The sequence below is a fragment of the Camelus ferus genome, chromosome 19 (assembly GCF_009834535.1).
Source record: "Camelus ferus isolate YT-003-E chromosome 19, BCGSAC_Cfer_1.0, whole genome shotgun sequence".
Lineage (NCBI taxonomy): Eukaryota > Metazoa > Chordata > Mammalia > Artiodactyla > Camelidae > Camelus > Camelus ferus.
The window spans coordinates 3,178,094-3,299,989 of NC_045714.1; the positions used below are offsets into that span (position 1 = coordinate 3,178,094).

Genomic DNA, 121,896 nt, shown 5'->3' on the forward strand with positions numbered 1-121,896 from the left:
AGCGTCTCATATACACACACACATACACAAGCACACGGGGCTGAAATAAGTTTTACAAAATTATGCCTATGTTTACCATAAGCAATGTATGCTAATATTTTCTATTCTATTTCATGTTTTAGAAATACTGGTTGCGATCTGCTAATTTGGTTCCTGATCCAGAGTTGTGACCCATCCTTTGAAAAACATCTCAGCTGGTCTTGATAAACCCAATTCCCCTAACAGTGATCGGGCTGGGAATAAGCAAGAGACTAATTCTAGTAAATGAATCACAAAGGGCCAATCCTAGGGGGTTCTGGGAAGGTTATATTCTTACATAACCAGCTGCTGTGAGAGGGAAGGGGTGGGAGAGAGAGAGACAGTCAGGGAGAGAAGGGGAGGGGCAGAGCCCCTGCACACACACAACCTTGAGAGCGAGCGCCTCCTTTGATTTTGTGCTCCAAGTGTCTTACTGGCCTCATCTTACTCCCAACCTTGGCTGGAGGAGATGTTGCCACTCTCAGAGAAGGGCTCCCAGATGGAGTCTGTTCCAAACACTTCCAATGAAGCTACGCAGGAAGCCAGAAGCAGGCTGAGTAACTGCCCCTGGGTGCGCCTGGCCCCAGGTGCCTAGAAGCTGGTGCTGGATGCCCACCCCTGCTGCCAATTAAGATCAGGGATTCTGGGTTTAACTCCCGGCTCTGACTGCAGCTTATTAGCTGTGTGACTTTTGGGAAAATAGTTAACTTCTCTGAATCTCAATTTGTTTCACCTCTAAAAGAAGGCTAACAATAATACAATTTCATCTACTTCTGTGAGGTTTAAATAAGGTGAGGTACATAAAGGTTTTCACAGATTGGGGCACAACCGATGACAGCCAGCCCACACCAGCTCGTGGGAGCCAGTTGTGGGCATCTTTTTCGAATCCTGCTTCCAGTGATACCATGTGGGTCGCTTGAAATCACCTGGTGGGAGTGTTTATACCATGGATATCAGCAAACACTACAAATGAGCACTTTCTTTTTTCTTTTTAGTTTTTAGAACCAGTCATTAAGCATTTACTAGCCTACTCCCAGCACATCATAAGCACCCCACAAACACTAGCTATTATTATCTGTAATGCTCTGGTTTTTATAAGGACAGGGATTCATATATTACTTGGACAATTTTTAAAGTGCAGATGAGTCGCTGCCTAAGTGAACAACAAGGCAGCTTTGTGGGAAAGGGAGCTGTGATGGGGGGTGGGTGTCATGGGAGGCTGATGGTGCCTCTTAGCAATGAGGACAAACACCTTTGGGGAGTGGGTGGAAAAGTGGCTGGACTGTGGCCAGGCTCACTGCAGTTGGTGACTCACAGCCTAAAAATACCCCAGAGCTGGGAGTGCTGGGGGGAAGGGGCAGGCGGTAGTATTTCTGTTTTCCATCCTTTTGCAAACCCAACCACTGATATGTGCCTTTGGATGTCAGTTCCATCAAAGGACAGATCCGATGCCCTGGCTGAAGCTCCACTTACGTGTCTTCCCCTGTGATGACATGTGACCTGCAGGGGGCTCGAGCCACTGAGTCCTGGTATTCAAATAAACACTTAGGCAGCAACATAGACCAAAAGGGAAGGTAATTTTATCTTTACTGGAGTTTCTGAAGGAAACCCTAAGGGAAGTAAAACACCACTCCCCTGTAAAATCCTCTTTCCCCAACCCGGTGTCTCAGTATTTCATACTCCCAGCAGTGGTCCTTCCAACAATCTCTCTTTCTCTTCTTAACTCTAAACTGCTTGATTCACATCTCAAAAGTATCCGCCTCTAAGGCAAGTGTGATACCCATTCACAGAGGTCAGATTCCTGGGAAAAGAGCAGGTGAGAGAGGGACAGAGGAAGACTTGGAGGGAAAAACAGGCAATACCAAGCCCACAGGGGAAGGAGCTGCGATTTTAATAATTTCGATGGGGTTGGAGTTGCCAGACAAAATACGGATTACTCATCAATTTGAATTTCAGATAAACAGATACAGGTTTCATATAAGTATCCTCAGTTCGTACTTACGCTTAACCTGTATTTGTTTTTTATCTGAAATTCAAATGGAACCAGGTGTCCTATATTTTTATTTGCTAAACCTGGCAACCCTAGATGGGAAACTCCTGAAGGAATCTGAAGCCAAGGAGGGATAATCTAATTTAGGATTTAATACATACATTTACTATATACATTTGCTTGATTTGGTTGATTTTATTTAATATATAAAATTACTCTAAGTAAGTTCAGAAGACTCACGGACATATAAATAAGTTCCAGAGGCATTTAGACACAGGATGCAAAGTCTCCATCCACCTGGTAAAGCAGTGGATACAGATTGGAGCCTGGGCAGACCCCCCACTGGCCCCGAGGAACTGTGGGTGTCTCCGCTCTTCCTGGTCTTCACTTTGCACCATCCTTTTCTGGTTATCAAGGCCTTTCACGTCCAATATTTCACTCCGTCATTACCCACATTCCCTTGTGGAAAGTTGGTCACATCAATTGTTATTATGCCATCGCTATGCAGATGTAGAAACTGAGGCTCAGAGAGGTGAAGTGACCTACTCAAGGTCACACAGGGAGGCAGCCGAAGGGCCAAGGTTATAACTCAGGTCTGGGCAACTCCAAAGCTCTTTCTCCTTGGCCCCACTGCTCTCTGTTCATCCAGATATCCATCCGGCAGGCCTGTCTAGCTGTGCTGGATGCTTGCTGCCTGGCCCAGCTGTCAGGAGCAGGATGGAGCGCCTGGGACCAGCTGCTGGCCTTGGAGCCTGTCGTGTCTTCGCTGGAGCCGGGCATGAAGGTGGCGGACCCTCCTTGCCTCCTGGCTTGTGAAGAAGGAGGCAGCGATGCTGTGCCGCAGGCGGCGGGCATAGGTCTCCAGGAGGACGGTGGAGCCAGCCACAAGCTGCAGGGCGCCCGCGGCCAGGGGCGCGGCTGTGTGCGGGCGCCGGGCGGGCAGCAGCGGGCAGCCAGCGGCGGTGAAGCGGAGCTCCCAGTGGAAGGAGTGGTGGGCGGAGAGGAAGGGGCTCTCCGGAGGTGGCTGGTTAAAGAGGAAGGGGATGAAGCCCAGGACTGTGTATGCAGCCTTCAAAAAGAAGGAAAAAGCAAAGTCAGTGGACACACACCCCAGCTGTTCCCTGCCCCCCAGCACAGACGGCCACTTGTAGGGCTGGCCGGGTCCAACTTTCCCTGCCCTCATCTGCAAAATGGGCCTGGACATAACCCTGGCCTCCAGGGGTTTGAGGATGGCCAAATGACATCAGGTGTTTGAAATGGGCTTTCTGTTGAATAAAAAGCACTGTACAATTGCTACCTGTTTATTATTATTCTTTTGGCAGAGAATATTTCAGAGAAAACAAATTCATACTTTTTGCTGAGCCCTTAGTGAATCCCTCAGATGCTCTAGTCCATCAAATAAGCACAGTTTTATGAGGTCAAGCCCAGTGGGAGCCTCATTTAAAAGATGCCAACCTAAGGTCACACCATGGATTACACGTGGCCCACCCAAGGGTTAGTCCCAGCCGGTGGTGGTCTCCCAATATCCTGCTAGTAAGTATTAGGCTCTCCAATTTCCTTGGGGCATGTTGGAGCAAGAAGAGTGGTGTCTAGGGAGGCAGGGAGGTCAGAGCTTAACCGTTTGAGCTTTAGGGCCAGACTTCGTGGGTTGGAACCTGGTTCTGCTACAGACAACTCCATTAGGTACAGTTGCTGGGGACCCACAGTACTTTGAGGGGCCTACGAAAATGTCTTATTTTCTTTTAAAATCAGAATTAAAATACAGACTGCTAAGGTGAAGAACTATATAATATTAATATATTTGTCCTTTTAGTATTAATATATTAGTCATTATACCAATGCAGTTATTCATATTTTTAATGGAGAACAGAGTCCATGAAAGTCAACCTGCCTAGGGCCCACCAGAGTCACAGACACAGGTTGGTTCTGCCACGTACAGGTAGGATGAATTTGGACAGATTCACTAACTTCCCTGAGTCTCGGTGTCTTCATCAATAAAATAGTGATGATTGTAATTTCTGTCTTCCTGGATCACAGTGGCGATTAAATGAGCTATCTTGTTTCATCAGTTCTGGGATTCATTTTTTTTTCCCCACATCTTAACATCTTTGAGATCAAGCGCATCTTCAAATCAATATGACTCCGAACTGGGTTCGGCCATTGTGCTAATTCTTGCTTTCTGAGAGGATCAGAGGGTGCCAGCAGCAAAACCTGCAGAGTAGGTGTCCGCAGTTAGGAGGAAAATGCTGGAAACCACAGTGGAGGATCCCCAGTGCTCTCTCTCACTCGAAGGCACAGAGAACAGTGAAAAAGCCACAGACTCTTAAGAACTCAGCCTGAGTCATTCCAGAGTCAGGCTTGCATGGGAGGACGTTTTAGGAAAACCTTCACAAAATTACTATTTTTCTTGTTATCTTTCCATGAGAAAGATGATAAAGTAAATCTGTATTACATAATCAGTGAACTATTTTATACGAATACAATCAAAAATCTAAATGATAAAGCATTGTCATGGTTTAATTGGCAGCCTTTTCTCATCTAATGATGCATAAAATGATGGCGTGGTTTGCAATCAATGGCATCTTAGATTTGATGAAATACAGAAGATCAGGTAACAGTACATCGCCTAACATGTTTCTTTACTGTGACCGACAGCAAGAAATGCATTTTATGAAGAAAATTTTCGTAGAATAATACATCCCCATCACCTACAATATACTCTAATAAATTTCTAGTCTATTGTAATTCATTCAAAAAAAACAGCGAGAATAAGCCCCTACATTGATTAAATTGACTTCATGCAATTTGAAGAACACTTTCCTAGTATATAATAAATGCTCAATAAATATTAGCTATTAATATTATTAGCTCAGGGTCTGAGTTTTGGTATGTTTTATGGACTTTTATGTGAGATCTCACCATTTAAAATTAAAAAAAATAAAAAGATATGTGGCCAAGGGAAAAAAACCCACAAATCTTTATGAGATAGTAAATATAACCAATAGTAAATAGATAGTAAATATTTTATGTTATTATTAATATAGCAAATATTTTAGGTTTTGCAGAACCTACAATCTCTGTTGCATTGACTCAGCTTTGCCTTCGTGGAGCAGCCACAGCCAATCCATAAACAAATGGCACAGCTGTGTCCAATAAAACTCAATTTACAAAAACAGGAGGCTGGCAGGATTGGCCCCAGGGCTGCAGTTGGTAGACTCCTGATCTAGACCATTCCTCAGCCCTCCTCCAGTCCGTCGTATGCAGATGTGAGCGGGTCATAGTAGCCACTATCTATTAAACACGTACTGTGTGGCCTGCAACCTACTAGGTACTTCTGGAGACTACCACATTTTAAGACTTACGGTAACGTTGTAGGGTAAGGAGGATCGACCGGTTTGTACAAGTCAGAAAAATGAGACTGGGACATGCTGCCCTGTGTGAAGACTGACCTTGGTGGGGGACAGGGGGAGCAAATTATTTCGATGTTCCCGGGTACCAGTATCCTCACTGGCAGTGAGAGCCCACTGCATCAGGCTGTCATGGGAATTAAATAGAGCATTTGCCAGTGCCCCTGGATCTCATAGCTCTTCCGAGGACTGTGACTTGAAGGCTAATAAAATTCCACTTTGAGTCAAGGGTTTAATGAGCCCTACCCTTTCCCTCCAGGAGATGACTATGCCCGCCTTCCCGCTGTTGCACTTACATCGTACTTGACCGTGAGCGTGATGGGCACAGCAGGCAGCTTCTGAGCCCAGTCCACGGCTGCCTGAGCCAGGAGAAAGGCCACATGGTCTGTGGCCACCGTCACAGCCGTGGACACCAGGAGCAGGGTGAGCAGACCCAGCCTTAGGAGACAGCTCAGCAGCTCCCCCTGGGACAGCCTCGGCCGGGCCGCCCAGAGCAGCCAGGCTGGCGGGGAGGACACCAGGTGTGTGGCCCCGACCTCTGCCAGCTGCTGAGCCAGCTGCCGTGTGGCGTAGATGTTATCAAACCGCAGGTCAGTCAGGTAGCGATGGAGGTACCAGGCTGAGTCCACCAGGAGGCCCAGCATAAGGAGCCCTGTGACCAGCCGCTGACTCCACAGGGCTGCCCCCTGGGCCAAGGACTCCAGGCCGGAGAAGTCCTCCAGGACCTGCTGAGTGACCCTGAGCATGTGGAGCTGGAAGGCAGAGCCATTATCCTGGGCCTGGAGCATCAGGCCCTGGCCGCCCACTTGGCTGTCAGGGCCCAGAGCCCGGGATGCCATGTGCAGCTGGTGAGTGGTGTTGAGCAGACTCTCCAGGGAGCCCTCAGTGACACACCTCAGCACCTGCCCAGCTGCGTGCATGTTGGCCAAGACGTTAGGCACCACGGCGACGGCCAGGGTGGCGGTACTCCAGGACAGGAGCAGGCGGCGGCCCTGCTCCGTGCCCAGGGTGGGCACGCTGAGCGCAAACAGGCAGCGGGCTGGAGGCACCAGACCCAGGCTCAGGAACACTAGGAGGCCACAGATGGTGGCCACCACAGCCGAGGGCTCCAGAGGATAGAGCAGCGAGGACACCAGCCAATGGTAGGTCAGACCTGCAGCAGCAACAGTCAGGGACCCGCACAGGAGGAGCTGGGTCAGCAGCTGGCCACAGCTGGCTGGAACAGGCCGGGAGAAGGCAATCCAGGCGGCCTGCAGCAGGGCAAGGGCCTTGCAAAGCCCCAGGTACCAGACTCTCCACCTGCACTCAAGGAAATTGGGAGAACTTCTATCAAGAGAGTTGGAGGGTTGTGTGTCTGCCCAATGCCCCTGCCCTACAAACTCTTCAACTGCTAATAGGCTCCACCCCTTTACCCACGGGGGTGGGCACTCTTCCCGGGTGGGCCAATCAGAGTAAGCCATCCTAAACCCACATAACCCAAGCTGAGCCAATCAGAACCTTCCACACGATTATTCTCACTGCGTTGTCAGGGAGGAACCCAGTTTCCAAGCAGTCCTTGAGGATGTGAGGATAACATCTGGGCTGCTTGTCTTGTGAGGACAGCTGGCCCAAGGGAATGATGGAGTCGCAAAGAGAGAAGCACGGATGAAAGAGAGGGAATGAAAGAGAGAAACGGGGAGAGACGCTATTTCATTTGCATTCTCAGCCCCATCAGGCCTGACCACTGACTGTTTTCTTGCCTATGGCCCCAGGGTCCAAGGTCCCCAGACCTACCCAGTCTGGATGAGGTGCTCTGCTGCTCCCTGGAGGGCCCTCATGCTCCCTGAACAGCTGCGGATCCCGGCAGGCGGGCTCAGGCAGCGACCACGGCAGATGAAGGGAGGGAAAATGTGTCCTCCAGGACTTGGGAAACTGTCACTTCTGCTTTTCTGCCCTTAAGTGCTCCTGGTGGCTTTGTCCCGCCCTGCCTGGGCCCACCTCCCAGGGGGTTGGGCAAGCTGCCTCATCCTCTCCCAGGCAAGATCCAGTGGAAGGGGTGGGAGGAGAGAACATGCCTTTTCCAAGCAACCTCTCTAACCCTGATAGTCAGGAGGTACAATTAGTCCCATTTCACAGAAGAGGAAACTGAGGCACAGAGAAGCCATACAGCTCATCAGTGGTAGTTCTGGGATTAGAACTCATCTGGGCTTCCCCTTTCCCTCCCCCTGCGCAGTTGCAGGCAGAGGCTGATCCGTAACTCTTAGAAGGTGGAAACCCACAGGAGACAACTATCTCTGCTGAGACTCTTTCCAGTCATCAGTGGCTCTGGTCTCCCTCTCAGCTCCCTTCCTGTCTCTAGCCCAATGCGGATCTAGCTCCAAATCACAGCTCTGTCCCTCTCTAGCTGGGTGATCTTGGGCGGGTGACCTCATCTCTCCGTCTTACTTTCCCCCTCTGAAGGAGGCATGATAATAACGGTTAACATTTACTGAGCACTTGCCAAGTATCAGGCACGCTTCTGAACAGTTTCTATCCGAATTCACTCAATCCATTCCTCACACAGCCCCTCGTGGTAGGGACTGATATTTTCACTCTTCAGTTCAGAAAACTAAGATCCAGAGAGTTAAGTCCCTTAACCCAGCCACTCAGCTAGTAACAAGTAGAGCCATGATTTATATCCAGCAACCCTGCTCCAGAGTCTTCCAGTCGGCTACTGTGCCCTACTGGAGGGGAGGGAAGAATTCACAAGATTCATGGTGACCTTGGGATGCAGCTGGCTCTGCAGGCACTCAGTAAACGTGAAGCCCCTGTTTGTGGGCTCTGCTGTCAGCACCGCCCTGCAGGTACACTTTTGGGCAGTTCTGAAAGCCAATCTCCACCTGGAAAGCAGACACTCCCCTCCCCCTCCACTGTGTTTCTGTGCCTCATCACTACCAGCAGGACCGCCTCCTCCAGGAGGCCTCTCCTGAGCCCCTGCCCCTCATCCTTCAGGATGGATCAGTGAGGGGGCACACTTACACAATATTCCAGAATCCTTGTCATTTTTCCCTTCTAAGGACATTGGGTCACTCGCTCAGGCCTAAAGGAGGCTGTCCCATGGCCCAGATAAGGGAAGTGGCATTCTCATAGTCACACAATTGGATGAGACACCTGTGGCCCTCAGAGGGCCTAAACTTCTTCCCAGGTCACAAGCCCCTCCAGGACGGCAGGCCAGCTGCCAAGTCTGCAAAGAGCTGAGCACACAGAGGAGACCAAGGGCAGGAAGCACACATACCTGCAGGGGCAAAGCTGGCCGGGTGGAAACAGCGGGGAACTGCCGCATGCAGACCCTTTGCAAAGGGCGGCTTCTATTCCACTCCAGCTGAGGGTTGAAGCCCCTTGAAAATGAGGCCCAACTTTACCAGGGTGTCCAGTTTTTCCAAAGATGTCAGTCATCCCCATTTTTTCCCAGTTATTCCCATTTTTATGTAAAAGTCTCCAAGTTTTAAAAGCTGGCATTTTTTTTTAAAAATGAGAGACCATGGTGCAGGCTAACCTTGGTAGGTCTGTGGGCCGGAGCCGGTGAGGCTGCCAGTTAGTAACCTCTGCAGGGGGCCTCAGTGGGACCCATGCAGGGAGCTGCTGGCCGCTCCTCTGACCTGCGGGGGCCCTGAGCTGCAGGCAGCAGACCTGCACTCAAATGCCAGCTCTGCCACTTACTGTACCGTGTGACCTTCGGAACAACACTGTCCCTCTCCTCTGCTTTAATGAGGAGACTACCATTTCCTACTTCTTAGGGTCCAGTAAACAATATACAAATGCTCCAGCCCTGCTCCCTCCGACCTGGGCTGACAGCTTGGCCTGAGTGAGCCCCAGGTTTCTCAGACCTAATTGCACGGGCCTCTGTGATGCCCACTGGACCGTATCCCTGGCCTGGGTCCCATCACACGAGAAACTTCAGGGCGCTGTGCTGGTCAGAGGGGAGAGTCCTGAAAGACACCAGCATTTGCCTAGTTTCTGCACCGGCACCAGGGCACTGATGGGACCATGCTGATCATTTCTCGAAGGCCTCTAGTGGATACGTAAGATTTGGGAGGATGGGAGCATAGGGAGGGAAGGGGCAGAAGATATTTTTGGTTTTTCTCAGCACATGTGGGTAGTCCTTTCTGCTCATTTCTGCCTGAGTCTAAGGCCCACAACATCCGGAAGGGGTTTTGAATCATCAAAGATAGAATAAGCTTTGTTGACGGGAATTTCTGGGTGGAGGATTCAGAGCCATAAGACAGAACAGGAAGAGGAAGTGGTAAATTTTCAGATCTAGAATCATGATCAGAGGCCCAAAGAATATTAGAGTCACAGACACAGCTCACAAGTGTAGAATGTTGCCATCCTCCAGCTGGTTTGAGGATGTGGAGGAGAGTGGGGGCTAGAATCTTATCAAACAGGCAGTGCTCTCTAATATATAGGAACAGAATGGGGGCCACAAATGTAAATTAAAAATTTCTAGTAGCCACATGAAAAAGTGAAATTAATAAAATATTTCAGTCAACCTAAGATATTCAAAATATTATCCTTTCAACATGTAATCAGTGTAAACAATGATTAAGAAGGACCTGGATGGGCTACATCAAAAGACTCCCTTGCATTCTGGCTTCTGTTGGTGTGATGGTTAATTTTATGTGTCAACTTGGTAGTACTATGGTGTCCGGCTATTTTGTCAAACATTATTCTGGATCTTTCTGTGAGGGTGTTTTCAAATGAGACTTACATTTAAATGGATGGAGTTTGAATAAGGCAGATCGCCCTCCATAATGTGGTGGTGGGCCTCATTTAATCAGGTGAAGGTCTGACTAGAACAAAAGGCTGACTTCTCCTGAGCAAGAGTGAATTCTGCCAGCAGGCTGCCTTTGGACTTGAACTGAAACTCTTTCCATATATGCACATCCTGTTGGTTCTGTTTCTCTGGAGAACCCTGACCAATACAGTTGGGTTTGACCACTGGGGAGCCCTAGCAGGAGAGCTGAGGGAGGGAAGACCCAGGGCAGTTGCATCCCTACGGAGTCATCAAGGACTGGATGCATCCTTGGACTAAAGTTGCCAGCTCCAGGTCGGCAGCTGTCCTCTGACCCTGGGGTGGGAGGTGTTTCTCCATGACTAGCCCTCTCACCCGACCCATCACCAGGGTCTACACTTCCCTTGTGCTTTCTGTATGTAACCATCTGCCCACACCTTGTCGCTAGACCCACTACTCAACTCACCTCACATGAGCTAGTGTATGTGCTTACTAACACCTTTTGAGATCCTGACTATGACTCTCATCTCTCAGATGGGGAAACCAAAGTCCAAACTGTAAAGGAGCTGCTTAAGATCATACAGATGTTATGGGTGGAGCCAGGAGTCCAACAGGCTTATTGAACTCGCTCAGTGACTTTTGTTCACCTTTTTTTTCCCATTTACCATCACCACTTCCACTCCTCTGCCCGTGTGACTCTATGCACTTCTATTTGACGTACGTGCTGGAGTAGATACATGTCCACCCTATCACTTAATGTTTCATCGCTTCTACGTGCTGCCGTGTTGCCAAGTGTGCCTCCTCCATATTTTATGTAAATGCATCCCCTTCCTTGGTGATGGTCACCTAGGTGGCCTCCAGCTCCTTGGTATCTCAAACAACAGTAGCACAAATATCCTCCTCCACTGTATCCCCACGGACCCATGGGATAATTTTCCTTGGATTTCAGCCCAAGAATAAGATAACTGGACCATAGGGAATGCAGATAATGAATCCCCCCAATTACCACCAAACTGCTTGCCAGGATGATGGTAATAGTTTGTTATCTCTTCAGCAGAAAACGAGGGTTCCTGTTTCCTCCCATTTCACCATCACTTATTGTCTGCTTTTCTACTTTTTGGCCAGTCTGATTGGCATATTATTGAATCTTGGTTTCACTTGCATTTGTTTGATTACAACTGGATTCAGCATCTCCTTGTAAACCTCCTGGCCACTTTAGAACAGCATATTCGTAAGTTTCACTCAATTTTCTCTTGAGTGGTATGGTGGAAGACTTCCAAAGCTGGTGGCCAGTTGTCTACTCCCCTGTATGTGGATGCCAGTCCCCCCATCAAGGAGTAGAGTTATTTCCCTACCCTTGAACCAGGCTAACCCTGTGATCTGCTTTGACCAATCGAATGTGGCAGAATTGCTGTTCTTGGACTCCCAAGCTCAGGCCTTAAGGGCCATGGTAGCTTCTACTTTTGCCTTCTGAGAAGCCCACTGTCACATACAGAAGTCAAGGCTCGACTCCTGGACAAGCCACATGACCCTGGATGGTCCACAACCATCACGGACATCCCAGTTTCAGCTAAACCCCCAGCTGGGTGGCCCCAGACACACCATGCAGAACAGAGACAAAACCATGCCTGCAGAACTCTGACCCAAGGCAGACATGGGAGCCAATAAATTATTGTGTTTTAAGGCCCTGAGTTTTGGGGTGATTTGTCATGCAATCAAAGTAACTAAAACAGGTGTTCTGTTTTGTTTGTTTTTGTCTCTTTTGACTTCCAAGTGTTCTTGTATGTTTCAGATGAGTTCTTGGTAAATTTCCAATGACTGTGTACCACCCCTGTCATCCCCCTTCCTCCCACACCACCAAGAGCACATGGCTGACACCTTCTGGTCTCACTCTAGCACCACCTCCTCAGAGAAGTCCGCCCTGACCACCCGGGCTAAAGTAGCCTTGTCACATTGACCAGTCTCATTTTATTCTTAGTCCACATTATGACCCAGAGTCATTTTATTTATTTGTTTACTGGCCTACTGCCTGTCTCCTTGGCTAAGTTTCAAGTGGGTAGGGACAGGGAACTAGCACATAACAGGTTCTGAATTGTTGAATGAATAAATGGAAGAACGAGTGAATAAAGAAATGAGCCAAAAACGCCCCAGATGGAAGAGTGAGACTGCTTCCTCAGAAATTCTGATATAGATTCATTTATCAAATGTTTACTGAGCACCTACTGTGTGCCAGAAACTGTTCTAGGTACTGAAGTCACAGCACTGAACAAAATAAAGTTTGTATTCTCATAAGTTCATATTCTAGAGAAAGAGAAAGTTAAGAAACAAGAAAACAATACAGTGTCCTGACTAAATACTAAGAAGAAAAATATAACAAGAAAAGGGGATAAAGAGTAATGAGGGTGACATTTTAGACTCGATGGTCTGGGAAGCTTCTCAGGGGAGGTGACATCTGAGCAGATACCTGGATCAAATGAGGAAACAAGCATATATTTGGCAGCAAAGTGTTCTAGGCCAAGGGAACAGGCATGTGCAAAGGCCCTGAGGCAGATGAGTTTGAGTATGTTGCAGGAGTGGAGTAGAGAGGGGAGAGCAGTCAGGAAGTGAGGTCAGGGAAGTAAATTCTGTGAAACCCCAAGTTCCAGAATTTGAGGCTTTGAAGCTCTTTTGTGTCCACAAAGGCAAACAATCTCCAGGCCCAGTGTTCAATTAACATTATTTTATAGCATTTTTAATCAAAAGTATTTGAAATCATGATTCACCTGGTTACAAGCCCTTTGGGTTTCTCTGTGAATGAACTTCTCCCCTCCCCTGTCCTACAGGAGTGCACCCCTAGCCCCAGCAGGCTGTAACTGTGACTAAATCTTGTAGTGCCCCCACAAGAAGGACGGGGAGCTCATTTTCCAACCGCAGGGCCCCCTCCTCCCTCTCCCTGCCCCAAGGGAAACATCCACGACTCACTGTGCCATTCTAAAAACACGCCCAGCCCCTGGGTGCTTCCTCCCCAGCCCCAGCTGCTCGGGGAATCTCATCCCTCAGAGGCGTAGGAAGCAGGCGGTGAGTTTTCTGGGCCCCTCAGCCAGCGCCTTTTCTGATGCTGGGCTAATGCCTGGCCACTGATTCCAGACACTTCCCAAGCACCTGTTGGGTCCAAGCTGCGCTATTCACTGGGGGTGCCGAGTGAATTCCTGCCTGAAACAAGGAGGGATCAAATCCTCTAGGACAGGCTCCGCCAGCCACCAGCTCAGGGGCAGTCTTAAGCTGTCCTTGTCTGTAGAAGAGAATTATATTTCCCTGCCTGAGGCATTTGACCCTGGCCTTTTACAAGGCCCTGATTTACCTTGGCTTTTCTCTCACCCCTGAAAAATGTGGCCTTGACTAATCAAACATGCTTACTGCTCGGGGGGGCAGGGGTGGGCAGGCAAAGCCCGGCTCCTAGAACAAGACGCCGGCAGCCACAAAGCCCCTGCGGGACCCACGCAGGAGGGGCCTGGCTGGGTGGGGCCGTGGGCCGGCCACCCACGAGAGGGCAGGGCCCAGACTTGGCCTGACTCCAGAACTGTGGCCACACTGAATCAGATTAAACAGGAAAATCCTAAAAAGCTTGGGTAGAAAGGTCTAGAACTTTCCTTGTGTGCTCGGGAGCCCAGAGAAGCAGCAAAGAGGCTCTGCACTGTCTCCATGTCCTCGGAAAGTCATCCGTCCCTCCCCTTATCTCCAGGAATTGAAAGCAACCCTGGCTGCTGGGTACCGGTAGGGGTGATACTCAAACAACTGGCACAGAATGGGCCTCCGCCCAGCAGGACACACACCGGCTCCAAACAGCGGGGACGACTGGGCGGGAACATGGCAGCCCCCAAAGCCTCTTGACTCAAGGTGGCCCCTCCAGGCAAGATGGTCTCTCCAGAGTGTAACCTAGTCAGCGAGGGATAGTAGCTGTGCCCCTCATCCCAGGTGTTGAAGCCATTCTAGATTCACTTATTGTCGCTGCGGTTGGGCTTTCTGGCTTCCTAACCACAGAACGGCTCAGAGTTAAAGGGGTTTGTTTTTCAAGTGGCAGATCTAGGAGGTATCTGGGCCCTGAACTGCATGATAGAGAAGGAAAAGATACCCTAGATAATGAACCTGTAGACCCAAGTGGACCGCTGGAGGTCACCCTTGCTTGCTGCATACTGGATCTCAGAGAAGAATTGCTTGATCATCCTGTAGGGTCCTAGCAGCAGGTGATGGCGAAAACTGGGAGGGCCCAGCCCAAAGAGAGTCCCCAAGGGGGACTCAGAGGGTCCGAAATGTGTCATTGGCCAAGGTGGATGGCAGGGCGGTGACATTGGCTAAGTGGATGTTGGCCCACTCAGGGAAGGTGTCCAGCTGGAAGATGGTCTGTGCCCAGGTGTTCATGGCCAGGCTGAGCAGCAGGACACCCATCAGGTTCATCAGGAATCCTGTCCGCACCTGCAGAGTGAGGGAGGGCCCAGAGTGAGGGAGAGAGATGGGGAAACCCAGGCTCAGAGTCAGAAAGTCATTTGCCCAAGATCGCACAGCTGGCAAGTGAGGGAGCCAGGACAGGTGCCCAGGTTGGTCGGTGCCCAAGACACTTCCATCTTCACACACCACTAGGCTGGGCCTCAAAGAGCTGAGTGGTTTCTAGGCACCAGGTACCGTGCCAGGCAGATGTCACAGAGCTGTCCTTCACCCTGAAAGCAGCCCTCTGAGGGCTGTTGTTGTTAGTACTGTTATTCCCATTTTACAGAAGAGGAACATGAGGCTCAGAGAAGTTGGCTTACTCAAGCTCAAACAACTTGAAAATAATCTGGTTCCATAGTTAAACACCCTCCCCTGCTTTTTGTTTATGGTCCGTCTCCCTCATAGAAGGCAACCTCCTTGGAGGCAGCCCTGTGTCTCCCCTACACTGCACAACCCCCTTTCCTAGAACATGGGATGCGCTCGGCAAATACCTGTGCTGTGAATGAGCAAACAAGGAACATCTGTCTCCCAAGGCCCCCGCTCTCTCTCTGCTCTGTGATCTTTCTGTCTCTCTTGTTCTCTCTCTCCATTCATCCCGTTGAGGTCTCTGTGCCCGGAGGGCCTGTGTTGGTCCACAGCTAGTTACGCAGATCTCCCTTCTCTTGGGATTTGCATCCCCGAGCCCCAACGTGTGAACACCCCGGGCCACCCGCAGAGGGGAACTGGCAGCTGGAGGCCAGCAGAGGGGGAGGCAGGTGCCGGTTCAGCGGGGGAACTTGGGGGAAGAGCCCTGCTGAAAGCTGGGGGCTCCCCTGGCCCCACTGCCACAACCCTTGGCTTCTGTCTCCCTCTCCAGCCTGCTGGGCACCGAGGTCCACCCCTGTGGGTCCTCTCCTGAAGATGCCAGGCTGGGCAGGGAGCCACTGGTCAAACAAGTCAGAAGAAAGGGCGGTGCCCAGAGCAAGGGAAGTCCCTCTTCTCTGAAGCAAACTCTGGGACATAACTGCTAAGGCACCGTTTCCTGAAATTGCCTAAGTGGAAGAATCACCCCAGAGTGTTTGCTAAAACGTGTATTTCTTGCCCCACTCAGGACTGATTCAGAAATAGGGGAAGTGGGGGCGGTGGGGAGCAGGAGTCCCGCGTAGATGCCTTGCCTACCCCTGGTGCCCACCCACCTCTCCAGGCCTCCGCTGGAAAATGCCCAGACTCACCATGTCTTTGACCAGCAAGTGCCCAGAGGCGAAGGCGATTGAGTTGGGGGGCGTCGAGACAGGGAGCATGAAGGCGTAGGAGCAGCCGACTGTGCCAGGGATCATCAAGTACAGGGGGTGCACCCTCAGGCGGATGGCCTGGGCCCAGGAGGGGCGAGGGACCGAGACAGAGAGACACAGAGAAACCGCTCAGGAGACGGAGACAGATGGAGAGGGATTGGAAGTGAGAGGGAGAAACAAAGGGAAGAGGGATTTGGAGACACACAGAGAGAAATGCATCCAGAAATACAGACACAGGCAGAAGTAGAGACAGGGGGACAAGAAGAGAACCGGACCAAGGGAGACACGGAGAGAATGTTCCTAGGTTAGTGACGTTCCGAGGCCACGTGCAGGTTCATCAGGGAGGACGGGCTGGGGAGATGATTCTAGAACACGCCTCCAACTGGAGAGTGCATCAGAATCACCTGCAGGGCTTGTTAAAACAGATCGCTGGCCGCGCCTCTCCCTGAGTTGCTGATTCAGCAGGTCTGGGGCAGCCCCAAGAATCTGCATTTGTAACAAGTCCCCAGCTGGTGCTTATGCTGCTGGTCCAGGGACCCCATCTTGAGAACCAGGCTGTAAAACATTAAGTCTCCCGCCTGGTCCTTCTCTCAGTCAAACAGTCCGAACAGCTGGCCTCTGAGGACCTTTTGTCGGAGCCTCACTGGGTTTCAGAGACAAAGAGAACTCAAGATAGCACCTGTAGGCTTTTCCAAATTTCTAAGATTGTGTGGGTCAGAGGTGTCTGTGGGTTGGCCTCAGGCAGCAGGCCTCTGGTTCGTCACCTCTCCCAAATGACACTTATTCCCCTTACAATTCATGTTGATCACTTCACCAGTATTTTATGTAAGATAACCCTTTTTTGGCCCCTCTAGGGAATTTTTGTAACCCAAAGCATATACATCTTCTCAAAAAGCACTAAGATCACCTCCTGGCTTATAAAATGTTTTGATTTTGATGATAAGCACCGTTCAAGAGAATGCATCGTTTGCTAGTATCTTCTCCAGCAAAAGCTGCCCCTGCAGACCTGGTTGGGTCTGCTCTCCCCCCGCCCCCAGACCACCCCATAGACCCCCGATCTCTCTCAATTGCCAGGTCCATCAGATCCTGGGGAAGGGTGTGATTAAATCCAGTCACACTTAGCAAGGCTATGGGGACCCCACCCCACACTGTTGGTGGGCGTGTAAATGGAGCGCCCACACCTGGGACGGCCATTTGCCCATATCTAACAAAACTGTAAATGCACATGTCTTTCATCCAGGGATCTCAGTTCTAGAAGTGAATCTAACAACAAAGCTGCACAGACAAAAAGGGGCACGGCAGCATCGTTGGGAGAATAGAGGCTGGAAACAACCCCTGTGTCCAGCAGTAAAAGATTGTGACAACCACTGAATCATAATGGAATATTCTCCAGTCATGGAGAAAGAATAAAGTGTATCTGTGTGTGCTAACACACTGTGATCTCCATTATAAGCTGCTGCATAAATAAACAAGCAAGAAACAAAAACAGAGTGGCTCTGGTAAGTGTGCCTGGTACCTCACTGTTTGCATAGAAAGCATATATTTGCAACACTGATCTAATTCTTATCGATTTTGGATTATAATGAAACAACCACAGGGTATGGTCTTCTTTAGTCTATTTAAATATAAAACCACATTGATAGTTTCTGTTAATCAGTTTTGGAATTTCTAGCAGAAATTCTCATGGATCTTGACATCCTGTTCCTTTTGCATGATCCTGGATCTGTTCTGTTATTTGCATCTTTGGTTCTATGTGAGTTTGAGTTATGACCTTCCTTTCCTTTGCTCTCCTTCTTTGGTGTTGGGGTCAGGGTTTTGTTAACCTTATACCTGGATTGAATGGCTTTCTCTATCTCTCTGTGTTCAGGAACATTCTGGGTAAGTGGAGACTATCTGTCCCTTGAAGGTTTGCCAGCTCTCACCTTAGCCAACCCTCTGGGGCTGGTGAATTTTACAGCAGTGATTCTTAACTGGGGATCTGTTTGTCTTCCCAGAGGACATATGGCAATGTCTGCAGACATTCTGAATTGTTACAATTTAGGGGGTGCTTTTGGCATCTAGGAGGTAGGGACCAGGGATGCTGCTAAACATCCTACTATGCACAGGACAGCCCCACATGGCAGAATTCTCTGGCCCAAAATGTCGATACTGCTGAGAAATCTGCTTTAGAGTGAGGATAGAGCTTTGCCAGCCATTGGAACTTCTCCTATGGTTATCTGTCTACTCGGATTTTCTGCTTTTTCCTAATCCGAATTTGGCAATTTATATTTTCCTAGAAGACTCTCCATGTCACCATGGGTTACTATTCCTAAAGGAAGGAATTTGGTGCACTTTGAAAATATTTACTCTGTTTAAACATTTCTTAAAGAAAAAAACATTTTTTAAAAATCATGGTTCTGACACTTCCATGCATTTTGGATGAGAGCAATGACAACTGTGGCCCCGATGGCGATCCCAGTAGCAGGGAAGAGAGCTCTGAAACCGTGTGTGGGAGGGGTGTTTCCCTCCTGCCCCAAGACCCTCTGAGGACCCTCACCAGCTCCGCCAGAACGGGCAGAAAGATGATGATAGTGGCCGTGTTGCTGGCAAACTCGGTGAAGAAGGCGATGACCACGGTGATGAGCATCACGGCCAGCACCGGCGGCACCTTCTCCAGGGGGTGCAGCTGCCCGCCGATCCACGCGGACAGCCCCGACTCCTGCGGAAGGCGGAAGCAAGGAGCATCTCTTCATAGCTGCCACCCCCGAGGGCTGGGCTCAGGGTGGAGGGTTAGGGTTGGTCACGATGACAACTACGCCCTTTCACATACAGGCTGACTGAGGTTCATAGAGGGGAAGTGACCTGCCCACGGTCAGGCATTCGAGCTTGGACTTCAATCCTGAGCTGCTCTCTACTCCATACTCTACAGGCCCAGCGCCCAAACCCCTGGATCTTCAAATAATCCATTTGGTTCTGGTGCCCCTAACTTGAGTGGGAGAGGGGAATTGGACCCTCCATGCTAAATCTTCTCACTCTGCCAATGATGGTTGTCAATTATAAAAATATTAACATATTCATACAAAATATCCATTATTGATTTTGTAATATTGTATATAAATATATATCAAATATATAATATATATATAAGATACTATATGTCATGTATAACATAAACCATGTATCAGATATATATAAAATATAACACAATGAATAGGATTATCAATAATAAAGATATTTATGATGAGTATTACCATGGTGATAACATAAATACTAACATTATTAACACTGAATTATTATTCATGATCATAGGAATCACCATTATTGAGGCTTTACCGAGTGTCGGGCACCTGCCTGCATTACCTCCCTGACTCTTCCCAACCATCCAGTAAGGTAAACATTCCTGCCTGTGTTACAGAGAAGGAACTCAACTTGGCAAAGTTTTGTGACTTGCCCAAGGTCCCCCAAAAGTAGTGACTAAGATGTATTATGCATTCAGGGCCAAGTACGTCAGCAAACTAACATTCTCCTGCAAAGTTCCCTATCACTGGGCACCCTCCACTGTATACACCAGCCTGTCACTGTACCTCTTAATGAGAAGCAGTGCCCAGAGCTAACCACAGCCCCCCAGGACAGAGAAAAGACAAGGCAGATTGTCCCCTCCTTGGCTCCAGGCTCCCCCGGCCATCAATACTGGAAAATTGTTTCCGAGCCTCTCTCTGCTGACTTTTCCAGGAATTACCTCTGCCCTCCTGCCCTCCTGCCCTGGAGTCCAACACACCTTCATGATGACCCCAAAGCGGAAAAGCTAAAGTAAAATCGTGCTCGATGCTACCCTCTGGTGGTGCCATGCAGCAATAGTGCATTAAAGCTACAAGGGCTCCTCCTTAAGTCATTTTCTTTTCTTTTCTTTCTTTCTTTTTTTAAATTGAAGTATAGTCAGTTTACAATGTTGTGCCAATTTCTGGTGTACAGCATAATTTTCAGTCATACATATACATACATATACTCCTTTTCATATTCTTTTTCATTATAGGTTACTACAAGATATTGAATGAAGTTCCCTGTGCTAGACAATAGAAAATTGTTGTTTTCTTAGCTAAGATAACAGAGCCCTAAGCTTACGAGTTGATCAAGGGCAGAGCTGGGTTAGACCCACAATGTTTAGAATCAAGTGTATGTCTACCACAGTCCTTTTATTAATCCAGTATCCTTTGGTACCAATATACTTCAGTTTGTCAAAGAAAATGTATGTGTTTCTTTTATGTTTAATAGAAAATGTACTGCTTATCTAGAACTTTAAAGTTCCATAGTGGATTCTAGAACACAGAACTCTGTTTTTACATAAAGAAAATAATACACTTGTCCCTACAGTTTGACTTAAAAGTTACCTTTGAGCAATAATAAATGGTAACAGTTTTCCCAAGGAGAGAGCTTGTAAAATTTAGGTGCCTCTTTCACATCTGCACTGTGTGTCTGACAGCCTAGAAGGTGTGGCACACGGCAGAGTCGAGGTCCCAGCCCCTCCTCTGACCCAGGGAACCCCGCAGGGAAAAATGGGGCCATTAATTTTTTCCAGAGGCCACAGCTCTGGCAAAGAGACCGCTGGCAGTGTGTGCAATTAAATGGAGAGGGGCTGGAGAGGAGGAATATTAATGACTTGCATGAATGAGGACCAAGAGCTTCCCCGTGGCCTGGCCTCTGGGTGCCAGGCTTCCAGCCACCATCCCAGCGGCTGCTCAGGGCCTTGGCAGGAGGCAGGTGGAAGGGAGGTCCTGCAGCTTCATGAAAGAGGAGACCCCCCCCGCCCCCAGCTGCCTGGGGCTCTCAAGTGGACACTAATGGGTGTCACCTGCCCTTTCCCATTCTCCTAGGAATCAGAAACTCTGTTTCCTTGGAAACACACAGCCACATGGTGTTCACAGGGACTTCAGGACCAGTAATAGGCAAAGTCAGAGGCTGCGCGCCCAGAGGATGAGGAGAAAGGGCTCTGTAGTCAGACTAAGTTTGTCCCTCACTTAACCCAGTCTAGCTGTGTCATCCTGGGTGAGTAACTTAACCTCTCTGCGCCTCATTTCCTGATCTGTAAACTGGGGTGTAATAGTGCCTGTCCCAGAGGGTTACTGTGGGGAGGAAAGGAGCTAATCTGTGAAGCACTCAGAAAAGTGCTTGGGCATCGGGCAAGCGCCCAGCACATGCCACCTGCCATTAGTAGCATCAAGTCACGAGATGCCAGGGGTGGCGAACACTCAGAAATCGCCCAGTGCTGTGGTTGTCAAACTTTACAGCCCGCAAAGATGCCAAGAGGTACCTGAGGACACAGTGTAGGTTGGGAGGGGGAGGCGGAGCTGGCAGGACAATGCCCCCTCTTGCTCCTCCTTTCCCACTTCAACCAGGGCCTCTCTTCTTGATCTCTTTGATATATAGTTGGGTCACATCTTAAAGGAGGGTGTTATGGTTTTAAGTGAGATGTTTAAAGTTGGAAATCTCAATAGAAAACTCTTGAAAATCTCTTAAAAAGCCTCATGAAACACAAGCAGCTCAGCTGTGTGTATACAACTCTGTATAAGAATTCTTAGGTAGCGAGAGCCAGTGAACTTGATTAAAGGAAGGAAGAGAAGACTTTATGCACACATGTGAACATTCAAACTACTGTACTGCTTACAAGCTGTGTGGCACTGGGCAAATGAATGAACATCTCTGTTCCCTGATTTCTTCAAGGGGCTGTGGTGAGGCTTAAATGAGTACAGGTAAAAGCAGTTCCTACATGGCTTATTGTTACTTATTTAATTTAACCAACACTTAATATTGCTCTTACTCTGTGCAGGGCACTCTTCTAAGTACTTTGCTAATGTTAAGTTATTTAATCTTTAAAACAACTCTATGAGGTAAGCAGCATAATTATTTACATTTTATGGCTGAAGAAATAGCCACATAGGTTGTGATTTGCCCAATTAAGTGAAATGAGTTTGGAATTTTGAGCTCAGAATCTGGCTCTTCATTAGGCTACCTCTAAAATAAATAAAATAAAATAAAATAAAATAAAATAAAATAAAATAAAATAAAATAAAATAAAATAAAATAAAATAAAATAAAATAAAATAATTAATAAATAAAATAAAATAAATAAAATAAAATCTCTCCAGAAGGAAAGTAAATGAAGGATTCAGGAGAACACACACACACTTCTACTTGCCTATTAAGGTCTGCTCCACTCTGATTTAATATCAAGCTTGTATCACCTAAATACATTTGTCGATAAGTTTATTGTGGTGAAGATTAAATGAGATATACAGGAAGGTGCCAAATAAGACCAATAAGACCAATGATTAAAAATCCATGAGACAGTAAAATTATAATACCAGTAGAAGCAGTGAGGTTGACAGTGGCGGCCGGTTTTAGCCCCAGGTACGCATCAGCCCTCTGTTGGGTGCTTTCCTTACACCATGTCATCCGTCCTCAAAACAGCCCATTTTGTAGGTCTTGTCCAACAAATATTTAGTGAGGGAGCATTTAGGTACCAGGACTTTTCTAGATGCTTAGAACAGTGATGGATAAGACAGATATGGTCCCTGACATCATGGAGCCTACATCCTAGTAAGAGTGACAGCAGTAAACAAATGACCAGGACAGCCTGGGGGTAGACATGGCATGAAGGAAATGAGCAGGGTGATAAGAGCGAGAGTGACTGTGTAGGGGGTACTCTTTAGATATGGTGGCCAGGGAGGGCCTCTCTGAGGACATGACCTTGGAGCTGAGACCTGAGGGTGAGGAGTCAGAGATCTCAGGAAAGAGCATTCCACAGAGAGAAAGCAGATGCAAAGGTCCTGGGGTGCAAATGGATCTAGTGTAGTTGAGGAACATTAAGGGGTAGTGGGACTGAAGAGGAACCCATGAGGGGCCAGAGGTAGGAGCCGGCATCAGGGAGGTAGGCAGGGGCTATTTTGGGCCTTGCATGTAGGCCAAGACAAGCCTTCAGACTAGTGTCTAAAAATATGGGGAGTCATGGGCAGCAGCAGCGGGAGAAAACTTTAGTGTGGACATCAAGCGGGTTTAAGCAAGTTACTCGAGCTCAGAGCAAGCACTGGGATCTCCTTCCAGCCCTTCAGAACCATCAGGTGGGAGTCCACACACCCAGGCTTACCCTGGGCCCAGTCCAAGGACCTCTAAGCCCCAGCAGGCCTGGCTGTGGCCTGGCGAGGGCACTGGGCAGGGGCTATGAGGCCGGACATGCCATTAGCACTCTGGTCCCTCCTGGGGCAGGCTGCCTGGGGAGGAGATGGTACGAGCAGGGGCGGGGGAGGGGGCAGCTATCATACAAAGTCCTTGCTGAACAGAAAGCCAGGCCAGCTGCCCAAGGCTGGGCCAGGAGCCAGACTGGCCTCCGGCATGCTCAGCGGTCCTGCAGCCCAGCCCCCACCGAGGGATGAGCTTTGCCCACCACTCTCTGAGCTCACAGAAGCCTCCAGGGTACAGCTTCGGCTCAGGGTCAGGTGAGGTTCATAGCATCTTGATAAATGGCATTATTTTCATCTGAGTTGCTCAGGGCCAGAACCTGTGTCATCCTTGATCCTAATCTCCCCTTTTCCCTGACATCTAATCATAATAACCAGCTGTGTCCAGTTATGTTCTAAGTTCTCCGTGTGTATCAACTCACTTAACAATTGTAACAACTCTGTGAGATGGGCGCCATTATTATTCCCATTTTACAGATTAGGAAACAGAGGCACACAGCTCAGAGGTGAAATATCGACTCCAACCCAGATGGTCTGCTTCCACTGGTTCTACCACCCATGCCATTTCTACATTGTATTGCATGGCCTCCTCAAGACCTGGATAACATGTCACTTCCTCCAGGAAGCCTTCCCTGATACATCCCCAGTAGGAGGCAGTAGTGAGAAAAGCCAGACAGACACGAGTTCAATCCCAGCTCTGCTACCTGTGAGCTGTGTTCCCTAGCATCAGTCACTTAACCTCTCTGGTCCTTGGGATTCCCAAAATGGAGACAAAAACAGTATTTTTGCTCATCCATCCTTTTGTTCCTTTTACCTTTGTACATGTTATTTATTGGGAAAAAATGAATAAACTAAAAACACATTTCACAAAAAAAGAGTAGCTGTGTAGAGAAGCTGAAGTCCCCCTTCCATGCGGCCTTGGTGTGGGGTCCATAGTGTGATGGTTCAGCCCTCTGGACTCTGAAGGCCTTTTGCCCCAGCAAAAATACAAGTATTACCTAGCCCCGGGGGTCAGCGTGAAGAGTCAGTGAGACAAACCGTTATGATGTATGTTGGACCTGAGGCTGCACTTCCTCTGGGCAGGGCAGGCTGACTGCCCGCGTTCACAACCCTGAGAGCGAGGGTTTCCCGAAATTCTGCTTTCTCAGTGCCTCACTTGCCTGACTCTAGTCCCGCCTCTGCCTCTGAGCTCACAGAGCCTTCAATTAATAGTAACATCACATAATTAATGTTAATAATATCTAACACGTACAGCGGTCAAGAGCATAGACTCTAGAGCCAAACCACCTGGATTCGAATCCTGAGTACATAGCTGTGTGACCTTAGGCAAGTTACTTTACCTCCCTGAGCCTCAGTTTCCTAATCTATAGAATGGGGATAACAGTGGCATCTACCTCAGAGGCTTGCTGGGAAGTTTAAATGAGTTAATCCGTGTAAAGCACCTTGAACACTGCCTGGCACAGGGCGAGCCCAGTGTGGTGTCACTCCTCTGTGTTCACGGAGCCCTCTAGTCACGACTGTAGCAGTAGTGGTGTGCTTGCTGCTAGCAACTCCAGGGTCCACATCAGACCTTATTCCTCTCTTTCTCGGTGGCATCAGGCACTGTACGGAGCTGTGAGGGAGGAACTCTCATTCCCCCAATCTGGCCAATGGGGAATCTGGTGGCGCCTGCGGGGCCTGGGTAATCCGCTCGCTCTGACCCTGAGCCTGTGACCAGGCCTGGACTTGCATACGGCTCCTGGGGCCACAGCCCACCCGCCGCTCTTACCTCACAGCCTTTGGCCATGGCGAAGCCTCCTCCCAGGAGAAGGATGATGTTCCAGGGCACCGTGTCCTGAGCCTTCTTCCACGTCAGCAAGGGCACTGTCTCTGTGTTGGGAGCTGGGCAGAGAGAAGACACTTAGACTGGGAGGGGACACCCATCCCCGCCGGGCAGGGAGGGGGCCTGACATACATTCAGGACACCCAGCCAGACAAGGGGACACCGGCCCCTGCAGCCCCACATTGGTGGGGGCACTCAGGGTCTCCAAAAAGCCACAGTTGGGCTCCAGCGTCAGTTTTGGAGATTGAGGGGAGAAGCCCACACGCATCGTGATGGTGCATCTGCTCTATTCAGAATGAAAGTCGTTTTCATGGCTCCCGAGGCTTGAGAAGCTTCTGGAGCTGGTTACTCCATACGCGGAACAGCCTTTAAATCTCGTAACAGCCCTTCTGGGCAAGTGCTACTTTCATACTCACGTACCAGAGAAAAGGCCCTCTTTGTAACTGAACGTGTACAGAGAGGAAAAAGAGAAGAAGGAAATTCAGCAGAATGGAAACCAAGGGAATGTTTGGTTCACAGAATTACGGGATGATTTGTATTTCCTCAAAAGCAGTGGTGTCTGCAGCGGTCAGAATGGGGGTCAGCGAACGTTTTCTCTAGGGGGTTGGAGAGTGAACAGTTTAGGCTTTGCGGCCCTCTTGTGCAGTGAGGTTGCCATGGTAGCGTGAAAGCGACCACAGAGAAAACAGACACACGTGGGTGTGGCAGTGTTTCCAAGAAATTCTATTTACAAACTGGGTGGCAGCCTGATTTAGCCCACGGGCTGCAGTGTGTCATCCCTATGTGGAGAGCACGGTCCTAGTGACGGACCCTCCTGGACCTTGGCTCCCTGTGTTCCCTTGCAACATGACCTTGCCTCTCTGACCCCCGTCTCCTCCGCTGACACATGACACAATAATAGTACCATGGGTGCTTGGTGAGGCTGTAGGTGAAGAGCAGCATTTTTGTTTAGTGGCCATACTCCTGTGTCCCTGCCTGGCACCTTGCAGTCACTCTATAAATACTTGTCAAATAATCTATACAACACACATAGACCAAAGCCTGGTGCAGGGTAAGCAGTCCTGAACTGGAACTTTTCACTGCGTGCTGCCAGCAGCCTCCCTGCAGGAGGATGGGTCTGGCCCGATCACAGAGGCTCCCCCGCTGCCAGGACAGTTCCTAGTTAGGCACCCATTGATATTCTGTTTCCCCTTTTCAGTTTTTTTTTTCAAACTTTACATCATAGTTATATAAAACAAAAGTTTATAACTGGGAAATAAAGACAAAGAGACTTAATAAAGTCCCTCCACTGGACACTTGCAGCCCGTGGGGTGTGCCCACGCCATTCTGACATCACACACCATCAGAGGATGCTTGGGCCAAACACAATGTAGGATTAAGCCCAGAACCGGAAAAGGCAGCTGGAGATGTCAGGTGGTCCAGCCCTCTGCCTTCAGGTGATAAAATGGTACTTCATTAAAGCGGCAGCAAAGGTCTGAAAAAGTAAAGTGACTTGCCCCACAAGAAGGTAAGGGTTGGACAGGGAGAGGGAGAAGGCCCTGAAGATGAGTTTAGTGTAATGCAGATTAAGTGGGTCAAATGGCGAGACTGCTTACCATATAGTAATGTCAATTAACATTAGCTGTTACTGTCTTTATTATTTTCCCATCCAACCACGCCCTTGCCACTATTTCTTATAAGTGTAGCCTCTAACTGTCTGAATTTCTCACCTCCAGCTCCATTTTAAACCAGCTGCTGTCTAGAGCAGTGGCTGAAAGCACACGCTTTGATGTTGAACTAGAATCCAATCCTGGCTCTGCTATTCAGCTGTGTGACTTGGGCTAAGTGACTCTACCTCTCTGAGCCTCAATGCCAAAAGAAGCAACAGTACCTCCTCAGAGACCAACTGGGAAGATGACATGGGCTCATGTCAAAGGGTTCAGCACAGGGCATGGCCCAGAGCAAGTCCTCGGTCATTTATTTAACAAGTATATTTTGGGGACCTACCATGTGTCAAGTACTTTTCTAGACACTGGGGCCATGGAAGTGGCCAAAACAGAGAAAATCTCCCCCATTGGAAGACTTAAATTCCAATGAGTGAGGCAGGTGATAAATCAATAAATGTATAATGGATGGGAAATCTATTTTTAAGAAAAAAATACAGTCAAGGGACAGAGAGTGAGAAAGGAAGGGTGCTTTTCTAGATGGTGTAGTCAGGGAAGACTTCTTTGGGGAGGTGACATTCGGACAGAGTCTGAATAGAGTGATGGAGTGAGCCATGCAAATATCTGGAGGAAGAGCTTGTTGGGCAGAGAGAAAATGGAGGCTTTCATCACCCACATCATCAGCATCCTCATCCACATCACCATCCACATCAGCCACAAGCACAGTGCCCGGTACAGCATCAACACTTATTGAGCAACCATAGAGGGAGCTGCAGGTGCAACTCAGATCCACAGAAGAATGGAAGACAATGGGTGTAATAAGAAAATCAAGGTTGGCTTGGATGCCTGTGTTCTTCATCCTGTCTCCTTTTAACTAGCTGTGTGACCTTGATCAAGTCACTGTCTCTCCATGGAAACTGGCTGACCACTCCCAAATGCTGCCTGGAAGACGTGAGTGTTGAGTACTAACCAGAAAGTATCATTTCAGCCAAGTCTGCATGGGTCCACTGGTGGCCAAAGGACAGGCAGTGCTCATGGAATCCCCTCTCCCCGCCCACCAGGCAACACTGAAAATTCCAATTCACAGGACCCCCAGCTGAGGCAGGATGCTACACTCCGTGAGCCAGGTCCAGCACAGAGATGTATTTTAACACTACTGTGTGGGTCCACACGGTATTTGTTTTCCAATGTGAATTAGCTGCCAATGTTTAAAATCAGAGAGATTTCATAAAATTCCAGATTCTTTGCTTCTCTTAAAAAAATCAGTAAATCTGGCAAAACTAGTCCTGCTTTCCTGTATGGTGACAGTTGGGGGAAACTGAGTAACAGCTGCACCCTTTATCAGGGCATCAGCTTGGCTGTTTTCCACAGATCCCACCAGGCCCTGACACTGAAGGTCTTGCCAATTACAATCACCCTCTGCTGCTGTTTTCCTGGTAACACAGAAACTGTTCTTTGCTTCAGAAATGTGAAAGGAGAGATGGCCAGGACAGCCATGTTTCACCACACACACTCTCCTGCATCCAATCCACTGCACACAAAAATGTTACCTATAAGGATTTGAGTTTTCAACCCCTATGTGTCCTATAGAACTACTAAAGCCAGGGGTGAAAAGTGACTAAGGGCCCTGCTCATTTCCAAAGTGGGAAAGCCAGGCCCAGAGAGTATAGGAACTTACTCAAGGTCACCCAGCGAATGAGTAACAGAGTTGGGATTCCAGACATCTGTGTCCTGAAGTCCTCCCCACAGTCCCAGACAAGAGGAAGCTCTGGGCCTTACAAGATCGCCCACAGGTGACAGAACCATGGGTGGACACTTGGACAAGAGCAGCCAGTCCGCAGGCTGGCCAGGAATCTATGAGGCTACGAGGTGACAGCTCGTGTAAGAATTCTGAGTCTCAGAAGTATCAGTGGGTGAAGAGAAGTGACAACTGAAGGTGGACGAGTGGACAGAGAGACAGGGGAGGGGCGTGGGTGGGCCAGCGTTCTGTGAGGAAGCAGGGAGCATGAGCAAACAGACCCTGCTCACGAGGAGACGGAGGCTCTGAGGGAGAGATGGAGGAACAAACTCTGTAAGAGAGTAGTGGCTGTGAGGAAGCGATGAGGGACTCGATGCTCGAGGGACAGAAACAGGAGGCAGAAGTAGCAGGGGCGGCAGGGGTAGATTCGGGGAGGGAGTGGGCGTTACGCGGGCGGAGACGCTACCAGGGAACAGAAGTTATAATAAAGCAGGAACTGTAACCAAGCAGAAGCTACAAAGATGCAAAAGCTCAGAAGCAGCAGACACTCTGGAGAGACCAAGAATGGCACAGGGAGTGGATGGTGAGGAAGGCCAGTTGGAAGCAAGACAGAGGAGCGGAGAGGAAGGGAACAACTGAAGCCCTTTCGCTGGCACGGCCTCCAAGCCCACAGCCTCCGCCTGTTTGCACCCGTGCCAGCCTCCTCCAGGTCCAGCTCTGCCACAGGAATTGTCTGCGGGCCCCCGGGAAACCGTCTGCATACTGGTCCTTGCACCATGCTCCCCACACTCAGACCCCCACCCCTCCGGGAGCTGGAGCCCTCCTGCGTCTACTCGATTGTAGACTTGGTTTCTTTCCAACAAAAGAAGATAGTTGGATTATGACCCCCGTTTCCCGACTCCTGGTCCAGAGCTCATCCCACTGCCCCAGGTGGAGAAGGACCAGTCACAGCCTCCCTCACAGGTGGCAGATGTTGGCACTTTCCTCTGCAGACACTGGCTGGAAACCCAGTGGGGTCACGAATTGGCCACCTGAAGGCCAGCCGACAGACATTTTTGGTCGGGGGGCCTCAGTGACTCCTTAAAGCTGAATTTGAACGCCTTCAGCCTGGTTTACCTCAGTCCCCACAACTTCCTATTCATTTAAATCCACCTCTGGCCTCTTAGGCAACTGACTTGCAATGCCTGTTTTGGGCCCAGAGTTTTCCTATGAAGGGTTAGAAAGTAAATATTTTGGGCTTTGTCAGCCAAGAGGCAAAACCGAGGCCGTTTTGCAGGTACTTCTATGACCAAAGAAAATTAATGTCCACCAAAAAAATTTTTTTATTTGTGGATACTGAAATTTGAATTTCATGTCATGTTCACATGTCATGATATATTTTTCTTTTGATTCTTTTCAATCATGTTAAAAAATGTGAAAGCCATTATTCTTAGCTCACAGGCTGTACAAAAACAGCCAGCCAGCTGGATTTGGCCCACAGACTGGAATTGCTAACCCCTGCCCTAGACTGTCACCTCTGGCAGCGCTAAGCACCCAAACATGGTGAGTGCTCAGGCAGGGAAAGGGAAGAAGCAGGACCACGTGGTAAGAACAATAAGGCTGTCAGTTCCAGGAGGGCCCCGCCTGCAGGCCCCTGATTACCAAGCTCCAGGCCACAGTCCTCAATGAGCCCACCGAGACCCCAGCCTTGCCCACCTTACCTTTAAAGTCAAACCACCACTTGAGAGATGGTTTTTGGGATGGAAAGAAGAACAAGATGGTGACAATGGACACGCCGGTGACAGCATCAGAAATAAACCTACAATGACAAGGCCCCAAAGCATGTGACCCCAGGCATCTCAGCAGGCCAAAGTTTGGCAGATTTGCAAATGAGGATTTGTGGAAGGGAATTAGGCCCACTGTGAAGGGGACATTGTTGGAGGTCGCCGGATTCTGTCCTGCACTGCACTCAGCAGGGACGCAACCACCCATGGATGCAAAAGCTGTTTATCCACAGCTCCCTGGGGCATTTAGACCCTGCTTGAGCCAAACAAATCTTTATCCTCCCAATTCAAGCACCCTAGGAAGAGGGGCCATCAAAGAGGGAAGAATCTGAGAGCTACAGAGGACTGGGGTCCATGGAACCACCGTGCATCTGTATATCCGGGGCTCCTGGAACGGCTTGTATGTATCTGTTCAGCTTTGCATTCCTCCTGGGATGGGCAGCCTATTCACGCCGACAGAGCCCAGATGGAGGCCCCCTCGTAGCCCCGCGAAAACCTCACTACCACCTTTCAAGGATCCCCAACGTGTCCTGTGGGGACATTAAGCCCACAGAAGTCCCAGAAACAGCCCTGGAGGGCAGGCATCTTCCACTTCAGATGAGGAATCTGAGGCTCAAAGAGCAGCTGCAGCTTGCCCAGGGCGAGGCCGTGGTCTGTGGAGGAGACGGCCTTAAACTCAGATATTTTTGGCTCCAAGTTCAATGAAGCACAGAGCCAGCTGCCAGCAAAAGTGCTTTGAGCCCACACATTTGGGAAGAAGAGTATTCAAGTGACCGAGAAACTAGAAAAGAGGGTTAGTATCACTAGAATCGAGAAATACAAACCAAAACACAAATGGAGTACCATTCGTCTGCTAACAGACAGGCACAACTTGAAAAGGGTGATACAATCTAAAGAGGATGCTGAGAAACATATACCAGTGGTTGGAAAATAAACTTTCTGAAGGGTAGCCGGCAATGTTCGGAAACTTTACATGTGAACACCCCTTGATCCAACTGTACTTCTAGGAATTTATCCTCAGAAAATAACTGGGCTCTTGTACACAGATTCTGTACAGGGATATTCATCACTGATAAGAGTAGAGAAAATGGAGGGTTTTTAGTAGGGATATGTTTAAATAAATTGTGTATTATAATATACTTAATGAAATACCCTTAATTTGTTTAAAAAAAAATTATCAATTGTTATGTTTGACATGGAAATACAACCAAGATACCTTGTAAATTAAGAAAAAAAAAAAAACAAGTTTTTATTTGCAGTATTGGACACAGTCCAAAAAGGAATTGGTAAAATAAACTGAGATCCTCCCAGTCTACAGAATACAATGCAGTGTTTAAAAAAAATGAAGTAGGTCAGAAATAGCAAGCTGTCTATGATATTGTTATTTTCCAATTTTTTGTTCTATGTGCACATCTACGTATGTGTGTGTGTTTTGATGTGGGTTGTGTGTGTATCTGAAATATTACACACCAAACTGTTAATTGTGATAATCTCTGGGGAATGGGACAGAGGGTAGATGAAGGGCAACCAACTTTTACTTTCTCAATTTAGCATTGTCTGAGTTTTCTATAATGAGTATGCACAACTTCTGTAACTAGACAACAAAGAGAAAAGCAGATGACAAATGCTGTGTTTACTGGATTCACATTTCTGTTTAAAAACTCCTTGTGTATATTAGGTATGTTTCTTTTTAGCTAGTTTGTGTGTGCTTTAAAATTAGTTGAGGTACAATTAACATGCAACAAAATGCACCCATTTTAAGGATATAGTTCAATGAGTTTTGACTAAAGCATATGGTCCTATAACCACCAATGCAATTGAGATGCAGAGCAGTTCCCAGAGAGGCATTTTTTTTAATCAGAAAAGATGTATATTAGACCTGGAGACTGAGGTTCTAGGTGATTTTCACTTTCTTTGTATTGTTGGAATGTTTGTAACATCACTTTTCATTTAAAAAAATAACAAAGTACTCACATTTTAGAAAAACAAGAGAATGCTAATAAGAGTCACTTCTCTTGGCTCCATGATATTATATTGTTTCTTCCTCATACTGACCCTCATGAGATCAGAACTTATACCCTCCATTTTATGGGGGATGGTGCAGGAGGATGGGGGGAGGGAGTCTGAGGGTCAGAGGGTAAAGAGTACAGAGCTGCTCTATTCAATATGGTAGCCACGAGCCACGTGTGCCTGGTAGACACCTTAAATGTGGCAAGACCAAATATGACAAGTGTAAAATACACACCAGATTTCAGTGTGGAAAAAAAGAATGTAAAATATCTCAACAATAATTTATTATATGGATTACATGTTGAAACAATATAGTGTTAAATAAAATACATTATTAAAATTAATTTTACCTTTTTTTTTAAACTTCTTTATGTACTACTAAAATTTTTAAAATTACGTATGTAGTTCCCATTACATCTCTACTGGATGGTGCAGATCAAAATCATCAGATCTCACCAAATCCAGGGGGTAGATCTCCCGTCTAATCATGTTCTAACTCACACCAGAATTTGACACAGTTGCCCACTCCCTCTCTTGGCCTGCGCTAGTCCGTTGCTCCAGTGTTTCCACCTACTTCGCTAACTGCTGCTCCTCTGTTTCTCTATGTGATCATTCTCTATCCAGTTCCTAAATGTTGGGATTCCTCAGGGTCTTCTCTGCTATCCTATATTCTTTCCCCAGCTCAGCCCATCAGTTCCTATGGATTTAAATTTGAAATTTATATGGTGACCCCCAGGTTTATATCTGCAATCTGACACCTCCTCTGAGCTCCAGGCTTGCATATACAACTACCCTTTGTGGTATTTGAAAGGCGTGTTAGACTTGACACATCTAAACCAAGTTCAAAATGCAATTGTCTATAAGCTATCCCGGACCCCTAAAGAAATGTTCTTCTCCCAGCCAACCACCTATGTGGTACTCCTTTCCCTCATGCCCCCAAATCCAACCCAAGTTCTATCATTTCTAACTTTGAACTATATCTTGACTACTCCATCTCCACTGTTACCACTTTTAGTCAAGCCATCAAAGCCTCCCTCCTCGACCAGGGGTCAGTAAACAACTCCTATAAAGGGCACACGATAAATATTTTTGGTTTTGTGGGCCATATGGTCTCTGTCACAATGTGACTTTGACACTGTAGCGTGAAAACAGCCAGAGACAATATGTAAACAAAAAGGTATGGCTATTATGTTCCAATAAAACTTTGTTTGTAGATATTGAAATTTGAATTTCATATAATGTTCATGTGCCACAAAATATTATCTTTTGATTTTCCCCTAGCCACTTGAAAACATTTAAAAAGATTCAAAAACAAGTGGTGGACCATATTTGGTCCACGAGCCTTGGTTTCCCGACCCCTGTTCTAGATGACAAGGGTCATCCAGGTGGTGTTACAGCTCCTAACTGTTCTCCTCACCTATATTTTGCCCCACTATCCATCTTCTAATAAATGTAGCTAAGATTTTACTGAGTTCTTTCAATCACTTGACATGTATTATTTATCTTCAGAACAATGAGAAGTGTACTACTATTATGCCATTTTACAGATGAGGAAGCTGAGACACAGAGAAGTTAAGCCACTTAAAACCCTCCAATAGCTTGCCACTGCTCTCATGAAGAAGAAGAAGAAGAAGAAGAAGAAGAAGAAGAAGAAGAAGAAGAAGAAGAAGAAGAAGAAGAAGAAGAAGAAGAAGAAGAAGAAGAAGAGAAGAAGAAAGAAGAAGAAGAAGAAGAAGAAAGAAGAAGAAGAAGAAGAAGAAGAAGAGAGAAAAGAAGCAAGAAAGAAGGAAGAAGAAGAGAAAGAAGAAGAAGAAAGAAGGAAGAAGAAGAAAGAAGGAAGAAGGAAGAAGGAAGAAGAAGGAAGAAGGAAGAAGGAAGAAGAAGGAGAAGGAGAAGGAGAAGGAGAAGGAGAAGGAGAAGGAGAAGGAGAAGGAGAAGAAGAAGAAGAAGAAGAAGAAGAAGAAGAAGAAGAAGAAGAAGAAGAAGAAGAAGAAGACTAAAATGCTTAGCATGTCCGTAAGACCCTCCATGATCCGGTCCCCACCTGCCCTTCCAGCCATGTGTCAGCCAATTTTCCACCCACCCACCAGACCTTGGTTACACTGGGCTTCTTTTAGTTCTTCGAACGTATGAAGTTGGTTTCCACCTCAGGCTTTTAGTAGATATCCCCAGTGTATCTCTTAATTTTCACTCTTCCTAAACTTAGGTTCTTCCCAGAACTATCCAAATGCCCCCCACTCCATTCTTTTATAGTATAACCCTCTCGCTCTTTGTTTCATAGCACTAACGAGCAGCTGTGCAAATTGTATTTGTTTTTATCTGTGTTCCCAGGATCTGGCATAACGTTTAGCACAAAGCAGGTGCTCAATAAAAGTTGACTGATTGAATGAATGAATGAATGAATGATGTGCTTAGGTTTGCATGGTTTGTAAGTGGCAGAGCTGGCATTCGAGCCCAGTTTTGTCTGATTCCAAAGGCAAAGATTTTAACACATGAGAACCCAAATGTTTTATCATCCAAGAGAGCAAAAGAGGGAACTGTTAACAATTATACAGGACACAAGGTGTAAATCTAAGCCAGTCCTCCTGGGCTGTATTGCCTCCTCAGGTCCAGGTGGCCCATCCCATAGGTCCCCAGAGTCTCACCCGGGGGTGAAGAGGCTGGCCCAGCCAGGGATGAACTTCGGGTCCCGGGAGAAGAGGAGGATGGCGAACATGCAGAAAAGGATGAACACGGCCTGTTCAGCAAACCTGTGGCACAGAGATGCAGGCACCATGGTGACTGTGGGCTTTGGGGGGACCTCAGCACAGGAAGGCCTCAGGCAGGGGACACTGGGTGTGACTGGGCTCAGGGCCTGCCTCTGAGAGCTGAAAGAAGTAATTCACTCCCCAGGAGGTACCGAGAATGATGAGAGTGGTGTCCCTGGTATAAGTGATTCCTTTCCTGGGGTTTCCACACTCCCCCAGGATCCTTCCTAAGCATCGAGCACTCCTCCTGCAAATTACTCACATAATCCCCACTGGGAATTTCCTAGAGTCCTATGGACAATCCAGAGAGAGAAAGAAAGCAAAACAGAGTCAGAATCAGAAAAGAAGAGTGAAAGGAAACTGACAGAAACATAGACAGGTAGGCAAACAGAGAGGAACAGCATACATACAGAGGGGGACAGACACAGAGATGGACAGACATGGAGAGAAGGGTAGACAAAGGCAGAAAGAATTCCAACTATTGGAGCAAATATCTACCCCATGTGCCCATTTCACAGATTGGGGAGCAGGACCCAGAGAGGGTGAGTGCTTTGCCCAAGGTCACACAGGAAGTTAGTGGCAGAGTCAGACATTTGTGGGCAGGCCTGCTAATTCTTAGTTAATTTTACCACATGAGAAGCATGCACTAAACAAGGTTCTGGGTATGCCGTGAACCAGGAGGGAAATTAAGCTCTATGCAGGAAGGTGGCAGGTCCCCACCCCAAGTACAACCTGAAGGGCTTTCTGGTCCTCAGGGTATCTGCCTGAGTGCCAGGGCAAGAGGCTGACTCTGTAAGGCATCTCCTAACCTGCCATCTCTAGGCTCCCAGGCCATTGGTCCTGAAATTTCCTTGGGAATCAGTCTCCAAGGGGGTCAGGGGTTAAGACAAGAGGTAGCTCTCCTGAAAGTCTAGTGCCCAGCTTTCTCCCCACCCCGAGGACCCCTGTGCCACGCACTTGGTGGGCCCCAGGTTCTGGAATTCCTCCCGAATCACAGCTCGAGCCCTGTTTTCTGCATCAGTTCTGATCTCAGATTTCTTCTTCCTCCAGCTCCTGAAACAGAAAGTGGGGAGGAAAGGAGTGGCCACTGCAGATGTAACTAACATCTCACATACCCCGGCACCTTCTGGTAAGGCCTCATTCTCTCTGTTCTGGAGACACTGCAACAGCCTGCTGAGTGGACTCCCTCCCTCCACGTTCCCCTTCTAAAATCTGTTCTCCCCACCAGTAGCCTGGATGGTCTTTTAAACATGTGAATCTGATCATATGATTCCCAGGCTTAAAATCCTTTAGGGGGTTAAACAGACTCATGAATAAACAGACAAACCAAGGAAACAAAATAGGAAGTCCAGAAATAAAACCAACCATAAAAATGGGGGTTTAGTCTTTGATAAAGTTAGTATCTCAGATTGGTGTGAAAAAGATGACCTATTCAGTCAATGGTGTTGGACACATAGACCAATGGAATAGAATTGAGAGTTCAGAAAAAGACCCATAAGTCTATGGTCAGTTGATTTTTGGTAAGAGTGCCAACACCATTCAATGGGGAAAGAATAGTCTTTCAACAAATGGTGCTAGGACCACTGGATAGCCAAGAGCAAAAGGATGAATGTGGGCCCCTACCTCATACCACGTACAAAATTCAATTCAAAATGGATCAAAGACATAAATATAAGAGCGAAATCTATAAAAACTTTAGAAGAAAACATAAGGGTAAAATTTCATAACCTTGGATTAGGTAAATATTTCTTAGATACAACACCAAAAGCACAAGCAACAGAAAATATATAAATTGGACTTCGTTAAAATTAAAAACTTTTGTGTGTCAGTAAATGGTGTTGTGACAACTGGGTGGCCATCTGGAACAAAACAAAGTTGGATCCAAATCTGCACCCTAAAGTTGGATCCTCACGTTAAACCTCAAGAATAAACTCCAAATAGGTAAAAAAAAAATTAATGTAAAAAACATAAAAATGCTAGAAGGAAACATGGGATTATTCTAACTTCTATAATGGGAAGACTTTTCTAACTGTAGTTGAAAATTCAGAAGCCACATGAGAAAAGATTGATAAATTCATCTACATAAAAAGATTTTTAAAAATTCTGCATGGAAGAAAGTACTATATGCAAAGTAAAAAATCAGGAAAAAATATTTGCAACTCATACTGCAAAATAAGCACTAATCTTTCAATATACAAAAAGCACTAGAAATCAATAAGAGCTATACCAGTAACCCATTTTAAAAATGCACAAAGGATATAAACGCACAGTTTTACAATTCACAGGAAAGGAAATACCAGAGACCTTTGTGAATAAACAAAAAAGTTTTCACACTGTCCCCCAATATGAAAGGTTCCTCAAAATTACTCCTAAAACAAATGCAAATTATTTTTCTCTTATCAGACTGGCAAAAATCCACCTTGCTGCATGGAAACAGACACTCTTATACATCGTAAATGGGGGAACAAATTAGTGCAATTCCTTTTGGAGAACAACTCGACAAAATCTATTAAAATAAGTGTTTACTCTCTGACCCAGATATCCCACCTATGGAAATTTTTCTCAAAAAATACTTGTTACTATACAAAATGGTATCTGTTAGGTACACCAGTCACCAGGAAATATACTGTATCTGCTTGTATTTGCTTACAGAAACTGCAGATTACCCAAGAAACCAGTAAAAGTGGATACCTGTTTGGGGGGATGTATCAGGTGAATTAAGGTAATCAAAGGCACGGTTGGGAAGAAGAATCGTCATTGCGTACCTCTGGGCATTGTTTTTGATCTTTGAACCATGTGTATGGGCTGTTTATCCAAATGAAATGAACAAATGAATATTTTTTTTAAATTCACAATGGTTCTTCTGTATGAAGGTCAATCTCCCACAAGGCCCTCAATGATCTAACCCAGAGTTTCTCAGTCTTGGAGCTATTGACATATTAGGGCAGAATCATTTGCTGTGGGGTGGGATAATTCTTTGGTGTAGGGGATTGACTTGTATATTGTGGAATGTTCAGCAGCATCTCTGGCCTCTACCCCCTAGGCCCCAGTAGTACTTCCTCAGTTGTGACAACCAAAATGTCTCCAGACATTACCAAAAATCCCCTGGTCAGGGGTGGGTGTGTGGGGGAAAAATCATGCACAGTTGATAACTTCTGCCTCATTCCCTAGCCTCACCTCCCACAAATCTCCCTCACAGCCTGAACTCAGTCAACTCGCCCCTCTCTCAGTTCCAGAATGTCCCTTGCTATTTCTGGCCTTGGGGCCTTTGCACTCACTGTTCTGTCTGCCTGGAATACTCTTCATCATCCCCATCTCCTCTCCCTTTACTGAGTTAATCATATCACTGATAATGGAAAAGAATCTGAAAAAGAATATATACGTATATATCTAAATCACTTTGCTGTACACCTGAAACTAACTCAACATTGTAAATCAACTATACTTCAATTTAAAAAATCATATCTCTGCTCAAAACTCACTTTCCCAAGGAAGCTCTCCGGACCTCCCAGTTAGGTGAGGGCCCTCCAGTGCACACCCTCATATCTCACTATTCTTTTCTCTCACAGCAATTATCACGACTGGTATTTCTGTTTGTTTAGCTGAGCATCGTCTGTCTCCCCCACCTGGGGTGCAAGCTCTCCAAGGGCAGGAACGCTCTCAGCCTTGCCCAGCTGCTGCACCCTTAGCACCTGCAACAGGGTCAGGCATGCAGCAGATGCTCAGAGGACACTTGCTGAGTGAGGATGGTGTCATAGGATTGGCTTGAAACTTTTCTGTTACCTACCCAGAAACACCTCTCTCACTGGGCTTCCCTCCACTAGTATTTCCCCCATCACAGCCTCCTTTGAGATCAAGTACTACAAGTGTCTGCTAAACAGGCAGACGAGAGAAAAGGGCTCTGTTTCAGGCCCAGTACCAGGCAGTTTTCACACTCTCCCTCATTCAGATCTTACTTTAGCTATAGCTCATTTTTATCCCCAATCTACAAGTGAAGAAATTAAAGAAGGCAAGACTCAGGGAGGTTACAGAATTGCTCAAGATCATGCAGAACCATGATGCGAACTCTGGTTTATCTGAGCCCAGTGTCTGCGCTTGCCTCTCTGTGCTAAGCCAGGCTTGGAACCCTGAGTTTCTGCTTTGAGAGGTCACCACAGTCAGAGCCTTTCTGTTCTCAAGGTGTTTCACATCTCTTTGATCCAGAGTAGCTTCTACTTGTTTCCAGCACTTGTTTTCCCACTCTATAGATGAGAAAAATCAAAGCCCAGAGAGGTGAGGGAACTGGGTCAGAGAGCACGACTTTATAGCATGGCTGCCACCCCTAGCCCGGAGCTGCAGATCTAATTTTAATATTCCCCAAACTCCAGGCATTCACAAGCTACCTCCACAAATGTTCCTATATGCACATACCGTATGGCTCGTATTTCCTTAATATTTCCCTGCAACTAGATTCAGCGTTTTAATTTAAGAAATGTATTTCAATAGAAAACTTATCTATCACTCCCATGCGTGGCAAAAAGAATCCCTCGTTATACACAGAAAGTACCCATAACATTAAATTCATGAAGGCAAAGCAACATTACTGCATCTGGCGAGACACTACTGCTGGCTTCCGTCTCTTGGCCTGAGGCTTGTGCTTTATATTTTAAAAGGTTGATCTGGAAATGTTGGCGAGGTGTCCAAGTTTTTCCTCCCCCTCTTAAGACTTTCTCCCCAACATAAGCAGATTGATTCTACAAGAGTTGATAAAGGAATATTCTTCCCACTGTATGAGTCAGTGTTATTTCATACCTTGTCCTCATGCCACCTCAAATTATCTCCTGCACTGCGGCCCCGCAAGACAGGAAACACTGCCCTTCTCCTCTGGTTTGAGTGTGTAGCTGACTTAAAGAGCAATACTGTCGGTAATTACTGATGATGAGTGGCATCCACAGAGGGCCTGGGTGTAGCACCACCTGTAATCCTCACATCCCTGGGAGGTGAGCACTACTAGTCACCACATCCGACGTGAAATTATAACGACTTAGGGAGGCCAGCCACTTGTGAGTGAGAAGGGAGCTGGGACTCCAGCACAGCTCACCCTGCCTCAAAGCTCAAGTTAAATGCCAGGGTACCTCAAGGTTATCCCTCCGTACAGGAAGGAGATCCAGAGCCAGCCCACCAGCAGGAACAGCAGCATGAGAGGGAAGGCGAAGATGAACCAGGAGCCGAAATTTACTACGTCGCACTGTGGGAAGAAACTGGAGAAAAGAGACGGGTGAGAGCCTGTCGAGGGCAGCCATGCGGATGGATGCATCTAAGACGTACACAGGAAAACTAAAAGAAGCATGCTAAACACGAACAGTGGGGTTGAAGGTCTTTCAAGTTTTTCTTTTTTTCCCCCCTATATTTTCTGAGTGTCCTATAATGTGCCTATATCATGCATAATAAGAATAAACTAATAAAATGTATTTGGGGGGGCAAAGGCCAAGGAGAACACTTGGGGCAGCTATTTCCCTGTCTCCCCAGGTTCCCGGCTGGAGAATCAGAATCCCACATTAACCCCCATATTCCTTTCAAATACCCTCCTCCCTGACCAGAAGGTCCAAGTTTGTGCAATTAAATGTTGTATATGATTTGCATGTGATTTGCATGTAATTTACCCCAAATCTTTCATGTTTGGTATTTTTACTTACAGCTCCAGCATTTCCCACCTCATTTCTTTTCAAGTTGGAACAAAGGCTCACATCAGAGTGGGCAGGCAGCCTGAAAACTCTCTGATAGCAACTGCCGCCCCGCCCCCCCCAATTCTCCCCACCTTCCAACTCAGGAGCAGCCCCTGAGGCCCCCTGGAACCCGTGTCCATCCTGCCAGCCCTGGGCATGTGCTCCAGCGAGTCCTAATACCAAACACCCTGCTGTGTCCCCCCAGTCGACTGCACCTGTGCTGGCACTTTCTGCCAATTGAGGAGACTAAAGGGTCAGCCCACATCGTCCCCACATCTAAAGCAGGACCATCTTGGCTTCTGGCTTTTCAGTCGCTAACCAAAACAAAAAAACCCACAAGGCATAGCCAGGTCTTGCTCAAAAAATGGAGATGAAAAGACATCAAATGTTTGCAGTGGGCTTAAATCAACTGGGAAAATACCAACGCCCAGCTCCCATCCCACACCTCCCAAATCAGGATCTCTGCACCCGAGACCCAGGCATACTGTTTTCACCTTCCCCAGGGTCTCAAAATGCACTCACGGCTAAGAATCACTGTTTTTTTTTTTTAAATCATAATCTTAAAAATCAAAGCATTTGAGAACCTGAGAATATTGTGGAGGGTTAAGGTTTTAAAACTGGCTCATGAGATTAAAACATAAGTGTACTTAAAATTTCTTGTGAAAAGAACTTTGGCTACCCACAAATATAGCACTGATTTATGTACACCAAACCCAGTCTCAAGAAGACCAACCTGGCCAGCTCTCCCTCCATCATCTTAGTAAGTCCTTGACTCTTTGGTTGAATACCGGATAAAGAGGTTGGCCAGCAGCTGGGGCCATGCTGAATGCCAGATAATTCTGTCACTGTTTGTTTGTCAAAATGCTTGCATTTGGATTCACATAGATTAAATGAGTACAGGATGCATCTCCACTGCAACGGAGTCTTAGAAACCCTACTTCTCAGAATCCTGGAATCTAAAAATCTTAAAATCTTGAAATACAAGAATTTTAAAAAGTCTTCAAATGAAGAGGTTTGGAATTATGGAATCGGTGTCATGTCGTCTGAAAATCCTTGTCTTTGACTTTCTTGCCCTGACAGTTGGCCACCCCACCTCTGTTTGAACAGTTTCAGTGCTGGGGAGATTTTACCTCTTGGCAGACTCAGCTCCATTCTGGCCCATGTACCTGGTTGCAAAGTGTCTCCTGGGACATCACAGCCACAGACCAACACCTCCCATTGGGGTCAGTTTTCGAAGCAGACGTCATATCATGCCACCCCCTGCTCTCAGCTCTCCACTGACTCCCCATCTCACTTAAGGAAAAGTTACATCCTTACAACAGTTGCCTTAGTCTGGCTTCTTCTGACCTTACCCTCTTCTGCACCCCAGCCTCCCCGATTTTTGTGCTGTTCCCTGAGACCGTTCCCACCTTTGTACAGGCTGTCCCCTCTTTCTGGGATGCTCTTTCCTCCTTCATTGGCCTAGCTCACTCCCTCACTTCTAGGGCTCTGCTCAAGTGTCACCGTATTAGAGAAATCGCACACGCCTCACCAACCTACATAAAACAGCACCCACTCCTGTCACCTCTACCCCTTTACTGCCTTATTTTATTTCATAACTTATCACACCAACATATTATATGTTCATTTGTCTTTTCCTGTATTGCCTGTCTCTCCTATCAGAATGGAAGAATCAGCGCAGGGACTTTGCTGGGGTTTGTGCATCACTGGGTCCCCCGAGTCTGGCCACAAGACACTTGGTACACATTCCTGAATGTTGGATGACAGAGGGGAAGGGGCATAGGAGCAGAAACTTCAGTGCCCGGGCAGGGGTTGGGGAGGAACACTTGCTTTTACCTCTTGAGCTGCCCAAGCAGGATGAGGTTGGGGGCTGTGCCCGTGAGGGTGGCAGTGCCCCCGATGCTGGCAGAGTAAGGGATGGAGATGAGGAAGCCCTTCCAGATGTTTCTGCGATATTCCTCCTCCTTCTTGGAGTTAGCCTGGAGATCCATTGGAGTCTCTGCCTCCTCAGGGCAGTCTTTGCTTTAAACAAACCCACAGAGAAGCCATTCAGAATACATTCAGAATTCCTGGCCTTGTGGGGGAAACACACTACTTAGGGCAGGAAGGCTGAGTGAGCTTTCTAGAAGGTAACAGACACAAGCATCAAAAACCTCTAAAAATATGCAAACCTTCTGCTTAAGCGCTCTACTCTAAGAATTTGTCCTAAAGAAATAATTGGACAAGGGCCTCAGCTGTGGGTACAAGAGCGTTCACCATGGTATTAAACACAATTTAAACTGAAAACAACTACATATCCATCAAAAAGGGATTGGCTGAAGAAAAATGATTCTCTTTCTGCATGGAACACCAATGTAGCTATTAATTTAGGTGGGTGTTTATTAAGACATAAAGATGTCCAGTATATAAAGTGAAAAGGTAGGTAACAGTACTACTTAGCTTTTTTCAATTTAAAAAATAGTCACATGTTTCATGAATATATGAGTATTAAGAAAAGTCTAGAATGGCATACACAAAGTCATTTTGGTGCCCCCTTGGTAGGGGGATTATGGCTTTTTTTTTCTCTTCGACTTTTATTTATATTTTCTGGGTTATTTTTCCTGGTACAGTTCAAGAGTTTTAGGAAACAATAAAAACTAAGAATTGTTAATCATACAGTAAAAGATAATGATGTTGACGCAAATTTATTGAGGTGCAAAGATGTCCACTGCACTCCATTAAATGAGAGGACAGGGTACCAAATGCCATATATAGCATGATCAATTTTTTACACTAAAAATACATTTATATATACAAAGAGATATCAAGGAACAGTCTAGAATGGTATTCACTTAACTGTTTTAAACTCTTTTAGGGAGTAAGATGCTGAGTACATTTTTCCTTTTGTTTAAGAGTTTTTTTTTTAACCTGTGCATTTATAAAATGTTTATAAGTGAATGAAATTAAGAACTGTCCCTGTGTAGCAAATTAAAATTTTTTTTAAGGAATGAAAGATACTTCAAATATCTTCAGGCCTTAATTACTACATGAGGGGCCCCTTCTCCAGAGGACGGCAGGGATGTGATCTGGGGTCTAAAAGGAAGACAAGGACTGGAGGCAGCTGGAGACGGATGTCATGGCCTGACTTTTCAGGGTGAGAGGCCTGGTCAGGAACCTAGGGCCTCCGTCAGAGCCAAGGCCCCAACCAGACTCAGCCTCCCAGGAGAAAAAGAGCAGAAAGGGCCCTAGGGCTCATCTCCTGCCGCCCTTTTCTTGTTTGGATGGGAAACTGAGGCCCAGAGTGGAGATGGGATTTGCATCCAATGGACATGTTGTTCTAAAGAGTAGGGTCAGTCTTTTCCAGTAGACTCAGCACCAGCTCCTCACGGGCAGATGGTTAAAACAGATTCCCAGTGTACATGGCAGTGAGTGGCTGGGCCACTCACAGAACCTATATCTCAAGGCTGGACTCAAAGCCCCCATATATGGTGCCAAGAAGGAGTACGGTCCATGGAATAAGACAAACTAATGTAAGACCGCTTTCCTCCTCTGCTAGAACCCTCCATCAGCTTCCATCTCACTCAAAGTCAGAGCTACATCAATGGCCTACGAGGGCCTACATGCTGAGTCCCTCTACCACTGCCCCCTTGCCACACAAGCAATCTCTCTGACCCCACCTCCTGCACCTTCTACTCACCCAACTCCAGCCACACCGGCTTCCTGGCTGCTATGTACTCCCTCTGCTGAGAACACCTTCCCACAGATCCCCCATGGCCTTTCACCTCTTCTAGGTGTTTACCCAAGAATGACGTTCTTAGTAAGGACTACCCTGACCACCCACTTTAAACCTGCCCTCTCGCCTACCCCAACCCCTCCCTAGCCTTCTTTCCCACTTTGTTCTCCTGCCTAGCACTCACCAACCTTCTGACCCACCATGGATTTTACTTGCATATTTGTTTCTTATCACTGGGATGTACGCTGACGAGGGCAAAGTTTTTGTCTGTTGGTTGCTGTAACTCTGAGAGTACCTGGCTCATCGTAAGCTCTCTAAAAATATTTGTTGAATGAATGAAACAGACCTGATTGATGTCCAGCAACACCTTGAGCAAGTCACTTTACTTCCTGCTGTTTGTTTCATCACCATTAAGCTGAGATAACAGTGCTATTAATAACAAGCGTTACCATCCATGCATGGAAGGCCCAGCAACCTGCTCTATCTACATGATCTCATTTACTCTCAAAATTACCCTGTAAGATGGGTTCTGATATCATGCCCAGTTGGTAGGTGAAACTAACTTGAGGCTCAGAGAGGTTAAGTGACTTGTCCAAATCACAGAGCCAGTAAGCTGCAAAACCAGGGTTCAAAGCCAGGTCTGTGTGGTCCCAAACCCCAAGATCTTATCCACTCTGCCATATACAAAAGACACCAAAGACTGAACGTGCTGTCAGTGTTGAGACACTTCCTAAGTCACAGAAATGTGAAGGGTTGTTATTGTCTAGGGATATTTTTGTGTTGACAGCCAACTAACATGATACACCCTTCCCTCTTTGACTGTCATGTGGTTTATGCCTCCTGCTCTTCTGGCCCCTTCTTCCAGACCCTCCACCTTACCAGACCTCTAGGGATTTAATGTGCTCCTCTGCCCTTCCCACATTTGCTTTTGTCAAGGAGGCTGGAGCCAAAGGGACAAGTGGTGGAAACTTGAGCATTAGGTCATTTGGAGAAAAATTGGGGGATGCGTGGGGGGTTGCTTGCAGCACTGAATTCTTGTTCATCATCTCCTTGGGTTAAGCACCGGCTCCTCTATGAATTTCTCCAGGAACTCACTCTTCTGTGCCGGCAATAAATTGCATCTCCGTGGGCACAGTGTGCAGGCCGTTTTTCCGCACAGCAGCTAGGAGGAAAGAGCATGATGTCTTTAGTGTGATGTAGTAAGTGGGACAGGAGTGTCCCATTCTTGGGCAGCCAATCAAGAGTGCTTCTTCAGGTCCCAGCCTACGCTATTCATTGGATCAAAAAAAAAAAAATTGGCACTCAAAATTCCAACCTCCTGTCTCAGCCATCCTTGTTTGGAGATGGCTTCAGGCCTGTGGGCAGGGAGTTAGCTGCAAGGCTGCTTGACAACCCATAATTGAAGCCTAGGCTAATCTGAACTGCCATTGTCAAAGGGATGTTTGGGAAAGACTGGCTGTGAATGATAATGGATCAGCAATGGGATTGGTGACTCCAATATCCCATTCATTCATTCATTCAAAAAGCATTTATTGAGTACCTACTATGTGCTATGAACTATGAGCTTGGGGTACACAATGAATAATATAGGACAATATCCTTGCTCCCATGAAATTATATTCTAGAAAAGGTGACAGTCAGTTATCAAATAAAGGAAATTTCAGGTTGTGATGAAAGTGATGGAGGAAATAAAACTGGGCAATGGGATGGAAAGTGATTGTAGGTGGACTACTATGATCGGGTCAACAGAGAGGACATAGGAGCTGATGGTGTTTGAGCTGAGACCTCAAGGATAAAAAGGAGCCAATCATAAGAAGAGCTGGGGGAAGAGGAGTTGGGGCAACAGGAACAGAAGTGCAAAGGCCCTGAGGTGAGAGCGTGTCTGGTGTGTTGGGAAGCAGAAGGGAGACCAGTGGAGCTGGAGGGCAATGAGAGAAAGGGACACCAGGAGAAGGGGAGGTGGGAGAAGAGGCAGAGGGTGGGGTGGCAGGAAGTGGCCTGGATCATGCAGAGGTCTTGGAGCTCACAGTAAAGACTTCAGCTTCTCCTCTGAGTCAGATGGGAGTGGAGCCAGGAGAGTGTTTGAGAAGAGTCAGGGCAGGCTCTGACTTTGTTTGAAAAGTATCCCTTCAGAAGACCTAAATAGACATTTCTTCAAAGAAGACATACAGATGGCCAACAGGCATATGAAAAGATGCTCAACATCACTAATTGTTAGCGAAATGCAAATCAAAACTACAGGGAGGTATCACCTCACACCGGTCAGAATGGCCATCATCAAAAAGTCTACAAATAATAAATGCTACAGATGGTGAGGAGAAAAGGGAACTTTACTGTACAGTTGGTGGGAATGTAAATTGGTGCAGTCACTATGGAGAACAGTATGGAGGTTCCTTAAAATGAGAAAAATAGTTACCATACGATCCAGCAATCCCATCTTGGGCATATATCCAGAGAAAACTCTAATTGACAAGATACATGCACCCCAAAGATCATAACAGCACTATTTACAATAGCCAAGACATGAAAGCAACCTAAGTGTCCATCAATAGGTGAATGGATACAGAAGATGTAATACACACACACACAGACACACACATATACACACAATGGACTATTACCCAGCCATGAAAAAGAATAAAATAATGCCATTTGCAGCAACATAGATGGACCTAGAGATTATCATACTAAGTGAAGTCAGATAGAGAAAGACAAATATATGATATCACTTTTATGTGGAATTGAAAAGTGATACAAATGAAATTATTTACAAATCAGAAACAGACTCACAGACATGGAAAACAAACTTGTAGGTTACCAAAGGGGAAAGGGAGGGAGGGATAAATTAGGAGGTTGGGATTAACAGATACACATTACTATATATAAAATAGATACACAACAAGGACCTACTGTATAGCACAGGGAACTATATCTAATATCTTGTAGTAATCTAAAGTGGCAAAGAATATGAAAAAGAACATATATATATTCATATCTAAATCACTTTGCTATATACCTGAAACTAACACAATGTTGTAAATCAACTATATTTCAATAAAAACAAAATTAAATGAAAATAAAAAAAATCCCTTGTTTGATAGCATCCTGGAGACAAGAAACACTGAAGGGATTAAAAGCTCCTGCAGCTGAAACCATCACCAAAGGTAAAAGAATCCATCCCTTGGCATTGGGAGTGTGACCAGTGCTGAACACACAGGTTCTGGGTTCAAATCCTAGCTCCATCACTTGCTTTTTGACCTTAGATCAATGTGGTTCCCAAATGGGGACTGATTCTGCCTCCAAGGGACATTGGACAATGTCTGGAGACAGTATTGGTTGTCACAACTGGGATAGAGGTGGTTGGGTGCTACTGGTATCTACTGGTCAGAGGTCAGAGATGCTACTTAACATCTTACAATACGTAAGTCAGCCCCCACAACAAAGAATTACCCCACCCAAAATGTCAATAGTGCTGAAGTTGGGAAGCTTTGGCTTAGATGAATGTCTTGATCTCCTTGTACCACTTAAATTCATAAAGTGGAAGTAATAATTCTCCTAGAGTTATCAACAGGATTAAAGAATTGATTCATTTGTTATAGACAATGTTTTCATCCCCCCAAAACTCATATGTTGAAACCTAATCCCCAGTGTGATGGTATTAAGAGGTGGAGTTTTAGGGAGGTGATTGAGTCATAAGAGAGGAGCCCTCATGAATGGGATTAGTGCCCTTAGAAAAGACACCCCACGGAGCTTCCTTGCCCCTTCCACCTTGTGAAGACACAGCAAGAAGGCGACTGTCTATGAACCAGGAAACAGGCCCTCAACAGACACCAAATCTGCTGGCACCTTGATCCTGGACTTCACAGCCTCCAGAACTGGGAGAAATAAATACCCAGTCTATGGTATTTTTGTCACAGCAGCCTGCATGATAAAACATTGTTTAAAGCAGGGACCAGCAAACTTCTTCGGTAAAAGGCCAGACAGTAAATATTTTAGTCTTTGGAGGCCATATGATCTCTGTTGTAATCACTCAAATCAGCCACGATATCATGAAAGCAGCCGTAGACAATACAGAAATGAGTAAGTGTGGCTAAATCTTTATTTTTGGACACTGAAACAGAATTTCACATAATCTTCACATGTCACAAAATAGTCCTCTTCTTTTGATTTATCCAAGAGTTTAGAAATATAAAAATTATGCTCAGCTCACAGGCTGCACAAAAAAGCAGGCGGCAGGCTAGATTTAGTGGGCCCAAGTTTGCCAGCTCCTGATTTTAAAAATGTAACAGGAATTTGAGCACTAGTGAGGATTTAGTAAATGTGGGTCACTATTAAGAAAGAACAAAAAAGTGGCCCGACGCCTAGAACTAGTCTGACCCAGATATGACACATCGTTCTCTTGTTGGGCCTAAATAATCTTACACATCACCGACTTGAGACAAAGTCACTCTGAGACTGATAAAATGATAAAATGAGCTAGAGCAAGGACTTCCGAATCTTGTTTAAACTCAAAGCCACTTGCCACCCACAAAATACTGAGCATCCCCTTCTCTTGCTAAATAAATGGCTACTTCTTTATCCAACCATAGAATTGTCCCTGATTTCTGACAGCACCCAATATAGAGCAAATCCTGCTTCCTTAGACCCCACCCCCCACCCCAAGTGCCCCAACCAAAGCCCGAATTCTATGAGAGGTGCTTTCTAACACCCTCTTACTGAGTTGATCGTGGTTGCCCATGGTATGCACGCTCCCTTACTGTGGCAACGATAACAAACTCAACCTGTTTAACTATAGATGTGTTCCTGGGGACTTTTGGCCATGTGGACCGGGAGGAAGGGTCTAGACTCCAGCCTCATCTCTTCCCCTGTCTCACCCAGGGGTTTGGGGAAGTCCCTTCCTTTCTCCACTTTTGGCTGTTCTTTCCCTGCTGGGACCATGAGGAAGCAGGATTCCATGGTGACTAATTGGGTCATTTTTACTGTGCCCAAGGCTGGCCCTGCTGACAACCAGCAGGGGATCTGAAAGTTAAATTCAGATCAACTCACCCTGGGCCATGTGGATGTGGGCCTCATGGCTCCCGTGATGGGAACACAACCACATGCAAAGCACGAGGCCGGAGGCCAGGGCACTGAAGCAGGAAGTGAAGAGTTGTTAATAGGACATTGATGCTGGAGGGCAAAGTCACTCCCCAGGGGATGGCCAGACAGGAAGAACTCTGACCCAGTGACTCCCTAGCCCCCACCCGTCTTCAGCTCACTCTGTATGCATCCCACCCAGGTCAGGACCACAGCTGTCATGCAGCATCAGATGTCCGCAGAGCTCACCAGCATCTCAGGTATAACAATAGGCTGCCCTCCTCCACCCTGGATGTACATTAGCGTTTCCTAGGAATACCCAGAACCCATCCTGGAGGTTCTGCTTTAGTGGCTCTGGAGTAGGGCTGAGGCCTCAGTATTTTTTAAAAGCTCTTCAGGTGATTATTTTGTGTAGCCAGGGTCAAGAAGACTCCCCTGAAGTTACAGATGGGGAACTGAAGCCTCCAGTGGTTGCCCATGACCTTAGAGGGGGTGTGTGCCCACCAGTTTGCCACAGAGCCCACCTGGACCCTTTTCTTATCCATGGAACTCAGCTGCTGCCAGCATCTGAGCTGGAGAGCCTCGACATATAACTGTATGTGCTACAGACAAGACAGAGGAGGTGATTCACACACACACAACTGTAAACAGTACGTATCTGTAGCATAGGTCCTGGATTCAATCCCCATTAAAAAAAAAAAGATTAATAAAGAGGGAGTTTCACTTTTCCTTATGCAAATTAGTAATATAAAAAATTTTATATCATGCATTATTTTTTCTAATGGTGATGATAATAAAACCAATGAAGATGAAGTTGAATACAAACAGGAAAACCAAGGTGCACTCAGCTTGTAGCAACTCACCTACTCTTAATCATGCATCCAGGGTTCATCTCTATGCTTCCTGTGGCCACTGTGACCCATGTGACCACACAAAAACAGGCCAAAGTCTCCAAAGGTTCTGACTTTCTTGGGTCCAGAAATCGCTGGCTGGTTAGGAGACTGGTGCTTATGTAAGGTCTTATTCAAATAATAACAATCCCAGAGTTTGTATTGGGCGGGGGAACTGAGGACTTTCACATTTGGAATCTTACAGCAGCCTCAGAACAGCTTGGGGGAGCTAGGCGGGGCTATTACCTTCCTCTTTCCACCTAGGGAACCTGAGGCCCAGGGAGGTAAGTTAAGGTTGGGATCCAGAGGGCCCAGCGGGTTAGTGGCAGAGTCAGGACTATTGATTCCCTACCCCTTGAATCTCCCTCCATCTCCGAAGGCACCACCTGGCTCTCAGAAGGTGTGACCTGGAACTGCTAACTCTAGTCTAACCTCCCTGGTGTGAGTGAAATGTTCTTGAAGTCTGGCACATGGAAGGCCCTCAGGAAAAGAGTTCTGGTATCAAATTAGGTAAAGAGCACCCCAGGGAAAGTCAAAGATCCCAGGCAGGCTTACATCCATTAATTCATTTAGCATTCACAACAACCTAGGTAGTAAGTATTAATACCCCACTTTATGTATGAGGAAACTGAGGCTTGGAACAGTTCAGTAACTGGGTTCATTCATTTATTCATTTATTAATTCCACACATTTATTGAACACCTACGGCCTGCCAGTGTTCTTGGTGAACAATACTATAGTTCACAGCAATGAAAAAGATGACACAAGTTCCCATGGAACCTGGAGTCCATGGCGGAGACAGACAATAAACAAATTAAGTCCCTCTCAGCTAGGAGTCATATAAAACTTCAACCTGAATCAAGGTGTAGGGTCTTATTACCCATTCCTCCCAATTCCTGGATCTCTCTCTCTCTTTTTTTTAAGAGGCTGCACCATTTGACTTTCTACATTTCACTTTCTACTTTTACTTTTTACAGTCAGCAATTGGAACTCTTTTAATGGCTTTTATATATGGGTTTTTATATAACAGCAGTTGCACAACTGACACACATTAACCCCTTTCATGCGCCAGGCTGTCATTCCTCATGGAAGCTTCACCATGCTATATACGAAATGGGAGGTTTTGTCCTCATTTTATAGAGGAGGAGGCCCCTCCCCCGGCCTCATGAATGAAGAAGGAAGGAGGGCAGTGCTCGACTCAGCCTAAAATACTGCTTTTGTAAAGACAGCATCTTGGGCACTCCTAAAGGAAAGACATGGGTGGCAAGCCAGCCTTCTCTGGGCAGAGAAAAGGAGGGGAAAGGTGACAGAGTTTAGATTCAAAAGCCATGGGGATCCCTTACTGGCTGAGGGACTTTGGGCAAATATTTCACCACTCTGCCCATCAGTTTCCTCCTCTGTAAAATGGGCCACCCCTGCAGGGCTGAAGTGGAGGATCTAATGAGAACATACATGTAGAAGGACACAGGAGAAGCCACCACCCACGTGGCCCTGGTCCCCCAGGCAGTGCAAGCAGCAGAACTGGGTAAAAGAACTGGAGAGAAGCAGCAAGGCTGCCCTCCAAGGCTGAGGACCTTGAGGAGTCTGATCCAGTGAGCCCCGCCCTGCCCCAGGCTCTATCTCCCTCTGGCATGGTGCTTCTAAGTACTGATTCCAGATTCAGACAAAGCTCAGCAACTAATTCACCATGTTACTTTGGGAAAATCATTTTGCCCCTCTGACCCTTAGTCTCTTCATCTGTAAAATGGGGATAATCTACTTTGTAGTACTGTCATGAAGATTAAATGAGCTAATGGATATGAAAAATTTAGCAGTGTCTGGCATAGGGTGGGTCTACAGAATATGATAGCTCACATCACCCTTACTGTTTTTTCTCTCGGTGTCCCTCATGACGCCTCCTCACCCCAGTCCTGGCCCAGGAAGAGAGTCTCTACTCCTTCCACCCTTGTCCTCACCTTCTGCCACAAGAACAGAGCACAGAAACTGGATGAAAGGGAACATCTCTCTTTGCACTGGAACTACCCCAGCTTTAGGTCTTAGGGCTGATCATTAACCAATCCCTTCCCTCTGATCTCACCACCTACAAAAGTAGGTGTCTGCCCCAGCCTCCCAGGGTCTGCTGCCTTCTGACATCCTGCAGCGTAAGGGAAAAGACTCTGAATTTCACCTATGCACCCAGTATGTGTGACCTTGGGCAAGTCCCTTCACTTTCCTAAGTCTCAGATTTTTCATCTTCTTTCATTTCTTTCATATAATAAGGGAATTGGCTTCCAAACTTTTTTTTTTGCCACTAAACTCTTAGGAAAAAAATCTTCTGTGAGAGGCAGAACAAAAGAGGTTAAGAGTACAGGCTCTAAAGTTAACCAGCCTGGATTCAAAATACCAGCACCACTGTTTTGAAACAATGTGACCTTGGGGGCTAATTTATCCTCTACTTCTTCCTTCATTTCCGTTCCTCTAAGTGTGGTCATCGCTAACTCAACATCACTCAGACGTAAGGCCCTAAGACGAGATCTTGCATAAAGTAAGTGCTCAATAAACATTGGTGACTGTTACTCAGAAGCTCAGTGTATAAAGTAGATAAAGTGGGGGCAGCTGGGGTTGAAACGGGAGGAGCAGAGTCTTAACTGCTTGCTGCCACCCCAACGTGACTATGAGGCTGAACCATTCTCCTGGAGCCCCAAGACTCAGGGGAAACAGAAAACCAACGAAACCAACACTGCAGAGTAGGAATCTACGGACTATGGCCTGTGGGCTGAATCCAGCCCATTGCCTGCCAGCTATGGTTTTAACATTTTTAAGTGGGTGAGAAAAATCAGTAGAAGAATATTTCATGATGTAAAAATCATACAAAATTTTAACTTTAGCACCCGTAAGTAAAATTTCATTGGAATACAGCCACGCCTACTCATTTACATACTGTCTACGGATGCTTTCTCCCTGCAAGGGCAGAGCGTCAGCAGATGTGACAGAGCGGCAAGCAAAGCCTAAAATATTTACTGTCTTGTTATTTACAGAAAAAGTTTGCCGATCCCTGCTATAGAGCAACTCTTCCCTTCCATGCAGAAGACTTTGACCTTGCATAGATCCTGGCTCTGCTACTTTACCAACAATGTGATTGATTCTGAACATATCACTTCACCTCTCTGAACCTCCCTTGTAAAGTACGTATAATCATTTCTAGCTTTCAAGGCTGTCATGAAATAACATAAGCAAGACCCCTTACTGCATGATGGAGAAATACCCATATCACGGTAAATGAGATTAACTGAGATGGCACATGGATCAATATTATGATTTTTAACAGATATAATATTTATTTTTAATAAACATTTGAAAAAATATAACTAGCACACAAGCCCATGGTCTCCATAGATAATGTCTGCTGTGATAGTTGGGGTAAATGATCCAAAGCTTCTTGGGCAGATCTACCATCCGTCTCTCAACATGCACCTTCTAGCTTTGGGTCCTCGGTACCATCTCTTGCCCCCACCATCATATTCACATTCCAGACAGCAGGAGTTGGAAGCAGGAAGGGCAGGACCGGGAAATTGCACACACCGTTCCCATTCATACCCCATTGGCTATCCTTGGTCACATGACCACATCTGATTGCAAGGGAAGCTGGGGCATGCAGCCTTTTCTCCACACAGCCATGTACCCATGTAGGGGTTATATTACTAAAAGGACAAAGGAAGAAACAATACTGCAATCTCTGCCCACACATGTACCATTTTAAAGCTACCTTTTAAAATACTTTAATGTAAATAAAAAGAAAGACATTTAAAGCAGGCAGGATGTGGCAGCCGTTCTGCCTTCCCTAACACCCTTTGGATCTCCCCACTCCCACTCCTCCACCTTGGTGGAGTTGCTCCCAGTCCCCTTCCACAGCCTTACCTGCGTTTGCTTCACTCTCCCAGCTGAGGTCTTTACGAACTTCCTTCTGGCCAAAAAGACTCTTCAGGATGGCGCTGGCAATGGGCAGCATCATGGCGGTGGAGGCTGTGTTGCTCAGCCACATGGACAGAAAGGAGGTGGTCACCATCATCCCCAGGATGAGCCTGGGCACAGAGGGAGTTAGAGGCAGATCCAGAATTCAGGTTTCCAGTCCCAGTCTGCCACCCCACGTGTTTACAGATGGAAAGTTAAGGTCCAAAAAGGATGAGCTAGTGATCAAGTGGAAGCTGAATCCACTCACCATGTTTACGGTAGATCTAAGGAAACTGACTCAATGTATGTAAGTGAACTGATCTCAGGTACCCAAGATAAAATAGCAAAGACACATCATCCCTGAAATTTTCCCTCCTTTGGCTCCAAATCCTTGATGGCTCCCATTGCAGAATAAAGTTGCCTTGATTTGGCACCAAGACTCTCCACTATTTCACCCTATACGGCCTTCCCAGCCTCCTTTCCCACTTCCCCTCCCAGTCCTATCAAGCACCCCTGCTCAGGCTCTGCTGAATTTCTCACCAGCTCTCATACACACCTTGATGTCCTGCCTGCCTGCCTGCCATTGCTTGGTCCTTCCCACCCACAGGAATCTAAGTTTAGTGATTTTTTTTCTTTACATTGAACTTTTAATCCACCTGGAATTTATTTAGATGTACAGAATAAAGTCAGATCTTGGTAGATTTTGTTTCAAAGAATAAACCAATTATTCCAAAACCCACCATTTATTGAATCCTTCCCCTGCCCATGGATTTAGATTTCTTCTGGATTATTTATTTTGTGTTTTAAAAATCTATTTCTGAACGAGTACCATACTGTTTTCATCATTGTAACTTTAAAATACATTTGATAGCAGACCCACCTATTCTTCAAGGTCAAATATAATCCCCCCCAGGAAGAAGTCACACCCTACCTCTCAAGTGGGCTCATAAAGCACAGCGTGTCCCTTGGGTATCAAATTCTGCTTTGTCTTGGGATCAGTTCTACAGATGGTATCTCTCCCACAGGACTGAGAGTTCCTCCATGAGAAAACACCTAGGAGCCTAACTGCTTGGCCCAGAGCAGATGCTAGAAAACTACAAGTTATCCAGAACCTTCTTCTCCTTAACCATCACCCCAATTCCCATCACCAAAAGGGCCCTCAAATCTATCCATTCTGTCCATCTCCAGTGCCACCACCCTAGGCCATGCTGTCACCCTCTCTCATCTGGACACCCAGAACAGTGTCCTGCCTGGGCTACATCCAGCTTCTCCCCCCTCATCTGCTTCCCCCATTGCAGCCAAGAAAAAATTTTTTAATGCAAATCTTGTCATGTCATTCCCCAGCTTAGAATTTTTTAAAGTAGAGATAAAAAAAAAAAGGCAGAGATTCGTAACAGGGGTGGAGGTGGGGAATGGATATAATTTAGGGTGGAAATGAGGGGTGAAAGCTGCACCCTTTATTTTACTAACACCTAGTAGAAATTAAATATTTCCTTCAGTGATAAACATAGGCAACCATGTTCAGCAGTATTAGGAGGGGACTTAGTCATCAATTAAGGTGACAGATATTTTCATAGCGTATTATAATAGTTACAGGGACACTCAAAACTGCCTCAGAACTAGTTATTAGCCTCCTTGCGAGAGCTCATAATTTATTGTATTAATAGAGGAGTACGTATAGTATTATATCACAAGTTTGTGTGTTTAAAAAATTTATTTGGATAAGTGCGTTTTGCTGTGATTGTTGTGGTTGTTTTAAATTCTATGTGTTGTGCTTTATGCATTTAAAGACATTATTCTGGGAAGGAATCCTTAAGATTCAACACATTGTAAAAAATAAATTAAAAGAATAACAATAACCCTATTTTAAAGGCCATTCAATCCTCTTAAAATAGAAGTTCAAATCCTAGCTGGGGGACCAGAGGCCCTGCAGGAATGGATCCTACCTTCTCTGTCTCTCCAAGGCCATCTTTCCATCCACTCCCCCACCTACTCTGTCATCTTGGCTGGTAAACAGCAAACGAGGATGACAATGGCCAGCACTTACTGTGCAGGTCCAAGCTATTGTATTGTCATTTTATAGGCAGAAAGAGGTAAGTCACTTCCCAGAGCAGGAAAAGTGGGATTCAGCCCTGAGCAGTCTGAGTCACATTGCTAATATGGCCCCCTCTAAAACCACTGGACATGAATCCTTGAGGGTGAGGTCTGGGAACCAGCATTTCAGCTGGCTTCCCATATGATTCTTATGCACTTTTGAGAACTGCTCAAGAGCCTAGCATTGTGTCTGGCACACAGAGGGGACTCACTAAATATTTGAGAAACGAATACATAACTCATGACGGGATATTATGAGTTTGGTGCCCTGGATGATCAGACCAGGAAGAGTGGGTTTGGGCTCCAGGAGATGTGGTCCCTCCAACTTCCCACCTCTAGGCTGAGCCTATTACCTGGTCTTACCTGGCCGGCTGGACCCCAACTAGCATCAGGATCTTGAGGGCAATTCTCCGGTGCAGGTTCCACTCCTCGATGGCGCTGGCCATGATCAGACCACTGAGGAAGAGGAAGTTGGTGTCCAGGAAGTACTGGGAGCAGACCTTGTTGGAGGGCAGGATGCCCAAGAAGGGGAAGAGGATGATGGGCAGCAGGGCTGTCACAGAGAGAGGCAGGGCCTCCGTGCACCAGTACACCGCCATGAGCAGGATAATAAACAGGCAGCGACCTTCCTGCAGAGGGGAGATGCAAGCTCAGGAGAGTCAGCACAACTTGGGGTGGCAGAGGGGAAAAAGGTCAAGGAACAGGGCCCATCAAGGCACGTTCCTTGGGGAGGCAAAGGGCCCAAGGCTCGGACCCTGAGCAGCTGCTGTCACCTATCTGAGCCTCGTTTTACTCAACTATAAAAGGAGGAAGCTATATGCGTCCATCTTATAGGACTGTTTGAGGGTCAAATGAAATACCCTGTTGTCTTAGAAGTAGACCCTGAAATGAGCATGAGTGTGAAAGTAGTTCACCTGATAGGGAATCCCAGAAAGTTCTGGAAGAGCAGTGAGGAAGTGAAACAGAAAAGGAAGCCAAGACAGAGTGTGTTAATGAGAAGGTCACCACTGTGGGCAGCTGGGGCTCAATCCCAGTGGGGACCCTGGAAGACAGGGTAGGTCACGCCTCAGAAGGCAAGGAAGGGTAGTCCCCCTGGAAGGCAAGGAAGCTGGCTACTTATCTGTCAACTCTCAGTCATCACTGGCTGAGGGCTGCTCCTGGGAGCATTAACTCCCCAGCACTTCCAGCCCGCCCCATGCAGCAGCCAGAGCACACACTGGTGCAGAGCATCCCGGGTTCAGTAAGAAGCAATAGGCATGTGCAGAGTGGCGAGTGCCAATGGGCAAGTGAGCAGAGCACCAGTAGCAACTGCCACATCCATACACGGCATTTAGCACAATGCCCAACACCTAGTTCACACTCTGTAAATAGTAATAATAATAAGTGATATTTATTGGGCTATTAAGCATCAGGTACCATTTGTTCACCACAAGATCGCAGTGAAGTAGGTACAACTACTATGACCATTTGAAGGATTGGAAGCTGGAATGCAAGGAAGTCACTAGGAAGGCAGTGGTGGTGCAGGACAAGGCAATCTGCTCCAGAGCCAGCTCTCTTCACCAAGGACCCCACAGCTGTTATCAGCTAAATACTAAAGCTTATGACAGGTTGACAGTGCAATTTCAGAGATTCAAAACAAAATGGATCAGTGGTTGCCGAGGCCGGGTTTGGACATTTGTGTGTTGGAAAAGGGGTGGGAGGAGCCGCAAAGGAGCACAAGGGGAATCTTTGGGGTGATGGAAATGCTCTGGGCCTTGACTGAGGAGGCAATTACATGGGTTTGTACATTTGTCAAAACCTATGAAATTATTCACCTGCTGGTGAAACAAAAGGGTAATAATGATAATGTCTTCTGACACGTCAGTGTCCCACAGGATCCATAATAAATAATGTCTTGTTATTCACTCAGTCACTGTTTGAACAGAACTGCTGACTGCCCTCCTTTGCTTTCTTATGTTCTTTGAAGGCAATGATCTTCTGTGTTCCAGTGAACACAGACTGTTTCTTGGATTTGGTGCCGTCTAGTGCCATGTTATTCTTCTTATTTCCTACTCATAATAAGTTTTGTTAACTTTATTCAGTTTCCAGAGGACACTGAACTGAATTCCATCCTAACAAGCATCAATCTAACAGAACATATCCTCAGTTACACAGGACAGGCATCAAGCTACGTGCAGACACAATGATTAATTCATCGAAAGGGGCAAGGTCCAATGGTCCAGGGAGACCAATGAGATGGCTTTGACAATAATCAAGCAAGATATACTGGTGGTTAGGGTCTGATGGGAGCAGTGTAGGTAATTAGAAGTGGTCAAATTCTGGATCTATCTCCAAGGTATTACCCAATAGCTTTGCCATGGATCTGTTATGATGTGTAAGGCAAAAAGAGAAGCCAAGGGAAATTCCAGTTGGCCTCAGCAGGAGGAAGAAAGAGGTTGTCATTTCCTGATGGAAGATTGTGAGACACACCCACACCCATTTCCATACCTTGAAAACACATCCTGAGACTCTGCTTAACAGGCCCTACGTTGGAGAATTTCCATTTCCGAAGTACCTTAGTTTTTGTATCAGTGCTCACATTTTCTCATGCAATTTACAGACCTACAAAGAGTCTCTTGCAGAGCGAATTTTTCTACAACAAATCCTATTTTCCCACTTGTCTATTTTTTCTTTTGTTTCCTGTGCCTTTGCTGTCATATCCAAGAAATCATTATCAAATCCAATGTCCTAAAGTTTTGGTCCTATGTTTTTTTCTTAGATTTTTATAGTTTTAGGTCTTAAGTTTAGATCATGAATACACTTGAGTTAATTTTTGTATGTGATGTTAGATAAGGGTCTAACTTCATTCTTTTGTATATGACTATCCAGTTTTCCTAGCAAAAATTGGTGAAAGATTGTTTTTTCCCCATTGAATGGTCTTGGGATTCTTGTCAAAAATCATTTGACCATACACATGAGGGTTTATTTCTGGGCTTTCTATTCTGTTCCATTGGTCTATGTCTGTCTTTTTGCCAGTACCACACTGTTTTGATTACTATAGCTTTGTGGTAAGTTTTGAAATCAGGAAGTGTGAGTCCTCCAGCTTTGTTCTTTTTCAAGGTCGTATTGGTTAATTGGTCTCCCTTGAGGTTTCATATGAATTTTAGGGTAGGTTTTTCACTTTCTGCAAAAAAAAAAAAAAAAAAAATCATTGGGATTTTGATAGAGACTGCACTGACTCTTTGGATCACTTTGGGTAGTAATGATATCTTAACAATATTGTTTCCAAACTATGATCATAAGATATGTTTCAATTTACAGCCAGTCCCTCACTTATGGCAGTTCAACTTAAGGATTTTTTTAACTATAGCATGGTGCAAAAGTGATAGATGTTTAGTAGAATTTTGAATTTTGACCTTTTTCCAGGCTAGTAATAGGCAGTCCTATCCTCTCTCCCGATGCTCGGCAGCGGCAGGGAGCACAGCTCCCGGTCAGCCTCACCATCTTGAGAGTAGACAGCCAATTCACTTACAACCATCCTGTACTCAGACAACCGTTCTGTTCTTCACTTTCAGTACAGTATTCAATAAATTACATGATATAGTCAACACTTCATTATAAAGTAGGCTTTGTGTTAGATGATTTGGCCCAACTGTAGGCTAATGTAAGTGAGTACGTTTAAGCTACCTTAAATGTAGGCTTAGCTAGGCTAAGCTATGATTTCTGAGTAGGTTGGATGTATGAAATGCATTTTCAACTTATGATATTTTCAATTTACAATGGGTTTATTGGGATGTAACCCCATCACAAGTCAAGGAAGATTTGTATTTATGTCTTCTTTCACTTCTTTCAGCAATATTTTGCAGTTTTCACTGCACGTCTTTCACATCCTTGGTTAATTCCTAAGGATCTTATCCTTCCTGATGTTACTGTATTCCTTTTTAGATTGTTCGTTATTAGTGTATAGAAATGCAACTGATTTTTGTGTGTTGACTTTGCATCCTGCTACTTTGCTGAATTCACTTATTAGTTCTAACAGTTTTGACTTCTTGGGGTCAGGGAGGAATAACTGAAAAACAAATGACCACCACTTGAAATGACTATTTCCATGAAGTCAGGTCATTGGACATACACTTTAAAGATCAAAAACAAAAGCAAATAACACGGAATCAAATCTCACAACTAAAAACATGCCTAAGTTTTGATTTCTCAACATCCTTTTGGTTCCTACACCAGGCAGACCCTTACATGTCAGGGGTTAGATTATCTTAGATAATCACAGATCTATAAGTATCTCTAACTTCTAGCCCTTTGTCCAGGCAAAATTGTATATTGAATCACAATATAAAACAGACAAATTATGAAAGATTAGTTAAAAAGGAGTTCTTCTGGGAGAAGGGGGATGAGGAGCTCTCCACTGGGCCCCTCTACGTCCTCCCTCCCTTCACCCACCATGACAAACCCTAATCCCTCCCTGATACAAGAGTTCAATGGAGGACAATAAGACCATCACCAACCCCCTAGCATTTCCCCAGATTTACAGATGTGAACCCTGAGACCAGAGAGGGTAAAGGTCAGATAACAGATATGTGACAGAAATGTTTCTAGAACCCCAAACTGGGGCCCCCCAGGCGGTGGAGACCCTGCATTGGGTCCATTATGGAAAAGGCCTTCTTTGCCTCAGTAGGTGCTTAGATCCAAAGGGCATCATTCCAGGGTTCTCCAGAGGCAAACAGAGGAGCAGGCCCATCCCACATACTCCCAGTACAGCAAACAAAGATGCAGGAAAGTGGCAGTACAACAAACAGCACCCTGTTTACAGAAGCTCCTGGAATCTCCACGTTCTGCCAGTGGCATTTCAGGGACCACCCAGAAAGCTGATGTATCCAAAGGTTCAAACCACAAAAAAGCAAATTTGGCCAATTTAGTCTTCTTAGGGCTGGGAACCTGTGAATCTACAAAAGGACCCGAATATCAATCAGCTAGAGAGTCAGTTTCCATAGCTCAGAGAGGTCAAGTGGCTTCCCTAAGGACACACAGCTTCTGAGAGATGGAGCCAGGTTTTAAGCAGAAGAAGATGGGATCTTGGCTCCTTGTATGGCAGAGGCATGATACCCCTTGTCTCCATCCCCTTATCCTATTTCATTTTAATCCGTACAACTGGTTGCTGCCACCTGTCTTAGTCTTCTGAGCAGAAGGAGAACCAACAGAATATATCTAACTACATATAGGAGGAGATTTATGATAGGATTTGGCCCAAGCAGTTATGAAGGCCAAGAAGTCTCACAATCTGCCATTTGCGAACAGGAGAACCAGGAAAGCTGGTAGGTCCGTCCAAGTCCCAACGCCTGAGAATCAGGGAGCTGATGGTGTAAGTCTTAATCTGAGTCTGAAAGCCTGAGAGCCAGGAGTGCCAATGTCTGAGTGCAGGGGAAAATGGATGGCTCAGACCAAGCAGACAGAGAGGAATCTACCCTTGCACCACGTTTTCGTCTTGTTGAAGCCCTCAACTAATTGGATGATACCCACCCACCTTGGTGAGGGCAGATCTTAGTCAATTCATTCAAATGTCCTCACTTGGTCCTTCGCTGGTGCTGGCATGCAGAGAGGGCAGATCTTAGTCAATTCATTCAAATGTCCTCACTTGGTCCTTCCCTGGTGCTGGCATGCAGAGAGAAGCTCTCTTCTTATAAGGGCTATAATCCTATCATAGGAGCCCCCACCCTCATGAACTAATCTAATCTTAACAGCTTCAAAAGGATACTAAAGGAATAACACGAAACACTTTATACCAACACATTTGATAACTTAGAGGAAACAGGAAAACTTCCTGAAAAACATATTCAACCATCAGAAACAGAAAAGCTGAATATTTCATTGTCTATTCAAGAAGCTAGATCAATCATTAAAAACCTTCCTGCAGAAACCAAAACCAGAAAAACTCTCTAAGTCCAGCTGGCTGCAATGGTAATTCTGCCAAACATTTAAGGACTAAAGAATACCAGTTTTACACAGACCTTTCCAGAGACTAAAGAAAAAGGGAGCAGTTCCCAATTCATTTTGTGAGGCCAGGGTAACGCTGTTCCCCGGGTTATCCTGACAAAGGCATGAAAAGAAAAGAGAATATTATAATGGTTGAGGTCAGGGGCATGAAAAATCACCTGGAAAATCTGAACTGAGAAGCTCTGTTCAGAGTTGCCTTTTCAATCCTGCCTCATGTCACTATGCAGGAGAATAATTATGGTAATAACGAAAACCAGAACCACCAACATGTTTTGAGTATTAAGTTCTAGGCATTTTACATCTATTAATTCATTTAATGAGAGGTCCTATTATTTTTCAGAGGGGATTATAAAAGACATTGATTTAGTCATGCATGTAAAGCTGTGACCCAGGTAATTCAGTCTCAGGGTAGTGTTGCAGTTCATGAACTGCATATCTAAACAGAAATTCTAATTTTTAAGCTCTTTGCCCTTAAACATTTAAAGGACTCTGAGTATAATGAGAGCTAACAATGAACAAGTGCTTACAACTGCCCAGGTACTTTTCCTACTAATTTACATGCATTAACTCATTCCCTTCCTCAGCCACACTTGGAGGCAAGTGTTATTATCTCCATTTTACTGATGCAACAACTGAAGCAAAGAGGGTAAGTCAGGTAGGTTGCTGAGGCAGAACCAGGATGTGAACCCAGGCGGTCTGACCCAGAGTTTGCACTCTGCACCACTCCTCAACTCTACATGATCCATGATCCACGACTGCCCTTGTCAAATTCCTGCATCCTCTTATTCTCCAGCATCCCTGCAATTGCTCCCATTCTTTGAGTCTCAAGCCTATATGCTTCCTCTCCCTCTACTCCTCTTTCCTCTCTCTCTGTTTCCCTTGCTCCGTCCTGCTCTCTCCTCCCTCTCTGGGTGCTCTTGTCAGGACGTCAACATCAATCCTTGGTGGAGAAATGACTCCGGATACAGCCCGTGTTGGCCGGGGAAACGGCAGAAGTTGAGAAGTCAATCCTTGGCCCGCGCACGGCTTGGCAGTGAATGGGTCAAGAGTCTTTCATTACCTTGCTGGTTAGGGATTGGAGTAGGGCCAAGGTGACCCCAAATATCTTCCCTGCCCCAGCGGAGCTTCCTGTGGGCAAATAGATTCAGAACTGCCAGCTGAATGCCAGACATCTGGTGAGGAATTAGTAAGTACTGCTGCCCCTCACCCCAACCCCTCCACCCCTGCTGGGCCTTAAGGACAGAACTGGCTTCCAGAGCAAAAGTCTGCGAGGAGGCGTGGAGGCAGGGGCTAGAGAGCTGGCCTATGGACACTAAGCCATGAGCTCTCAGAGACCAAGCAGACCCAGCCCGTTCCCACCTCCAGGTCTTTGCACCTGCTTTGTCCTCCGCCTGGCCCGCAACCTTGATCTCTGCCCAGCTCTCTCCTTCTGGTTGTGCAGCCTCATCTCAAAGGTTGCCTCTTCACAGACCACGCTATTCTCTGTGGTCTGATCTCCACCGTCCAGCCTCATTCTTGTCACGCACTTACCAATAGCTGAAGTATTTCTCATTTTTTCACTTATCCTTAGCTCTCTCCCCACCAGACCGTAAGCTCGATGCAAACAGAGCCCTTGTCTGTGTTGGTTCACCTCTATCCTCAGGGCCTCGTGGACATTTGTTAAATGAATGATTAAATGATCTAAATCAGGCATTACAAACTCAAATACAAGGGATAACTTAATGAGCCAAAGCTGGCATAAGAAAAATTACATTGTTTTCTCATGTCTGATTTGCACTTCTGACAGTGCTGTGGGTACAGAAAACCATTCTTTTACCAGATGAAATGCCCAAGTTTGATGATAAATTACAGCTGGCATTGGACTACAGTGTCATGGGTGCAATAGGGAGAAGTGGGGACTGTGGAAAAGTAGGGAATATAGGCCCCTTAAAAATAGCAACTGCTGCTTAGTTTCTGACTCTTGCCACGGGGAAACAAGTGACCCATGATGCCAGATCTCCTGATTTTTCAAGAGAAGCTTGAAATTGTGCTTTTTTTTTTTATGAAATTACACAGTTTTGAATGATTTTCTCATTAAAAGGAAATTGTGGGCCAAAAAACACATCGGCAAAAGGCATCAAACCCACCATCACCAATTTATGACCTCTTGTCTAAATGGTTTTAATTGGTGGAAAATCCCAGAACAGTATTCACACATAGACAGCTCTGAATCTAATGTCAAGCTGTTCACAGATTACTAGGGATCACAGGATGCTCTATGAAAAATTCCTTCTCTATTTTAAAATCCCCATTTTACAGGAACAGGATCTGAGGTCTGCAGAGGAGGCATGATCTCTTTCTGATCACACCGAGCATGAGAGCAGATCTTATGGCTCCTGGTCCTGGTTATCATTTAAACAGTGGATCAGGGAGTGGAATTCAGATGAATCCATGATTTTACTCCAGCACACAGCACATCTGACCCACCTCTACTCCTGGGCCCCCTGTTGGGTGGACTCAGACCAGCCACCTGGCCACATGAAGATTCAGTCTGCGTGTCTACAGAATGGAATCTTCCCTTGGTCCCTCAAGGGCAGATTAGGGTAGAAGGCTAGAGTCACATGATCCCAAGGCCCTGTTCTTTTGAATTTTAACTTCTGGAGTTCAGAGGTAGGAGGAGGTGTCTGCTCTTGCCAGCTCACTTTCTGGGTCATCTCAAGAGTCAGCAGTTTGCCCCTTTGTCACTTTGTTCTGTCCAGAGGCTCTGCTGTGGGAAGGGCAATCTTGCTGAGGTGGCCCAGGAGTTAGATGGAGTCGTGGCTCTAGGTGAAACATCTCTCAAATCCCCAGGCTGTTCCCTCTGCCAGTAGAAGCTGGCGTGACTCAGCTAAAACCTCCAGGGGCCTAAAGGAGAGAAGACAGGTGCCAGGAGCCAGAAGGCTGGTACTAATTATGAAGGCTGACTCCAGAGGCCAGGTTTTGGAAGAACTTAATGTGGATGTGAAATGGGAAGTGGTCAGCTTTTTTTTCCAGAAGGCAAAAGAATGCCAAGGAACTCTCTAGAGGTGGGCTGTCCAAGTACAGTAGCTTCAAGCCACTTATGCACTAAGTAAGTTTGAATTCATTAAAATTGAATACAATTTAGAATTCCAGTTTCTCAGTCACATAAGCCACATTTCGAGTGCTCAGTGGCTCCGCGAGACTGGTGTCTACTACTCTGGATGGAGCAGACAGAACGTTCCCATCATCGCAGGAAGTTCTGTTGGACAGAGCTACTACAGGGAATTCTAGCCTGAGGGCCAGGAAGCCTGGATGTAGTGGTTTTGGCACTGAATTCCTGTAGCAAGTCACCGAACCCTCTGAGCCTGAGTTCATTCATCTGCAAATTGGGAGTAATAACTCTGCAATGTCTACATCACAGAGAACCCCACTGCAATGAATGTACACAAAAGCATTTTGAAATATGTACTTGACAGGCAGACTATTTTGGGAGTGAGATTATGAATGAATATCTTCATTATATGTTCTGTTTTTCCAAATTTCAACAATATGTTTTTTTTTAAAGAAGACATTCCTTGAATACACACATAATGTACCTGTAAAATTCTGGGGTTACACTTTCTTTTTCTGAGAATTAGTAGATATGTCATTGTGCAGAAATTTGAGTCCAGCTTGATTTCTTCCACCTTATAGCTCATTGAATTTTTTGCCTGGACAACCATAAGATTTTCTTTACCCTTCAAGTTCATTCATGTTTCCATGATATATTTCAGTGTTGATGAGTCTCCATTTTTTTAGGAGACGAAAAATTTGCATGTTAATTTAGTTTGGTTTCAGAGATGTTTTCTCCTAGTAAAGATTCCAATATTGTTTTTTCATTTTATTTGATTTCTACTTTCTTCTTCAGCAACACCAATTTTGCATGAGCTAGATTTCCTTATCTTCCATAATGATCATTTTTCTTTCATCCTTTCTTACTCTTTCTTGCCCACTTCATTGTGTCCAATCTTCTTTAGCCTGTGTAACATGTTCCTGATTATGTTTTTAATATTTCTCCATTTTTGTTTCTAATAGAACTTTTATAATAAAGTGGCTTTATTTTTCTCTTCCATCCACTTTCAGAACACTGCTTTTTTCATCTCCGTCTACATTTTATCTCTCCTTTCACCCTTTTATTTATCTTGAGGTTTATTTTAGGAAGGCCATCATTTCTTTAATTTTTTTCCATATTGCACAGAGAAACGTCTATTCAGTAGTTTCTCCTACTCATGACACTGCTCTTCCAGTATTTATTCTTTGTTTACTTTTTAGTTGACGTTCTCTTCCTTCTTATTTCTCATATTATCTTTCTGTAGGTCCCATGCTGGCTACTTATCACAGAAGGGGGGCCACTTTTTTCAAACCACTTCTTTGTTAAAGGAAAGTATGGGGAGGGCGGCTGGGAGGAAGCTGAGTGGTAGGGATCTATGCATTTGGCCTGTGGATTATCTCAGAACCCTTTCTCACCAGCACTGCCCTGAAACGCCTCTCTACTCTAAGCCATAGACTTAGTGTGGAGATTAAGTGTGAAGCCTCAAGAAGGTCACAGTTCTTCAGTATCTCCTTGAGCTCTGAAATCTCTTTGATTTACTGAGAGACAAAACTAGAACCCTTCCAACTACATAGCTGGTCATTATTCATCCTTTCCCTTCCACCTGCCACTTTAACATTCTGCTTCTTGCCAAGGGTCTTTGAGCCTCCTCATCCAGTTTATCTGAGCTCTGAACTGTCACACATCTCAGCAACTCTTCCTTCCCCTATGCATGTTTCAGGCTTTGCCGGGATTAGGAAGTGTTCATAGAGTTGGAGAAGTCTGCCTCCCTCCAGGAGCTGCAGAAGCATGTGCACTCTTGGTTCCCTTCTACAGTTTGGTCCAAACCCCATCACTGCTGTCAGGTCATCTTCACAAACCGGGGGTGGGGTTGTGGTCTGCCCTTCTTTCATCAGTGATGGCATTTTCTTCCCCTTTTGTTGATTTTTGTTGCTGTTTCCAGACCACTTCAAGAAGGTGAATGGAATAGAAAAGTCTGGAGTCCACCAACTTAAACCACAAGTGTCTTTCACTTAGTAATTTTGTCATCAGAAAGTACTATATTTCCTTTGGCTTACCTGTATTTTCTATTCTTCCTACAACAAACATGCACAGTAGAGATACTATGAGCTTTGGAATCAGACAAGCCCGAATTCTAAACGCAATCCTTCCACACTCTACCTGTGTGATCCAGTTATTTAACTGCCCTCACCCTCAGTTTCCTTGAATGGTGTAGGCACATAATAATAGTACCTACCTCGGAGAGTGATTTATCTAATGTAAAGTCACTACTGACCCAGCGATGGACACATGGGAATGCTCAATAAATATGAACTACTGTTATGTTGTATTAATGATTAATAATCATATATTAATGTTACTTCATTCTTAATAATACAATTTTAATTTCTTAAAGCTGAGCTTCAAATACAGTGTTCTTAAATCTTTAAATGAATCTTAAAATATCAGAGCTAGAATGAACCTGAGATTACTTAATCCAGTAGTTCTCAACAGGGGATGATTTTGACCTCCAGGGATCAATGGGGACATTTTGGGTGATTGGAGGGGATGGAGCTACTAGCATTTGGTGGGTAGAGGCAAGGGATGCTGCTCAACTTCTTGCAGTGCCCAGGACAGCCCCCCAACAACAGAAAATTATTTGTTCCCAGTAGAGTCAATGTTACCATTGCTGAGGTTGAAAAACCCTGGTTTAATTGAACCCCTAGTACAATGATTGCCCAGAGAAGGAAAGTGGCTTGCCTGAGGTCACACAGCCTCTTTCTTCATAGAAAGACCATTGTGCCCTGAGGTTTATCAGGAGTTGGGAGTTGGGAGCTGGGAGCTGAGCTAGGAACAGCCTGAGGCAGATGCACCACCCTGGCAGTGAGTCCCTCCTTAAACTCTGCCCCTTGAGTGCCTCACCTGGCTTACCCTAGTCCTGGCCCTGGTTGGGAGCAAGAACCGGGTGAGGGTTCCCCACACTCACTGACCAGCTTGATTCATGCCAACCCAACCCAGACTTTTCTTACAGAAGCCTTATAATCCCCTCGCCAAAGAAATCCCAGCTTCTTGGGTTCAGCCAATCCATAACCACAGGGATTAAAGTCTGCAGGCAAAACACACAGAGGTAACAGGGGAGAAAGAAGAAAATGCCATGTCAGACAGTTAATTTTTGAGCTGGGGAATGATTTCCAGGCAGACACTCGTCAACTCTTCCCCCATTTCCCCCAGGGCTGCCCTCCTCACTCAGGAGAAGAAAGAGAAATGGTGCATTCTCTCCCAGCCCAGGGCGGGAACTGTCCAGAAACTGCATCCCCTCCATCCCCGCCCTCCTGCATCCCATCTCCTCGCTGGGCTGCAGTAAGCATTTCTGTCAGGGCACTGGGCTGTGACCAGGCTCTCAGTGGGCACCAGCAGCTCCATGTCAGGCCCTTTGGGGAGCAGGACCAGGGCCAGCTGCCCACAGTGGTGCCCTCCTGCTGCCACTAGAGGCCCACTCCCCAGCAGTGTCCAGGGCCAGGGCTGTGGGAAGCCCTGAACGCTGAATTCTAGGAAGGCCAAAGCCACGCCTTAAACCTCTCAGTATCCCTTCATCACCCCCAGCCCCGGGCTGGGCCTACATAGTGGTCAAAATCCCTGGGGCCACTGAGCACTTGAAACATCAAGGCTCAGGCACCTATTACTGGAGTGAGTGAACGTGGGCAGGCTTGGACCTCAGTTTGCTGAGAGATAACCTAGGAACGATGGCATCGCAGAGTCACCACAGCAGAGTGACACAACAGCTGGAAAATGGCCAGCCCTCGAGAAGCAGGAGCTGTTGGGATCAGCGGAAAGAGCAATGGACAGGGAGCTAGGAGATGGGGGCTAAGATCAGGACCCAATGCCAAGAAGCAGAGGAGCCTGTGAGTCACGAGCTTGGCATCCAGTGCCAGAGTGGCTGGGTTTGAATCCTGCCTCTACCGTTTCTTAGAACAAGTGACTTAAATCTGTGCCTCAGTTTCCTCATCTATAAAATGGCGATGATGAAAATGATGGTAAGAGTTTCAACCTCACAGAGTCATTGTTATGAGGATTAAATAAGTTAAAGTAGGTTGAGTGTGGGGAGCAATGCCTGGCAGGGTAAGCTATATATATATATAAATATAAAATGTTACCTCCTACTGGTGGACTCTGTTACTTTGGCATATTTCTTGCCCTCTTTATATGAGAAGGTTCACCTCAATGATCCCTAAGGCACTTCCCGTCTGCCATGTAGGGATGATGGCAATGATGCTAGGTAGCACACAGATGCTGACCCCAAAAGGAAAGGAGTTTGGAGCACACACAGCAGGCCCAGGCTAAAGACCCAGCAAGACAAAAGTCCTGGGCTCAGCGAGGAGAATAACCATGATGGAAACAGCCAGCATTTACTGAGACTTACTATGTGCAGGTTCTGGGCTAAGCCCCTTAAGCTTAATGTGACTTCTGCTCCTCCCACACGCTGGTAGGTGCTATTAAAGGAAATGGAAGGCCCAATATTCAACAGAAAAGCACTTTACAGGCCCTTACACATCCTCTCTTGGTCTTGAGTCTTAAGGTTAAGCCCAGCTGATCTTAGAGTGCCCACTTTCTGGAGGAGGAGACTGAGGCATGGAGGGTGAAGCCTAAAACTAGCTCAGGGTGACCCAGAGGGACACAGTGGACAGCCCACAAGTCTGGTCTCTGATTTCCAGCCAGGGCTCCCTCCTACCCTCTCTTAAGCCCAAAAACAGTCTGAGAAAGCAATTAGGAGCCACCTGTGTCTATTTGGGCCCAAGACTCAATGGGGGAAAGAGGAGAAAGCGGAGAGGATGACTTGCCCCAGGAGATTCCGGGGCCAGCCGCCCTATCCTCTACCCCTTCCTCTGGAATGACTGTGTTAGACTCCTGGACTTATTAGCAGGTTGTTGTCACAAGTTCAAGTTCTTTGAGCCATTCATTAAAAGTGTTCCTGGGGCAGCTCACACCTCGCTGCTGCCCAGGCCTCACTAATCATTCATGAGTCAGACAAGGAGAGAGGGGTGGGGTGGCAGGTACACGGGATCCCAGAGACCCCAGCGGCCTGGCTCAGCCAGAAGAGAACAGAACAAGTTCTTCCGAAAAAGAGGCCAACTCACTGTGTGACCTTGGGCAGCTCCTTCCCCTCTCTGGGCTTCAGTCGTCCCATCTGTTCAAAGGGCCCTTCAACACAAGGTGGGGGTTTGTGTCTAAAGCCCCCTCAGGGCTTCTCTATATCCCCCTGCTCCTGACAGCCTGTCCCACACCTAGAGGCCTGTACTAACAGGTCTTTCTTTGGTTGAAGTGAAATCCTGCCAAAGGCATTGGGGTGGGTTCTGCCTTTAAGTTCCATCAAAGCTTTTTAACTTAGTCTCTCTGTGATCTGGGGGCCAGGGGTTAGTCTCTTGTAAGGGCTGTTGTGTGACCCAGGGAGATCATTTGATAGTCTTGAACACTCATTATGCTCCCACCTCAGGACCTTTGCACTTGCTATTCCCTCACCTGGAACGCTCTTCCTTTATATGTGCTCAGGGCTCATTCCTTCACCTCCTTCAAGCCTTGGCTCCAATGTCAGATATTTGTTCAAATGTTCCCTTCTCAAAATCTTCCTGACTCTAAAATTGCACTTACCCCCATTCCTGGCTCCCTGCCTTCTCTGATTTTATTCTCCACAGCACTTATCATCATCTGACATACTATAAATCTTACTTATTTATCTGCTTGCCTTTTTTTCTTTTTAAAGGTCTCCCCCTCTAGAACGTCACCTCTGTACATATGAGGGTTTGTGACTATTTGGTTCATTGCCACGTCCCCCTAGAATAGTAGCTGGCATGTAGGAGGTGCTCAGTACTTTTAAACTAAATGTAATCATCACTTGTGGATAGTGCCTGGCACACAGGAAACACTAAGGAAACCATTTTCATTCTGGACATATTTATTAAGCACCCTTTGTGTCAGGTGCTCGAGGCACATTGGCAGACAAGATGGGTAGATCCCAATTTCTGCTTTACTTACATTGGAGTGCAGGGCACTCCAATGTTTACAAACTGCTTAGTTTCCCTGGCTCTTCCCCACAGCCCCAGGAGGTAAGTGGGCGCATGAGACAGATGGGGAAACCGAGGCTGGCAAGGGAAGTGCCTTGCTCTCACCCACAGAGCAAGTTCTTGGCTGGGATCCGCCCTGATCATCTGAGGCCACATCCTGTGTGCCCACTACTTTGCCTAACTTCTCTAGGGCTCTGAGGTCTGCCCTGCCCTTGTCATTTTCAATTCTCTACTGTTTACCATCATCCCACCTCTGCTCTGGCCCTGCCCCAGGCATCCTGGGAGCCGATACAGCGGGTGATGGGAAAGCTGACCCCTGATGCTGAGGCCCGACCTGTGGAGTTTCCAATCCCCTCTTGACAATGGCCCTCCACTGCCCACAGTCCCTCATTTCTTAGGTCTCTGGGGCTCTGGGCTTCAGGCCAAGAACAAGAATGGCAAGGGAACTTTCACTGAAGGTTTTCTCTGAATAAGCATGATCTCATTTAATCTTTCCAGCAGCCCCTAGGAGATGAGCTTTAAACCATTTTATAGGGGGTGGGGAAGTGGAGGCTCAAAGAACTCAACTACCTACACAGAGAGCAAAGGGAAGAAGCCAAAAGGATGCAGAAGAAAGCCCCATTCCCTATAAAGCACTTCCAGACCCCTGGATCCACGGGCTCATCTGTAAAACAAACAACAATACTGCTACTACTGACCGTAGTAACAGCAGACATTTACCGAGTACCTCTTAGGACCAGGCGCAGTCCAGAGTATTTTGTATATCTGAACCAATCTTCACAACACCCCTCTGAGGTAGGTCCTTTCAGTGTTCTCATTTCAGAGAGGAGGAAGCTGAGGGACAGTGGGAGAGCCCATCTGGAGTTCAGGAAATCTGGTGCTTGAGTTCATACTCTCATAATCACTCCCAGAAAGTGATTCTGGGGAACACACCAGCCCAGTGATCCTGGGCAGACCTCTTTTCCAGAGGAGGAGAGACAAGGTCTGGAGGAGGTCCAGATTCCACAGAAGAAAAAGATCAGGAGCAGGAAACAGGGCCAGGTCTCTCGAGTTGATGGCTGGTTTAGGACTCATATCTGAGGAAACTGCCTACACTTCTGTGTTTTGGACTCTGCTGTAAAATGCCCTGCTCGGGCACCATGAGAAGTCTGGCTGAGTTCCAGCCCTTTCCAGAGAAATCCAAGGGGGCTCCAGACAGAGGCAGAAAATGGCTAAAAAGAGCAGAAAGACTTTTCCTTCCTTCTCCCCCTCTTCTCCAGGCCTCCCAAGCCTGCCAGCAAAGTGGCTTGTCATGAGAGAAAGGTGCGAGCGGCATGTGAAATCAGGGGACAATAGGAGCTGTGGGTGGCAGCAAACAAGGGCATCTCTTGTTATTTCTCCCAACCACGGGAAAGGAGGCTCTTCCTGCCCACTGAGAGCCGAGGGCAGAGCGGACCAGTCAGCTCCACACAGCAGAGCCGGGAGCAGGGCTAGGGGGCCAGGGTTTTTTTTTGTCTTGCCTAGAATGCCCTCAGTTTCCAAATCCTCTCCAGCCTGGGAGGCCTTCTGTGGCCAGGCTGTGTGCCCACAGGCAAGCTCTTCCCCTCTCTGGGCCTCAGTTTCCCTGACAGAAAATGGGACTTGGCCGCACCTGCCTCACAGGCCTGCTAGGGGATCAGACAAACTAATGCATTTAGGCTGGGGGCTTCAGCCTCAGCACCACTGACATTTGGGGCCTGCGAATTTTTTGTTGTGGAGCCATCCTCTGTATTGTAGGATATTTAGTAGCATCCTGAAATGCCAGTAGCACCTCCATCAACTTGTGACAATCAAAAGTATCTCTAGACATTGCCAAATGTCTCCTGGGGAGCAAAATGCTTGAGAACCAGATTTAGAGCATGTCCCAGAGCCCAGAACACAGGGTGTGATTTGTCCATGGAAAGCAGCCAACATTTGTTTAGCCCTTTACAAGCATCATCAATTACCATCATACCCATTCACAGATGAGAAAACTGAGGCACAGAGAAGTTAAGTAACTGGTCTAAGGTCACCCAGCATATTAAAAAGTTAGGATTTGAACCCAAGCACCCAAATCAAAGCTCCTAACTATCATATTTGACCAGTCTTGATAGTTTCTATCTTCAGAGCTCCCCGAGACCTCTAAACTCCTACTCCAGTGTCAGAATGACAGGTCTATCCTCTGAGAAGCCTTTCTTAATGTCTCCCACTCCATCCAGTACAATGACTCCCTTCCTCCTTGCTTCCACTGAACCATGAAGGAGTGTGGACTTTCAACAAGGCATACCTAAACTCAAATGCCAGCCTCACTACTTATTCAATGGCTGTGAGATGCTGGGCAAGTGTCTTCACCTTTCTGAGCCTTGGTCTTCTCATCTATAAAATGGGTCTACCACCCTGCATTACACAGTGGCTAAAAGCACAGACTCTGGAGTTAGAATGCCAGAGTTTGAACCCCAGCTCTGCTGCTTCCAAGCCTTGGGAGCTTGGGCAAGCAACTAAACCATTGTCACAGTTTCCCCATCTGTGAATGTGGATAATAACAGCACCTGCCCCACAGAGCCGGGGTGAGCACAGACGAGCTGGCAAGCAAATTTGGGTACTTTGAATCATGCCTGGTACTTCATAAATGCTAGAGGTGCTGGCTATGGCCTCTTGGGGAACAGAGGAGAGGGCATGAATAAGGCATGTGGCTCAGGACATCAACAAACTTGAATTCACTTTCTGCAGCCTCCCAGGGACCAGAGCCTGTAGGAGAGCTCAATATGGTTGAAATCAAATCTCAGGCTGGGCTGAGAGAGGACCTACCCCAACGCCCCAGGAGAGCAGAGCAAAAGGGACTGGGCAGGGGCATCACTGGGCCGGCCGACAGGGGCGTGCTGGCCTCCCCAGCCCTCTTCTGATGTCTCTATCTGACTGAGGATCACTGTTCTGTCCTGTGTATCAGTCCCCTTGCCCCACTCCAAGCAAGGCTCCTTCCCATTGGCTGCCCCTCCCCTGCGAATTTCAGGGACAAGCAGGCAGAACTGAGGGCCAGGTACCCCTATTTTGCAGATAACAGCAACAGCTGCAATTCTTTATCAAGGACCTACTATGCACGACGCACTTTCACATCTTCCCAGCAGGTGGGTTGCATTATGCCCACTTTTCGGATGAGGAAATCGAGGCTCGGGGGAGGGAAAAGATTTGCCAGAGATGGTGTGGCCTCGTGTATCTCGCTCTTCCCTGATGCATCTCAGCTGGAGAGAGCGGTTTGGGCACACCTGTGTCACTTGTTCCAGGCCCTGGCCAGGTCCAGCCTAGCTAGGGTGCTGACTTTGTGTCTTCAAGGTGTGAGGGTGTCTGAAAATCCTGCTCATCAGTTTGGAGGGTATTGTCCTGCCGAGTCGGGTCAGGAAACATGATCTTGCACCCCGCCGCATCACCAGGAATCACATCAGCCTGTTTACACACCTGGCAGCAACTCCAGGAAAGTGGAAAGTTGGCTGGGCCTCAGAGGACCGGTTCCGAGGCCAAGGGGTCTGTGTGAGCAACGGGTCAAACCTGATAGGAGAGCACGGAGGGGACAAAGATGAGGGTTCTGGGACCACCTGGCAGGGAGGGGCTTGGAAAGTCCCTCCATGCCCCTCTGGGCCTCAGTCTTCTCAGCTGAAAAACGGAAGAGCTGGAAACACTGATTCTAGTTCAGATCTTCCACAAATTAGTAGCAGTGTGGGGGTTTTAGAAAATGCACATCTCCTGAAACGAGAAATGCCTGAGTTCAATGGCAAATTCATTCATCCACTTGTTTACTAAGTACCTACCATGTGTCAGACACTGTCCTAGGCATGGGAGATGCTGCAGGGAACAAGACAGACATTGGCCTTGCTCTTACATCACTCATAGCTCAGTAGGGGCAGGTGGGGGGCAGAGAGTGAACAAACACTGATCATTTCAGATTGGGATGAATGCCATGAAGGAAATAGAACAGGAGGCTGTTTTAGAGAGTGTTTTGTGGGATGAGGAGGGCAAGTGTTCTTGAGAAGGGGTAATCAATGAGGACTCCTCGGAGGAGGTGCCTATGGAGCTAAGACCTGAATGACCAGAAGGATCCAGCTGTGGAAGATCAGGGGCAGGAGTGTCCCAAGCAGAGAGAGCAGCAAGAGCAAAGGCCCTGAGGTAGGAATGATCTTGGTAAGTTTAAAGAACCAAAAGAAGGCCTATGAGGCTGGACCACAGTGAGAGAAGAGTATGGGAGAGTGTAACAACCATGTTTTCTAGTTTCTGAAATTGCTGCTCTGACATCTCAGGACCTTGTTAACCCTGGAGAGTCCGTACCTCCCAGGGCTAGCTAATTCCTAGATATAGTAAACAACTCACCTGTGCATCGGCCTTTTGAATGTAAACCAGCCAATCCAGAGCCCACCCCACCAAAACCACCTTATTTTACTGGGCTCTCTCACTCCAGGCCACTATCTACCTGACCTAATCACCCTAAAGCAGGGTGCCAGACAACTAGGGACAGCCTCTATGTCTCAGAGCCTACTGAAATTATTTGAACTAGCCAATGCTAAGCCTGCTTATTCTGACTTGCCCATTCCTTAAACACATACTATATGGCCAGACAATGATAAAGCAAGATAAGGCAGGGAATCCTTTAGGATTTGTTTTCTATGTGAGCCAGGGAAGGCCTTTGAGGAGGTTCATCTTTGAACTAACATGAATGAAGTGAGGGAGTAAAGCCTGCAGATATTTGGGGGAAGAGCAGTTCAGAGAGTGGGAACAACAAGTACAAAGGCCCTGCAGTGAGAACAATCTTGGGAAATTTAAGGAACAGAAAGAAGGCCAGTGTGGCCAGTACAGAGAGAGAGGGGGGCCAGAACTTCTAGTAAGTAATCAATAAATATTAGCTGTTATTATCTTGTCTTGGCAGGTTACTATAATTGAACAGAAATAAGGAAGCTAGACCTCTGATTCCTCTCACTCCTTATCTAGAAGTTAGGCTTCAGAGATGATATGAAATGTTAATAGAATAAAACACTCATGCCTGGGAGCCTGAGATGGGGGATCACTGGACAAGAAGGAGATGGAGGTGCTCACTCCCACCCTGTCACTCACAGCTCACTGTGAGACCTCAGGCAACCTACTTCCTTCTCTGGGCCTTACTCTCCTCATCTATAAAATTGAGGATAATCATTATTCCTACTTCTTAAGGCTGATGTGAAGAGTAAATGAACTAAAATATGAAAGACATGTAGAACATGGTGGGGCAAATGGGAAATTATTTTAGCAATTATTATTATTATAAACTCCTACCCTGTTTTGACACCGCACTGGACAATTTCTGTCTCTTCTCTTAATTAGGTCTCATAGTAGCCCTCTGGGGGAGTGTGAGTCCTCCCCACTTCACAAATGAGGAAACTGAGGCAGTCTCCCACCCAGGCTCCCTGTCTCACAGTTTCAGAGCCAAGACCCAAACTCAGGTCTTCCCAAGTCTATGGCCCTGACTTTTGCCATCCTCTAACTTCTGAGTCTCAGTTTCCTCACCTACAAAATAGGAGAGTTAAAACAGACCTTGAGTATTGAATCAAAAAGTAAGACGTTATGGTGCAAGCACAATATATGATTTCATTGGGCCCAAATAATAACCAGAGAGGAAAGTGATATTATGGGCATGTTATAAATGAAGACACTCGGGCCCAGAGAAGTCAAATGACTTGCCCAAGATCACAGACAAGTACGTGGAATGAGAATCCAGTTCTGATTCCGAAGACTCAAAACTGGGAATGAAGTGACCATTTTCCTGGTTACCCACCTACATTTCCCCCACCCAAGAATTAGGCAAACGCAAAAAAAGTGGGCCTCTGACCTTATGGATGTACTGCCACCCAGGACAAGTCTGCTAGCCAGACTTGACGCCTTTGTGCAAACTGGGAAAAGGGGCTCTTCCTCAGGTGGATCCAGCACTGCACCAGGGTGCATGGGTCGGACTGTGGAGTGCAAGCTGGTTCAGTCTCCTTTTGCCTTCTGAAGTCAGCCTGCACAACACTCTGCAGCAGTCCTGCCCAGAGCCCTCCCCTCCCACCCTTCCTCTAAACTCTTCCTCAAAGCATCCTTAGAAAGAGTTACCTGTGAGTAACTACTGGAACTCATCTTGGCCAGATGATCAGTCCAGCTAAATTTGTTTTCAGCAGGTGTAACGTGGGAAAGGAGGCAAGACATCTCGGCAAACACATGTGGCTAGTGCTTATTTGCAAGCCTGATTTAACAGTTTCATCTGTCCCCACTAGCCGCCCAAGGCAGCTGAGGTGGTCCCTCCGGCAGCATCCTGACTTCCTAAATCTCTGGCACTCTTTGTGGCAAGAGCCACAGTTCCTAGTGGCGCTGGAAATTGCAGCCACTGCATTCCAGAAATGCATCCCACTATTTTTCACCCCTGCTGACAGCCTTCCAAGCCAGGAGGACATAATGTAAGAATTGTTCCCATCCCCCGCTGCCCCCACCCCAACTTTAACCTTCAGATTAACCCCAGCCTCCCTGCAGAACAGCTCACCAGTTGCCAGGGGATAGGTACATGAGAACCAACCGTTTCAATCACACAGACTTCTAGAACATCAGAGCAGCAATGGCTGGAAAATCAGGAAACAAAGAGGGGCAAATGGCAAATGCCAAGAATCTCAAACTTCTTTCATGATCTGATATCGGCAGTTTTGCAAAAGTTTTGGGAACCCATATGTGCTCTATGACAGGCATTGGTGGTTCCAGAATGTCTAGGTAAGAGAGGCTTAAAAGCGGCAATCTGCTGCTGGGAGAGGGGATGGACACTGAGGACACCTGCCTTGAAGCCACATTTGCACCATGTTTTTTTAGACTACTAGCCTTTGTTTGGGGAGGTTATCACAGGATTAAAACTGGTTAAGATTACAGGAATTGTCTTGAAACTATGTTTGCATAGCACACTCACTCTGCTTTAAATGTATGTCACAGATCAATAAAAACAGCAAATTTTCTCTGCTCAATATTCTCTAAGGATGCTTTCATTCACATTGTACATAAGATTAGGAAACATGTCAGTTATTAATATCCAAAAATATAATAATATAATAAATATATACATATTATATGGGGGAGGGGGATTTGAGTGTGCTAATAGACTTTGAGGGAGGCTAAGATCTCCCAAGAAGCCAGACCTACCTCCCAGGAAAAGGCCCTGGTTTATCAGTCACTTTAAGAGGCAGTGACATCTAGGGCCAAACCGAGTCCCCACTGGGGATCTGTACGGAACCAGGAGAGGTTCTTATCCAATTATAATTAAAGACAGACTATAAAGTGCAGCAGTTAGAAGTACAGATGCTACATTCTGGCTTTGTACAGGCTGTGTGACCTTGGGCAAGTCACCCAACCTTGCTGAGCTTCCATTTCCTCACCTGTTCTATAGGGATGCTAATAGCTGCTGCCTCCCTGGTTACGTGGACATTATATAGGATAATGCCTGAGAAATTCTTAGCATGGCACCCGGCACAGAGTAAGAGTTCAGCATTCAATAAAACATCTTACTTATCAGGCTTACTACCATCGCAGTGGGTCACAGACATTCACTGTTACCTGTGCCCATCGGGGTTCATGTGGAAGTGGAGTCATTGTGAAGGGAATGAAGTTTAAGCTTCAGAGTCACTCCCTAGCCCTGTACTGAATTTTGTATTTGTAAATCTGTATGCTTTTTCTTAAAGAGAACCCCTCACATAGTATATGCTTTAGGCCCCATAACACTTGAACCTGTTCCTGGGGTCACAGATCTTGCTATAGAGGTCAGAGCAGAGAGCAGCTTTCAGAACTCCCTGCTGAGGAGAGAGCCCTTGTGTGTGTTTCATTACTTCTTCCCCAGAGCTCACAGACCCATCCATCCTTTCACGAGTGATGCTTCACAAAGCGAGGCAGCTTCCTCACTTAACCTCTCACATCAAGTCTCAGAAGCTAGCATGGTGATCGCCCCTTACAGACAAGGACGGTGAGACCCAAAGAAACAAGGAGATTGGTCCAAGCCCATGGTGGGCTGGTTTCTAAGTAAGCAACCTAGTCCTCAGACTAGCATTTATTGTTTTTCTCTTCCATGTCAAGAAAGCCTAATCGCTTGGATAATTCCACACGAAAGAACTTGCCCTGGATCTCCCTGACATCATCTTCTTAGTATCACTTCCTCACTCCCTCAGCCCAAGGAGGGCCCCTTCCCCCAGGCAGCCCTCTCTGAACACCTCTCCCAGCTCACTTGGTCTCTGCTGGTGGTGTTAGGTAATTTGTCACTAAATTACACTCTCTCTTTACTTTCATTTTTATGAATATTTACTATCTCATTGAGGGATAATGAAGCAACTTCCTGGAGGTAGAAGCCTTGTCTAATGAGCTTCGTAACCTCCCATGATGCCCGGGATGGGCTGGGCACAGGTAAGGAACTCAATAGGGACCTGCAGTACCAACTCCTTTTAGCCCCGGTTGGTGATTTTTGTTGTGACATTCCTGACCTCAATCTGCAGCCTTTGATCTTCTAGAGATTACATTTTTTGAGAGTCTAGGAACAGCTCAAGTTCTCGATTCTGATAAGCCAGGGATTGAATCCCCACTCAGCTACTTGCTGAAGGATACTGAGCAAGTCACTTCACCTCTCTGAGTCTGGCTTTCCCCTCTGGAAAATAGGGTAAATAATCCTCCCCCTCTGAGGGGCACTTTCAGTCTGGATTAAATAATATGATGCACATAAAGCAAAGTTTAGTCCTGCACCTTGCTCCCAGTTAGCGTTTATTAAATCCTGGCTGTGCCCATCGTATAAGGCACCTGGAATAAGACAAGCTAGTGCATTCTTAGGCACTTACTATGTACCAGGCTCAGTTCTAAGAGATTTACATATATTGCCTCATCTAATATTCACCACAACCCAGTGAATTGGCACTACCATTTTCCCATGTTTACAAATGAGTAAACTGAAGTTCAGAGAGGTTAAGTGACTTGCCCGAGGTCACACAGCCTGGCATTCATCAGGTGTTCCTTGCGATATCCAGTGTAATGTGCAACACAGCGCCAGGTACAAAGTTAGAGCTCAGTAAAGAGAAATCATTCCTGTAGACGTGAGAAGATCCAGAAGTCTAGGTGGGACCCAGGATCCAAGGAGCAGCTGAGAAGGGGGAAGAGGGCTTAGGGGTGCTCACCGCAGTTCAAGGCAGGGTAAAGGGGAGAGTGTTGGAGGGCGGAGTGGGTCTGTTGAAAGCTGTCTAGACTGAACCTCTGCAGTGTCCTGCCTCAGCCGCTCGGGAGAAGAGGGTCCTGCCTGTGGTGTAGCCCGCCCAGGGGCGGAATTGGCGGCGCACAGGCAGAGGAGGCGTTACCTTGGGCGGGAGGGCGAAGACCACCGGCAGCAGCACTAGCGGCGTGAACAGCAGCACCAGCAGCCGCCGCGCGCTCCACACTTTCTTGGCCACTGTCGCCAGCGCCGCCATCTGCGCGATCTCCCCGCTGAGCGGGCCAGCCGGGGACTGCCGGCGCCTGGTCCCCGGCTCAGGCTTATAGTCCGGGGGAGGGTCTGGGGAGGGGACTGCGCTCGAGGACCCGCCCTCTCCCTAAGCCTCCGGGAGGAAAAGGGTGGTGCCTGCTCCCCTGGGACTGGGTGCAAGAGGCCGGGGGAAAGTTAGGAAACTTTAGACACAAGAACTAAGGTACCAGACTCCAACCCTGTAGGCGGAGTGGCCTCGGGCTGAAACCTCCTGACTCTCCAGCTTAACCTTTAAGGTGGCTTACTTAAAACCATTCCTTACTCGCCTATGAAAGGGGCAATCCTGATAACCTAAGATTAAATTACTTAACTAGTATTAACTGGGTTCAGAGACTGGCTCTGCCACATACTAGCTGCGCGGCCTTGACAAAGGTCTCTGAGCCTCAACTTTCTCATCCACAAAGTGGGGGTGCTGATAATAATGGTCTCCACTAGACAAGAGTTATTACTTGGGAGTTATTGCTGTTGATACTATTTTTCTTATTTCTTCCCACGGTGGATGAGTCACCTGTAGGTTGGAGCCTGGAGTCTTACTGTTCCTCTTGGATAAATGCACAGGAGTACAATCATGCCTTGTATGGTAGTTGCATGCCTGTTTTTTCCCCCACAGCTTTATTGTGGTATAATTTCTGTACAGTAAACTACACATAAGAAACTACCCAGAGATTTCCCAGAGTGTCTGCACTATTTTACATTTCTGTTAGTAATGGATGGGTGATCCAGTTTCTCCACATTGTCACTATTTTTTATTTTAGCCATTCTGGTAGGGGTGTAGAGATTCTCACTCTGTGTGTGTGTGTGTGTGTGTGTGTGTGTGTGTGTGTGTGTTTTATTATTTTTTTAAAATTGAAGTATAGTTGATTTACAATGTTGTGTTAGTTTCAGGTGTAAAGCAAAGTGACTCAGTTGTACATATACATAGCTATTCTTTTTCAGATTCTTTTCTATTATAGGTTATTGCGAGATATTGAATATAGCTCCCTGCACTATACAGCAAGACCTGGTTGTTTACCTATTTTATATATAGTAGTGTGTATCTATTAATCCCAAACTCCTAAATTATCCCCTCTTCTTACCCTCTGGTAGCCAAAAAATTGCTTTCTATGCCTGTGAGTCTGTTTCTGTCCTGTAAATAAGTTCATTTGTGTCATTTTCTTTTTAGAGTCCACATATGATATCATATATTTGTCTTCTCTGCCTGACTTACTTCACTTAGTATCATAATCTCTAGGTCCATCCATATTGCTGCATATGGCATTATTTCATTCTTTTTATGGCTGAGTTATATTCCATTATATACATATACATCTTTTTTATCCATTCAGCTGTGGATAGACACTAGGTTGCTTCTATGTCTTGGTTATTATAAATAGTGCTGCTATGAACACTGGGTTGCATGTATCTGAATTAGAGTTTGTATCTTTTCCAGATGTATGCCCAGGAGTGTGATTGCTGGATCATATGGTAACTCTTATTTTTAGCTTTTTAAGGAACCTCCATACTATTCTCCATAGTGGCTGCACCAATCTACATTCCCACCTACAGTGTAGGAGGGCTCCCTTTTCTCCACACCCTCTCCAGCATTTCTCGTGTGTAGACTTTTTGATGATGGCCATTCTGACTGGTGTGAAGTGATACCTCATTGTAGTTTTGACTTGCATTCCTTTGATGATTAGTGATATTGAGTATCTTATCACGTGCCTATTTGCCATCTGTATGTCTTCTTTGGAGAAATGTCTATTTAAGTCTTCTACCCATTTTTTGATTGGCATGTTTGTTTTTTGATATTGAGTTGTATGAGCTGTTTGTATATTTTGGAAATTAAGCCCTCGTCAGCTGCATCGTTTGCAAATATTTTCTCCCAGTCTCTGGGCTGTCTTTTTGCTCTGTTTATGGTTTCCTTTGCTGTGCAAAAGCTTATAAGTTTGATTAGATCCCATTTGTTTATTTTTGCTTTTATTTCTTTTGCCTTCAGAGACTAACTAACCTAAGAAAACATTGCTACAGTTTATGTCAGAGGATGTTCTGCCTGTATATTTTCTTCTAGGAGGTTTATAGTGTCTTTTCTTATGTTCAAGTCTTTAAGCCATTTTGAGTTTATTTTTGTGTGAAGGAGTGTTCTAACTTTACTGATTTACATGTGGCTGTCCAGCTTTCCCAACACCACCTGCTGAAGAGACTGTATTTTCCCCATTGTATATTTTTTCCTCCTTTGTTGAAGATTAATTGATACAGGTGTGTGGGGTTTATTTCTGAGCTCTCTATTCTGTTCCATTGATCCATATGTCTGTTTTTGTGCCAATGCCATGCTGTTTTGATTACTGAAGCTTTGTAGTATTGTCTGAAGTCTAGGAGGGTTATGCCTCCAGCTTTGTTCTTTTCCCTCAGGATTGCTTTAGCAATTCCAGGTCTTTTGTGGTTCCTTATAAATTTTAGGGTTATTTGTTGTAGTTCTGTGAAAAATGTCATGGGGAATTTGACAGGAATCATATTAAATCTTTAGATTGTTTTGGGTAGTATAGCCATTTTGACAATATTAATTCTTCCAATCCAAGAGCATGGGATATCTTTCTATTTCTTTGAATCACTTTCATTTTCCTTTATCAATGTTTTATAGTTCTCAGCATATAAATCTTTCACTTCCTTGGTCAGTTTATTCCCAGGTATTTTATTTCATTTTTGACATGATTTTAAAGGGGATTTTTAAAAACTTTCCTTTTCTGATATTTCATTGTTAGTGTGAAGAAACACAACAGATTTCCATATGGTAACCTTGTATCCTGGTACCTTGCTGAATTCGTTTATTAGTTCCAATTCAGTACCTTGCTGAATTCGTTTATCAGTGGAGTCTTTAGGAGGTTTTATAAATAGTATCATGTCTTCTGCATATAATGAAAACTTTACCTCTTCCCTTCCAACTTGGGTATCTTTTATTTCTTTTTTTCTTTTTGGTCTGCTGCTGCGGCTATGATTTCCAATACTATGTCGAATAGAAGTGGTGAGAGTGAGCATCTTTGTCTTGTTCCAGATTTCAGTGGGAAGGTTTTCAGGTTTTCACCATTGAGTATTATGCTGGCTGTGGGTCTGTCATAAATAGCTTTTATTATGTTGAGATATGTTCCTTCTATACCCACTTTGGTGAGGTTTTTATCATGAATGGGTTTTGAATTTTATCAAATGCTTTTTCTGCATCTATTGAAATGATCATACAGTTTTTGTCTTTTCTTTTGTTGATGTGGTGTATCACATTGATTGATTTGCCTATGTGACCCTGGGATGAATCCAACCTGATCATGGTGTACGATCCTTTTTATGTGTTGTTGGATTCAGTTTGGTAATATTTTGTTGAGGATTTTTGCATCTTATTTATCAAAGATACTGAGCTGTAATTTTCCTTCTTGGTAGTGTCTTTGTCTGGTTTTGGTATCAGGGTGATGGTGGCTTCACAGAATGACTCTGGGGGTGTTCTCTCCTTTTCAATCTTTTGGAATAGTTTGAGATGGATCAGTATAAGTTTTTCATGTTTGGCAGAATTTCCCAGTGAAGCCATCCGATCCTGGACTTCCGGTTGCAGGAAGGTTTTAAAATTATAATTATTACAGATTTGATTTCACTTCTAGTGACTGGTCTGTTCAAATTATCTATTTTTTCTTGATTCAGTTTTGGTAGGGTGTATGTTTCTAGAAACGTCCATTTCTTCCAGCTTGTCTAATTTGCTGGCATATAAATGGTCATAGTATTCTCTTATGGGTTTTTGTATTTCTGTGGTATGATTTCTTCTCTCTCATTTCTTACTTTGTTTATTTTGGTCCTCTCTCTTTTCTTCTTGGTGAGCCCTCATTGTGGTTTTAATTCATATTTTCCTAATGGTTAATGATGTTTAACATCTTTTCATGTGATTATATGACATCTGTATATACTCTTTGGGGGAAATTAATCTCTTCTTATCATTTGTCCATTTTCTAATTGGACTGTTTGTTTTCTGCTGCTGAGTTTTGAGAGTATTTTATATATTCTAGATAACAGCCCTTTACCAGACACGTTGTTTGCAAAAAGTTTCTCCCAGTCTATAGCTTGGCTTTTCATCCTCTTAACAGACCATTCACAGAACAAACATTTGTAATTTCGGGGAGTCAAATATATCAAATTTTCCCTTTTTTGGACCATGTTTCTGGTGTCAAGCAATTTGCATAGCTCTAGATCCTGAAGTTTTTTTGCATTTTTTCTAGAAGTTTGACAGTTTATAGTTATGTTTTATATTTAAGTCCATGAGTTAATTTTTATATAAGGTACAAGGCTTAAAGACAAATGTAAGACAAGACACTATAAATCTCCTAGAAGAAAACATAAAGGCAAAACATTCTCTGACATAAATTGTAGCAATGTTTTCTTAGGTTAGTTAGTCTCCAAAGGCAAAAGAAATAAAAGCAAAAATAAACAAATGGGACCTAATCAATCTTCCAAGCTTTTGCACAGCAAGGAAGCCATAAACAAAGCAAAAAGACAACCCATGGACTGGGAGAAAATATTTGCAAATGATGCAGCAAATATTCTTACATTTTGTTAAATTCTATTTGATAATATTTTATTAAGGATTTTACATCTATAATCACAAAGGATATTGCCTGTAGTTTTTCTTTTTTTAAAATTACCTTTGTCTGGTTTTGGTATCTGGATAACACTAGCCACCTAAACAACTGAGAACTGTTCCCTTCTCTTCTGTTTCTAGAAGAGGATTGTATGCAATTGGCGTTAATTCTGGTTTACGTGTTTGGAAGTATTTTCCAGTGAAACCATCTGTCTGAAGATTTCTTTTTTGGAAGGTTTTTAATTCAGTTTTCTTAACAGAGGGCTATCTGAATTATCTACTTCATTTCGAGGGCATTGTGGTAGTCTGCATTTTTTGAGGAGTTTGTTTCATCTAAATTGTCAAATTTCTGTGTGTAGAGCTTACAATATTCTCTTTTGATGTCTGCTGACTCTATAGTGGTATCACTGATTCAATCATCCATTCCTGATGCATTCATTTGGTATCTTACATCTTTTCTTTTTCTTTGTCAATCTTACTACAGATTTTTAAATTTAATCTTCTTTTCAAAGAACCAATTCTTAAAAGTAGTTTTTCTGCTTTCAATTTCATTGATTCCTGGTATCTCCCCCATCCTTCCACTCACTCTTTTTCTCAGACATTGAGGTGGCAGCTTAGATTATTGACTTGAGATTTTTTTCTCCTCTCTTCTAGTGTACACATTTAATGATAAAAATTTCCCCATCTCTGCACTGGTGAGCCCTGTCCCACAAATTTTATATGGTGTATTTTCATTATCATTCAGTTCAATGTATTCTTTATTGAGACTTCTTCTCTGACCCATGGATTACTTAGGAGTGAGTTGTTTAGTTTCTAAGTGTTCAGAGATTTTCCTAATGTATTTCTCTTACTGATTTCTAACTTGATTCCACTATGGTCACATAACCAGAACCCTGTATGATTTAAAATCTTTTATCTCTGTTGAGGTTTGTAGTATGGCCAGCATAACTATCTATATGTTCCACAGTCACTTGGAAAAGTTTCCTCTTTATCTATCTCTCTGACTCTACTCCCATCTCTCTTATTTCTCTGTTTTCTTTTTCCTGCCTTCATGGGTTCCATTTTTATTTTTATGTTGTGATTAAGTACATTTATTAGTATGGAGTTTTTATTGCTTTCTCTAGGTATTACACTGCAGGTACATAATTTAGCACAGTCTACTCGTACAAATTCCAGTAAAATGTAGAAACCTTATCTCCTCTTATGCCCCTTTACTTTATCTTGTTATAATATTATTGCCTTATATTTCCTCCTCAGACATTTAGAACCACATCAGACAATGTTATAATTTTTGCCTCAACTATTAAACATAATTTAGAAAAGCCAAGAAGAAAAAGAGCTTATTGCATTTACCTATATTTTTGTTTGACATTCCTGATATTCCAATATTGCTTTGTTTATTATTTCCTTTCTATTTAGAGAGCTTCCTTTAGTTATTCTTTTAGAGTAGGTCCAACGGCAATAAATTTTCTTGGTTTTTCTTAATCTGAGAAGGTCTTGATTTCCCCTTTATTCCTAAAGGATATTTTCACTGAATATAGATTCTGAGTTGACAGTTCTTTTCTTTCAGCAATTGAAAGATATGTCACTTTTTTCTGGACTTCATGAATTTTGGTGAGAAATCCACTGCCATTTGAATTGTTTTTCCTCCAGAGGTAGCACATCATTTCTCTCTCACTGCTTTCAAGGTGTTTTTCTTTGTCTTCAGTTTTCAGAAGTTTGCCTATGAGATGCCTTGGTGTGCGTTTCTTTTAGTTATCTTGTTTGGAGTTAACTCAGCGTTCTGAGTCTATAGGTTTATTCTGTTGCCAAATTTGAGATGTTTTCAGCCATTATTTCTTTGAATACTTTATGCTCCTTCCTCTTTTTCCTCTCTTTCCAGAATCCCAATGACACAAATGTTAGACTATTTGTTATAATGGATTATACACAGATTCCTGAGGATCTGTTCATTTTTTCAGCCTATTTTTTCTCTGATGTTCAGATTACGTAGTTTCTATTGTTATATCTATTATTTTTTTTAAACTACGATTTTCTAAAAATGTAAATGAGAAATAAAGTAAGTTCGATGGGGTCTATACTTCTGTGGCTGATTCTGGTGTAAGAGTATTCAGAAGTTTAATCCACAATGAATTTGTGTATACTTGGTCTGCTGTTTAACATGCTTGAACCATTCAAAAAAATCACCTTTACTAAAATTTATAATTGCAGTTTATATTGTTCAAGGGAATTTAATGAAGCTAGTGATCTATGTCAAATGCTCAAGGAATGTTGGTTTTCTATCTTATTTATTAATGAATAATAATAGCCAGTATTTCACTGGGTGCTTACTCTGTGCCAGGCCCCGTTCTAAGAGCTTTATATGATCTGACTCATTGAACATGAAAATGACCTTATGAAGTGGATCCTAATATGCTCCTATTTTGCAGAGGAGGAAACTGAGGTACAGAGAGCTTGAGTAACTTATCCAAGGACACACAGCTATTAAGGGGGAAGGATTCAAATCCCAGTAGTCTAGCCTCAGAGTCCACATGCCTAATCACTACATAGTAATGGCTCACAGTATATGTTTTATTAGATATGTTCACTAGATATGAGACATATGACTTTTACACTGAACATGAAACAAAGTAAAATAGCACCAAATCCCCTCGTAAGTTATTAGAGTTGTCAACAATTAGAGCATCTTCACTCAAAAAGCTGCCTCCCAGTACTCAGTAGCATCAGCTAACAAGGGCCACCCACACTCCTCTAACCAGCTAACACAGTGGTTCTCAACCTCGGTTGGGAAGCTTTAAACATGCTGATGCCCAGGCCCCACGCTTAGAGAGTCTGATTTAATTGTCTGGGATGTGGCCTGAATACCAGAATCTTTAAGAGCTCCCAGCAGATTCTAATACGCAGCTGGGGGTGAGAACCACTTTTGGAACAACTCCACTGCTTTCTAACTCCTCGCACCCCTAGAATCTAGTCCACCTTTTGTCAGATTCTGGCGGAATCATTTCCCTGATTCAAAATCTGGGTCGGCTTCTGGCACTTCACAACTAGAGACTTCAGTCTGATTCTCAGGGCCCTCCCGACTTCTACTGAATTTTGCCACTTCACATCTCCAGGGCCCAGGCATGGTCTGTGGTCGATACTTTACCAATGTTTACTAAATTCATATTTGAACACCAGCCTTGGTTTTTCCTCATAAGTATACTTGGGGTTAATCATACATACCTTTCATCATTCCTTTTATTCAATAAATATTGACTGCATGGCAATTATATACCAGACTACAAATACAATAATGGATAAGACCAACAGATGAACACCTCTGCCTTCATGGAACTTACGTTTGATTGGGGGCGGGGGTGGAGTTGGAGGAAACAAATAATAAACAAATGAATAAAATTTAGTATAAAGATGAGAAGATGACAAGTACTATGGAGGAAAATGAAGCAGAAGAGGGAGACAGAGCGTGATGGGGTGGGGGGACCATTTCAGATAAGGTGGTCAGGGAAGCCCTGGATGATCAGGCGAGCAGGTACCCTATATTAAGCAGAGACCCAAGGACAGTGAGCGAGTGGACCCCCTGGGTATGAGAAGGAAGCATTCCAAGGGGAAGGAAAAGCCAAGTGCAATGGCTCTGAGCCAGAAGCAAGCAAGACGTGGCTTAGAGTCGTCAAGGGACTGGGGAGCAGAGGTGCGATCAGAAGGCCAGCCAGCGACTAGCCAGCAAAGGATCTTGAAACGCTGAATGAGGACTCTGAATGATGAGAGCAGCCATTGCAGGGACTGAAGCAGAGTGATGGATTCTGCTGTCATTATTTCAATAACAGATTGACTGAGATATAATTTACATAGCACACAATTCATCCATTTAAAGTGAACAGGTCAGTAGTTTTTGATACACTTACAAAGTTCTGTAGCCATTACTACAATAGATTTTAGAAATTTTTCATCAGCCTAAAAATGAACCCCACACCTATTAACAGTCACTCTCAATCTCCCTCCAACCTCCAAAGCCCTAGATAACCACGGATCTACCTTTTGTCTCTATAGATTCGCCTATTCTGGGCATTTCATATAAATGGACTCATACAATATGTGGTTCTTTGTGTCTGGCTTCTTTCACTTAGCATCATTTTGTTCAAGGTTTACTCATGTTGTAGCATGCATCACTACTTCGCTCCTCTTTATGGCCAAATAATGTTCCACTGTATGAATATACTGCATTTTATTTATCCATTCATCACTTGATGGACATTTGAGTTGTTTTCACTTTTTGGCTATTATGAATAACGCTGCTATGAACATCTGTGTGCAAATTTTGTGTGGACATGTCTTCAAATCTCCAAGAGAAGAAGAGAAAGAAGCTGTTGTTGGTAATGAATGAGATGGTGGAATATTTCTCAATATGTGAGAGGAACAGCCATGAGGAAACACAGATAAGTTTATGTTGTACTATATGGCATTTAAGTAACATTTAATCCCAGAGAGTGAAAGCTATTCCCTGTGTCAATTTTCTTTAACTCTTCGTTACAACATGGAGAGAGTCTCAGTTGGGTGTTAGTAGCCCTTTAACACCTCATCACTTGGTAACTCCCTTTGTAAAACCCAGAGAAGACTTTAGGGCCAGAGACTCGACATTTTGCTGCAATTGGACAGCAGTGGTTTATTTTAATTTTATTTATTCTTATAATTACTATTGACTTAGAGCAAGTGATTTCCTTTTTCTTAACTAAAGCCCGTGATTTTAAAACAATCCTCCTTTTAAGTTAAATCTATTGATGTTTACAGTGTGAAAAGACTCAATGAAAAATACTAAGTAACTCCTAGTGCTGAGAATGTATGGTTATGGCAAAATTCCAAAACTTGGATGCAAAGATCTGAAATTTGGGAAGCCAAGAGATGGCAAGAGAAAGGGCCAGAAAGAGGTGCAGTACTCACTTCCTATCCAGGTCATCCTGCTATGTTTCCCATAAACCCCTAGGGCCAGTTATTTCCCAATGGACCCTTTGCAGGCTGTGATGAAACTTTCCCGGTTGGGGACCTGACCTTGAGCCAGCCCAACAGTCAATTTCATCAAAGGTTCTAGCCAGGTTAGTTAGCATCAGACAGCCTTGGATGGATGGCGAGGCCCTGCAAGGGAGCACTTTGGACATTTGGGGCCTGGGTGTGGGAGGATGGGGAAAACTATTCCTGGGGATTTGGACCAGCTAACGTCACAGAAACTCAGGTCCATTCCCCAAAGCCCGAGTGGAGGCAGCTAGGACCAGGATACACTGTACCCAGCGCCCCGGACTGGCTCCCTTGTTCTGGAATCAGCTAAAAGATTAAGAGTACAAAGATCTTCTATTAGAGCAGAGGTTTCAATCTGGTGGCTCAAATGTAATAATAATAATAATAACATTAATAATAGCAAGCACATATACTGCACTTACTATGTGCCGGGCACTATTTGCAACACTTTACATATATTAACTTATGTAATCCTTAAATCCATTTCATTACCTTATTGAGTCTGTGGCCCTGCATCAGACAAAGCTACATTCAAATTCTGGCTGTTCCACTCGTTTGTTAAGCAACCCTGAGCAAGACATTTAATTCCATTGGGCCTCAGTTTCCTTATCTGAAATGAGAAGAAGAATTGAATGTTAACTCAGGGACGTTGGGAGAATGAACAGGCGAGGATGTAGCATGATACTTGCACACAGTAAGTGTTCAACAATTAATTATTATTCTGCTTGTGGCAGATTTTATTTTCCAAGGAGAGCACCAGTATGTATCGTCCATCTTATATGTGTGTCCCATGTTCCTCTTACAATGCAATTAACCTTCTTCCCACTGAGAGTTGGAGCCCTATGTCCCTGCCTTTTCAAAGTGGATGGGGGCTTGTGATGCACCAACCAACAGAAGATGGCAGAATGGATGCGCTGTGATTTCCAAGGTTAAGCCATAAAGAGGCTACGGCTTCTGCCTGGTTCCCTTACTCTTGGGACTCTCACCTTGAAACCCAACTGCCATATTTGAAGTTCAAACTCCACCAGGAAGAAAAAGCACACAGAGAGAAACCAAGATTCCCAACAAGCCGCCAGCGATAACTAACTAGCATTTGAGTGAATGAGCCTTCAGATGATTCCAATCCCTTGCCTTTGAGTCTTTCAGCTGAGGCTCCAGACACGGAAGGTCAAAGACATCCCTGTGTTGCCCTGTCTAAATTTCTGACCCCCATAATCCACAAGCATAACAAATGGTTGTTTTATGCCATTACGTTTTGGAGCAATTTGTCACAGCGATAGGTAACTGTTACCACCACTACTACTTCTCTCATCTGGAGAAGAGCTTCTTATGGGAAGAAAAGTCTGTCTGCAAGACATGAGGCCTCTAGCTGGATGACTTAGAATGTGACAGGGGGAAAGGTGGCTCCAAGGCTGGACCCATTATCTCCCTGTCTTTGTTTCCTCCCCCTTTACACTGAAAAGGAATTAGAGTGTGGGAGGTAATTCTTAAAGAACTTCCACAGTCAATGGATGGTATGAATACCATTTATTTTCATTCCCATTGGCATGCCCATTGGACAGATGAGGAAATTACGTCTCAGACAGACAAAGACATTTGTCCCAGGTCCCACAGCCAGTGCATGATAGAGCTGAAACTCCAGTGATACACATCGCTACCCCTCTTTTTAATAGGCAAATAACAATCTCTGTGAAGTGTGCATGTATATAGATAGAGACACAGATTGAATATAGTCATCAGTCCAGTTATTAAGGGTTTGCTATGTGCCCAGCACTGTGCTGGGCACTTGCATGAATGATTTGAGTCCTACCTAGTATTTCAACCGCATGTCCTACCTGCCTTCCCCTCAACCATTGGGTGCCACCCTCTTTGTGACCTTCTTCCTGCTCCTTGAACATACCAAGTTCTTTGCACTGACTGCTCCCTCTGACTTCATCTCTCTTTCTCCCTCCTTCCCCAACATCACTTCACAGTGGCCAGCTTCTTCTCACTCAGGTCTCAAGTCAAACGCTGCCTCCTCAGAGGGGCCTCCACGACTACCTAATCTAATAAAATGCAGACTTCCTCAACTCTACAACACTCACTCTGTTCAAAATCCCCAGAGCTCTTTCCTTCACAGCATGATTCACCATTTGAAATTATTCCTTACTAGATGGAGCTCCATGAGAAGCAGGAGTCCAACCTGTACCCTGCACAGCCCCTGGGACATAGCAGGGGTTCAATAATTACTGAAGAATCGAACATGCTTTAAATCATTGTATTTTATTCTTACGAACATCGACCAAAATCGTGCATATCATGCCCTCAACAAGTATGAATTGAGCACGTCCTAGGTACCAGGCATCATTCTAGGGGTTGAAACTATGGCAGCAATCAAATGAAACAGAAGTCTCTGCTTTCATTTTGGTAGCGCTAATAACGAGAGGCACAAGTTAAATGTACAGCACGTCACATGGCACTCAGTGCTACGATGAAAAATAAAGCAGTGAGCGGAGAGGGAGTATGAGGGGCATGCTGGCACCAGCTTTCCACTTGGCCTGCACAGAAGGGACTCTCGGTGCCTCCCCCCAGCCCCTCACTGAGCCCCACACCACGGTCAGCATCTTTCAGTGTGACATTTTGGTTGAGGCCTGGGCAGCTCCAAGAGCAACACTGGCTTTGAAGCGAGTCCCAGCAGGTGGGGCTCAGGCTGGGGTTGGGATAAGTCACCCCTTGAGATGCCCTGGAGGCAGGGGTCAAGCAGCTTGGCCTTGCAGGGCCTTTCCTCACCACAGGGAGTAGGGCAGGCCCTGGACTCCCCTGGCCTGGAGCTGCAATAACTCTGGATTCTGGGCCTTCCCCTAACCCCCTCTATCCCGGGCAGAGAGCGCAGGTTTACAAACACCAGGAGGCCTTTGATCGGCACCAAACCCCCAGGGTTCTGACTGTTTTTTGTTCCAAGCTCCAGGCCAGGACCCTACTCAGCTTTGCCTCCAGCAGGGAAGACTGTGGGTAGGTGGTGGTGGTGGTGGTGTGTGTGTGTGTGTTTGGCATAGTGGGAGGAAGGCTCATGTGGCTTCTTGGTTTTCAACAAGCAGGCTGGGCTTGCATGAGGGAATTCAACTCAATAAATGTTTACAGAGCACCCACTAGCTTCCAGGCACCAATACAGAAACCAGGGCTGGAGTGACAGAGCAAACACTGCCCTCTGCCCACAGAGCAGACAAGAAGCAAAGGAGCAAGTGAATATAACTGATAGCAGGTGCTCGTGAATGGGAAGGATACAAAGCTGGGGAGGCGGGTGGGGAGGGCTGGGCAGGGGTGTTACCTTCTACACAGGGTGCTCCTGGAAGACAAGGTGCTGTTTGGCAGACATTGGAAGGAAGCAAAGGAGGTGGCCATGTAAAGATGTATGAGGAAGTGTGGCAGGCAAAGGGAACAGCAAGTGCAAAGGCCCTGAGACAGAAACATGACCACCTGCTGGAAGAACCATGTGGCTGACCCTAAGCGAGAAGAGGTGGTCAGAAAGGTAAGAGTGTTAGGGTGGGGGCAGATGGTTCTTTGCCCCAAGGGAGGTGGAAACACTGGAGTGTTTTGAACAGAGGAATGAGATGACCTGAACTGAGCCGGAATAGGATTTCCCAGGCCGCTGTGTGGAAAACAGAATGTGGGGGATGAGGCAGAAGCAGGGAATTTGGGGAGGGGACAGCTGGAATGGTTCAAGCAAAAGATCACATGGTCTAAGCCAGAAGAATAGCTGTGAGGGGTACCAAGTGGTAGGTTCTGATCCTATATTCATAAGCTCTTTGTTGACGTGTAACAGACATACAGAAAGGTACACTTGTCATAAACGTGCATGCAGTTGGATGAAGTTTTACAACCAAATCCACCCATGTAACCAGCACCAAGCTTGAGAAATAGAACTTACCCCTCCTCCCAGAAGCCCCCAGAACCCTGTTCCACGTCTCTACCCCTCCCCCAAGGGTAGCCATTGTTCCAGCTTCCTGATTGTATCTCAAGAGTAAAGCCAGCAGGATTTGCTGCTAGGTTGGGTCGGGGCGTGGGGGTGAAAGAGAGGAGTCAAGGGGAGTCATTTCCTATGAGGAGAAGCTGGGTGAGAGCAGAGACCAAGGGCTGGAACCAGGAGTTTGTTTTTGAACAGGCTGCACTTTGACATACTTGTGTGACCCCTGGAAAAGATACAGACCATCTTATCTGGGGATTGCAAATTCAAATGTCTACAGGGACAAGTAGCATAAGGGTGAAAAGGTCTGAGAGTAAGAAATATTTCACTCTCTTATTAACTCCATAATGGGAAGAAAAGCAAGACAAGCATGATGGTAAATGGTGACTGGCAGCTGGCCGCGGTCAAGCGGCAACAGGAGAAGGTGGGGGTTGGGGTGAACTGGCAAGAACAAGCCCCCCTCTAAAAGGGGAGGTGTTGGAACGGGGGTCCAGGGTGGCTGGGTCTCCTGACAACGTTTCGAGAGAAGCCAGATATCTGGGTGTTTATATGAAACCATCCCAATCGTTTTCCACTGGCAACCAAAAAACAAACGCTACAATGGGCCCAACAAAAATGTCCACCAGTCTGATCCAGACCAGATCCTTCATTTGACAGACGGGGAAACTGAGGCCCAGAGCAGTCTGGGATTCTTCCCAAATTCAAAGAGGAAGTTGGTGGCAGAGATTAGCCAGGCCTTGAATAGGCTGAATCTCAGTCCAGTGGTCTTGCCTTGTGGTCCCTGGAAAGAAGGCGCTGGAGCCTGCCTGTCCTTACTCCCTCACTTTGACTTAAACAGAGAGGCCTGCACTGCCCCATGTGCCCCAGCCTGACCCAGAGAGGAACAAGATGCCATGCAACAAGCATGGCTTTGGAGGACTGGGCTCTGCAACTGTTTTGGTTAGGAATGTTTTTGGCTTCAAATGATAGGAAACGTGATCAACTGCAGTTCCAGCTTTAAAGATGTTTACCTATGCACGTATAAGTCAAGGAAAAGAGCTTGGGGGTCTGATGTCACTAAAGACAGGCATACTCTGCCCACCTCTCCACTCCATCATCTCATTGATTCTTCAAGGGTGGCCTTGTGGTCTCAGGATAGCTGCTGAACCTCTGCTTATCACCACTGCATTTAAAGGCAGGAACTGGTGATGGGGGTGTGTTTCAGTCATAGCTTAGAGAGAATTCTCACACCCCTCTCACCTTCTGTAAGAAGTAAAATCTTCCCCCAAAGCAAACTTTGCAGATTTTCTCTTATGTCTTATTGGCCAGAAAAAGGCCACATGCCCACCCCTCTACCAGGGACCAATCTGAGCTTCCCGAGATGAAGCCATCTGCACCTAATAAACACCTGGACAATCAAGGCTCTGTCCAAAAGGAATAAGGGGAGTGGCTTTTGGTAGCCAACAGACAATGCCTGGCACTACCTCTACCATTTACAGGCTAATGACTCTGGGCAAAGTGCTTAGCCTCTGTGAGCCTCAGCTTCCTCATCTGTGAAATGGGTAGAGCAAATAACTATTGTTTCTGCCCTCCTGGCATCCATTTCCTGATTTTCCTTCAGGCTGTGGTCTCAGATCATCGGGGAACTTGCTCTAAACGCACAGTCTCAGCCCGGTCCCAGCCCTTCTGATTCAGACACATTAGGGTTGGGGCCAGACAATATGCACAAATGATGTTGTATTATAACGGCCAGTTTGTTGGTCTCTAAAAATAGTAGCAATATAAATTATCTAATAACAACAGCTAATTGTTACAATGTGCCAAGCACTGATTTCATTAATGCTTGTTGAGGGGGGTGTTGATGTCTGACCTGGTTCCTCTTGAAGGAAGCCCCAGGTGCAGGTGTGGTCAGCAGGCAGCCTCCATCTGCCTCCCCTTCAGAGTAGCCTCATGCAAGCTCAATTCCTTCCAGGGTGGCCCGCCCATGTCTGGGTGATGTGGGGTTATGAAAGCCTGGACATCTCGGTGCACCCTGGGACATCTCTGCAGGACCACTGTAGCTGCAGAGCCTCGGTGGGGCCAGGGCTGTTTTGGGTCTGCCTCACAGCCCCACTTCTCCCTCTGCCCTCCCATACTTCCTTCCATTCCCTTATATGGAGGCCTCAGTAAACACCCTCCACACTAAACTGCATCGCAGAGTCTGCTTCCTGGGGATTCTTACCCACGACTGTGCTCCCAGCAGCTCCATGTGGTAGACACCACTGTTAGTCCCTTTTACAGATGGGGACACTGAGGCTCAGAGAGGGCAGTGAGGGGGTCCCAAGCCATGCAGCTGGTGAGCAAGGAGACATGGGATGGAAGCCATCAAACTTGTAAGAGGGAAGTGGCATACTCTGGCTTTAAAAGGGTGTCTGGCTGCTGAGTGAGGAAGAACTTAGGGGACCAGGGCAGAAGCAGGGGGAGCAGTGGGGAAATCATTGACTGCAGCAGTACTGGGAGAGGCTGGGGGCACTCCAGGGTGGTGGTGGGAACTTCCTCATCACTATAGCTCCTTCAGGTTCCGGCACAGAGCCAGACACAGCCAACGTGCTCAGTAAATGCCTCGTGAGTGAGTGAAGAAGTGAGAACAGATGACAAAATCAAGACAGAAGGGAACTAGCTGTCCCCATGGCTGGCCTGTCCCGCTCACTAGGATCCCGAGTGATGAGCACGGAGCCCACCACGTCTGGATGCTCAGCTAAGGTGCTGAGTGAATAAATGAACAAGTTCGAGGGAGGGAGGGAGGGAGAGAGGAAGACAGAAAGAAAAGCGAGGAAGGCGAACAAAGAAGGGGTAGGAGAGGAGGAAGCGGAGGAGAGGACTGAAAGGGGAGGAAGTTTCTTTTTAACTTCTTTCCACCGAGAATGAGGGTAACTTGCGACCTCTGCTGGCAAAGGAGAGCAACTCCACTGGATTGGGGAAAGGAGAATTCAGCCCTCAGAGTTGTGGGGCCCTGAATTCAGGGCACAAGAGGAAATTCTCAGTTCCCAAAAAGAGGGCTGGGGCAGGCCTCTGTAAGGACGTGGGTGCTCACAGTCAGGGGCTCTGTCAGTCAGTGACAGACGGTTAGGACTTGGGCGGGGCAAGAGAAGCATTTGCCTAGGGAACAAACTCAAGGTCGGCCCTAAAATTCTGTAACTGAGACAAATATTTTAATGCAATATTAAAAAAAAAAAAATCAAACTAGCAAACTATGGCCCTCAAGCCAGCTACCTGTTTTTGTAAATAAAACTGTATTGGAGGCAGGATCATGATTCAGGTTGACTTCCTCAGTTACAGCAAAGGTTGTACCTCTCTTGCTTCACTAACACAGGTGTTCCCACACCCCATCGGCTGGCTTGTCTCGTTTAACGAGAAGCACATGCCCATATGGAGCACTCACTAGGCCAGACTCGGGGAACTCCATTCTGTGGCCTGTGGACTGGCCACAAGAGTTCTTTTAAATGTTCCAGGAGATATGGACCTGTGTCCTTTTCAGTGTTGCATCACATTCCCCTGGCTCTACCATTCATTAGTGGTGTGATCTTGGGCAAGACTGAATTTCTCTGTGCCTCAGTTGTCTCCTCTGTAAGATGGGTCAATGCATGCAAAGAACTTAGAAACTGCTCAATAAAGTTAACTGCTGTTAAAAATGCTGGTTTGAATCCCAGCTCTGTCACTTATTGTGACCCTAAGATGTGATGCTTTGCATTGTTGAGAGTATTTCCTCATCTGTAATATGGCGGACATAAGTCCCATCCTGGAGGGTTCCAGTGGGAATCGCACATTACTGCTAGTGCCTTTGGCTCAATGCAAAGCACAGGCTGTCCCCACGTGGACGTGGAGGGCTCCTTAGCCCTCTGTGAGACAGTGACCTGGGAAAGGAATCCACTGCTCACCTGGGAAAGCTTGTCAATCCTGATTTCCCAGCCTGGGTCACAGGCTGAATAGGAAGACAAATACTCCTCCTGGGAACACATATGAAGCCTCTCCAGTCTGCAGTCTCTCCTCTCCCCCTCAATACATGCAGAGATCATTTTTGCTTCCCTACTGTAGCTGCTACCCGCACGGCCCCGGCTGCCATGTCACACTGGACCAGTGGGTGCCACTTGGTTTGCAGGATGCTAGCCAACACTTCCACCTCAGGCTACCATCATCCAGGTTCAAACTTCTCCCTTGTTTCTTGCCTCCACCCTGGCCCCTTATAGTCCTTTTCCTACCAGTGTAATCCTTTCACAACATAAACCAGACGTCTCCTTGTTTAAAGCATCCTGAGTTGCATTAAGAATAAAACCCAAGCTTGTTACAAGGCCCCGTGTGATCTGACGCTTACCCACCTTTCCCATCTCATTTCCTGCTCCCCCTCCTTGCTGTCAACCAGCCACACCAGCCTCACTGTCCCTCAGAGGTGTTCCTCCTTTACCCACTTTGTACATGATGCGCCTTCCCCCATTTCCTGGTTCTCCTTTTTAGTCTTAGTTCCAATGTCACCTTATCAGAGGCTTTCTCTGAGCACTCCTCCCTTCCCCTCTTCTCAAGGGCACTCAGGCTCTCAGCATCCTTTACAGCCCTCATCACTGTCTGACACTCTCTTAGGTACTTCATTTCCCCTCTGTATCTCCAGTGCCTGGCACACAGGCAGCGCTGGGTACCTGTTGACTTAATGCCCGCAGACACCATTCTCCCCGAGAGGTAGATATTAGTCTTATTAGCTTTATAGGACATGAGGAATGAGCCCTCAGTCATGTTGAGAATATTCATTGAAAAAAATGTGGTCAGATCCTGTGGGCTTGGAATTCTTTGAAAATAATGTACTGTAATGCCAAAACATTCTAATTATGTAAAGACATGTCATACCCAGCATCTCATTTCTTAAAGGATCAGTGGAAAGTCTATGGGCTTTGGAGACAGGGAAAAGTACCCCTTGCTACCTGAGACATCTTGGACAAGTTCCCCCTTTTTGAGCCCATTTCTCCATCTATCACATGGGGACAATATCAAACTTAGTGTCATTTAAGATCCAGTGTGGAAACTCCTGGCACAATGCCTGATGTGTAGTAACGAAGCAATGATGTCCGTTCTCCTCTCTACTAATCACCACTACCCAGGAAGGAAGTTTTCACTCATTCCTGGGTATCTCCACAGGCAGGGTGATGACTGCAGTGAACGAAACCGACACAGTCTGAGTCTCACCAGAATGTTCGCTCCACAAGAGCAGTGCTTGTCCATCTTGCTCATCACTGCACCTGGTACCCAATACAGCGCCAGGCACACAAAAGGCACTCAAAATACTGACTTGCTAGTTGGAGCTTACAAGGAGGAAAGGCATTTTATTATACCCTCTTCTCTCCCAACACACACACCCTCTCTGGCAAAAGAAACTGCGGCCGGGCAAGGTTAAGTGTGAGGTATTTCGTGGCACTTTGCATCTTAATTCAGTTTCCTGTACCCTCCCTTAAACCAGGTTTTATTGAACTTCAGCCATTCCTAAGGTACTTCACTATTTTTGCTCAGTCTACTTAACTGCCTTTGATATAAATGAATTTACTTTTTTACCTACAGAACCCGAGAGGAACTTTACACCAATCACTTGTCTAAATTAGAAAATAGCCATAAAAACAGAGTAACAAAGATAAAAAGTCTTATACAAAACTACATAAATTTCAGTTGCCTGAAAGCTATGGGCCTGCTGTTTTTTAATTTAAAATTTTTAAAGAAGAGAAATTGGAGTTAAGCAGCATTTTCATCTTTTTTTTCACCATGACCCTCAAAACGAAATGTATTTTACATAAAAACCTAGTACATACCCTTATCTATATCTACATTTGAAACAAGTTTCATAGAGCAATACTTACAATACTACAGGTAATGCACTCTGGTATTTTCTAATCTCTAATTCCATTTCTTGTCTAAAATGCTGGTTGTATCCCACTCTATTGGTTTCATGAGTATGTCATGAACACAACAACAAAAAAATGCTGGGTTAGAGGGCTGACAAAAACATACTGTCACCAGCTGAGACTTTTTGTCCTTGTCTTACCAGAAGGACTGAAAGGGAGTAACATTCTCAGTACGTGGTTCAGTGTTTGGTAACACCATGGCCTTGAATCTGAGGTACACAAGTCACAACTGCAGAGAAAGCCTGTCTGAGATTTATTCTGAATACCCAGTTCTGCCGGGACAGGTCTTATGTACACAGTAAGCTCTTGAGAACAGTCGAGTGCAGACGATAATGCCACTTATCAAGCATGATCACAGGGAGCACTTACAAATATCTCACCACCTTTATTTAGGATTGAATCTCATATTCATAGCATCCCTTCAAATTCACTGGGAAGTGAATAGCTTAACTGTCTGGAGTTGTCACACACATTCTTCTACCCAACCATGGACCTCTTTCTCCCTCTCAGGCGCACTTCATCTAGTTTTTTTAGCACTGGCCTGGCCTTTTTGGAGGAGGCGGAGTAACTCTGCAGAAAGGCTTCAAACACAGTCTCAGTGTTGGGATGGGTACTAAGGAAGGCTTTCTCTAACACGTACAGGTCAACTCCCTTATCTTCCGGAAGTCCTGAAATGAAACTCAGCCCAAAGTCGATGAGCACGATGTTCAGCTGTTCCAAGGGGGGTTTCAGGAGCATGTTGGAGGTGGTGAGATCACCATGAATGAGGTCTTCATCGTGCATTCGAGCCAAAACTTGCCCAATTGTCTTGGCTAAGCCGAGGAGACTCTGGGGAGATTTTTCAGCCTCCATGGTGGATTCAATATAATCTCGAACTGTCACTGAGCCTTCAATTTCCTCCATGAATAAACAGTTGGAAGCATAGTCCACAAAAAAGACAACCGGGGCAGATATCCCTGCAACCAAGACATAAGCAGTTACTGAACTAGAATCTTCTTCCTCCTTTTTTTAATGGTAAGCTTAATTTTCAAAGACTGAGCCAGTTTTTTTACAGTGCGAATCTGTGTACTTCAGGGAAAAGATTTAGAAACGCTGCAGAATGGCACAACTTAACTCCTCTGGAAGTTTCCCCTGCAGGGCTGTGCTTAGACCACCCCACGGTTACGGTCAACAGTGCCAAAGCTCCCTCCTCCTTTCCACCCTTTATGACTGGACTTCATTTGTCATAATACTTATTCCCTAAAATACAAAACAAAGAGCCACACGGATAAGCACAGCCCAGTCAGAGCAGTTTCTGTCTGACAAGGACACCAGCAAGAGGCCAAGCGGCATTTTGGTTTAGAGATTCATCTTTACAGACAGGAAAGACAACTTCAAATTCCAGCTCCCTTCCTTGTAGCTGTATAACTTTAAAGTCACATTAATTTTTCTAGCCTCCATGTCTGCTTCTATAACATGAAAATAAACTTCTAATAATTCAATGACTTCGCTGAATGTGAAGATTCAATGAATCTTTATTTAATGTCAATCACGCTTGAGACACTTCTAGATATTGGACACAAATTAGTAGGGAAACAAGAGGAAACAAAACAGCCATGATCCCTGCTTAATAGAACTTAGATCCTGGAGAGGATGAAAAGAGAAAATATGAACACATAAATAACTTCATTAAATCCAAGCAAGGGCATAGACCTGTCTGCTTGTTCGCTACTGAATTTCCTCCAGATCCCTCAGCACTTAATGTCTTGGAGCACAGTAGATGCCTAAAAAATACCAATGAAATATAAGAGTGGAAAAACCAGTGTTTCTGAGTCAGAGGGATATGAGCTGAGAGCCTGGCTGGGTCGCTTACCAGCTTTGTAACTTTGGACAAGTTACTTCTCTCTGAGCGTGTTTCTCATCTGAGGACAAGGTTTATGGTGATGGTTCATGTTTTAATGAAAAAATAAACAACTGAATGAAATCTAATGTTTGTGGTGCGCTAGAATCAGTCATATGTTCCGACATAATACATGGCATACATATCTCATCTAATGGTCACGACATTCCTAAGAAATAGACATTGTTACAATCACTTCCCTTTACAGGTGAGGAAACAGGCTGAGGTTCTATAACTTTACTGAAAGGCTACATATGAAGCAGTATTTGAACTCAGAGAGCCTCGCTCCTGGGCAAGTTAATTACATCTGCTTCTTCAAAGTAATATATGAAAAGACAATGTTGGAAAATTGCGAAGGTACCAATGGGGAAGCTGAGGCTCAGGGCAGTTAAGTGACACATTAAGCAAGAGTGGCAGAGCCAGGAATTGAACCAGGCACAGTGGCTCCAGGACAAACACTCACTGCTGCAAGGCCAAGCAGCTTCTTAAGAACTAATGAATGATGAAAAGATACATGCACCCCAATGTTCATAGCAGCACTATTTACAATAGCAAAGACATGGAAACAACCTAAATGTCCACTGACAGATGACTAGATAAAGCAGCTGTGGTATACACACACACACACACACACACACACACACACACACACACACACGAATACTACTCAGCCATAAAAAAGAATAAAATAATGCCATTTGCAACAGCATGGATGGCCCTGCAGATCGTCATTCTAAGTTAAGCCAGAAAGAGAAATAAAAATATCATATATCACTTATATATGGACTCTTAAAAAAAAAAAGACACAAATGAACTTATTTGCAAAAGATAAACAGACTCAGACAGAAAGCAAACTTACGGTTACGGGGGTAGGGGGTAGGCAGGGATGGACTGGGAGTTCGAAATTTGCAGATACTACTACTTACAGAATAGATAAACAACAAGTTTATACTATATAGCACAGGGAACTGTATTCAGGACCCAGTGGTGGCCTATAATAATAAGGAATATGAAAACGAATATATGTATGTATATGGATAACTGAAACATACTGTACACCACAAATTTACACAACATTGTAAACTGGCTATACTTCAATTTAAAAAAATAATGAATCAAAAGGATAGAAGGATGACATTTCTTAACGTAAGGCCACGCAGAAAGTACAAATGGAGAAACTGAGGCAAATCGCGGCTCGCAGCGCAGGGGAGCCTCTCACCCGCGTCGTCCCGGGCCCAGAGCCTCGGGGGTCCCCCCACACCCCCAAACCTGGCCGCCTCACCTGCGCGGCGGCAGCGGAGCAGCGCCCGGGCCTCCTGCACCGTCCGTCGCCGGCCGAGCCGCGCCTCCAGCGCCGGGTGCCGGTAGCCCTTGGGGAAGCGGTGCTTCATCACGGCCGCACGGCCCTGGAAGCGGCCGCGGAACACGCGTGCCTCGGCGCCCTGCTTCACCAGCTCCAGGCCGCTCAAAAAGCGGCTGTTCCGCTCCCGGGCCGCGGCCAGTGCCTCAGCCTCGGGCGCCGGCTCTTCGTTCAGCTCAGCCGCAGTAGCGCCCGCCGCCGCCATTTTTGAGCTTCCGCGCCACCGCTCGGAGCTCCTCGGCTCTCTCCGGAAACTGTCGGCGCTGCTTCGGCTCGCTCCGGAAATCCTCGGACCTCTCCGGCTACTCGAACCTCGACACTTCCGCCTTATGGAAGTGGTTCCGCCTCCCAACCTTGAGGCTCTTCTTGAAGCCCGTGGCCTGGCTTCCCAGCTCCTCGGCCATCTCCTTAACCCCTCAGCAACTCTCGATAAGCCCCTCTTCCCACTCCTCTGTTCTTTCTGGAAGCCATTGGTGACTCTCGCGGTCGGCTTTGATGGCCCCGCCTCCCAACTCTTCGGCTATTGCCGGAAAGCTTCATTGCCTCTCGCGAAAAATGTTCGGAATCGGCTTTCCTCTGGAGTCTTTCTAGATCCCGGGAAGTTGCACTCCACAGGAGTTCTCTTTTGGGAACTCATCGTCCCTGGACTCCTGAATTCCCTCCAAAAGGGGCTCACACTAGTCGGAGTCCGGTGTGGCATGTGTCCGACATCGTCTTTAGAGCTAGGATAATAATAGCTACCGTTTACTGAGTGCATTCAGGAAGAATAAGGTTAAATGATGAAAACCCATCTTACAGAAAAAAAAAAAAAAACTGAGAGTCAGAGAAAGTGGTGGGATATGAGGCTGAGGAGGAGGAAGTGGGATCAGGAAAAGTTTTCCAGAGGAGACAGAACCCACCCAGAGTTGGGAGTGATTTGCAAATTTTTACTGTTTGTTTTAATAGCAAGCTAATACAGGCTATGACAAATTCTTACAATACACAATTTTACACACGTGAAAAATTAAAGAACACCTGTCCCTGTCACCAATCTGCCCCACCAGCAATCATCATATGAAGTTGTTTTCCAGATTTTTTTATTGTTGTTATATGTGTACTGTCACACATAGGGGAGCCAGCCTCCAGTTCCTGTCACACTGTGTGATGCAGCAACAAACATTATTTCTCTAAGTTTCAGATTAATCATCTTTAGAAAGAGGATAATTAGTTTAACTTTAGCATTGTTCATTATGCTTAAATAAGATGTTGCTTTTGAGGGGCCCAGTGGATTGCATACACTATTCATGTGTTCATTTTCCTTCCCCCATCATTGGTACCCTGTTTGAAATGATGAAGAAAGGCCCTTTGGTCTGAGGGTTGCTATGACACCAACCCTCAGCTCCACAGGCACTGCATTTCATTCATACACAGGGCAGGTCACCTTTTCAAACATGAGACTCTTTATGTTGGCATAATGTGGTTTCCAGCAACTTTCATCAGCCCAGCCTACTTGAAGTTCACCCAGAACCAATTCTATTTATCGTGCCCAATTTCCCAAGTTTGTAATTTCATTATCATAATTGTTAGTGTCCACCCGGTCATCTCCATGGTTACCAAATCTGCCTGAACCCCTCTGTCTGGCTGTTAGCATAACTGGCACGTCTTGCGTCCTTCCACTGACCCTAGCTGGGGCTATGTTGTATAGTAAATCTCTTCTCTGTCATCAAGGGTTTTGTAGTTAATAGATATTGTTTAGTGATCTTTAGGTCCATGTGGCCTCTATACTCTGTTAGCCTCCAAACAATGATGAAGACCTTTGCTGACATATTCCTGGCACCTACAAGGCTAATTACCCATTCATAAATCTTGACTTAGGAATGCACTTCCTGATTCTAAGCATGTACCCCTATATCCTAGGTCAACTGTAAAATTGTCTCAATGGCCCCTCGAAGTTTCAGAGTACAGCTGCAAATGCTGCTGGATTGCTGTCCACCTGATCCTTCCCTGTAAGTTACCCTATAATAAATTGAACCATTGATTATATGGAGCTTCCTGTCTCATTTTTCATTCTCAAGATACCTTCCTTCTCAGTTCGATGAACACTTTTCATTCCCTCTTACCTCCTATACCCTCCTTTGGAAAATCCACTGTGCAAACATATTCACAGCCCCAGGCTTGCTATGGCCAGACTAGTTCTGGCTTCTGTGGTAGGAAACTAGTTTAAAACCTTTCAGTGGCTCCCCATTGTGCTTCAGATAAAGACCCATGAGGTCCTCCATGGGGCCCTATGTCCCTCTTCCAGATTCATCTTCCACCAAACCCTTTTTTGCTCTCTGATCTTCAAACACATTTGCCTTCTCTCAGTCTCTCACTCTTGCCACGCTCCTTCTTGCCACTGGGCCTTTGCACCTGCTATTTCCCATGTTAGAAGTGCTCTTCCCTCCCCTTGTTGCCTAGATCCATCTAGGCATCCTTCCATTCTCAGCTCAAATGTCACTTCCTCAGGGAAGTCCTCTCTGACTTTTCATAGGAGGGAAAGCCCAATCTTTGTAATTCCTGGTGTCCCTCAATCTCTCTTCTTTTGCATTGCTTTTTTGTTTATTTGTATGACTATTTGATTAGTGGCAGGACTTAGTTCCTCACAGGCTGTTGATCTGAGGGCCTTAATTCCTTCCTGCCTATTGCCTGCAGGCCACCCTCAATTCTGGCCATGTGGGCCTCTCCATCGGGCAGCTCACAACACAGCAGATAGCTTTGTCAGAGTGAGTGAGTAAGAGATCAGGAGAGGATGAGCAAGGTGGAAATCACCATCTTTTATAACCTGATCTCTAGAAGGACAATCACTTTTGCTGTATTCTGTTTGTTAGAAATGAGTCACCAGGTCCTGCATCCCCTCAAGGGAAGTCATTTCCAAAGATGTCTACCAAAAGGCCTGATTAGAACTTTTCCTTTCCCATTTGGGGCAACCAGTGAAGAAGGATTCTCTATTCTCTAGGGTAGACAGAACCTAACAGCAGTCACGCAAACATCCTCATGACTTAAGGCAAATCACAGAGATCAACAAAGACTGCATGCCCTTTTTCATCATATAATTTCTACACGTTATCTCAGGAATGGAACAGCCCTGGCTTTTCTGTACCAGGTCTCCGTGACAATTCCAGATACTCACCTGAAGGAGTAATTGTCACATGGCAAAGATCAAGAGGCATTCTTGGGCCCTTCTCCATACCAGAAAGGCAGTAGAGCATGACAGAGAAGAGCCTGGTGTTTCCCATAAGCTTGATACTAGAGTGTATCCTTGAGCACTACTGATTTTATTTGTTTATTATGCAGGCAAGTTACTTCACCTCCCGTTGCCTCAGTTTCCTCATCCATAAAATGGATAAATTCTAATAATCCCAATCTCATTAGGCAGTTGTAAATACATGTAAGGTGCTTAAATCAATCATCCCTCAATAGTTTAAAACTACTGTTTCTGATTACTATTGTGGCATAACAATTTACTCTAAAACTTTGCAATTTAAAACAACCATTTAATTATATTTATGGAATTTGTGAGTCAGGGCTTCAGATTGGGAACAGTAGGGATGGCTTGTCTCTGTTCCACAATGCCTGGGACCGCAGTTGGAAAGATCTGAGGGATGGGGGCCAGAATCATCTGAAGGCTGGTTCTGAAGCCAGTGCTGGCACGGCTTAAAGGCTGGGACCACTCACTGGAGCAGCCACACATGACCTCTCTGTGTGCCTTGGGCTTCCTTACAGCATGGTGGCCTCAGTGTGGTCAGACTTCTTAGAGGCTCAGGGTTCTGGGTGCCAATGTCCCAGTGACTCAGCCTTAGAAGTCATACAGTGCCACTCTGTGTAACCTACTGGCCAGAGCAGTCACAAGCCCACCTAGATTTCAAGGGAAGGAACAAAAAATTTTGAAGCCAGATTTTCAAACTGCCCCAGCTATTATTACTTTCAGAACTGGACATGGGTCCCCTGGCTCAGAAGGCCGTGTCAATGCTGTCTTCATTGCTGAGATGCGTATCTGTGTCTGTGGCACCCGATTTCTGCTAGGTGAGGGCATGGCTACTCATGCATGTGAATGAATGTGTCTACTTGTGAATACACAGTGAGAGGTTGGATAAGCCATGTGAGTGCTAAGTCTGTATATGTGTTTTTGCCTAAGAGTGAAAATTAGCGGGGGTGTCCCCAGCCTGGCTCCTTTCCAGAAGTCCAAGCTCTTATATCTAACTGCCCATCTGTTTCCACATGGATGCCTCATGAGCACCTTAGACGTCACACAGCCAAAACAGAACTCCAGATCTCCTTTCCTGCCCCAAGCTGCTCCTCTCCCAGTCTGTTGGTGCTTATCCAGTCTGTCTCTGATCTGCTAACTTTTCTCCATCCTCACTACTATCACCAGAGTCCACATCAACTTCACCTCTCACCTTGCAACAGCCTCCCAAGTGGTCTCCCTAGTTTCACCCTTGCTCCCTAAATAACCTGCTAGAACTCCCCAATTATTTCTGTGTCCACTGGAAAAAAATCACATGCTGACCCTGGCCTCCTAAGAATTTCAATAATCTGGCCTTTGCCAACCCCTCCCTCAGGCTCCATCTCCCTCCACCCTCCCTCTCAGCCCTGTGCTCCAGATGCTATGACTTCCTTTCTGTTCTTTATGCTCCACAAGCTCCTTCCTGCAGGACTTTTTGCCTTTGGTCTTTCTTTTTAAGACCTCAGCTTAAAAATCCCCTGCTCAGAGCAGCCTTCCCAGAGACAGCTCCCCAACCCCTGAAACTCCCTGCTTCCAGCTAAAGCAACCACCTGTGCCTGCCTGACCCATCACCCTAGCTCAATTCTCTGCCTGGCCTGTGTCATTGGTATTTCTCTTAGTTATTTATCTTCTTCCCCCATCAGAAAATAAACTCCACAAGAACAGAAATATCGGTCTGTCTGGTTCTCCCAGCCCATCCTCAAGGCCTAGGACAGTGCCTGAGGGCACATGGGAGGTGTCCAAACGTGAGTGTCCAATGAATGGATGATGAATTCTTGGGAGAGTGAGCAGCTGAAGTGTGTATGTGTGAGTCAGTGTAGACGCATGAGTGTCTGTGTGTGTGTACACAAGCTGGCTGGAGAGACCAGACTAGCGTGGACTGCAGTGATGGGGGGGGGGTCTCCTTCCTGCTGGGAGGATGGCTTGTGGGGGTCCTCCCTCAAGGGATAACAGTGGGTGGGGTTCCCCCCACGGGGAGGAGGGTGGGCGGGGTCCCAGCCAGGCCGGGGCGAGGCTGGGGACGTCCAAGGCACACCTCTGTCCCGCCTTCCAGGCACAGGGGGCCAGGGCTGGCCGACGACGTGGCGGCGGCGCTGCAGGCGGGCAGGCGGAGAGGGAAGGACGCAGGCGGGAGGCGGGCCGGAAAGTTTGTGGGGCGGCTGCGGCGGGGACTCGGCAGGGAGATGCGCGCCCTGTTCCCCAGCGCCCCCCGCACGCCTCGGAGTCCGGCTCGCCATGGGTAAGTTCCGATCCGGCGCTGCCGGCGGGGAAGCCCCGCGACCCCATCGGTGCGCGCGCACCCTCTGCCCTCCGCGGCAGCGCCGGCACCAGATACCGCCCACTCGGGTGGCAGCCGGGACAGCAGGCCGTGGCTGGGGGCTGGGAAGGGACTTGGACCCACTTCCTTACATGCTCCTTTCTGCCCAGAAAAAAAGGTGACCCGAGAGGGCTCCTTACTGGAAACAGCGCTTACTCCGGGCGGCCAGGTACTCACCTGATCGCTTTAAGTCTTAAAACATCCCGCAAGCGAGTGAAATCGTTCCTATTCTGCAGATGAAGAAGTAGAGGCTGGAAAGGAGTAACTCCACTTATCAACTCGCTAAGCACTTCTGCTTGCGGCTCACTGTTCTAGGCCTGAGGATGCCACCCCGTGTAAAACAGACAAGCCCTCGAGATGCTCAATAGGAAGGAGACAGAGGAGATTCGAATCCAGAATTATTGGGGGAGTAGGGAATTTCTTTGTTGCTCCAGGGGACTAAGGTTCTATTTTCCCCCCTCTGGATTCAGAAGCCTCAAAAGGTCATTCAATTATTCATCCACCTACTATGTGGTAGACATTGGTTTAGGGGTTGGGGATTCAGTGGTGAACAAGACAATTATCCTCTCTTCTATGGGGCTGACATTCCAACTGGGAAGCTAGATAAATAAGTAAATGAATAAACAGTCTCAGAAAATGATAAGGTATGGTGGAGCACATAAAATGTGGTGTGACATAGTGGAGAAGGAGGTGGGTTCTTAGGTACATGAGAGTGAGGAGCTCTTAGAATAGAGGAGCATTGGAGCTGAGACATTACTCAAAAGAGGCAGGCCTGCTAATATCTGGGAGAAGAATTTCCTGTGGCAGAAACAGCAAGTGCAAAGGCCCTGAGGCAGGAGTGAGCTGGTGTGGCTCAGGCCAGTGTGGCTAGAGCACAGTGGGCAAGGGAAGGGGGCTGGAAGTGAAGTCAGAGAGGTAGGCAGGGGCTAGATTACATAGGTCTTTGTAGGCCATGGTGAGAAGTTTGGATTTTATTCCAAGTGACAAAGGAAGCTAGAGAAGAGTTTTAAGCTGGACATGACCTGAATTTGTGTTTTAAAAACTCACTCTGGGTTGTTCTGTGGAGAATCATAATAGAGAACAGTGGCTGTCAGGTTAGGCAGGCAACTGATACAGGTACTACTATTATCCCCATTTATTGATGGGTGGCTCAGAGAGGTTCAGTGAGTTACCTGAGGTCACACAGCTATGGAGAGGAAGAAGGTGGGATAGAACTGCAGCACTTTGATTCCAGTCTGCATTCTTAACCACTGTACCACCTGGCCTCTCATGCACAGGGTAATGATGACCAACTCCAGAGTCTCTTATCACGGAAGCACACTGCTCCAGAGCCTGAGAAAAACCGAGGCCCAGAGAGGTCAGAGTCCTCCCAAGGACACTCAGCTTGGCCCTGGCCCCTTCCACTGCCTCTCCTATCCCTTTATTGCTTCCTAAGTTAATTCAACAGCCATTTACTGAGCATCTGCTGTGGGCAGAGCAGGGGTTAAATGGTAGTGGTGGAGGGAGGGACAAAAAAACAACTGGTACTAGGCTGCCTTCTTCACAGAGGGGTCCAGGGATTGGGCCCTGTGTATAGATTTTGGGGTCAGAAAGACCTGGGTTCCAGCCATTATTCTACCACTTCTCAGGTGCATCCTGACCCTGGGACAGTATAGTCAATTTCTCTGATCTTCAATTTCTTCATTTATAAAATGATCACCATGAAATACCCTATTACAGGGCAGCCATGAGAATGATATAAGAAAATGTAGTTAAATGCTCTACTCACCACCTGCACATGGTAAATGGTCATTTACTGTAAGCTGTTATTTTATTTTTATCACACCCAACATTAAGACTTTGGAGTTCAGAATGCTCAAGTTCAGAATCTGCCCTGTCACTTTACACACTGTCACTACGGGCAAATGTCTTCACCCCTCTGTGCCTCAGTTGCCTTGTCTGTAAAATGGGAATGGCACCAGTACCTGTGTCATAGGGCAGCTGTAGGGACTGAGGCAGGTGATACAGTAAGGCTTCCGGAAGAGGCGGTGAGGCTGGCTACAATGACTGCTCTGTAAGTATTACCTGCTATCGGGACTTTGGAAGCCAGCCATCTGAATGAGGATATTTACATAACCATGTAAATATCTTCACCCAGATGGTTTCACTCCTGGTTTTCCTCTGGAGTTTCAGGGGAAGCCATGGCAGGTCTCTAGAGCTGGAGGGACCCAATATATCATGACTCTGGTTGAGATGCTGCTCTAGTGTCATCAACCAAGGGTGCCCTGGTACTTGCAGCTGGTGATTTGTGCACCCAAAACCTGGGTTCTTTCCGCTCCACCTGCCCCTTCATGCTCCCCTTGGGAAGCTTTGCCCTCCACAGTGAGGGGCTTAGAGAATTAAGGGATTTCCTCCCTCATGAGACAGCATCACATACAAACTATATTTAGACAGACAATCCATAGAAAGGGAGAGTGGTCCCTAAAACCAGGCTGGGCCATCCTAATGTGGAGGCCAGGATTTAATCCACTTCCTGTCCATGGCCCCTTCCAGGCCCTAGATGCTCAAGAGCCAAGACCCTTTCTCTCTGGACTCCCTGTGTTCTGAGTTTGTTCATTCATTCAGTCATTCATTTGATCGTCTGTTTACTCGTATTGAGTGCCCACAACATGCCAGGAACTGTCCTCAGCATTAAGAGACAGCTGAAAATAAATTCCTGTTCCTTTGGGGCTGACATTCTGGTCAGGAAGCCCAATAAATATGTAAAATATGTAGTTATTTCAGAAAAGCACCATGGAGAAAAACCAGCAGGGGAGGGGAATCGTGCTGGAGGCTAGGGGGGTTGCAGTTTTAAGTAGAAAACCAGGGAAGGCCTCACAAGAAGGCGATATTTGAGCAGAAACCAGAGGGAAGCGAGGGTGGGTAAGGGCTACTGAAATGGAGGGAAAGGGGTTTTCGAGCTGGTGAAAAGCCTTGAGTTGAGATGGATTTGAATTGAGGAGGAAAAGCAAGGAGGCTGGTGTGGCTGGAGCCCAGTGAGAGGAGGCAGATTCTACAGGGCCAGAAAGGCCACTGTCACAACTTGGGTATTTTCAGAATAACATGGGAGCCTCGGAGGCCTCTGAGCAGAAAGACATGGTATGAATTAGGCTATCACGGGATCCCTCCGGCTGCTGTGTAGCATTATTAAGTTAAAATGTGTCTGACACAGTCCCTGGAATGGGACGTGGTGATACCACCCTGATCCCTGACTCAGTCATTGGTTCACTCAGCAGAAACTTTATTGAGCCCATCTTGGGTGTCAAAGTGGGGCTGGGGCCCTGGAGGCACAGAGACAGTAAGTTTCTGTCCTTATCCTGTTCAGTTTAATTAGGAAGACACATCAGTTACTCAAGATACAGTGTGAGCAAATGCAGGAGAATGCAGAGTTGGTTAGAAATGAAAAACAGGACTTGGAAAGTTGAGGACTATGTACAGGACTTAGAGTCTCCCTCAAAGTAGTTTAACAACAAATAAAAAAGTTGGGGGGGCATTATTTATCAGTTACTGAAAAGTCCATAGCTTCAGGCATGGTTGGATCTAGGGGCCCAGGCAGTGTTGTCAGGAATCCCTCCCAGGGGAAGATGGCTCCCAGCTGCTCCAGGCAGGTAAACTACCAGCTTAGCACCCCCAGGAAGCAAACACTCTGGGCTGGACTGACCGTCATTGGCCCAGGTTCAGCCACGTGGCATTCACCACTGCCCAGGGCCATGAACCTGCTGGCTGGTCAGATCTGGGTCATGGACACACCTCTGGAGCTGGGTGGCAGGGGTGGAGGTGGGGCGGTCATCTCTATCCAGATCAGGAGACTGAGAGATGAAGACAGGACAGGGAAGGGTCGCTCCCCACAGAGCATGGGGGAATGATGCCAAATAACAGATATGTATTACTGGGACCACCTTGGGGAAGTGACCCATGAGCCAGGACTGAAGAAGATGAGTGGGTATTTGGGGAATACAGGTGGGACAAGAGAGGGACCACACATGCAGAGGCAGAGTGGCCTGAAAGTCTACGGTGTGTGCTAGGAACAAGTGTTTGCAGGGTGTGTCTGGGAGGTGGCGACAGGGGCCGGGAGGAGACACTCAGTAAATGACATCTGTAATTATTATGATTTTATCTAACTTTTACTGTTGCTGTTCTGCTTGTACCACTGTAACCTGAATTTGCCCTCCTGCATTTTCCATTGGAAACTGGACAGTCAGCTTTGCCTCTGAGCCCTTTGGCTGGGTTCCATTCCACCTCAAAAGGAACCCAGAAAATGGCAAAAAAAAAAAAAAAATTCAGTGTTTTCATTTGATTGCCTCACATGGCCTGGAGAACCTCCTCTTCTGGCAGAAAACTCCAGAAGCCGAGGGAGGTGGGGCAAAGAGAGGTGCCGAAGGTGCAGGACCTGGGTAGCATAATCTCCCTAGGATGTTGATTGACAGTCATGAAGAAGGACAAGGCCAGGCAGGGGGTAGGGCGCTACTTCCCGGGGGGCAGAGGTGATGGGGAGAAAGGTGAGCAGAAAGGGGCGATGATTTCTCCACCCATGAAACTCCTCCCCCTGCACAAAATTTGCCAAACAGAGATGAGGAGAGGTAGAAGTAAGAGAAAACAGAGTAAAATCTTATTATGCCAAGGTTTTATAATGGAGTCGTTAAGGGTATGGATTGTAGAGCCAATTTTTTTTTAATTAAGGTATTGTTGATTTACCACACAGGTAAAGTGATTTTATATATATATATATATATATACACACACATGCTTTTTCAGATTCTTTTCCACCCTAGGTTATTACAAGATACTGAATATAGTTTCCTGTGCTATACAGTAGGTCCTTGTTGTTTATCTATTTTATACATAGTAGTGTGTATCTGTTAATTGCAAACTCCTAATTTATCCCTCCCCACCCTTCCCCTTTGGTAACCATAAATTTGTTTGTGAGTCTATTTCTGGTTTGTAAATAAGTTCATTTGTATCTTTTTTTTTTTTTTAGATTCCACATATAAGTGATATCATATGATACTTGTCTTTAACTTACTTCATTTAGTATGATCATCTCTAGGTCCATCCATGTTGCTGCAAATGGCATTATTTCATTCTTTTTTATGACTGACTAAACATTCCATTGTGTGTGTGTGTGTGTGTGTGTGTGTGTGTGTGTGTATACAACATCTTCTTTATCCAGTCATCTGTCAATGGACGTTTAGGTTGCTTCCCTGTCCTGGCTACTGTAAATAGTGCTGTTATGAATATTGGGGTGCATGTATCTTTCCAAATTAGTTTTCTCTGGATGTATGCCCAGGAGTGTGATTGCTGGATCATAGGATAATTCTATTTTCAGCTTTTTAAGGAACCTCTATACTGTTCTCCATAGTGGCCGCACCAATTTACATTCCCACCAACAGTGTAGGAAGGCTCCCTTTTCTCCATACCCTCTCCAGAATTTCTCATTGGTAGACTTTTGAATGATGGCCATTCTGACTGGTATCTCCCTGTAGTTTTGATTTGCATTTCTCTCATAATTACGCACGTGGAGCATATTTTCATGTGCCTCGTGGCCATCACCTGGCCTGTGAATCTATGCACAGCTACTTACTATTTTTGACCTTCAGCAAGTCACTTCGCATCTCTAACGATCAGTTTACTCATTCATAAGTAATGTAAAAGTCCACCTCACAAAGTTGTGGTGAGAATTAAATAAGCTATTACACTTAAAAGTGCTCAAAACAGCACCTGGTCCGTAGAAAACATCCCATAAATCTGGCGATAGTGTTACAAATATTCGGGTCCTGGGTTGGGGTGGGTGAGAGATACATCTGGATTACTCTAGATGCTTCCAGAAATATTTAAGTTTATGTATGTGAATTCAAAATTAAGAGTAGCCTGTATAACTGCTCTGCCAATATGGTAGTCGCTGGCCATATATGGCTTGTTTCACATTTAAATTAATTAAAATTAAATTTAAAATGCAGTTCCTCAATCGCATTAGCCACATTTTAAGTGCTCAATATCCACATGTGCCAGTGACTACCACGAATCACCTCTCTCCCCAGTTCCAGCTTTCAAAGGCTTCCACCTACTGGGAAAGAAGTTCATCAGTGTCCTCATGACCTAACAAAGCTCCACATGATCTGCCCCTGCCTCCCTCTACCTCATCCCCTCCTGCTATTCTCATTTGCTGGGCTGCAGCCACTCAGGCCCCTCTGCTCAACAGCATTGTGATTAAAAGCCCGCACTCTCTAGCCACCTCAGCTTTGCCACTTGCTGTATGACCATGAGAAAATTTCTTAACCTCTTTGTGCTTTAGAGGCTAATACTAAGAATAGTATGTTTTAAGGTTGTTGTTAAGAATTAAATGAGTAAATACATGTAAAGCTCTTCAAACAGGGCCTGGCACTTAGTAACTACCATATGAGAAAAAGCTATTGATAGTAATAATACTGTGCCCATGTAACTTTTGTTTTCCAGGCCACTCTTCATCCCTCCTGCCCCTGTGTGCCTCTGTGTCTTTGCTGGGTGGCCTGACCTTTGGTTACGAACTGGCAGTCATCTCGGGTGCCCTGCTCCCACTGCAGCTTGACTTCGGGCTAAGCTGCTCAGAACAGGAGCTCCTGGTGGGCAGCCTGCTCCTGGGGGCTCTCCTTGCCTCCCTGGTAGGGGGCTTCCTCATCGACCGCTATGGCAGGAAACAAGCCATCCTCGGGAGCAACTTGGTGCTGCTAGCAGGCAGCCTGAGCCTAGGCCTGGCCAGCTCCCTGGCCTGGCTGGTCCTGGGCCGCTCAGCAGCTGGCTTTGCCATCTCCCTCTCCTCCATGGCCTGCTGTATCTATGTGTCAGAGCTGGTGGGGCCACGGCAGCGGGGAGTGCTAGTGTCCCTCTACGAGGCAGGCATCACCGTGGGCATCCTGCTCTCCTACGCACTCAACTATGCACTGGCCGGTACTCCCTGGGGATGGAGGCATATGTTTGGCTGGGCCGCTGCACCTGCCCTCCTGCAGTCCCTCAGCCTCCTCTTTCTCCCTGCTGGTACAGATGAGGCTGCAGCCCATAAGGACCTCATCCCCCTCCAGGGAGGCGAGGCCACAAAGCTGGGCCTGGAGAGGCCGAGATACTCCTTCCTGGACCTCTTCAGGGCAAGGGGTAACATGCGAGGCCGGACCACGGTGGGGCTGGGGCTCGTGCTTTTCCAGCAGCTGACAGGGCAGCCCAACGTGCTGTGCTACGCCTCCACCATCTTCCGCTCGGTCGGATTCCTTGGGGGCTCCTCAGCTGTGCTGGCCTCTGTGGGGCTCGGTGCCGTGAAGGTGGCGGCCACCCTGACCGCCATGGGGCTGGTGGACCGAGCGGGCCGCAGGGCCCTATTGCTAGCGGGCTGTGCCCTCATGGCTTTCTCGGTCAGTGGCATCGGCCTCATCAGCTTTGCTGTGCCCATGGATTCAGGACCAAGTTGCCTGGCTGAGCCCAATGCCACCAGGCTGTCAGGTCTCCCTGGAGACTCTGGCCTGCCCAGGGGCTTGTCTCCACCTCTGCTGCCAACAACCGGCCAGAGCCCAGGGGATCCAGTCTTGTCAACCTCTGAGAAAGCCAAGCCTCATCCGGGGGCTGGGGCCCCCACCGCTCCTCCCCCACCGGCTCTGAGCACCGCCCCTCCTGCCCCCATTTCTCCTGCCCCCGGGCGCGCCCTGCTGCACTGGACCGCGCTGGTCTGCATGATGGTCTTCGTGAGCGCCTTCTCCTTTGGATTTGGGCCAGGTGAGTGGGAGCTGTCTCGCAGGTAACTATGGAGCCTTCCACCGCCCCCAGTGGAGACTGAACAAAGGAACACAGGTGGTGGCTTGAGCATGAGAACACTGAGCTCAGACTTCAGGGCTCCTCCCTTCCTTGCAGGCACTTCTGGAGACAGGGGCCTAATTCTGTTGTAAAATTTTCTTTCTTATAAAGGCCCCAAATCATTTAAGCTTCAGGCCTTATAAAACCTGAATCTGCTCCCAGATAGCTCACTCAAAAGAGTTTACAGGAAAGGAATTTAATGAATAGGGTGACCACTCATCCCAGTTTGCCCTGGACCCTGAGAGTCTGGTGTCCCAGGAAACTCCTCAGTTTCCTGGTCAAACACAGACTGCTGGTCCCTCTAAAGGAACTCTTACAGCCGTGTGGGGAAAGCAGCCGGGAGAGACGGTGTCAGGGGCCTGACAGTCTGCTTGAATCTCACTGTTGGGGGCCAACTGCGGGACCATAGGTGCCAGGCCTCGGGTTCCGGCCGCAGCCTAGGAGTCCTCCCTGCTCTCCTGTCCTAGTGACCTGGCTCGTCCTCAGCGAGATTTACCCTGTGGAGATCAGAGGGAGGGCCTTTGCCTTCTGCAACAGCTTCAACTGGGCCGCCAACCTCTTCATCAGCCTCTCCTTCCTCGACCTCATCGGTGAGTCCTCTGACCTCATTCCTTGGGCCCATTTCACAGAATTTCTGAGGATTTTGTTCGGAGCTTCGCTTCGCCTCTTGCAGCTGTTTTGCTGCTGAGGTGGATGTCCTTTTCCCTCCATCCACGTTTTCAGATGCCGAGCACATGCCACTGGTCAGTGTTTTAGATATGGGTGAGTGGGCTTTCCCATAAAATCAAGATGCCCAAGGTGTTTGTGGATTTGGGCCCTGGCCCTTTGCCTGCCTCTGGGACAACCAGCCCTACTCCTGCTTTAAGGTACTTTTATTTGACAGCCTGTTGGTCATTCTGCAAATCAACCATCTGGAGAATCTACTTTGGGTGAAGTGACTTTTAGTGCTCAACCTGGAACACTGGGCGACCAGTTGGCCCAGGCTGCGCCCCGCCCACATCCCCACCCTGTTGTTCCTAGGTGCCATCGGTTTGTCCTGGACCTTCCTACTCTATGGGCTGACTGCTGTCCTCGGCCTGGGTTTCATATATTTATTTGTCCCGGAAACAAAAGGCCAGTCATTTGCAGAGATAGACCAGCAATTCCAGAGGAGACGGTAAGGGGGTCAGGGCTGACCTGGGGGGGAATGTGGCATCAAACCCAAGCACTTGACTTCAGGATTTTAGTCCTCATAATTTTCCTTTGCAAAAGTGTTTTTATTCTCTTCCTATTGCTCTTACTGCCTGGACACTATGAGTTTTGCCCTGTCTCCATACATGAGTTGTTATCCTTGAGTTGCTTTGTGTCTTCCTACAGCAGAGTTTCACTGGACTTTAAGCTCAGCTCGTAAGAATTTTAAAAATCATGCAGTTAAGAAATCCCAGGAGGTTAGAACAGTTGGATTCTAAAACCACAGACTCTTTGAGTCATGGAAGCTCAGAGAAACAAAATATTGTAACTGTGGCCTTTAAAAATCACACACTAAAAACTGCGGGCTTGGTCCACTCGTTTAGTGGGTGTTATTAAGTCCATACTATGTGCCAGGCAGTGGCACTGGGCCTTAGGAAATGTGACTGAGAATAAGATGGAAAAGGTTCTTGTCCACACAGAGCTTCCATTCTAGTGGGGGAGGGGAACAGAAAATAAATAAGGCAACAAATGCAGCGACAAGAGTGTTTCAGTTAGTGTAGCTGGAAGAAAAGGAAACAGAGCAAAATACGGAAGAGACCTTTCCATTCCCGTGGTGATATGAGCACAGAGAAAAACTTTCAGAAATCCCTCTTTTATCCTAACTTCTCAGGAACCCATTCCTTCACTTTCAGTAAATATTTTCAAGTGCCAGCTGGGAGCCAGGCACTGCACTAGGCTCTGGGGACAGACTCGTGGCCAAGAGACAGCCTGTCTCTGGACTGAGGAGGAAGTTACATTTTAATGTAAGGGGCAGAGGTGGATGACAGAACTAAATGCATGAATAAGATAAATTCAAGTGACAGTTATATCACAGGGAAGATAAGGCAGGTTAACCTGTCAGAGCGTGAACTCGACTTGCAGGGGAAGCATTCAATGTCTTTAGCTGGGGTCCAAGTGTACCACGGGCACATTCATGACACAAGTTTGTCATGAACTCTTCATGACCGGGGGGGATATTTTTGTGTACCTGTTATGTTCGCTGCTCTATTCCCAGGGCCTAGAACAGTGCCTGGCTCATCACAGGCCATCAGTGAACCTAGCTCTATTGAATGAATGAAAGGATGCTCAAGGAAGGCCTCTGTGAAGAGGTGGCAAGAATCATGAGAAAAAGCCATCCTTTCCAAGAGAGTGTTCTAGGAGGAGGGAACAGCCAGAGTGAAGGCCCCGAGGTGGGAACAAATTGGGTGTTTTGAAGAGGGAGACAGGAGACCCATGAGACCCATGTGGCCGAGGCTGAATGAGAAAACGGAAGTGGAGGGCAGTGACGTGGGAGACACCAGCTGCAGCCAGGGGCTTCGCTGTTGGGCTGAGAGTGATGCCACTTCTAAGCAGGAGTGACAGGAGCTGGTTTTTGTGCTTAGAAAGGTGACTCCAGCTGTGATGGGAGAACTGGCTGCAGGGGGCACAGGTGGACAGAGGAAGACCAGGAACGGCTGGGTGGTCCAGAAGATGGAAATGCATACCAAGGCAGGAAGCAGGGAGGGTCAGGTAGGAGTTGGGGTGGGGGTCCAGGGGATGGTCCACTTCCATCACCCCCAGGGAAGGCCACCAGGCTCTGCCACCCTCTAACCCCACTCGCTCTCTGCTTGCCAGGTTCACCCTGAGCTTTGGTCACAGGCAGAGCTCGGCTAGCGTCCAGTACAGCCGCATCGAGGCCTCTGCAGCCTCCTGACGAGTCCATCTTCCCAGAAGATGCTGGAGCCATGGCTTTGGCAGACAGTCTTCAGCTTCCTGCTTGCCTGGGATCAAGGGCACAAGTTCTGAGGTGGTCCTTCAAGAGTCGCCCCTGCTCCAGAAGAGGTTTGTTTTGCTGGCACAAAAGGGATGAAAATATGAGAACCCAAAAGTCTTCATTTTGGGTCTCAAACTCTGAGGGTTCCTGAGGCTCTGCCTTTTTGCCTCGGTTTCCCCATCAGCTCTGTGCATCTCTGCAGTAACAAACTCATAATGAGAACATCTTGTGGTGACTTGTTGCTCCATGACTCTCAAAGAGTCTCTAGGGTACCAACCTGGCAGGAAGCCTTTCCGGGTATCATCCCTAAATCCAGCTGAGGAAGCCGTATTCTCTGCTCTCTTCTTCCATCTGGCTGGGACTTTCTGCTGAGGTAGAAGCCAGCTTTTTGGCTCTTGGATCTCATTTTGTTCAACTCCTCTAAGTCTCTTACTCAGAATATTTGTCATTCACCAGCAACTCAGATAGTTGGTAGGAGGCTGGAGTTCTAGTCCTGAGTCTGCTGGTCTTATTGCTGTCTGACCATGGGGCTCAATTTCCCCCATATGTACAATGGGAGAGCTGAACCTGGTGGTGCTTAAGATCTCTTCTGATGCCAATGAGCTGGGATTCTAAATGCTGGCAATATCAGATATTCAACATGGGCCCTGCTCTCAAGTTGCTAGTCATCTCTTTAGGGGATATAAGTTTTAATTAGGGAAAAGGTGAACAGAATTCCAGAGTTGCATGCACTAAAATTCAAGGGCCATTACATGCATGTAATGTGCTCCAGAAGCTGTTTCCAGGATAGTGCAGGAGGACTTTGCAGGAAATGAGTTTGGAAACCTGCTTGTCGGTGTTGCCTCCACCTATTGGCAGCTACTGACCTTGGGTAAGTGACAACTCTCTCGAGCCTCAGTCTCCACTTCTGCAGAATGGGTATGCTTGTGTACCCCCACCCCCACCCCCAGGATGTATTTAACCTCTGTCTCCCACCAAGGGGGTCTTCAACTGGTCCCATTCAGCTGGTCAAGTTGGAGGGCTTTTCTATTCATCCTCAATACCCAGACCCCCCCCCACCTTTGAGACACTACAAAGGGTCACCCCCACCAAGGGGTGAGTCAGTGGAGACTCAGCAAGGAGCTCAGCCCCTACAGGACTCTGGCTCCTCCTGAGTCCTCCTCTCCTCTCATTTCTAGATACTTCCCTTATATCCAGTGATGTGTTGGAGCTGGCTTGTGAGAGCCAATTGTTAAATTTTGAGGATTTTTGCAAGCTGGTTGTTAAACACAGCTGCTAAAAAAGTTAAATTATATAAATTTAGATTCTATTAAAAACCAAGGGAGTATAAGCTAGAAACTCATCACTTCCTTATCTTACTACATTTTGCTGTATTATCTGTGCTCTTAAGATTACTGACATCTATTGTATCACATGAGGAACAATGAGGGGAGGGGGAGAGCTACTGCACATCTTTTGCTGATTCGCCATTCAGTGATGTCATGCTGGTCACTTGAAACCCACGGGGAGTGTATCTGCACCACAGAGACTGGGGGAACACTGCGGATCAGGGCTTGATTGCTTATTTTGTTGATTTTCCAGTTTTAAGTACATGATGGATAAAATGTTTTTTGTATTTTTTATTTTAAATTTTATTTTGATGGATAAAATGTTAATAATGCACATTAAACGTAAAAATGTGTCATGTCTGTGGCTACTATATTGTGAATGGCACAAAAAATTGAGGGAATCATTATCTAATCATTATCTAATTCAGCCAGATTCACCAGACACACGTCACTGGTGAAGGAGTTCTGACACATCTCCATTGTTTTACTTTCATCTTACTCATTAACATAAACAGAAACTTCAACCAGCATTTGGGTGGGAACTGCATTCCTGCTTCCCTGATGTGCGTGACTTCTTTGCTGAGTCATATTGTTATCAAGCATTCATTCGTGGTCTAATTTTTTCAAATCATGGCTAAATTGCAGTGATAGCTAGTTTTGGAATCAAGAGTTTGGTAGAAAAATCAACAAAAA

At 46.2% G+C, this 121,896-nt stretch overlaps 4 protein-coding genes across 5 annotated transcripts; 1 reads left to right on the forward strand and 3 right to left on the reverse strand.

Annotated features, from left to right (window-relative positions):
* Positions 1 to 1,544: 1,544 nt before the first annotated feature.
* Positions 1,545 to 6,887, reverse strand: OCSTAMP (osteoclast stimulatory transmembrane protein). The gene is made up of 2 exons (XM_032461294.1): positions 5,712 to 6,887; positions 1,545 to 3,077 (listed from the first exon to the last, which is right to left on the reverse strand). Exons 1-2 carry the CDS (start codon positions 6,873 to 6,875, stop codon positions 2,715 to 2,717), a joined length of 1,527 nt encoding a protein of 508 aa, XP_032317185.1. The 5' UTR covers positions 6,876 to 6,887; the 3' UTR covers positions 1,545 to 2,714.
* A 5,458-nt stretch (positions 6,888 to 12,345) lies between these two features.
* SLC13A3 (solute carrier family 13 member 3) lies at positions 12,346 to 103,575 on the reverse strand. 2 transcript variants are annotated; one of them, XM_006187649.3, is made up of 13 exons: positions 80,685 to 80,827; positions 56,605 to 56,870; positions 54,115 to 54,278; positions 45,347 to 45,413; positions 42,376 to 42,561; positions 39,949 to 40,074; positions 35,792 to 35,887; positions 34,733 to 34,837; positions 30,015 to 30,112; positions 24,880 to 24,992; positions 18,437 to 18,598; positions 15,841 to 15,978; positions 12,346 to 14,617 (listed from the first exon to the last, which is right to left on the reverse strand). In XM_006187649.3, exons 1-13 carry the CDS (start codon positions 80,793 to 80,795, stop codon positions 14,441 to 14,443), a joined length of 1,809 nt encoding a protein of 602 aa, XP_006187711.1. In that variant the 5' UTR covers positions 80,796 to 80,827; the 3' UTR covers positions 12,346 to 14,440. The 2 variants fall into 2 exon arrangements, with proteins under 2 accessions (XP_006187711.1, XP_032317186.1); XM_032461295.1 differs by lacking the exon at positions 80,685 to 80,827 and adding an exon at positions 103,445 to 103,575 and having other exon boundaries at positions 14,441 to 14,617.
* On the reverse strand, positions 100,646 to 103,765 carry TP53RK (TP53 regulating kinase). Its single transcript, XM_032461296.1, has 2 exons — positions 103,445 to 103,765; positions 100,646 to 101,239 (listed from the first exon to the last, which is right to left on the reverse strand). The coding sequence occupies exons 1-2, from the start codon at positions 103,725 to 103,727 to the stop codon at positions 100,761 to 100,763; spliced, it is 762 nt and encodes a 253-aa protein (XP_032317187.1). The 5' UTR covers positions 103,728 to 103,765; the 3' UTR covers positions 100,646 to 100,760.
* Positions 103,766 to 108,825: 5,060 nt separating this feature from the next.
* SLC2A10 (solute carrier family 2 member 10) lies at positions 108,826 to 121,576 on the forward strand. Its single transcript, XM_032461297.1, has 6 exons — positions 108,826 to 109,002; positions 110,358 to 110,437; positions 115,552 to 116,835; positions 117,381 to 117,503; positions 117,934 to 118,069; positions 119,737 to 121,576. The coding sequence occupies exons 1-6, from the start codon at positions 108,947 to 108,949 to the stop codon at positions 119,813 to 119,815; spliced, it is 1,758 nt and encodes a 585-aa protein (XP_032317188.1). The 5' UTR covers positions 108,826 to 108,946; the 3' UTR covers positions 119,816 to 121,576.
* Positions 121,577 to 121,896: the final 320 nt, after the last annotated feature.

What these genes read in the sequence shown, in the direction of transcription:
- OCSTAMP (XM_032461294.1), bottom strand. Translation starts at nt 6,875, where the DNA reads ATGGCTTACTCTGATTGGCCCACCCGGGAAGAGTGCCCACCCCCGTGG. An exon ending in CGCTCACGGTCAAGTACGAT is followed by an intron (nt 3,078 to 5,711) that starts GTAAGTGCAACA and finishes TTCTTTTTGAAG; the next exon opens with GCTGCATACACAGTCCTGGG.
- SLC13A3 (XM_006187649.3), bottom strand. Translation starts at nt 80,795, where the DNA reads ATGGCGGCGCTGGCGACAGTGGCCAAGAAAGTGTGGAGCGCGCGGCGG. An exon ending in GGAGAGTGAAGCAAACGCAG is followed by an intron (nt 45,414 to 54,114) that starts GTAAGGCTGTGG and finishes CTTTCCTCCTAG; the next exon opens with CTGCTGTGCGGAAAAACGGC. An exon ending in TACGGAGGGATAACCTTGAG is followed by an intron (nt 35,888 to 39,948) that starts GTACCCTGGCAT and finishes TTTCTGTTTCAG; the next exon opens with GAGCTGGAGGAAGAAGAAAT.
- TP53RK (XM_032461296.1), bottom strand. Translation starts at nt 103,727, where the DNA reads ATGGCGGCGGCGGGCGCTACTGCGGCTGAGCTGAACGAAGAGCCGGCG. An exon ending in GCTCCGCTGCCGCCGCGCAG is followed by an intron (nt 101,240 to 103,444) that starts GTGAGGCGGCCA and finishes TCTTGGTTGCAG; the next exon opens with GGATATCTGCCCCGGTTGTC.
- SLC2A10 (XM_032461297.1), top strand. Translation starts at nt 108,947, where the DNA reads ATGCGCGCCCTGTTCCCCAGCGCCCCCCGCACGCCTCGGAGTCCGGCT. An exon ending in AAAAACCGAGGCCCAGAGAG is followed by an intron (nt 110,438 to 115,551) that starts GTCAGAGTCCTC and finishes TTTGTTTTCCAG; the next exon opens with GCCACTCTTCATCCCTCCTG. An exon ending in CAGCAATTCCAGAGGAGACG is followed by an intron (nt 118,070 to 119,736) that starts GTAAGGGGGTCA and finishes TCTGCTTGCCAG; the next exon opens with GTTCACCCTGAGCTTTGGTC.